Raw genomic sequence first — 144,179 nt, 5'->3', positions numbered from 1 at the left:
CCTTCAGCTGACTTTGTCCATGACACGAATAAGGACACCAACAGAGTGCACCCACCCAGCTGGCCTCAGCGCTGCCTCCTGGTGGCCAATCACCATCTCCTGCCAAAAGAACAGGTGGCTGCACCCCATTGTGTGGCCTCGTTCTTCTCTTGCCACTGATATCAAAGAGACACAAAGGTCAAATAACCCTGAGATACCAGTCAGCAAGAGCAAATAGACTCTTTAATGAATAGATATTGTTTAATAAAGGCAGTTCATTCTGTATTTTACTTGCAAAAACAGTAAATTATCACTTGCATGCTTATAACAACTCAAAACAACACTTTTGATTGTTAACCCACTGAAAACCTGCCTTTTTTCCTGCAGCATAGTCTTGTCTTGCTGCTGTCTCTGCAGATTTATGTCTAGATTTATGTTTCATATCCTCTCCGACTGTGATTAACTGATACAGAAGGTGAGAAGGAAATTAAACTTAAACAGCCATGTTCTGAATCCGTGCGACTGCGAGAGCACGTGTGTTGTGTCACTACACTAATAATATGTATACCTCTCCAGTCATGGTTGAATGTTAATTAGGGCGGTCTCATTAGCTGGCTCAGCCTAAAGGCAAAGTGGGTGGTCCCACAGAACAACCTCTTCATTGATTATTCCTTTCCGTTTTGACCCCTGACCTTGACCTCATGTTTTTGTCAGTGAAAACCTCCATATAAGTCATCAGTTAAATGGCCTGCTCATTTCTCAATTCACACAAAAGCTCCAGTGAGGGGAAACACTGGTCTATTGATCAGTGAGCAAGATATATTATGGAGGAGACTGGAGCTACATGTTTATTATCCAACTAGATTGGTCAGTCTGGAAGCTATTCTCATGGGCTCGAGCGGAATGGATAATTAGAGACAAAATCAAAGACGTAGTGGAGTACATTACTGTGCGATGCACGCTCTTCTTTCCAGTCTTTTTTCTGTCCACTTCTGCTTATGTGCATCTCTGCAGCTCACTTGAGTGTTAAATTTATTTCTGTCACAGCATAATTTCCTCTCCTTACCTCTGTGCCACTTTCTTTATGTTTACTACAGTGTAGACATTTAGTTGATGCTCTGATTCAGTGTAATCTGCAGTAAGTGGGTTATTAGGATGCACATCTACTTCACCCAAAGACAGTTTAATGGGAAATGAGGCTGACAGTAAGCAAAGTTCAGAGGAAATATTCCCCTTCATGTTACAAGACAGTCTCTCTTATCTAGTTAAAAAGTGCTCCTCTCCTCTCCTCTCCTCTCCTCTCCTCTCCTCTCCTCTCCTCTCCTCTCCTCTCCTCTCCTCTCCTCTCCCCTTCCCTTCCTCCTCTCCCTCTGAACTATCAGTGTTTACAGTTTGATTTTTGCATGAGTGGTAATGAGACAGCAGGGAGAAAAGGCGCAGCCTTGCGTTGTTAATAAGACCACCGAGCTGTGTGATGGGTCTGGCTACGCTGTGTGGCTCTAACAATTTTGCTTTTTCTTTTCCACCTCCTCCTCCCCCTCCTCCTCCTCCTCCTCCTCTACCTCCTCTTCCTCTCTCTCTTTCTCTTAGGTGAAAGTTGTTGAATTTTTTTTGCACAGACCTCCTGGAAATCCTGACGATCCCAGTTAGACTGCCTCCCTTTTAGGTAAATAGACTGTATTTTTTTTGGGACAGTACAGCTCAGCCGCCAGGACAAAATGTTGGCAGTTAAGGTTTCTGCAAACCACCATGTTCACATTTGTACATGTCATAGGCTGTGTACAGTTATTTTAAGCAAAAACATAATGGTTTCCCAATCCTAAATAAGTGGTTTTTGTGCCTAAACCTAACCAGGGCGTAAGTGTTGTCACAAGATAAATTCAGAAATTTAACCTTAAGAAACTTTAAGTTGCAACATAAAGAATTGTTAAGTTTTAGCATATTCATGGTTTGCAGAAACATGCATTGCCAACATTTATTCCGGGTGAATGGGTGAACTCCTTTACTGATAATTACTTAAAAAGGTTTTCTCAGCTTAGAGCTGTAGAGATTCCCCATTTACCTGCAATGACCTTTTTTCTTCCTTTTAGGAGCGCAATGACTCTGGTCTTCCTGTTGGGCCCGGTGGGCCAAAGTTAAGAGTTGAGACAGAGCTCCCGCTGGATCAATTTTAACTTCCCTACCCTCCTCCTCCTGACCCGCGTCCTCAAACCTGGCCTTCTAACAAGCGGTGCTTAGCAGGTCTCCCCCTCCGGAGGATCACCACTCAGTCCAAAATGCAACAAAATGCAATCGCAAGAAAAACAGATGCATAAAATATCACACATACGGTTTTGTAGCTGCAGTTTTCATGACTGCTTCTTTTCTGGAGTTAATACGTTAGAAGTGGAACCATCACGAGATCAAAAGTGAACCAGGCAGTGAAAGGATTCAGCTGGAACTGTGTTTTGGACTCTGACATATCTCCATACTGCTTTCTATATACAATTCAAAAGGACAGATACAGGAAACAGCCAGCAATTTGCAAAGCACATCTAATTCCTGGACTTTACACAGATTTCTACATTCTGTCTTCGTATTTCTGGGTAATGATATTCATTACGGACATTAACTGACAAACAGCTTTTGCTTCAAGTCTAAAGTGGCAAAGACTGAGGCCACCCGTGATTTGCTGATATGAAACTGTGATACCAATCAAAGACTGTTAGCCATATGCCTTTCTTAGCTCTGTGTGCTCTGTATTGCTAATACGTGAAACACATATGTACGTGTGCTGGTCGCAGCTATTCCCCTGACACGGAGAACAATACAAAGGCATGCACACACAAACGCAGACACACATACACACATGTATACACATGCCTGTGAATAGCTCTCTTGTATCCCAGAGTGCACAAGTGTCTTTTTGGGGATGGGGTAGATTATTGTCAGGGGAAGGCTGTGTATACTGGTATTTGTTCTGTGTTACTATGTTCCGTCTTAAACATGACCCATATAAAGAGATTATGAGTTGTAATGTCTTTCTTTGAGAGGGGCTGTCGTATCTTCAGTGGGGATGCAGTCGAAGATGTTTGAAGAAAAACTCCGCCGACACTGTCTTAGTTGTATAACAAATTTATTACAATAAGTTCAGTATCGTAATCAAGTAACATGTTACTTGGAGAGTCTCCAGCCGAATAATGAAACTCTGACGACAATATGCAGACAGCTCCTTATATACCGAGCTTGTTTTGGTCAAAAACCTGTTTTTAACATATGGTTCATGTTATGAGAGCGAGACAGAAAAACAGGAGAAGCCCCTCAATTTGGGTGCATCCACCTCTGACCTAGGGCCTCCATGTCTCTACTAATCCACATCTGGTATATGTTAACTTTGACAGCAGCACCATCATGTCAATATCCTGGTACCCCTGACCAAATAACCTCTAAGTCAGAAAGGCCCAAACAGCAACTAACATTCCAATATATTCTCCTCATACATACCATTTGTATAAATATGCTGCATCTAACAGCAGACACCTCAGGGCCGCAGCCTGCGTTCACTCAGTTACTGAGATAATGGTGCTCATTTATGTCTGGGAGAATATCAAGGTTCAATTGCTGATCACTGACCTGCAGTGACTGTATTTCTATTATGTTGCATATGACTAGCGACATTTGAAACAACATAACCTCCTCTGTGTGGATGTTTCTGTACAGTTAATCCCCTTCTGTCATTCCCTCCATTTTGTAAATTGTTAGTGAAATTTGAAATAAGGGATGATTGTTTACAGTAGGGCAGTAGATCATGTGATTGCAGTACATTCATAATGTAAAAAAATGCTATTCTCCATGATAAACCATTGTGACATATTTTTTATGGTTTAATCCTTCAAAATTGCTCCATTTTCCTCAGTTAATTGGGGCATTAATATCCATTGACACATTGACATGCAGCAAATGTCAGTGTTAAATAAGTGTTTCCCATGTGGACCCTCACACAGTGACCGTCATTTAGAAGCGAGCAATGTTGTTTAACAGCCCTTCAGAAGGCCCATTACTGAGAAACACACTTGCACAACAGAAGTCTCCTCTATAGTTTTGGTCAACAGACAGTACAACACAACCTCTCTTTAACAGGGTGAGAAGTTCAGTTCTTAATGAACTGTCCTACAGGACAATAGAACAATAAAAAGGCACTATCGTGTCTGACAGGACTGGGGACCCTCATACAGTGACAGTCTTTTAGAAGTGAGTCATGTTGTTTGGCTCACAGCACTTCAGAAGGCCCATTACAGAAAAACACTTGTGCAACAGAAGTCTCCTCTGTAGCTGAGCTCAACAGACAGAACAAGACAACCTCTCTTTAACAGGGTGAGAAGGCCAGCTCTTAATCAAAGTGTACTACAGGGCAATAGAACAATAAACGGCACTATTCTGACTGACAGAAGGACAGGGGACCCTCATCCGGGACGACAGGACAGGGGACCCTCACACAGTGACAGCCTTTTAGAAGCGAACAACGTTGTTTGGCTCACAGCACTTCAAAAGGCCCATTACAGAGAAACACTCGCACAACAGAAGTCTCCTCTGTAGTTGTGCTCAACAGACAAAACAAGACAACCTCTCTTTAACAGGGTGAGAAGGCCAGCTCTTCATCAAAGTGTACTACACCAATAAAACAATAAAAGGCACTATTCTGTCTGACTGAAGGACAGGGGACCCTCATCCGGGACGACAGGACAGGGGACCCTCACACAGTGACAGTCTTCTAACGTCACAATGTGCAGTGACTCCTCAGCAGGTCTAAGTAAAGTTAAGACAAAGTCAACACAACTCTTGAGCCAAGATTTGATTATATTCAAACTGAAACAACATAAAGGATAACAGGTATAAACATGTCAAGAACAGCTAATGAGGAAAGGATATACCAACATCTCTATGAAGATAGATTGACTTTAAATGACTTTAAACTTTAAAGCAACATTATGTAGAAACTGGCTTATTGTGCGATTTGGTGCCCACCACAGTTTCTGAGTGCAACACCACTGTCATAAATACAAATCCCAGGTCTGTAACAATTTGTCATACGTAATGTAGGTCCTAATTACAAATAAAACTCATTACGTAACAATGTTATGTGTTGAAAACTTGTATCTTGAAGTAAACATGTATGTAACAGCGTGATCCTACCCTCTCACTGAAGTTACATAGTGCAGAAACAAGTGTTGGGGGGTGGAGTGGCTGAGACAGAGACAGCATTCACCCTATTACAAGACACTGTACCATCAACATGATTCTGAAGCTGTTATTTTATGGATAAAATGCGTCAGGAAAATGCGTAAAAGAGTTATGAATACAACATTAGCCCATCATCACTTTTTAAACGATAAGTTCCCCCCAAAAATGTTAATTCAGTCATTATCTAGTCACCCTAATGCAGATGGAAAATCTGAAGTAGATCAGGACTTCAAAAAAACAGACATAAGATGGCTCCATACAGCTCATCCAGCGTAATCTAAGTCTGTGGAAGCCCCAAGATCCAAAATTGATTCAAACTTTATGTTGCAACTAGTGGTGGGCGATATGGACAAAAAATAATATCTCGATATTTTTGGGGATTTTGGCGATAACGATAATCAGTCGATATCATTTAAAATGTGATTGCTAAACTGTTTCAAGGAGGATGCTAGCGAGAGGTCATGTGATCACGTCATGTGATCACGTAGGCCCACTAGTCATGTGACTGAGGCCCCACACGGACGAAAACGATCTTTTTTTCCTCCGTCTTCCTCGGCATCGTTTCAAGAATATTTGCGTCCAGACTGATCTACTGAAAACGACTGAAAACGCTGTAGTTCATATTCCAGGCCTATAGGTGGCGCTTGAAATTCACCAAAAACGGAGCAGAAGAGACGGAGCGAGCATGTGCAAAAAGCTTGCGCGCTGTAAACAAACAGACAGTAGATGGAGAAACCGAACACAACAAGAAGAAGACGAAAATGGCTAGTGCAAGGAAACCAGAATCGTTTGTGTGGACCGATAATGAGGTCGAACTGCTGCTGCGACTCACACTCGACTACAAGGCGAGTAAGTTGCAAGAAACACGAACACAAGCATGTAGTTCGCCATTGTTGTTGTTGTTGTTATGAGACGTCGCGGGGTTCAGAGGGCGAAGGCAAGAGGTCGAAGGGTGGGGCGAATCCTGCCATGCTGTAGAGAGCGTTGCTGCACCGTGTATTAAGTGGATGTGAGGAGTTTCCGCGTGCGTTTCAATACTTTTGGTGAAGTAATTTAAATACTTGATAATGGAAATGTGCACATCGTCAAAACAACAATGACGATATTATCGCAAACGATATATATCGCCCACCCCTAGTTGCAACATAAAGAATTGTTACGTTTTAGCATATCCACAGTTTGCAGAAACATGCATTACCAACATTTATTCTAGCAATTGGAAGTGGATATGACATGGGTGAACTTTACTGATAATTACTTAAAAAGGTTTTCTCAGTTTAGAGCTGTAGAGGTTCCCCATTTACCTGCAATGACCTTTTTTCTTCCTTTTAGGAGCGCAATGACTCTGGTCGCAATGACTCTGGTCTTCCTGTCTTTTCTGGAGTTAATACGTTAGAAGTGGAACCATCTCAAGATCAAAAGTGAACCAGGCAGTGAAAGGATTCAGCTGGAACTGTGTTTTAGACTCTGACATATCTCCATACTGCTTTCTATATACAATTCAAAAGGACAGATACAGGAAACAGCCAGCAATTTGAAAAGCACATCTAATTCCTGGACTTTACACAGATTTCTACATTCTGTCTTCGTATTTCTGGGTAATGATATTCATTACAGACATTAACTGACAAACAGCTTTTGCTTCAAGTCTAAAGTGGCAAAGACTGAGGCCACCCGTGATTTTCTGATATGAAACTGTGATACCAATCAAAGACTGTTAGCCATATGCCTTTCTTAGCTCTGTGTGCTCTGTATTGCTAATACGATAAATAGTATGTACGTGTGCTGGTCACAGCTATTCCCCTGACACGGAGAACAATACAAAGGCATGCACACACAAACGCAGACACACATACACACATGTATACACGTGCCTGTGAATAGCTCTCTTGTATCCCAGAGTGCACAAGTGTCTTTTTGGGGATGGGGTAGAATATTGTCAGGGGAAGGCTGTGTATACTGGTATTTGTTCTGTGTTACTATGTTCCGTCTTAAACATGACCCATATAAAAATCCTCCTCTCTACTTTGGCTGAACTTGGCATCGCTGACTCTGCTCTAACCTGGTTCACATCATATCTGACAAATCGCACCTTTCAGGTCATATGGAATGGCTCCTTGTCCAAACCCTGCTTTCTGGAAACTGGTGTCCCTCAAGGCTTAGTACTAGGACCACTTTTGTTTTCACTATATACTAGATCACTAGGCTTTGTAATCACATCACATGGATTCTCTTACCACTGTTATGCAGACGACATCCAAATGTTCCTCTCTTTTCCCCCATCCTCCAACACCCACGTTGCAACGCGCATCTCGGAATGTCTGGCAGACATCTCCGCTTGGACAGCTGTGCATCACTTCAAGCTCAACCTTCATAAAACTGAACTCCTCTTCATCCCAGGGACTTGTAGTGAGTGTATTTCTATTATGTTGCATATGACTAGCGACATTTGAAACAACATAACCTCCTCTCTGTGGATGTTTCTGTACAGTTGATCCACTTCTATCATTTCCTCCATTGTGTTCATTTTTAGTGAAATTTGAAATAAGGGCTGATTGTTTACAGTTGGGCACTAGATATAGTGATTGCAGTACATTCATAATGTAAAAAAATTTTATTCTCCATGATAAACCATCATGACATGTATTTAATGGTTTAATCCTTCAAAATTGCTCCAATTTCCTCAGTTAATTGGGGCATTAATATCCATTGACACATTGACATGCAGCAAATGTCAGTGTTAAATAAGTGTTTCCCATGTGGAGCCTCACACAGTGACAGTCATTTAGAAGCGAGCAACGTTGTTTGGCAGCCCTTCAGCAGGCCCATTACAGAGAAACACACTTGCACAACAGATGTCTCCTCTATAGTTGTGGTCAACCGACAGTACAAGACAACCTCTCTTTAACAGGGTGAGAAGGCCAGTTCTTAATGAAAGTGTACTACAGGATAATAAAATAAAAAAGACACTATTCTGTCTAATAGGACTGGGGACTATCATACAGCGACAGTCTTCTCGAAGCAAACAATGTTGTTTGGCTCGCAGTACTTTAGAAGGCCCAATCCAGAGAAACACTTGCACAACAGAAGTCTCCTCTGTAGTTGTGCTCAACAGGCAGAACAATACAACCTCTCTTTAACAGGGTGAGAAGGCCAGCTCTTAATCAAAGTGTACTGCAGGATAATAAAATAAAAAAGGCACTATTCTGTCTGACTGAAGGAAAGGGGACCCCTCATCCGGGACGGTAGGACAGGGGACCCTCACACAGTGACATTCTTTTAGAGGCGAGCAACGTTGCTTGGTTGCAGCACTTTAGAAGGTCCAATCCAGAGAAACACTCGCACAACAGAAGTCTCCTCTGTAGTTGTGCTCAACAGGCAGAACAATACAACCTCTCTTTAACAGGGTGAGAAGGCCAGCTCTTAATCAAAGTGTACTGCAGGATAATAAAATAAAAAAGGCACTATTCTGTCTGACTGAAGGAAAGGGGACCCCTCATCCGGGACGGTAGGACAGGGGACCCTCACACAGTGACATTCTTTTAGAGGCGAGCAACGTTGCTTGGTTGCAGCACTTTAGAAGGTCCAATCCAGAGAAACACTCGCACAACAGAAGTCTCCTCTGTAGTTGTGCTCAACAGGCAGAACAATACAACCTCTCTTTAACAGGGTGAGAAGGCCAGTTCTTAATGAAAGCATACTGCAGGATAATAGAATAAAAAAGACACTGTTCTGTTTGACAGAAGGACTGGGGATTTGTATTTGGCTTGGAAAAAGAAATGGTGATTCCCAGCTTTTCCCAAGAGAACATAATCTCCATTTGAAACACATTCAACTGGACCTTAAAGAGAGCTGAACTGTGTACGAGCCCAGTGGAAAACTTCATATCATGCGTGCCTGTGCAGAGGAGATAAATATTAACATTCTACCAGAGGTTTGCAGCCATCACACTGTCATCCTGTGTATGAGCAAGTGTGCTTTATTGCTCCAGAGAGCCCTGCAGCTCGCTAGTAACTCTGCCATCCCTCTAGGCTATTGTGTGTCCACGAGAATCAAGCTGCCTTTCTTTAAGGCATATTGGTGATGTCGTGGCACGTCTAGACTGAATGTTTATCATTCCAGCACAATTATCCCGCTTTATACTCTTTCTCTTCCAGGCTTGTTGCCTGTCATCTTTCACTTACTAAAAATGTTACTTAAAGATACAACTGAGATCACAAAAATACCCATGACATCATCAAAGCTCTCCACCAGCCATGGCGCAACAGCAGGAAATCTCCATAGCAACAAGGGAGGGTTGTTAGATGGTATAGAAAGTGGCCACATAGAACAGAATCAGCCCTCTACAGGTGCAGGCTTAAGTTCTCAGTAAGAACTTTTGCCGCTTGTATGTGTAAATAGTGTCTGAAAAGGGTGGGTGCTGTTGTTTTGATTGTCTCTGTGCATTGTGTTTTATTGTATATATGTGTGTGTGTGCCTGTGTGTGCGTGTGTCTGGCAAAGGATCAGTGTAGTGCCTCAAAGGCAGATTGGGTCACAACGTGCAGTGACTCTTCAGCAGGTCTAAGCAGAGTTAAGACAAAGCCAACATAACTCTTGAGCCAAGGTTTGATTATATTTAAACTAAAACAACATAAAGGATAACATGTATAAAAATGCCAAGAACAGCTTATGATGAAAGGATATACCAACATCTCTATGAAGATGGATTGACTTTAAATGACTTTAAACCTTAAAGCAATATTATGTAGAAACTGGCTTATTGTGCGATTTGGTGCCCCCCACAGTTTCTGAGTGCAACACCACTATCAAAAATACAAACTTGTATCTTGAAGTAAACATGTGTGTAACGCTGGGATCCTACCCTCTCACTGAAGTTACATAGTGCAGAAACAAGTGTTGGGGGGTGGAGTGGCTGAGACAGAGACAGCATTAACCCTATTACAAGACACTGTACCATCAACATGATTCTGAAGCTGTTATTTTATGGATAAAATGCGTCAGGAAAATGCATAAATGAGTTGTTAATACAACATTAGCCCATCATCACTTTTAAAATGATAAGTTCCCCCCAAAAATGTAAATTCAGTCATTATCTACTCACCCTAATGCAGATAGAAAATCAGGTTTTGTAGTCCACTTAACATTTCTGGAGCTTCACAACGAAACAACGTCATAGCATTCTCCTAAACAACTGAAGTAGATGTAAAAACCTGCCAAAACCCCCCTCCAAAAAACAAACATAAGATGGCTCCTAACAGCTCATCCAGCGTAATCCAAGTCTGCTGAAGCCCCAAGATCCAATTTGATTGAAAAGGAAATTATTTACATCGTCAATGTGTGGTGAAGTTTGTGCACCCACCTCAGACAGCTAGCGCTTTTAGATTAGCAGCTGCAGCAGCTAAAAGAATTTCTGCTTAAAAAGGGTGTAAAAAAAACATTTCAAATCAATTTGGGATCTTAGAGTTTCCAAAGACTTGGATTATGTCGGATAAGCTGTATGGAGCCATTTGATATTTTGTATCTTGTTTTTAGATTGTTTTTTACGATTTGAAACAAGTCCCCATCTACTTGAGTTCTTTAGGAGGATGCTGCAATGCTGTTTTACTGTGAAGCTCCAGAAATGTTTTGTGGACTTCATCCGCATGGGGGTGAGTAGATAATGACTGAATTTTCATTTCTGGGTGAACTTCACCTTAACCTTTAAGTTAATATGTTGAACCTCAATTTTCAGATTTTAAGTTATATACAGTAGATAAAGTGGATTTGACTTGACCTGAACTCATTGAAGACCCTTTAAAAGCTTTTCAAAAAATCGATTAATTTTTAATAAACACCTTTTAAAAAATAGGCACATGCATGATTACAAAACATACATAACATAACATAAGATTAAACGTTTTCAAGCTTTCCGCTTGCCACCTTCTCTTTCTTTGTGACATTCAATGGAGTGATCTTTGCATGCTCACGAGCAGAGCCCCACTATTGGCAGCTGGGAGGGATGGTTGCTAAGGAGGATGATGCTGTTGCTAGTGCTTCCGCATAAATCAGATTACTTCTGGATGCTGATTGGCTAGTCAGTTCAAGTTTCTAGCCACAGGAGACACATGCAGACATATGTTCAATACAAACACACAAAACACAACAATCTCAGGCATACACATGTGCACCACCACATGCAGGCACACAAAAACATTCAAACCTGGATGTTAAGACATGTTGTTGTTTTTTTCTAGCTGTTGGGAGGAGTGATCTGCTGCCAGTCATCTCAGTTTTTGCTGTCACAGCAAACAGACAGATGGTGGAGAGGGTGATCGTCGAAACACACACACAGACATGGAGAGAGAGAGATGCTGCTGCTCAACTGAATGACTCATCACTCTGTCGCTGTGACCTTTATATGCTACCCTTTCCACCTCTATTGTGCCATCCCTCCCCGTCATTTTCATTTTCTGCACACCTCTAACCACACTTCCTGTTGACTCTGTTAGTCTCCTCACTTCCTCTTTTACCAACCTTTCTTTCCTTTAATTTCCTCAATGTCGCTGCACATTCATTCAACATTGGCCAGGTCACACTGCCAAGCATCATTGTAAAGGATACCTCTGCATATAGCATACATATTCATATACCTCGTCATGCAGTATAGATGTTATTAATACACTCCAAACTTTCCTCTCTGAGCTAAGCCACACCTCCAGAGTTACTGTCGGTCATTGATTTTTCCTTGTTTTTCGAACGGCTGACAAAAACAACAGAAAGTGAAACCGCATCGAGAATCAATAGTGGAGTACTCTACTCCGAAGGTAAGGACACATATCTCATCGTGAAAGCGGTGATCATCATTGGCCTGGCTGCTCTCAACAGGCAGGTAGAGAACCTTCAAGGTTAATCTCTAAATATAGAAGGGACCCCGGAGGGAGACATGCAGGGAGAGAGAGAAATGAGGGGAAAAGAAGGTTGATGGGTCAAAAGAAGCTAAAGTGGTGATTAAAGTTCCTTGGCAGGTTGTCATGGAGGAGGATCCCTGTTGTGGAGTGTTATTTTGAGGCAAACATGGCATGCTTATTCGGAAAAGGGGAAGAAAGATTAGGTGGCATGTGGAGCTGTCATCCAGTAATTTGGGAATATTAGTGTAACAGAGACAAAGCAGCCAAGCTGTGTAACAGGGATAAACACAGGTTTAGTTTCCTGTTTTGCAGCTTTTAAGAAACATGGAGTTTTGACTTTGTATAAATGTGCACCTTAATGTGTGCACGTGAGCTGGTCATGCCAATACAGTAGCTTATTAAATCTGTGTGTGTACTTTATGTACATGAGTGATCACCTGCTGCAGCACCAGCAGAGGTCACCCAGGAAAAAGCTCCTCCCCTGCAGTCTGCTGTCATAAGTTGGATCAACACCCTTGTCTCTCCACCTCCCTCTCTCCCTTCCACATGTTCTGCTGCAAAGAGAAGGGTGGAGATTTTAGGTGTGCAGATCTGCTGACTCACACACTGATGCACAAACATACTAATCATCTCGATAGAATAATTTGTGTGGGACTGCGGTGAAATTATTCTCTGAGTAAATTAATTGAATGTGTTGATATCAAGGGAATAATGGGTTTCCGTGCACTCCCTGCATTTTCCTAATGTGTATTCGATCTAGAAAAAATATCAGTGTTCCCCCCAGCTTGCACAAAGAGTCACGATTTTTTTAAAAAGCCAGATTTAAATCTTAAAACAAGATGTTTCATTCTGTGAAAAAGTTCTCAGACAAAGCAGTCATGTGGGGTCATTAGTTTGAAAGCATTCTTAAGTTTCTCTGTGTGGTTCCATTTGGTCTGCTCGGCTGAACACAAAACAGAATCAATGGTCCCACTCTGAGACTTGGCACAACCTGAAGGTGAGAAGGAACTGGAGACACAACTGAGGATCTCAAATGGTTACAGGGTTAACAGCCCTAAAAAGTTTGGGTCAACTTTGTGCCAGCAGAGGCGCACTGTCAGGAGAGGCAAACCAGGCAAATGTTTGGGGCCTCCATAAATATCTGGGGAAAAGGGCCCTTGATGGCCAGTCATAATGGCACATTTTTCAATGACAACTATAAACACCTTTAAACCTCTCACAGAGACAGTATACTGTGCACCGCTGCTGCCTCAAAATGCTTTACATAATGTGGGTTATTTACAATGTGACAAGCTGTTTAGTTATTAATTTATGTGTTTAATTTTTCTGGTTATTACTGTTATTTACTGATGTGAACATTGGAAATTGAAAAAAGGTTTGGATTTCGTACATTTTTCGTTGGTGTCAGATTATTTATAACTTAACAATGAACGCTGGCTAGAGGGGCCCCCAGGGAATTTTAGTCTTGGGCACCAACAAACCAACAATACTGCATGCCAAAGATGGTGCAATGAGTTGGCTCAAAAACATGTTGTGTATCTCTTGATACAGCCCTGTTCACTCTCACGTCAGGCTGCCAAATCCAGTTGAGCTGGGCCCCCGTGGCCCATGGTGACTCCCCCTGAGATCCAAACTCCAAACACGGCTAACTGAGCCATGAGCTAATTAGCTAACGGTAGCTAGCTACAGCCAAAGATAGCTAATAATATGCTGCCCCTATGTTTTTGACTACCATCTAATTCTGGCCATATTCTATAAATTACATTTTAACTTGCGGTTATAAACATTACATTTTAACATGAAATGTGACATACAACTGCCAGTGTATGCAAACTGTAAATGCAATATAGTAAAATCATATGACTCACCTTTCCCCCAATCCCAACAAACTCAATCCCACATCCTATTCTCTAAGTGCCCCTTGCTGCTAGTAAAACTGTAATAGATGACTGCTTTGACTGTGGTGGTGGATGATAAATCATTACACTGCTGACATCCAGCATTGGATATTGGTGGCTGGGTTCTTAGCTGCCCTCCATTTATAATTGGACCCTCTTCATTTACATTCACGGAAGATGAGGATTAAAGAGTGCCCAGCCATCAATCAGCCCATTTATGTAAAAGTGTCAATAGCTCCTCATTGAGAACTTCAGCCTGAGTGGCAGATTGGTTATGAGCAGAGTGAACTACTGCTGCAGTCCCAGTGGTCCCATGTCGCCATCTTAATCAGTGTTTTGACATTTCGATTGGTGAAGGATTGCATATTATGCTGAACCTGTCCTTGGGCAGGAGAGAATGGTAGAGCAAGGAGAACACATAAGTGGAGGACATGTGGTATTTCTCCTGTATTCTTTAGGGAGTTGTGGAGTCTCTTTTTCTTTCATGTGTGATTGCCACTCTCTGCCTGAAGACATATCTGGGTTTTCACCTGGCCCACTTTCAAGCAGCGGAGGAAACCTTCACTGCGAGAGCTGATCTCGTAATGTAATCGTCGGTCTCTCAGCATGAACCTCATCTTGTTTGTGAGAGCTGTTAGAATCAGTCCTATGGGTGTCTGGGCAGTTATTAGAGGACTGTGATACAGTATGCAGGTCTGTAAATGAGCGTAGAATAATCAGCGGCTCAACAAATTATACTAGAGCCTGCCTCTGAATCACGCAAACACTGAGGACCCCACAGGCAGCAAACACATTTTATTACCTCTGCAGAGGAGGTTATGTTTCCATCTGTGTCTGTTTATTTGTTTGTTTGTTGGCTGGTTGGTTTGTCAGCGGGATTACACAAAAACTACTGGATGGATTTCCACAAAACTTGGATGGAGGACGGGTCTCAGCCCAAAAAAGACCCCATTAACTTTTGCCGCAGATCTGGATAAAGGGACGGATCCAAGAATCTTTTCTCACTTTCTTTAAAATTGCACGAAATTGTGTTTTTCAACATTTTTTTAATTTCTTAGGGATTGATGCTTGGATCTCGATGGAAAAGTCGGGCACATTTAGGTGGCTGGTATCTATGAGCGAGTACAATTTGATGTGGATCCAAATAAAAGTCTGAATCTAGCAGATTTAAACATGTTTTAATTGATATTGGATTAGGCTGGATTGAATTAAAGGGGACTGTTGGGCCTTTGTGGAGGTATTCACTCTACAGAGTGCCATTCTAGTTTGTTGCTTGGTTGGGTCAGCAGGATTACCCAAAATCTACTGGATGGATTTCCATGAAACTTGGATGGAGGATGGATCTCTGCCCAGAATAGACCCCAAAAACTTTTGGTGAGGAACCAGGATTTTTTTCTCGCTTTCCTTAACAACACGTTTTTGACATTTTCATTAATTTCTCAGGAAATAATGCATTGATCTTGATGAAAACAATCAGGAATATACTTTAGTTCAATTTGGTGTGGATCCAAATAAAAAAACAAAAACAATGCATGGATCTTTAATTGTGGTTAAGCAGTTACAGGTGGTTTATACTTTAGATTGATAAAGGGCTATGGAGTTTTATTCTGGTTTGGTTAGGCTTGATTGAATTAAAGGGGACTGTTAGGCCTTGGCAGAGGTATACACTCTACCGAGTGCCATTCTAATAATATTATATTATACATGTGCAGACAGAAGAAACAAAGCACAAAAACAGGCACAGATGCACTGAAACATGCACACACAGTCAAGCACTCAAGCCATTAGATAAGGGAAATGACTCAATGGGGTTATGAGGCGGGTTGACCTGGGACTTGACCTGTTCACACAGTGGCCACAGCATGCACAGAGGGGATGCCTGTGCATGCTGCGTGCACTATCCCTCATTCCCTTAATAAATTGCCCTCATTTTAGATCAGAAGCTTCTCCTTTTGTTTTCTATATCTTCTTTTTGCCTTGACACTCTTCCAGATCAACAGAAATCATAAAAGTGTTGGTGAGGAGAGGAGATCTATTCCTCATCCTGCTTTCAGTTTCTACCTATGCATGTTGTTTTAGTCTTTGTCCTCTCCTGAGACGCGCATGTTTTGCTGAAAACCCGTTTCCACACTGTGGTGGGTGGCGATGCTTCCCCTTTAATGTGTAGCAGCGAGGACAGGAGTGTCGGGGATGGGGCGAGGCGCGCAAGAAGGCTCTTTCAGTATGCGCTGCGATGCCCGACTGCAGCCCACGCGTCCCAACTATGGTGAATTATGGTGAAATATGAGAGTCATGGGAAGAAGAGTTGGTCGTGAGGAGATGACACAGCCGCTGGACAGATTGGTCAAACAAAGGGAAGAAGGAGAGCTATGAAGGAGCGGACTCACGACCTCAAGGCACCTTTTAAGAGGAGACAAACTGGATAAATATAAATGCGTCTGCGCACCAAGAGAACCAGGGTGAATTCCTGCATGCCATTATCTGAAATTATGCTGTAGTCCGACAGATAATGCTATGCTGCTTTGTTTAGTGCATGGAGTATGTTGTGGCTGTGAATGATCCACACAGGAGAGGGGCTGCAAATGGCTTGAGCATGTCTGGCACCTGCCACTCCAAACTAACTCACCCGCGCTTGCCAATCAACTCCCGACACTGACATATAATGTTTGGACATCTCAGTGCATGAGCTCGGCTGGCTTTGTCAACAATTTATAAGAAACGCAAAATAGTTTAAAAAAAAATAATTTAAAAAAAACGCTATCAGTGGAGCTGCGTTATTCCATGGAATGGGTTGTGAACATACGCCTCCATTTGTTACTAATGTGCATCATTTGTGTTTTCATTTGGATATTCCCCATCAGGAAAAAAAAAAGATGATGGGATTTACGTGGAGGGAGATTAGAGAATAATGAGCTAAAACAAACGCAAAAAATAAAAAATGCGTAAACCCTCAGGCGGAGCTGTTTGGGGATCAAACAGGCGATTCCGCTTTAGATGAAATGTGAGCGCCTCACTGACAGCGGAAACCTCCCTTCCTTCCCCAGTAAGTCTCTGCAGATATCAGCCTAGAGGATCACCTTTGCTATTGATGCAGCCTATTGTTTTTGAGGTGGGGGCGGCATGTTTCGCTGGTGCCAGCGTTTTAAGACAAAACCACTTTATTCCCACACCACCACCACCATCATCGCCCGCCACCAGCTTCAACCTGTAGCCTAACACAGCATGTATCTGCTGGTCACAGCTGAGGCGACGGAGGTAACTCCTGCATCCTCACGCCTTGTCCCCCTTTGCCACTCCCACTGCTACGTTGCTGCAGAGCCGGAGCTTCGGGTGATAAATGGCCGGTGGGAAGGAGCTGCTTTGACTGTGGAGGCCGACTTTTGAGCTGACACTTCTGCTGGGCACTTTACGCAGAGGACACGCCGTCACCAGACCCGCAAGTGCCAGTGCAAATAGGTAGGACTTGTTGATTTTTCTTCTGTTTACCTGCCAGAATTCTTCTCAAGTATGATAATGTGGCTATATGTCTTCATATGATGAACTATTAATTTGATCAGTGACTTTATCAAGTTTTTCTCAGCTTTTATTTATTTATTTTTTGGAGGGGGTGTTTGTCATATATAGAGAGAGGAAATTCATCTGAGAGATCGTATGGAGCACTCAGCATATAATCAGATTTGTTGGTTGTAATTGCACCCTGTGAGAGCTGATACAGTATTACTGAGCGAGCATATTGATCCTGCATTGCGCTCATATGAGAGAGAACTCATAACCTAATACACATAGACACAATGGAGCCAATTCCCTCAAATGGTTCTGCTCCCTGCCCCTTCTTATTTTCTACCACCCTGTGTTTGCATTTCTGGGAATTACTTTCACTTTTGGTGTGTGCAAGATCTTGTGTTTTGATAAAGATGAATGTCTCGGAAATGCAATAAATGCAAGTGAAGTTGTTGGATTTGCATGCACGAAATCGAAATGAATATGTTGGAATTCATTATTGCAGCTTTTCTCTGCTCTTTTTCCTGTCCCGTAGCTCTTCACAGGCAGATCTGCCTGTACCCAAACCAGAGCCTTTATCTCCTCGTGGCCCAAAGTGGCCCCACCCTGTCTGAAACCTGCAGGTCCCATCTTCCTCCAGAATGACAGTTGCTACCAGCGACCCTGCGGATGAAGCGGCGGCACATCCGGGTCAGCCTCATGACCAGTACGACCCAGAGCCGGATCATGAGTGCTGCGAGAGGGTCGTCATCAACATCTCAGGCTTGCGCTTCGAGACGCAGCTCAAAACCCTCTCCCAGTTTCCCGAGACGCTTTTGGGGGACCCCAAGAAAAGGATGAGATATTTTGATCCTCTCCGGAACGAGTACTTCTTTGACCGGAATCGACCAAGTTTTGATGCTATTCTCTATTACTACCAATCAGGAGGGAGGCTGCGCCGGCCTGTTAATGTGACCCTGGACATTTTTTCCGAGGAGATCCGGTTTTATGAACTGGGTGAGGAGGCTATGGAAATCTTCAGGGAGGATGAAGGTTTCATTAAGGAAGAGGAGCGGCCTCTGCCAGAGAATGAGTTTCAGAGACAAGTGTGGCTGCTGTTTGAGTATCCAGAAAGCTCAGGTCCTGCTCGTATCATCGCCATCATCTCTGTCATGGTGATTCTTATCTCGATCGTCAGTTTCTGTCTGGAGACACTGCCGGTTTTCCGAAATGAAGAAGACTACAATTATCCATTCCAGCCCATTTCCAACGGCACCTTAATCTATCAGGGCTCAAATTATTTTACAGATCCCTTCTTCATCGTGGAGACCCTCTGCATCATCTGGTTCTCTTTTGAGTTCCTGGTTAGGTTCTTTGCCTGTCCCAGTAAAGCTGGGTTTTTTGGCAACATCATGAACATCATTGACATTGTGGCCATCATCCCTTACTTCATCACCCTGGGCACAGAGCTAGCAGAGAGGCCAGAAGACAGAGAGGCAGGACAGCAGGCGATGTCTCTGGCGATTCTCCGTGTCATCCGTCTAGTCAGGGTGTTTCGTATCTTTAAACTATCTCGTCACTCCAAGGGGCTGCAGATCCTGGGACAGACTCTGAAGGCCAGCATGCGTGAGCTTGGCCTCCTCATCTTCTTCCTTTTTATCGGTGTGATCCTCTTCTCCAGTGCTGTCTACTTCGCAGAAGCAGACGAGCCAGACTCCCAGTTCAACAGCATCCCTGAGGCCTTTTGGTGGGCTGTGGTTTCCATGACCACCGTGGGCTACGGAGACATGGTCCCAACAACCATCGGAGGCAAGATCGTGGGGTCTCTCTGCGCAATTGCTGGTGTGCTGACTATTGCCCTGCCTGTACCTGTCATTGTGTCCAACTTCAACTACTTCTACCACAGAGAGACAGAGGGCGAGGAGCAGGCACAATATCTAAATATTCCAAGTGTGCCTAAAGCCAGCTCAGCTGACGATCTAAAGAAGAGTGGTCGGAGCGGCAGTGGGTCCACTCTCAGTAAGTCTGACTATGTGGAGATCCAGGAGGCTGTGAACCACAGCACTGAGGACTTCAGACTAAGGGGCATGAAAACAGGAAACTGCACCCTGGCCAACACTAACTATGTGAACATTACTAAAAAGCGTACGGATGTATAATGTGAGGCACTGTAGATGCTGAGCTCTATGGGGATTGTAACAGGGAAGATTAAGGTACGTCTCCCTGTATTGACCAACATACGGTGCCCAGTGTGGGAGTCCAGAGGGACTGTGTGAGGTTAACGTGGAGAGAATGTCATTAGAGAAGACCTCATGTTCTCCCGTATGCTATGGTGCACCCGTCTCATTTAGGACATTGTCAGTGTCTGCATGGTGTTAGTCTTACCTATGTGACAGTAGTTGTCCTGCTCGCATCAGTAGCCAAATAGTAGCCTAACCAGTAATAATCAATATTAACAGTGTAAAGGGATCAGTAGTTTCTAACTTCTTGCTCATACTGCCTAGAGATGATGCACGATAACAAGAATTAAGATCAGCGTAACCTTTATTTTTAACCTATTAACTTGTGATTATAAAAGAGGCCATACTATCAGCACTCGTGAGCAACTTTAATCTGCGGCTCAAACTGCCAAGGTCCTGACTCAGAGAAACACAAAATCAACAAGATCGCAGCTGTTCTGTCAGGGGAAAACTGAAGAGAGAGCGAGCGATTCTAATATGCTTTTGGCCAACTGGTCATTTGTTGCTTCTGTCTGCCAGAGAAGAAGCACTCGCATCCCTCCCCAGGTCCTCACTAGATATTGTCTAGTACAAGCCAGTGGCCTCTGTAGAGACCAACATAAATGACAGCGCTGTGCTGTAATTCTGGACCACAATAGCACACCACCTTCTTCTTCCTGCCAGCTCTCCTTGATGAAGCTCAAGTGGATTTACAGTTTGTACACTCTCGCCATGACTCTGCCTTTTTTTATGTTTCCAGCCAGTGCACGCTCGCCGGTGGACAGAAAAAATCTCTCTAAACAGAGTGAATGTCTTTTTTTATTTGTTAGCGTTTGTTCATTTGATCTGCTGAAGTGTAGGTTTTTTTTTGTTTTTTTTTTAAATAATATGATGAATGTGTGCTTCTCATCTACATTTTTGTCTAAGGTGGACAGAAAGATAGTGAAAATGTTCTCTGTAGAGTTCTGAGTGAGTGCCTATTTCTCCATCCCCTTAACTGCACCGTTAAGTGTCTCTCTAGCTGCCACCTGGGTCCAAGTGTTCAGTTAAACACCGCTGTGCAGCATAAATGTCGCTGTTACTGACTTTATAGCATTCCATGTTTGTAGAAACAGATAAAATGAGATTAAGTGTAAACTAGGGTGAGATTTTAGTTTAATTTCAACACAAGGTTCATGGCAGATAAATTCACTAGTTTTATGTATTTGTAATAAAGTGTAAAATAACCAAAGACAGAGCTCATTGATTGACTAAAATTAATCTATGACACCTTTAAGGTCCATTTATTGTCATACCAGCAAAGTCAGCTTTGTATTTTTCAGTCATGCTGGAGAAGCAGCATCCAGAAGCTATACAGGTAAAGTTGATTGCTCTTACCTAATTAAACGGATAAATTATTTTAGCCTGTCATGCCCTCTTTACCATTTAAAGGAAAAGTTCACCCAAAAATGAGAATTCGGTCATTATGTGCTCTTCCTCATGCTGATGGAAAGTCGGTAGAAGTTTATTAGTCCACAAAACATTTCTGGAGCTTCCCAGCAAAACAGCAGTGCAGCATTGTCCTAAACAACTGAAGTAGATGGGGTCTTGTGGGGTCCATACACCCCTGACTTGCAGTTAAGCTCAAGCACCCACTTCAGATGTTCGGGCTTTTAGCCATAATTTCTTCCATTGGTCTCCTGATTGCACAGTGGCATAAATCAAGCAGGAGTGTCTCAGTTTTTTATGGGATGTGCAGAGGTGAGCTCAAGACCTCCACTCGGCTCAGTTTGCAGATGAAACAGGTCCCTAGAGGAAGAAATGCATTCCAGACTTCACTCAACTCGCTGTGAGACTTTGCCCTTTAGTGACATTTGACCCACTGCCTCACTTGCTTGTCTTCTTGCCTCCACTCTGCAGACTATAATCCGGCTTCATTTATTCTTCCTCCTTGCTTTTGTAATGTAAATTTTAGATTTTTTTTATAGTTTTTTTTAAATTTTACTGTAAGCTATGAACTTAAGACTAGTTTTTTTTTACATGTTCATGTTCATGGTTCATGGTTTGTTTTCTTAACAGCTACTGTGCAGATTTTGGCTTAAAAGACTTAGTAAATGATTTTTGGGGTAAAGCAAGTCACTATCTACTTCAGTTTAATGTTTTGTGGACTAAAAAACCTCACCTGACTTTCCATCTGCATGCAGGGGAGTATATAATGACTACATTATGTCATTTTTGGGTGAAATTAGTCAAATTTACCTGCCACTGGACCATGTAGAAATGAGAAAAAAATATGTTATTTCTCTGTTAGATTTTATAGTGTTTCTTTCTTAAATATCTGCTGACCGGAGACAAATGCGCAGCCACCTGGCATACTGTATCTTGGGTTGTAAATGACGTTACTGTAATTTGTGTGAGTATTTATAGTTTCTATTTTTTGGTACTCAGTTTGAACAATCATTCCATTGCCTGCATTTTGCCCTCATAATGCAGAACCTAGGCTATGTGTCCTTCATCAGCAGATCTGCTATTGTAGTGCTGCATGTCCTTTGGAGTATTCACTGTGGCATGAATTAGTATGAATAATACTTGTGCAATATACTGTATGAAGGATGTGTCATGCTTTGCATATGCTTCTTCTTGCCATTGCTATTTGAAAAACTGTCAATCCATGTGAAGTAGAGAGGGTTGTTGCTAATGTGAGGAGGATTGAGAAGGTAACAGCAGGTCAAACATGAGAGGAAACAGCAAGCCCCATTTACTCCAGCACCTATGATCCACAGTTCATGCGTTAGCTAATGTACTGCTTCCTTCAGCTTTAAAGTATTTGCTGTCACAGCCCAGTAACTGTGTCTTATAGTGAAAGCACAACAATAGATACTATCTGCTGCCAGCCCAGTGGATGCACACAAATCCAAACAGTCAGTCAGTCAGTCAGACTTTTTGCTCAGCCAAGTGTATCATAATGCTCCAGGGGACTGTCTGAGTGCCCGTATCTCTGATGTATAGGTCCATCATGCTCGGTGTGTGCTGTTGTTTGTGCATGTATATGTGTGTGTGTTTGAGAGACTGAAAAAGACAAAGAGATTGCGAGAGAAACAGAGGGCCGAGTGTGTAGCTTTTAGAGACAATGTGGTAGCACTGCTCTTCTTGACTCAAGGCTAGAACGACTGTAGTGCTCTGTATACTCTATTCCATCCATAGCACACTGTTTACAGCCTGTTTATATATTCAACAGATGCATAACATATATTAAAGAAAGACAGCTGAAAGGAATGCCAATGTAATGCTCACATGAGGTGTGATCTACGAGCATGTGTTGCTGCATTATTAGCCACGGCCAGCTACTGGGTATAAAAGAGAGGAAAGGTTGAGAAGGGAAATATTTTAATGAAAGTAAGATAAACACTGCCCACAACCTCCTTTGCTGTTCTTGTATTTTTCTAAACTCTTCTCGAACACCTATGTGACACCTTTATGTGGCTTGAAAACCTTGTCTGTACTGCCGTCTTTTCCTCTCTCGTTACCAAGCACACTACTGAAGTGACACTATGTCAAGACAAAAACACTCTCTCGGAGAGACCAACAGGACAGCACATCAGGATGATCCGAACCGAGGAAAAACCAGTCTTTGCTACCGGACACACCTTTATGGCCACGTCTGCTGTCAGGACGGACACCTGTGGTTCTGTCAATGCCACAAAGTGAACAGACTTGAACCCACTGCTGGTGGTGAACACACGTAGCCATGTAAACAATGTATGTAAGAGTTCGAACAGCTGCTTTCAATGATGTCTTAAAAGCTTCAGCTTTAAAACGAGCTTCTGCCATGTACTGATTCCTGTGTAGCGGGGAATCGAAGTGTATGCTTGCTGAATTAATCCTAGAAACTAAAGTTGTATAGTAGTAGGTGGATTAACTCTTAGGTTTAATATACTCCAGGGACTAACAGCGGAAGTGTATTAAGAAATCAAAAAGGAAATATAATTTCTATGAGAACTTAAACTTGTTTGTGTCATCAGACACTGTATAATTGAACTGTTTGTTTTTTTCACTATGTTTTTCTATTTGAATGTTATTATTGGCTCACCTTTGAGCCTTGCGCAGTGCAGGGGCTGAGGTTTAACTGAATACACATGCAGCCTTTGGTCAAATGCATTCTGTCTGTACTGTCTTAATACATATTTACCCCAGGGCAACGGCCTGCACTTACTCTACTTGCTCTTCTTCCTCTAACTCCTTCAGCTATTTGCCAGTCTCAAATGTGTGTGTATGAGTGTGAGACAATCCTCAGCCTCTTCACTGTATTGCGGTCATGGTGGCACTCAACTATCTGTATAAAGCTGGTGTTTTTCTACAATTGTATGGAGAAAGACTGAACCAATAAGCAGATTGTCTATTGTTACACATGAAGGAAATGTGGATCTGAAGGCTTTCACAGCAAATACAGAGAGATACTTTCATCAGACAAAATAATTGTAAATTATAAAACTATGATGAATAATGATGGTTTTGATGATGATATCAATAATAACACCTTTATGATAACCTCAAGCTACTGTTGTGTCTTTCTCATGCGTTTCATATTTCATGAAGATTCAAGCACAATTCACCATTACATTATACTTTGTATGTACAGAATTGAACGGAAAATTATTCCATAGTTTCTTTTTTTATTTAACCAGGAAAAAGTCTCATTGAGATTAAAACTCTCTCTTTCTAGAGAGTCCTGGCCAAGACAGGCAAATGCACAGTTTCACGGTTACCAGATGTACTTTCTTCAAAGTCTTGGCTCAGTAGCTGTGGTTAAATGGACAATATTGGTCTGATTAAAATCATTCTGATTAGATATTCCAACCTAACTGTCTACATGGACGCTAAATGAAATGATTAGGAAAGATGTGTGTTTACATGCCCCAAATAATTTAATCATATGTAACTTCTTTGACAAGTGCAAAGTGGTACTGTCCACTGTGAAGCATCTAACCTGCTGCAAATTGAACAGATAAAGATGAATAAGAAGGGTTTTTTCCAACTTTATTGAGAACATGTAATTTAATCATTCATTCATTTGCTCTGACTGTTCCCCTCATCGTGTCCTGGGAACGAAATTTGTGTTTCTGGGTCGGTCTGGTTTTGCTACTGATGTTTCTGTCCCTCTGGGATGAAACGTTGCCACTGAACATGCGCAGAAAGAATATATTTATTCCAACCAAAGAGAAATGATCTAATTAAATGTTTACATGGTTATTAGGTGCTAATATTTTCCTATTGAACAGATTGTCACAGGTTCACACATTCAGATTGGGCCAGATCAGATCAGCCTCTTCTGATCGAGGTGCATACATGAGGGATTTTTATTCTGACTATATTTGGGTCCATGTAAACCCAGCTAGTGACTGTTTGAATGTAATCCAAGAACTTACTGCAGATCCTGTGGTAAAACATTGCAAAATCACTGAAGCATGAACAGTTATTAACATATCCTTACTCTTATATTCATAAAATATTCCTCCTTGATGCTCCTCAAGCAAAGCAAACAAAGCCACGAGAAAGAAGAACCAAAAAGTTCCATAAACAATGTAAAGTGATGAAACCACCAGTGGAGCCATTACCGAATGTATATGTGAATCAACTATCGACCATCACCTCCTCAATGGTTTTGAGTCCTGCTCCTCTCCTTAAGTGAATCTGATGCTCTCTGTGGTCTACTCGGAAAGCGAAGTGGTCTATTTATAAAGCCAGCAAGAGAGGAAGTGAGGCTGAGAGTGTGAGGAAGAGAGGGGAGAGCAACAGCTCTTGACCCCTGGTGCAAAATAGAGTGGGACAAGTACAAACATTTTCTCTATCAGTGCAGTTTCATAGAGTCTAACGCTTCCCCTGGCAGCTGGAAATGTTTGTCTCTCCTCTCGTTGTCTTCCCCTTCTGCTCTCATCACTGCTGCTCGAGTTTGTTCTCTCTTTCCATCTCTGTTATTTGCCCCTCTCATGTTTCATTTCCCACACATTTTCTCTTGTGTTCATCCCTCTCCAGCAGCGCTAAGCACCAAAGTAATGCACAATGGGTGATCTGATTCTCCTCCCAGACATATATTAGTGGGAGAATAATGCTCCCTCTGGCCGTCTCAGTTGGCCGGGTTCCGGTATATCAGCTGATGACAGTGGCCAGGCAGCTTTCCAAGATGACTGATGGGTATTGATCCACCGATTGCTGTTTGATTAGAAATGTATTAAACATAGCTTCGTTCAACTTCTTTTTAAAGCAGCCAGACAGCCAATATTCCAACTATATCACATGTCTGTGGTGTATAATGTTGTCAATGTGTGAGGTTAAAGGAAAAGTTCACCCAAAAATGAAAATGTAGTCGTCATCTACTCACCCTAATGCAGATGTAAAGTCAGGTGAAGTTTTGTAGTCCACAAAACATTTCTGGAGCTTCACAGCAAGACAGCGTTGCAGCATTCTCCTTAACAACTGAAGTAGAAGGGGGTTTGTTTTAAAGGAGACATATTATGCTAATTTCAGGTAATTCATTTTATTTATTTTTTTGGCTGACTAGTACAATATGTTTTCATGCTTTAGTGCTCAAAAAACACATGAGTTTTCTCATACTGTCCAGTGCTGAAGCACTATATTCCTCCTCTGTCTGAAATGCTCTGTTTTAGCTCCTGTCTAGTCTAGTCCTCCTGTTTTCAAATCAATTTGAGATCTCCTGGCTTCTAGAGACTTGGATTACACCGGAGCCATTTTCTGTTTTCTTTTGGTTGTTATTTTATTACATTTTAAAACAAGTTCCCATCTGTCAGTTCAGCTGTCTGGGAGAATGCTGCAACACTGTTTTGCTGTGAAGCTCAAGAAATGTTTTGTGGACTATGAAACTTCACCCGACTTTCCATCAGCTTCGGGGTGAGTAAATTCAGACAAAATTTTCATTTTTGGGTGATCTTATCCTTTAATCCCAGGTCTTGTCCTGACTAACGCTTATATATTATTTTGTAGGCAACATTTACAAAATGATTTAAAGAAAATGGCCTTAAGAAAATATTAATTTGAAATATTGCCAATAGGTTTTCCCAACCAGTTTCTCTCTTAACTGGGTGTCAGTTTGATGGACACAAGTGCACTTGTGTTTGCATGCTATACGAGGCAATATCCAATAGACCCAGTGAATGCCTCACATGCTGTGAACATTTCCCAACTGCGGTATGAGCTGATTTGTAGCCTAATACGCAGTCAAGTTAATGGCCTGTCACCCTGAACTTTATTTGTGACATACCAGGTTCCATAGGGGAAGCCTATGTACGTCCTGTTTGCACATCTGTACATTCATGTGCATGTGTGTGTGTGTGTGTGTGTGTGTGTGTGTGTGTGTGTGTAGAGGAGGGAAAGCCCTTTTTTCATCACTCCTCCCCCAACTATGGATGCTCCCTGTATTAACCTCCTCTATAAATAGCCTTGCAGCAGGTTTCCTTTCTGTATAGGGAATATCTCCTTCACGTTTAGGTAGTTAAACTGCCAGAGGACTGTGTATATGGCATAGTTTATATATAAGTATAATGGAAAATTTAAGATCATTTTAAATATACAGTATACCAGATGCAGGGACGATGCAAGGTTAAAATATGGAGTGAATAATAGCGGGGGTGGAGTGGGAGCAGGGGTCAGACTTCGAGAATAGGAGGAGGTGGATGAATGAGGAAAAAAAGAGAGCACCACTGGGGGAGCTTCAGCCTGTCAATGTGTTTAATGAGCTGAACTGATTTATGGGTGCGGCCTACATTCTATAGGCTGCTCTCCATCATATACCTTTACTTACAGCCACAGACAGCAGCACTGCAAGGGTCTCCCTTGTTATCTAGTCTCTCTAGAAGATGCATTTATAGTACAGAGTATCTATTTACAGTGAGCTGTGTTTAACAAATTGATATCCTCTATTTAAAACACGATTTTAAAATCACATTGACTGGAATAGAGTGAGGGACTTCAATATATTATTTATAATGAATTCAGCATCTTGGCGTTAATCCTTTATTTTATCTTATGCAGCTGACTATCAGTTAGTCCAGTAGGTAAGGACACCAATTCATAAATACATCCATATAAGACATATATGGAGGCAGAAGAATCATATTACCAGGAGGGAAACCTTTACCGTGTTGTATAAAGTCCTACTTGAGTAAAAATATAGATATTAAAGTATCAGATATTAAATGTACCTAAGTATCATCAGTAACTATCTGGCAACAGATGTACTTAAGTATCAAAAATGCAAGTAAAAGTAAATTATACATATATTTACATGTATGTACAGTGTATACTTCATACTATGGGTCAACTGATTACCCACTTGACTGAATATTGGATCTGATATTCAGCATTTTATGATTATCAGACTGTGGGTTTTTTATATATACAGTATTTATATATAAAAATTCATTTTAAAATGCGCTGCTTTGGCTCTGCATGCAGTCTGCACAGTAACTAGTAATTAAAGTTATTAAATAAATGTTAACAAGTTTGGAGGCAAATATTTTACTTTTACTCCAAACTGTATTCATTTAATAACTTTAGTTTTAGTTACTTAAGTTAATTTATTCTATCAGATCTGATAATCAACCAGGTCGATAACAAGTTGATCCATACTATACCGTATATGCATACCTAAATACATGTAGAATTTACTTTTACCTTTTATTTTTTGATACTTAAGTAGATTTATTGCCAGGAAAGTGTGGCTTCAGGATACACAGCAGTGACCAAGTCTCCCAAAAATTATGCATGTTAAAATAAGGGAGAAAAGGAAAACACACCGCACCCAACGTTGCTTTTCCAGCATTGACTTCACTGCAAAATAAGAGGCAGCCAGCACTGTCTAAAGTACAGAACATTAGTTACCCGCGAGATGACCTCTGTGCCTTTGTGGGTATCAGAGTATGAAGGAAAAGATGCCAAAATCCTACTCAGCTAAAGGGTATCAATTAAAATAGTGATTTTCTGAAGTCCTGCAAGACTCAGTGTGTGTCCAGACTGACAAACAGCATGACTTCTGCTAACCCTGCGGGTTTCATGAATGGCCTAAAGAGTTTAAACTGAGCCTTGTGCAGGCAGTGAACTTGCATCACAGTAAGAAAACACATCAGGATATCAGGATTTCTAAGGTCAACGCTACATGACTGCCTGCAGCAGCCTCTTGGCTGAGTGGACAGAGGGTGAAGGTTCCTTTACCACAAACATACTCCTCCTTCATTCATTCCATTTTTGTTATTCTATCTGCCCCCAGTGTCCATGAGCAGGTATGTCTGTGGAAAGCTCAATCTGGGATCCTATCTCTCTGTGTGCATTACTGGAGGAGTGCTCAGCATGTTTTACACCTTTGATACTGTGTGCATCAAATCAGTTGTTTCACATTTCAGATTTGTTGCACTAAATGCTGTTAACAATAAGTATTCGAACAATGTGCGTCCCTTTATATGTGACATGCAAACCCTTCTTTTTCTTTCTGAGAGGGCCGTCTTTAAAAAATAAATACCATGATTATTAGTTCAAATGAAAAAATAAACACACTGAAAAAGACGTCATAAAAAAAATCAACAAAGAAAATGTATGACATAGTATTCTTATTTGGCTTTCATTTTTGTAGAATGGGACAGTTGTTTCAGTTTTACTTTCCACCTTTTATTACAGTGAAGAGAAACTGCTCTGCGACTGTCAATATCCATTAACAGCTTAGACACGCTGTTGCCAAAACATCTCATCTACATTCCAGTATCCAAAAATAAACCCATTTACAAGAGGGCAGAGAGATTTTCTCCTCTGATGTTTAAATGTGTTGATGAGCATCAAGGATTCTTTCATAGTTCTTGTTCTGCCCATGTGGAGAGGTTGTATTTGTGTGTGTGCGTGCGTGCGTGAATGCGTGCGATAAAGTACAAAAATCGTGACTACAGTGAGGAAACAGGCAAATGATACCCACTTCCTCTCCTCTCTTTACCTCCACCCACTCATTGCTCACAGACATTATATGGGGGCTTAAAATATCTCACCCACATAAATAATTCATAAACTCAAAATCCATGTTCTACAATCCCTCCTGGTCTCCATTTAGGTTGTCTATTTCTCCCTTTTTCTCTTGGAATGTATATTCTGTCTATCTCCGGCTGTGTTTGTACTCTTCTATGTCACAGGTTCCAGTTTGCTTTATCTTGGCGTGAACTTGTATCATAGTAAGGACACACAATCATCTTTGATTGATTGTAGGGATTACTTTATTCCTGCCTGCAGAAGATAAACACAGATTTGCAGATGTGGTCACACAAGCTCACTGGACACACACACACACACACAGACACACACACACATATACACACACACTAATCGGCTCTTTGTTTTGCTCTTCATACCTCTTAGTGTATTGATCAAGTATGCATCAAAAGTGGATTACATAATGGGCTGGTGATTGGAGAGCATTAGCAATCGATGGTTACTTAGCTTTAGTAATTGTATCTATAACTCAAAGGTCAATTTACTCTGCCTCCATCTTTGGTCCCATGGGTTCAAACACCCAACCAAAGAAGAGTGAGGGTCTTTTTTAATTTAGGTTCATCATTAAAGCTGTTGTGTTGAGCAAAAAGGACCCAAACTCAAGACACTAAGGCAGATGGAAGATGTGACAAAGAGCAAGTGTTCATGAGATAAAGCTTTGTGCAAAAACAAAAGGCGGGCGATGATAGCAAGAATCCAGGAGCAAAAAACACAAACCAAGTACAAACCATAATGACAAGAGGAACACAGGAAGCAAACGTGAAAACACAGGACTGAGGAACAAACACAGGAGACACACACTAACCAACGAGGAGTGAAGGAAAAACACAGACTTAAATGCACAGGGGCTGAATAACAAATTATACACAGGTGTACACAGAAAAGGGGCAGGAAAAAGACAAAGACAGGAAGTGGAAAGTGAAACATAAAACAAGGGGAAGCTTTCAAAAACTAAAACTCAGCATCATGACAATAGCATCCTTTAAAGGTTTGGAGTTGGGAAGAAATTAATTATTTTATTGGAGGAAAAAAAATGGAATATAATACTCAATATTATGTTTTCATTAGTGTTTGATTGCCTGAAACTAAGAATCCTGTTTCCTCAGACAGAGCCTTTGTATCACAGGTTCCACAGAGTCCTCTATGTTGCACCACCATGTTTCTACAGCAGCCCGGTAAGGTCCCTGCTGCTTTTTTACATTTTTAGCAGCTACTGTATAAAAGAGTGAGATGAGGGGTGTCCAGTTGGTTGCAATCTGCAACCTCACCACTAGATGCCACTAAATCCTACACACTGGGACCTTTAATGGGTCACAAACTTGTAAGAAAATCTGTGATACGGCTCGACAGAAGACCAGGCAATGAGCAGGGAACAGGAGGCTTGAAACCATACCAATAAAGGATGAAGCAATATACTGAGTTAATGCAAAATAAGATGAGCAAGGAAGCTTTTTATTCCCCCAACAAGAAATATAATATAAACCAGAAGCATAATTTAACAGACTTGGGCAAAATCTTCCCTTTCCGTTCCTTTCTCGTGCGCTTTGTCTTTGTAGTTCTTCATTTGGCCTACTTTTTTGTGATTCAGATGGGAAAGCAGAGCAGAGACAGAATGTTGGCAGTAGCAGTTTTGGGAGAAATTGGGAAAACACAGAAGTGTGAGTGAGTGAGAGATGAGCATGGGATCAGGCCTGTTGAGACATGCATAACAGGCTTCCTGGTATTAGACAGCCCTGCTCGTGAATATGGAGTGAGATGGTGAAAACGCACATAAACAAACAGAATTATCCAGACTTGTGTGGCCGTGCAGCCTGCAAAGCTAACAGTGAGATACATGTCAGCTAATCTATAAATAAGGTGTTCATGACAAAACAACAACAAAACGTCTCCTAATGTCTCTGATATTTATGACCAATGTAACATAGCAAAAGCTACTATAGGTCATACTTTCTTGTCCTATCCTAAGAGTCTTTCTATTTCTGGCAGGATATCTTTATCTGGTAGTGTACAATGTATGATTTAAAGATTGAACCTGATGCATTGATTGTCATGTTGTTTGTTATGAAGCCTCTATTGTTCTGCCATGTACTGTACAGCAGACTCTTATGTCCACCAGATGGGTTAGAGAATCAGTCTCAGGGATGCATCTTGAGTGCTTTTCATGTAATATCTGAGAGTATTGGGATGCTCCCGTTTTTGATTGTTGTTTATTTTACTTTTTTAAATGTAGGATGTTTATGTTTGTAAGTTTTGTTTGAAGTTGTCATTTTTCCCATCTGTATAATGAAAATTAAATAATAATAATAAGAAGAAGAAGAAGAAGAAGAAGAAGAAGAAGAAGAAGAAGAAGAAGAAGAAGAAGAAGAAGAAGAAGAATAAAGGTAATACCTTGAAAAATCAAAATTACATGTATTAATTACAGGATGGGACTTAATACATTTGAGGGCATTCAAAAGTTAACTGTACCTCAGACTCAAATGCAAATAAGGCAGTATTTAAAAAGGAAGAAATTAAATATTTAATATTTATTGAATTATTAAAGGGTTTCTGTGGAACTTTTGTTTTGTGCTTGAAGCCGTTTGTTTCTAAACTAACATTAGCTACAGTTGCTCTCTGTTAGCTGAACAGAGAGAGGCACTGAGACAAGACGCTCGTCGTGCATAACGTCACATTCTTTGGACTGTGGCAGAAAAATCTGACCTGAGCCCTTCATAAAGAAATCCACAGTCCAGCAGCATTAAACAACTTCTGTAGGCAGCTAATAGAGATGGGCGAGGTCTCAATTTTCACATCACGTTACAATCCGCTCACATATGGACAATAAAAAAATGATGTATACATGGAAATTGCTATAAATTGTTACAAATAGCCCCTTTAACTTAATATTTGTTGAAAAAATAAGCATGGAGCCTGCTCTCTTCATTTTATGTTACGTAACTGATGTGTTATCTGTCTCCATTTAACTGGAAGAACATGGCCAGTAATTCAGGGCAATCTCCTTCGGACAAAATTCCACAGGTCACATTCACAAATACCTGCAAACAGTCACACAAGATCAAATCTAACCAAAAACATACATTTGGGAAATGAGAAAATTGAGAGAAAAACTGCCTGTAAACAAACTACCAAAGGGCATTGTCACCTTACACCTGCAGAGGGCAGCCTATCCACACTTTGGACCACTTACCATGTGACTGTGCACCGATCCGTGCCCAGTCAGTCAGGAGCCAGACTGTGGCATCTCTCTTTCCCAGCCTGAGGCTCCACGGGTCAGCCGGCGGGAGCATACATTTAAAGAGTGATGATGGCAGCTTAAAATGACTGCGAGCAAAGCACAAATCAATCTTACACTTTTGACCTGCAGGGCCCTAATGAAATGCAATATAGGTACTTACTTATGCAATAGATAACAAAGTGCGGCTGGTGGAATCATCAAAAGTAAAATGCCTATACGGAATATACAATAAGACAATGTTAAAGGAAGGTTCATCATCATTAAACAACACTTAGATGGCCACATGTATGGGGCGCAGTAATAGTCCCACTTGTGCTGGCAGTAAAAAGATATTTTCTAAAAGCAACTTCAATGTAAGAGATGAGGAACACAACCCACAATTCTCTGTATAGTTCAGCAGTCAAATAAAGTCGGTTTACAGTCTTTAAAAAAGGAGAACTCCACTCCAATCCACACTGATTTTACACATCAGAGTCTGTTATACGGTGAAAAAAGTAGCAGAAAAACTGTTGTTGCTCCGGAGAGAGCTGTACGAAGTCTGATAAATGGCCTCAAGTGATGTCACTTGAGTCGGCGCTGGTTGGGACAGAAGACTTGTTTGAACATGAAAAAAGAAGTGTGATGTGTAAGCTGAGGCTATCCACCATTTATTACATTTGGTTGTTTTCTTCCCAAAAGTTACGAAGGAAGGATTGCTGGGAAATTTGTTTGACCAATGGCCTTGGTTGCCCCCAGTTGCCTTAACAATCTAGATACGTGCATCAACAACAGCGAGATCAGATGAAAATGTCAAAAAGTAAAGGAGGAGCTGAAAGTTTAGAGAGAAAAGCAAGCAAGCATTAGAGGCTCAGGCTTCCAAATACAAAAAAAGAGATGGAAAATGCTGGTGCTGAATTTCACTACCAGTACACCCCTGACAGGTACTCGGATCTCTGAATGGAGAGTCTGTGGTTAAGTTGCATTTTGGGAAGGGCTGCACGATAAGGTTAAAAAAATCATATTGCGATTGTGATTGCGATATGATTCACGGTGGGTGAGAATGGACATTTTTTGTATCACAATTTTTTGTATTAAAATAATTTTTGATGTGACATTTGTTTGGGTTTCTAGCAGACAAACATGTTTTCTTACATCTGGAGAACAAGATTTGGAGGCCAGGGCATATCAAACTTGCAGCCTCTTGTGATTTTGGATAATTGCACTTATCCATATTGCATTCTCAATATTTCGACCAATTGTGAAACCTTAAAGGGGCACTGTGTAGTTTTGGAGAAGAAATTCAAACTCAGAATTGTAATATTTACAATATCAATGAGGTAACAATACAAACTCAGAAATACTTATTTTTTTCATAACTGATTAAACAAGCTGTTCTTAGAGGAAAATAAGGTCCCCAGAACACTGTTTGAAGCTAGAAAGGTGGCAGGGTCCGCCAAATATAAAGAAAGTATAACTGTAAGAAATTGTGTTGGTTAGTTTGTTCATACAGTCATTTAGTTTGTTTAGGCATAAAAAAATCAATCACTGAAGGTCTATTCTGATTAAAATTTCTTCCCCAAAACTACACAGTGCAAACTTAACTGTGGGTGATGTATAGGCCAGGATTAAACAGGGAAGATAAATGTGTGGAAGAACAGAAAGGACAATATCTCTGGTTCTGCAGGTTCAATTTTGATCCGACTGTCCATTATGAGTCTGGAAAAGTTAAAGGAGTCAAAGTCTTAAGTACAAATTATCGCCTGGTGTTAGCCTACCATCCATCCTTTTGGGCTCAGCAAGAAAACCTCTTCATGGGAGCACAAAAAGAATGTGAAAGAAAGCCGTTTGATTGAAGTCAGACTGCTGAGGCCTCATATTAACTCCAGCTGTGCTTTGAAATGCATTTGTGCGCAGGAGGAGGACTGTTATTCCCCCTGTTTCTTGCACTGGAGCCACTTTAGACAGGAATCTCTTTGCAGCCATGTGTGGATAACATTAGCAGCTGTCTTTGCACATATGGGCACTTCAGTATTGTTTACTGTAAAGTCAGACTTGTGAGCCTGTAATTTAAAATACATTTAGATGCTCTTTGCTTCAGCATTGTGGTTAGAGATGAGTAGAGAAAGATATTATGACTGATGGTGGTCAAGAGAGCATAAGGCAGTCTGGCAGAGGTTAGGAAACATCACTCTTTTAATCTCCTTAGTCTCCCCCCTCACTCTCTCTCCCTCTCTCTCTCCCTCTCTCTCTCTCTCTCTCTCTCTCTCTCTCTCTCTCTCTCTCTCTCTCTCCTCCCCTCGAGATAAAGCGACACAGCTTTGGTTGGAGGACGAAGAAAAACAGGGATTTTGCAAGCGGGGAATTGGCCAAATTAAACTTAATCATGCTGTTGTTATATCACTCTCACATCTGGCCCCAGGGTGATTGGCCGGGGCACCTCCGCCGTGCCTGCTGTCTGTGCGGTCAGCCCCGGGGTGACAGTGACAGGAAGCGCGCTGTGGTCAGTCGATCCAGGGCGCACTAACCATGCCTCCGGCACGGCCCGGAGCACCAAACTTTCACCAACAACGCCCGGAAGTCTGCGGGATCGTCACGGTGCTGAAGGTAGGCCGCTTTCCTCTCCTCGAACAACCTGTTAGAACAAGTGCTCCAGGTCGCTGTGTGAGCGCTCATCGTGCGTTTTTTTATGCGTCCAGCTGTTGCACAGCTGCATGAGCGCGGCTCCTGTGTGTCTCCTGCCTGAACCATAGACATGACACAGCTTATTTCTTTCACTTTAACGCTTTTAGCTGACTTTGTTTCAGAATAAATGGGGAAAGGGTAAAGTTATGCAAACAGATTAGAGGGAAAGGACGCATAGGTTATTCTTTAGAATCAACAAACCTACTAATTAAAGTGTCTATGAAGTTGGATTTGCTGGAAAAGATTCGTCATTGCCTGTATCATACTTAACTCACTCATGTTTGGTGCATTACTTTGCCCCATTTCCATCTCAATAGACCGAGTATCGATCTGGCCGATAATCGGAGCCGATATTCAGTTTTTTTCCCGATTATTAAGATATAATAACTGAATTTAAAATGTGCTACTTGGGCTCTGATGCAGCATCCTCTTTCTGTCTGTTGTCACCACTTCCTCATCCGACTCAACTATACCTGACAAATCACGAGTTATAGCAACACTGAATAATCTGAATCTGCAAAGTAACAAAAAAATCTAATAAATGTTGTGGGGATAAAGTTTAAGGTGGCAGAAAATGGAAATACTCAAGAAAAGAGCCTCAAATCACTGGTTATTCTAATTTTTGACACTAAGATTTTAATTTTTTTCTTTTTGCAAATGTATATCAGTTTCAAATTTCGGTCTCCTTGATTATTAATAATCTGTATCTGTATTAGCACTGAAAAAAACATATTCGTCGCAGGGGCTTGTTCTGCTTTAACTACCAACATTACAGTGTCTTAAAGGTTCTAACATTCCTGTTTTGTTTTTTTGTTTATGTTTACATAACATTACATTAATTTAGATGACGCTTGTATCCGGAGCGACTAACAGAAACTTGAAATATAAAATGTCCCAGCAATCACAACACAACAGAGTGGGACCAAACAAATATAATGTAAAGCTCCCCAAACACACAAAAGAAAATAGTCACACATATGAAAATACTCATCAAACGGTTGGTTCAAACTAAGGTCCCACCTCTCACTGGCAGCCAATCATACCTTGAGAATAATGGGGTGGCACTTGGGGTGGCCATTTCAACTATTTTCAAAGTAATCAGGATCGCAGAAAGCCAGCACCTCATGTATGAAAAGTGACACCTTCAGGTGAAGAGCACCTCCTATTACTTCCTGCCTCTGTCTGGCCCTTGACTGGAATAATGCGACCTCAGTTTGACTTAATATTTAATGCAATGTTCTATTTACCTTTGTCTGATGCAGGGTTTCATGCAGCCATCTCCACACACATCCTCTTTAATTAAAGTTCAATCTGATTCCTTGAATATTTAAACGTCTCATTTACTCCCTCATTCCTCCTGGAATCGCTTAAAACTCAGCTGGCCCTCCATCTTCCACCCACCTATCATGGCACGCATGCACACTCCATTTTGTGATCCATTCACACTCTTAAAGGTGGAGCAAGAAGGAATAAGAAGTTTTTAATTGGTGATGAGATCTGGTGGCGACTGTCTTTAAGGATGTAAATCATAAAACATAACATTTTCTTTAAAAACTGCTAGCTTTTTACCATTATCAGCAACCAAAAGCCATAAATCAGCCCTATGATCTTGCTGAACACCATCAGTGATTACATTTTCATGAACTGCACCAGTAAACTTGTTGTTTTGAGCCCTTCCACACTGTCCAAGTTAGCAATCTGCTACTGATAGAGGAAGAAAAAGTCTTTAGGGATCAAAAGTGGTAAAGTATGCATCATATGTTTATTTAAGAAGCAGATTTGGAGATTCACTCAATATGCATTATGAAATTTGTTATCTGTGTGTGTGTGTACGTGTGTCTGGATAACGTGCACATGTGTGGATTGTTTGTGCGGCACCTTAGATTAGCGATATGTAATGGAGAGTCAGACCAGATGGCCATATTTTCCTCGTCTAGATCTGGCACAAAAAAGGGCTTCTAAAAAACCAACATAATATTCCTGTAAATGAGACGGACTTAATCCCCACTGCGGAGGAGGACTGCCGGGGGCGGGGGTGGTCTGCCCAGTAGACGGTGGGAGGGGTGAGAGTGAGCCTGTTTCACTGCTTTTGAGGTCAAATGAAATCATAACATTTGACCTTTTGACTTTTTGGCTTTGCGAGCAAATAACCATCTTCTCACTACGGGGAGATATAAAAGCATGCTTGCTGTTCAGGAGGTGTTCAGAAGTGTGAACATCTTTATGGGCAGATCACTCACAGTGACAAAACGACTTCTTAAAGATCCTGAAAACCTATTTTCTCAATCAGCTTATTACCCTGAGTTATAGGAACACATTTTCTGCCAAAGTTAAAACAGTTTTGGTTATTTTACATTAGAGATGTTTGTGTCTCCTTGTTTTACGTCGGCAGGACTCAGTTGGAAAAAGACGATGAAACGTGTTTTTGTATGACCTGATATGCTATAAATTTTATCCTGTCTTTATCACGAAGAAGACCTGCAGCGTGAACTGTTTTTGTACAACTTCTCTGTGATAATGGTTTGCTTCTGGCTATGTTTGTCTGGTGCCAGCATGGGTCTGTACAAACAGACACATCAATCTTTTTGTCAGGCTCAGTGTTAATTTTGGATGCCCCAAAGCAACAAGAGTTGACGTGGCTGAACCGTCTTTTCTTTTTCTTTTAACCCCTATAACATTACCTTGCGAGACAGCTGGATTTATGAGATCAGGCTTAAAGTTATACACTTGTGGTCGATCCACAGTGGTTTGGACCAATCGGCGTCCTATGAGGAACTACTGGCAGCTACAGGCTGCTAAAGGTGTGATGAGCAGTAAGGGCACACTCACACTAGGCTATCCGTACCATTGATGAAGCACGTTTGAAGTCCAGTTTGTTTGACTAGTGTGAGTGCTCCGTACCGTACTGAAGCACAGTACACTTCCTTGGCACTGGCACGGTTGGAAGAGGTGTGCTTCTGCACGGTACTGTTGCTCATGCAGGAGCACAAGCAAGGGTGCGCGACGTGGACATGAAGTGTAATTGCATTATGCCGCCGTGCATAATCAGGAAATCCAGGAATGTGAGAGGGCTAGCACGCTACTACGTCATGACGTATGTACAAGTGGTAACCGTGCTCAGGCCCGGTTGCGGCCGGAGCAATGTGAGTGCAGGCCAGCGGGGGACTGGGGAGGAGGGCCAATCATGCTTCGGCACGGTACGGAACAACTGGGCCAAGTGTGAGTGCGCCCTAAGAGAAGCAAATGTTCACTTGAAAACAATAATGGCAGCTCCTCAAGAGTTTAGTGTAGCTGCTGCTATAGCATCAGTTTTATCAGAACTGCAGAGTGTATTTCATTGAAAGAAGATGGTAAAGATGTTTTCGCTCTTCTCTCTACTGGCTTCGGTAAGAGTTTGATTTACCAACGGGAACTTTCCTACTGTAGATCTGATTGGTTGAGGTAAGCCCGTGATAGCTGGTGACAGACAGTTTGTTCAATCACCTGCCAAGTATTTTTTTTTTTTTTTTACAGTCCCTGTCCTTTTCCAAAAATTTTCTAGTAGCGCCTTTCCAGATGGCTCTGTGTAACAAACCATCTGGCACTTCCGGTAAGCAAAAACACTAATTTGCCGCATTCATTGTTTGTCCACGTAACTTCACTGCAGGGTATTTTTCAACAGGCATTACGCAGTAGCATGAACAGCAACTATTAGATGTTTAACTTCTGCTAGGTGCTGATTGAGAGGCAGGTACTGTAGATCTGAAAACTAGTTAATGAAGAATTTTGGGAAAGGCTTTAAGCTGTAAGCCGAGATGAGCTGGGGATTTTTATAAGTGCCACATAGAAAAAAATAAAATAGTCCTACTATTGAAATCTATCGATTAATTGCTCTGATGAATGAATGTTAATGACCCTGTATAATTGCCGTCAGTTTTGTCAGTGTCTAAAGATGGCCCATGTGCTGTTTTTAGATGCCCTATGGGAAGTTTTTGATTTAGGAAGTGATTTTGGCTGTACATCGGTCGTGATGTTGTTGTTTTGTGTGTGTGTGTGTGTGTGTGTGTGTGTGTGTGTGTGTGTGTGTGTGTGTGTGCGTGCGTGCGTGTGCGCGTGTGTGCATGCGTACGTGCGTGCATCTTGTCAAAAGGCCAAGGGAGGATTTTGGTCCCAGCTGCTGTGTACTGGGACTTGGCCTTGAGCCTGCAGACACACCCATGTCAGCATCAGTGACATCTTATGAATGCCTCGTGGCTGCACGTAGACCACAAATCTGCTCCAGATGCTACAGATGTCTGGCGTAGGGATGGGTAAAATGGGTAAAAAAGAATAATATTTTTGTAGCATTTTGTCAAGATATTTGATTTCAGCTCTCTACAGTTCACCAATGAAAATTATGCATTGGTGAACAGTTTGACCTTCTGTTCCATGATTTCTTGATGTTTAACATACTTCAGTCACTGAAGTCACTTCAGTTAATCAATAACAATGCAGAATCACACAAGCATCCAACTTCACATCAAGGGGTTTTTACTGCAAAGAGAATTACAAGTCAGATTTCAAGCTGCCTCTAGGTCTCAACAGAACTGTGACAGGTGTCTTCACGGAAACCGCTATTGTCTAGCAAGCGTTGTATTTCTGTCATTTGTAACTGCAATTGCTGCATCATACTGATGTAGTAAGGATGGCATGTCGCTGAATTGTTATCTGCAGAGTGCACCAGGAGAGGCACTGACAAAACTGTGTTTGTGGCTGTTCAAACAGGTGAATATTGTTTAAGTCCAATTTCTTTAAAAGGTTTCCTAAATTAACGTTACATCCTGTCAGTATAATATGTTCAAGTTCGCAGATTTGACTGGTAGAATCAATTTAGAATTACTTTACAAAGCAAGTTTGTGAGGAGGAGACGGACGACAGCAGGTGAAACAGTACAGACGTCATCTGATCATCACAGGTGCTTAAAAGGTAATAATTCATGTGAGTGGTGATACTGTATACAGTAAATTTGTCAGGTGTGACAGCAGAGTCACGGCAAGGGTATAAAGTTGTTATGTTACAGTACATTTAATTTGATTTTAGACAACAAGCTACCTTTATTTGTTTTAATTCAATATGCTTTAACATGATAATAATAATCAGAATTACTAGAAAACATTCCTTTAAAAAAGTGTTTACTTGAGCCAGTTCAAAGCACGACTCACGTGGAAGTGTGTGCATACGCATCAGGATGGTTTAACAAGGAAAAACCCTGTATGGCATCCACGTTTGTAATCACAATTGTCCCCTAGTAACAACATTTGGAAATTAAATTTAATTAATTAAATGACCCCTACGAGGGCAGTGCAAGTTAAATGTCACACATTTACAAGAAAGTCAACAGCATTATAAGTTCTAATCAAATTACTACTGGAGTAATGACTCTGACATGATCATGTCAAATGATTTATTCTAAAAGTATATACTTTGTACCAGAGTGTATTTTATAGCTGTTTATAGATGTTGTCAGCATTGTTAGACATGTTTTTCTTGCTGTCGATATTTGCTCACTTTTCTCTTCACACACACACTCAAACACACACTACAGGACAAACATATCAATATAGTGTCACCTCATATAACATACGCTGAAGATCATCGAGGGTCCATGTTGTGTCTATTTTTAGCTCCATTAATGAGAGGCAGCGTTTGGCTCCGGTTGTATGAACTGAATTACCAAATGGACATTTGTAATTCATATTTCAGTAAGTGATTGAAAAGCTCACGAGTGGGATGAGGTTATGATATTCTAAAAAATCTGTTAATAGATGTGTGATAATTAAAAATACACTCTCAATTGCCATCTGTACGACTGTCTGTCACTATGACTTCCAGGAGAGAGGCAAAGAGTGAGGAAGGAAGTGCGCAAACATGGCTAAATGTAGCAGGAATAAAACTTTGAAACATTACCTGGTCTGACATTTCTGCCAGAGTCGTGTCAGAAAGATTTCATCGTCAATGGCAAGGCCCATGATCCCGTGCTACTTCACAGCATCGTCAAACTACAGTGTGTCTACATTTTTGATTGGGTCACCAGTAGTGGCAGAAGATTCATATCATGCCTTTACGTAAATGAAAATAGCCATGAATGCTTAATAATGGATAATGGCCTAATTCTTATCTTAGTAACCGTTTGCTCACTCATTCTCTATGTTCTATCTGATGCATCAAAGTGTGACTCAAGCAGCATTATATTTCCCCATGTAAGTGCAGCCTCTCAGTGTGTGTGTGTGTGTGTGTGTGTGTGGTTGTGTGTGTGTGTGTGGAGAGGGGGGTAACCCTCTGTGTTTGTGTGCCTATCTGTGATGGCTCTGCGTATCTGTGTTGATCTGACGGAAGAGATCCCTCGGCTTATAGCACTGATCTGCCCAGCCTGTATTAATCTGCTTAATAGGTCCAAAACTCTGGTCCAAAAATACCAGCTCTGTGCCCTCACACAGCAGGAAACCCCACACCACATCACAGGAGCATGTCAAAGGGTCCAACATACAGTACAAGGTCAATCGTACTGTATTCACTGTAAACTGAAGTGAGAATGTGGCCCCCTTAGTTCTCTACGCAGAATGAAAAGTTAACGCCTACACACTTCTGTGAGCGCACTTAGCAGATACACTAACTGAGCTCAGCTGCAAACATCTGGCACACTGCAGATTTATTCTTGTTATAATGAATATTATTCTGTAAAGTATGATGGAATTCAGACTTCAGTTTGTGATGAGGAAAGTGGACAGTCGTTTAAAGGTCACTGACAGTTCAACAGTAGAGTGCAGCATTGGTTCCAGAAAAAGTTGGGATGCTGTGTAAAACGTGGGTAAAAACAGAAAGCAAACATTTATAAACTTGCTGTGTTTGACGACAGCCCGTGTAGTAATATCCTTTACACAATCCCTGTATTTCACAAAGATATGAACCTCCCCAGCCTTTCGAGGATGTCCCATTTCATACCCAGTGATGAGACTAATGCCTGTTACAAATTAACCTGTTAATCAGGTTAAACAGGTTCTAAAGTTGCGCCGTATCGTTTTATATACACTCCGCAGTTTAGGACAGTATTTAGTACAGTATGGTATGATATACCTCTGTGCAGTACAGTGTAGTATATCAGTAATTAACAATGAATACCAGAAATCTGAGGGGATAAATAAACAACATGATAATGGAATAACTAAACTTGGAGGAATAAGAGGCAAATTTCCACTTTCCAGGTGACTGAAGATTATCCCATAGATCAGATTTAACAAAACAGGTGAACTTGGATCAATTGTTGGACATTAACCAGGATCAACTGCAAGTCTGAGCTCTTAAACAGCAGTTTAGTTCTTCAACTAACAAAATTGACATAATGTGTTGCCTCTTGATGGGGAGGGGCATATACCTGACGTAAATCAGCTTGCTTGGAGAGACACGGTGTCTGTGTTTTTGTGTGTGCATGATTGTGTGTTTGTAGTTTTGCACAGGAGTGCAGAAGTAGTCTGTACATGCTACTATACTGCATGATAAAATCATTTAACTTAAACTTGGTCAAACAAATTTAAATTGTTAAGTGGAAACACTGCGCATGCGTGACCCATTCTGAGACAGTAACAGTGGTGTTACAGTGGTTTACATTGCAATTATCTAATTATCAATAAAAGGCAGAAGAGGTTAATTGCTAGCAAATGTTATACAATGTTTTGAAGTGTAGGGTAAATATTGCACATGCATATAAATGCATTTTTTGCCAACCAGCAGGCAAAGGATTGGCTCATCGTTAAGCTAGATCTGCCTGAACATCTGTTCATGTTTACACACATGTGGTAAAGTCACAGCGGTGAGCTTACTAGAATGTACAGCAGCTCAGCGCAGCATGCAATACCATATTTATGTTGCAGATTCCCATATTGTCCTACACAGAGCTTTTTTCCCACCAAATGTCGGCAGTGCTTGCCTGTTTTTTCGTGCATTAGAGCATGGGGTTCTCGCACTGTGACACCCCCGTGGGTATTAATAGCATGGCAAGAATATTCGGACCACCATGGGTTGGTGTGGGCCCCATATGACACCTCTGTTTGACGCTGTCCTAACACGAGTCAAGGTGACACTGCCACTGTAGAAGCTTTTTGTCCTCACAGCTTCAGAGCACAGCTGCTAGAGGTTTTTTTTCATGCATATGTGAATGTATTAGTACACTTATATCCTAAATAGCTATTAATTTTTAATTCCCCTAGTTGTTTTATTTTCATCCTTCGGAGTTGTAAGCTCTGCCAACCTCCCAAAATACTTCCCTGCCCACTAAGTCAGCAAAAGTATATTTGATTGTTGCTGAGAGTTAAAATGCATATTAGTCAAAAACATTGTTCTTTGAACATCCATGCACTTTATCTTCTGAACATGCAATCCAGATTAAAACAACTGTATTTTGTTTGTTTGGGTTTTTTGCCAGTATTATTTCTGTAATTCTTTACTGAATCAATAAACAAATGTATAGTATGTATGAGTCATTGAATATAGAAATGTTTATCATGTGTTTTCTATCAATGCACAATCAATTAGATGGTTTGTGTCTAGTTTTATGTCTTTTGTTTGCTTGATGCATTTGCAGTTATGTGACCAGGGGAGGATCAAGGATTTTTCTAACTCAAGGGCCAGAAGGGGGCCACACTTAACTTGCTATTATGCGACCGGTAACATTAGACTGACAATCTCTCTGTTTTTGTGTGCAGTCAAAGATCATACAGGTAGTAAAGTCCTTTTTTGCCTTTCAGGTGCAGGTATAAACAACCCTACCCACGCTTGGTCAAAAAGTACAACCTAATTACATTAATAAACTGTACATGCAAGGTATATGAGTTTATAAAGGTGAGTACTTCACTACAATTCCTCAGCTGCTACATTTGCCACAAAAGTTAAAGATGGCTGCCAGGTGGCAAATAAGCTGATCCCTTAAAGAAACAGTTGATCTCGTAAATTGTAAATAGTACATGGCATCTTAAATCCAGTTTCCATATGTTGGAGGTAAAAAGTTCATTTATATAAGATGTGCCTTCTGGCCAGATGTGAGGAAAAGGCAATAATGTCAGCTTGAGCTCTGCTTGGGTTAACATCCTCAGGAGTTACTCTACAACTACAAGGATTGTTTACACCAGTCACATGTAGGATTAAAATAACTGGAGATGTCACACGGTCTCCTTAATGAAACTTATCATCACAAACATGGCTGGAAATTGTCCAGAGGTCTCCTTAAAAATATCCAGTGGTTCCACACTTAAATTGGTTTAAATGCCGTGGTGTCTTGTCAAAAATATGCACGGGTTTCACACTTCACACAACTCTACCACCATCCTGATATGAAAGTCAGGTCATAAATATATAATGTGAACATGAAATGATATGTATCATGAAATTCAATATGACACATAAAGATGTGAATGTATCAGTGGTTTGCCACTGGGCTGCCAAAGCTGCAAGATTAGGAGCATGGATATCACTTTTTTCTGTACTTTACCATTTTTCATGTATGTTATTCTCACAAACAGATTTCAAGAGGGATAGGAGAGCAGGAGGGGAAACAGCTGGAATAAGAAGCCACCAAGCTTCTGAGCTGCAGGTATCTGTAAAAGTGTGCTGTAGGAATGTCACATTTGTTCAAAAGAGGCATACTGTTAGTGTCATCAACATGGAGATCACGCAATGAGGTGATGCCACTTTTTGACCGGAATAAAATGTTGCTTTGAAGTTTAAAAGTTTCACGTTTCAAGTGGTTTTCACAGGTGAAATCCACAGAACTGTGACATTTTCTCCTATTTTTAAAAATTCAGCCAATGACCTGCTCGAAAAGCAAAAAAGAGGGAATTCAGAGGCCAGTCAGATTTCAGCTGGGGAAATGCCCCTGTAGCACCACCCATGGATACACCCATGTGTGTGACAACATGCTGTCACTCGTTATCACAGACATGGTTTGCAGTCAAAACATTTTTGATAGAAAATCGAAAAACAATACAGTGATTTCGAGTGTGTGACAGGAAGTGTGTCAGGAAACACTTAGAAAGTCCGAAAGAATAAAGAATAACAAGTCTGATTTGACATTGTTATTCATTTTGTGATGTATTATTACACTGTGTTTCCAAAACACATTCATTATTAATCATTTGGTTCAGACAGTGTTCATGAGAGGTTCTCATAATAACACTATTGTTGATGAAAAGCATAAAAAATAACATCCTTGCGTGGGACTTTAATTGAAATCATTAAGTCAAATTAAAGGGCAAAAACAGGATTTAATAAATCTCACACACAAAAACCACCTTGAAAAGACCAGTTGTTCACACATGCTCTAGGTAATATAAGCGTGGCAGCTACCTTCCGTGTCTGTGTGTTTAAATATATTTTACAACGTGAGGACAGGGAGGTATGTTCCAGTGTGTCTCAGTGTTGCCCTGAGGAATTTGACATAAAATCATATACGACAAATATACTTAGGGGCGCCCTTAAGAGATTCAGTTTCCCCTTTTTTCTTCCTGCTCCAGTGACAGAAGATATGAGACTGAACATCATTAAAAATGCATGTTCACAAGGCGTCCAGCTTAGACGGGGATTATAGTTAAAGAGTTGAAGGAGGTGATGATATCGGAGCTCAGATGAGTTGAAAGTGAAAGCTGGAAAGCTGTGTGGGGGTGAGAAAGGGTGCTTTCCTGTGGCCATGTCGCTCTCTCATCGTTCGTCCTTTCCCTGTCATGTTGAACATGTTAATGGAGTTGTTAAACATCAATTATTTATTGCGATACTGTAAATAAGTCAGTTATGGATACGGCCTCTGTGTGTTTGTGTGTGTGTGTGTAGGGTGAGTGAGTCAAGCATGGACAGATCTGAGGATCTAATCGCACCGTTCCAGTCCAGAGGGCCTTGAGCACAATATCCCTGAGATGACTGAGAGATGGCGTACATGTGGCCAGACAAACACATTCTTATACAATACCTGCATAGAAAAAAAATATCAATGAGTATACTTAATTTGTGGATATTTATCACCAGATTTGTTTGCTTTAACTGCTTTTCTTTGTTTTGTCGTGGCCTGTTTGCGTGCTTGTGTTCGTGTGCGCACACATGTGTGCATGTGGCCTTTGCCCCAGCTCTAGTTTCTACTCCAGCATAAGGTTACCCAGTGTAGTCCGTGATAGATTAGTCATTCTGATGCCAATTGAGGAGGTAGCAGAAAGCTGCAGCAGTGGCAGAACCTGTGGAGGAAACCTTGTATTCCCTCTCCTGTTTTTGCTTTTTGCAGCGTATTGTACACACAGGGTCTGTAGACTTCTTGTTAAGAAAGGTAAGGTGCGTGTTGCTTGCTTATTACTCTGTCTATAAGCTTATCTGGGAAGTTTCTACTGAAGGTCCCATTACCTTGTTTCTTCCTTTAATACAGCAGATTGTCAGATTGCAGCTTGTGAAATTCGATCCCTAACACAGAGAGCACATTTCACATTGTCAGATTTCTCTCTGTTTTTAAGAGAAAGCGAAATCTTAACCTAAACATATCACCCCCAACAGATCTTAGGTCACTCCTGTAGTTAATGGTAAATAGCTGAATCAGTGCGACAGATGTTTTGGAAACCATTTGTCTCCCTGGCAAGTCGGCGCAGTCATTTGTCTCTCCATTATTTTCGGAGACAGACATTTAAGAGTGGGCAGTTCTGTTCGTTACATTAGGCAAAATTAAATATTGATGGCATATTATTGGAAAAACATTAGGAGTTGGTCAAGCAGAGCAATATAATTGACTAATTTAAGTATTTAAGTATTGATCTGATAGCAAGTATCTTGGCAGCATGCTGGTTTTGCAGCTGCTATTTTTAGGATCATGTAAAAGTTGCTGGTTGCTCAAAGGGTCACATGACGTCAGTCTTGGTCATGTGGTTCAAGAGGAGAGGTTAGGAGAGGAGAGGTTGATTATCTTTTTACTTTTTGTATGGCTTTCGTCAAGTGTTGCAATAATAATACTCTTCTAACCTCTTCCCAACATCTTTACCAGCTTTGTATGCATAGTCTCTCACATTTTTTTAACCCCTAGTCATCATCTGTTTCTCTTGATAACCCACCCCTCTTTCTTTGTCACGTCTGCTCTCTCATCATCTTGTCTGTCCATCCACCCACAGATCAACTCCCTTTCTCTTTTTTTGTCACTCTGGTTCTTTCTGCATTCTGTCCTCATCCCACCCACATTTGTCTTCCCAACAATTTTCATGTCCTCCTCCTTTTTCTTTCATCGCTCTCTCTCCCTCTGTCTCTCCTCCATCTCCCAGCAGGATTGGTATCACTAGCACTGGTTTTAGGTGGTGACTCATCTCTGGAGTCTTTAATTAAACATCTGCAGGCATCAGCACTCGGCCACACACACACACACACAAACACACATGGTCAGCAGAAGGACACTACACACGAACATAGAGATGCACATTCAGACGAATGCATCCACATTAAAGCATGCACACCTTTGGATCAGTGCAATCTTTCTGCTGGGGAAAATTCACAGTCGCTGGGGTGAATTTGAGCTCAGAGGCACATTGCACATGAGGGGCTAAGTGAATATCTTGCAGAAATTATGTAGCAGGGTACAGTTTGAATGCGAGCCCCGGTGTCTGGAGAAAGCTAGGCCCATGCTATCACTGTGCAGCCAGTTAATTATGCACTAATGTATGCAAAGTCCCAGTTACCCTGCACTACCCTCGCCTTCTACCTGCATCGGAGTGTGCACCTTGATACCCTTTCCCTTGAGCAGGTGTCATATTTGTGCGAGAAAAAGAAATAATGTATGTGCAAATGTATGCCAGTGAGAATATGAACTACTTTGAACTATTTAATAAAAGATATTGTGTGTGTACAGTAGTAAATGTCATGTGCCAACAATCTAAAAAAGTGATTTGAACAGTCAGGGAACACAACAAATAAACAAGTCCTCCATTAGCTGAACTTACATCTAAATACTTAGCAACTGTTTTGTTTTGTTTGTCGTTTTCCTTTTTCACAGTTACATGACTCATGACAGTGCCTCCACAATAACTGACTGTGAAAAGAAGTAGCAGGGAGTTTTCTACTATGTCAAAAAGAGTAAAATGAATTCTTACTACTGTTATAACCTCTTCTTTCTTTCCATCTACCAGCTGATCACCCTCTTCCTCCTCTTTCTTCCCTCCTTTCTCTATCTCCCTCTCTTGTTCATCCTTCTCACATGCTGGTTTCCAGAGAGACTGGTATCTAAGAAACAAGAAGACATGATAAAACATGTGCTTTCCGACGTCACCTGATTGCAATTAACACAAAACAAACCCTTTGCCATTGACAGAAACACACTGAGTCTTTCCCTCTCCATCTCTCTCACTCTACAGGTGTTGGAGGCAATCCAGAATAAGAGGGTTTCCTGCTTTCTGTAAGTGCTGCTGAGAACTGGCTGCTACTACTCTGCTGCTGATTCTGGTGACTGAGCCACCTATCTGTCCGTCTGTGTGTTATCCTGGGGTCCCAAGGCTTTGCACTGGCTGAACCGCAGCCATGGAGGTGGCGCTGGTAGACTTTGAGAGCCTCGATGAACTCAACGGCAGCCTGGAGGATGAGGTGGACACCGATGCTGATGAGACCACGTGTCTCACGGTGGACATACCACCAGAGCACAGCAGCCTGGGCAGCAACTACCATCTGCAAGCCGCTCTGCTGTCCTCTACACCCCCCCACCACAGCCAAGTGCCCTCCTGCATGTGGGAATCTACTTCATCGTCGCCCACTCCACATACACAGACACTAGCAATACCCCAGTCCCCAACCATGCCAAGTCCGGGCAGACAGGGGCGCAGTAGCTGCGCCAGTATGATCTCCAACTGGAAATTGCTGCTAAGCAGTGAGGGCACCAAAGAGAGTGAGAAGATCTTCAGCCGGCTTGCTAAGGAGTGCTGCGAGGATTTGTTTGTAGATAAACGAGGGCTGGATGATGGAGACCAGAAAGTCATCATCAACATTGCCGGACTTCGTTTTGAGACACAGCTAAAAACTTTGGACCAGTTTCCTGACACACTGCTAGGAGATCCTTTAAAGAGGATGGACTACTTTGATCCAATGAGGAATGAGTACTTCTTCGATCGGAACCGACCCAGCTTTGACGGGATCTTGTATTACTACCAGTCAGGGGGTAAGATCAGACGTCCAGCTAACGTTCCCCTGGATGTGTTTGCAGATGAAATTCTTTTCTATGAGCTTGGAATTGATGCCATGGAGCAGTTCAGAGAAGACGAAGGATTCATAAAGGACGTTGAGATCCCTCTACCTGATAATGATGTGTACAGGCAATTCTGGCTGCTGTTTGAGTACCCAGAGAGCTCAAACGCAGCCCGAGGTGTCGCACTGGTGTCTGTATTTGTTATTGTCATATCCATCATTATTTTCTGCATGGAAACGCTCCCAGAATTCAGAGATGACACTGACTCAGTTGTGCCCACGGCAGTTCAGCCTTTCAACGAATCTAGATTTTTCACTCCTGTGACCCCATCTGTTGTGAAGCCTACAACTTTCTCTGATCCCTTCTTTATCATCGAGACCGCCTGCATTGCATGGTTCTTCTTTGAGCTGTGTGTGAGATTTTTGGTCTGTCCGAGCAAAAAGGAATTTTTCCACAACCTCATGAACATGATTGACATTATATCCATTATCCCGTATTTTGTTACTGTGATTACAGAGATGATCACGACGCCACAAGAGAGCTCAGGACAGAACATGTCTTTAGCCATTCTGCGTATCATCCGTCTGGTCAGGGTGTTTCGTATATTCAAACTCTCACGTCACTCCAAGGGGCTGCAGATCCTTGGACAGACTCTGAAGGCCAGCATGCGCGAGCTTGGCTTGCTCATCTTCTTCCTCTTCATCGGAGTCATCCTCTTCTCCAGCGCTATCTACTTTGCTGAGGTAGACGAGCCTAACACACAGTTTGTCAGCATACCTGATGGCTTCTGGTGGGCTGTGGTTACCATGACTACAGTCGGCTATGGGGACATGTGTCCTATTACCATGGGGGGTAAAGTGGTGGGCACCTTGTGTGCCATCGCAGGTGTGCTGACCATTGCCTTGCCTGTTCCCGTCATTGTTTCCAACTTCAACTACTTCTACCACAGAGAGACGGAAGCAGAGGACAAGTTGCCCTTGACAGATGCTGTTGAACAAGCCATGAGTGCAGAGACAGATACCAAAATGGGTAGCAGAACCTCATTCACTAAAGCCAATGGCATCTAGTAGAGTAACAAAGGGAAGGAGGACATAATTCAGAAGGTGGGACATTTCCACAAAGCAGGAAAGACACATAAAAGAAGAGGAGTGTACTGAGGACATTAACTGCCAGGATTTCCCTCGACTGATGGTCTAATGGCATCAATGAGAAAGAATACATGTACCTAGTGTTTTATAAGGATGTACAGGATGCGCTGTACTTACCTGCTGCTTTTGTGTCTAATATGAAAATGACACATTGACAAGTGGAAGAATTCATTATGTTTATATTCAGGATTGTATGTCACCATATTTCAAGTCTACTTTGTGTAACAACTCGTCCTTTAGTTGCATAGAAACAGGTCAAACATCTCGGATTGTCATAATTCACCAGTAAATAATGATTGTTTATGTTTTTTATATAATTTTGGTCTTATTTTCATTGTCCATTGGCCATTAATCCTGTTACGTATAACATTTTTCCCACCAGCTTCACTGAGATTTTAACAGAGCTTTAAAACAGTGTCTTCTGGGGTCACAGACCATATTCACACAGCGGCCATTTTCTTGTGACATCACACTGAGGGCAGAAAACCTTAATGTCCTACCACTAAGTTCCAGGTTGCAAGTCGTATAAACATAATGAATCTGACCATTTTTATGATTTCAGTGCTTACTGACTGATCAGAAACTAAAAAAGGGACATTGGGATGAATTTCAATGTAAAACAACATATTTGATAATCCAGTTAGCTTCCGTTAGACAACAACTAATGTTAGCATTCAACCATTTCCTAGCTAACATTACTGTTTGATAGTGATGTATGATATAATTGATAAGGCACAAATTAATGCTAAAATATCAGCACATATCTTGGACACATTTACTTAAACCTGGAGGTGAAATTAACTGGACGTAATCAAATCGATAATGGTAACTGGGAAGTGGTTGAATGCTAATGTGAGCTAATGGGTTATCAAATATGTTGTTTCACCCTGAAGTAAGGCCCCATGTCCATCCAGATTTTCATCATCATGTCTTCAGTCACTCATCAACCGGGAAGAGGTGAAATTATAACTATTTCTCAGATTCCCTACACTTATATGACTTGACTTAAAACACAGCAGCATAACATTATCCCAGCATTTTAGCTTCCCACCCTGAGCTTGACATCAGAGGAAAATGGCCACCATGTGACTATGGTCTGTTAAGCGTAGGCCTTATACAGGTTTAAATCAGTCGCATTTACTGATAGTTAAAAAGAAAAAGTTAAATGTGACAACCTAAAATGTTTATACAATTACATCTGTTAACAGTGTCACGGAGCTACTACTTGTAATGACCTTTCTGCGGATGCTTTATCAGATATTTAGGATGAATCGTAGGTTATGAAAATGTGAGGTTAGTTATTCTGAGCAACTACATGACAGTGTGTGTGTGTAGCACCTGACGGAACGATTTTACTTTATTTTTCCGTTGGGAACATTGCTTGAGGCAAATGTTCAGTTGGCGCCCAATAGATGCCGCCACTGTCTGCAAATAACTGATGGCCAATTTATAGATAAGACCAAGGTTGTAAAAGAAAACAAAAAAACAAGCACATTTCTCCTGTAAGTGTTGTCAGTGAGTAACTCGTGTCTAGATTATAGCACTGCTGTATTTATTTATTTAAAAATGTATCATGATTCTGTTATATTTATTCATCCTCTATGATGAGTAGCGTGGGTAAGCATCATCCACTATCGTTAGTAGTCTGACTCTACAGTATGTATTATAATGGAGTGCCTTAATTTATGTAATTTTGGGATTCTGCTGAATTTGCCATACATAATCTTACAGTAATACCTACATGTGTATCTTGCATATATACTCAGTATTTTTCGGTTTCAGCTTGGTTGAAAATGTAGACGTTGTAACCTCTCTCCAGTCTAGCAATTGTTTGTGAGAGCTATTTTTCAGCAAAGAAATGCATTCAGACCTGGCGTACAATTTAACATACACAGTGGATCCTGTGTGTTTATGATGTAGATATTATCCTTCTAAATTTGGGATTTCACATAAAGTAAACATTTCAGTGACAGCATTATCAGGAAATTTACCAAGAAAGTGAAAGAGAGAAGGAAGAAGCCAAAGATATCTGCTAAATAAAGGGGATAAAGGGAACTTGTTTCAGGGCCAGTGGATATTATAGGCCAAAATGTCCCATGATCCATTTTATTTTGGAGGACTAATTATAAATGTAGCTGCTGTAGCAGTGTGATGTTCTGGTGGTAAGTTTTATAAATATCTCTTTTATAACGTGTTTTCCTATTCGAAAGAAATCTTGGAAAGTGGAAAAAGAGGCGTGTTAATTGGGATCCAAGAATATAGTTTTATCTCAAAATAGCTTTAGCCTGGTGTCATGTCTGAATCTCTGGGTAAGCATATGATCAAAGATTATGTGTATGTGTTTCCTGTGTGTATGAGCTCCATGGTGATGATGATTATACAGTATGGTGTCAGTTTTTACGACTAGTCGAGCCGCTCGTCTGTAAACTCACTGTTGCACAAGAAGTTCAGAGGCAGATTGACCTGCGTTGTCATGGCTACAGCAGATTTATCACACCAACAAGACCATTACACTGTATTTGTATGTGTATGTATGATAACATTTCAGTATACAATTTACTGTGATGTATGCAATATATTCTGGGATTTTAAATCACGTCTTTTCGCGTCTCGTGCTTTTTCGTACAAACACATCAGACTTGGTGATGGGCGATGTATTTGGGGACAACATCCCAGTTGGAAAGAACAAAATGGTCAAGGTCAGGAAAAGTTTCTAAGAAATTAATGTGAGTCAGTGATTTCCCCAGAAAGACTAAGTGGACTAAGTCAGATTGTGTGTGTCTCCATTGGTGTTCCCCTTCAGGGAAGATTCCATCATGACTCTTAGTAACCTGTCTCTGCTTTCACACACACACACACACGCACACGCACACGCACACACACACACACACACACACACACACAAAGATAGAGGTCAGATCAACAAGGCTTGTGTGACAGTGCAGCAACGGTATAGCTGGAAGTCTTCCAGACAACAACAGGATGCCAGTGTCTGGTTTACACGGAGTAGCCTGCTAGCTCCTAATGCTAACTAGCTTAACCTGATACCCATCTCTCTGGACTCGCCTCAACACCTCGTCTCAGGCCAAGAAAGGCTCCTGTAATAATAAATACTTAAAAAGATTCATTGCAGAGGAATTCCACATCATTTGCCCATTTGTATTTATCGTATAAAGAATATCTCGCGTTTACCAATGGGATCCTAAAATAAGCATTTGCCTCCTTCGTGTATGATGACGTGCAAAAAGCAACAGAATCCTTATGGTGTAAAAAGTGTGTCTGAAGTGTTTATACCAAATGACGAGGAAAATGTGTTTATGCATATTCATGAAGGGAAGCTGGTGGGCAAAGTGGAGGACATGTTTTTGGCAGGGAATAGTAATCAGAGCACTAATAAGATGGTGTCTGAAAGTCTTTTTGCTACTTTATGGTGAGGAAATGCTTCGGTCTCATGGACTCAATATAAGACATCACCTCAAATGTAGCATTTCAGTGGGATAACTAGGACTTGCTGTTCCATTTTTCACTTATTTTGAATAAATTTGTATGAAAAACTTTAACAGTAAAGGTCTATATACTGTATATATTATAAGTTAGTGGCTGAATATCATATAACTCACACCAAGAGATACATAAACCTCCATCTAGATCCCCCCCAAAAAGATACTGTAAATGTGACCACACTCTTGAGATATCAGAGGCAAAGGTGAGCCTTTGGTATATAAGATAGAGGGTATTTGTTGAAATACAAAAAAACTATCACAACAACTTTTGATTCACAAGTAATGTCTGCTTAGCAATGCAGATTAAGATGTACTCACAGGCAACTTTAGAGCTGAATTTTATTCTGTGTCACATCACAACTGTTCTTGTGTTATTATGCAGGGTTGGGAACAATAGCACAAACACAGTGTTTCCAACATTTCAGACTCTCAGAATGCTGCTGAAAAAAGAGCAGATGAGTTTTATTTGTCAACTCAACCAAGATTGTTTTTCCAGCTGTTAGTAAAAGCGATCGCATTCGCTCCAGGATAACCTGACAACAGTAACCCTAAACTATGAATGGATGTATGACACAGATTCTAACTAAATAGTTATAGGAAATGAGGGTCATCCAAGGACAAAGAGTGAAAACAGAGCTGGCGCTGAAAAGAGAGAAAGGAGGGGAAAATGACACTTCGGCAAGGAGACGAGAGCGGAGTTCACACGCTACCTGGTCTCTGGTAAAGGTCTGGCAGCCACATAGATAGGTTACAAGCAGGTGCGGAAATAGGTTTCAACTGAAATAGATCTCTGGCACACACACATACATATGAATGATTGCACACACACACACAGTCTTAATGAAATACAGTCCTAATGTGATGTCCTAATGTTGGACAACAATTGTAATTTGTATAATTTGAAATACAAAAAGAAAAACACTTGTTCCTGTTCCAAGTCTTCCCCTGAAAGTGCACACTCAGTAGCACTGTTTTATTTCACATTTCTCAAAAGCTTTTTTTTTTTCATTTGTCACTTATGATGGCACGATGTCACATCACTCTCCAGAGAACGCCCTTGTGCCACAGATACAAAATGTGCTCATTAAAACCTAATAAGCCAACTCATTGTCAGTGTTGACAGTGTTCAGCAGCACGGAAAATGGACAAATTTGAAATATGAGGAAGCATTACTTAGTTTTCTTAGTGATAGAGACTATTTTGTATTGCTATGTGCTGAAAAACTCTATTCGCACAACAGAACAACTAAAACAGAAACATTAAGCTGCATGCTGGTTATGGTACTCCTTTAGTGACTAGAGACATAAACAGAAGAGATAAAGTTTGAGAACTACTGTCCTGACCTCAAATTTATGTTTCACCCAAAAGGCTACTTCAGCACCCAGAGATAATGCCTTTCCTCTGCCCGTCGCTCATAATACAGTGTATATATCATCTTTACCTGCCATGTAATCCTTTATCGCCATCAAGCATTGTATTTATGCTTGTAATTTTAATTTATTCAGCAGGATTGATTCACTCAGTGTTAACAACAGGCGATTGTTCAAGGACTTGACAGAAAATCTTAATATTAGTTAAACCATTTAGTAACAAAATTTAACAGATTTGTCTGTGATGGTGCTCCAGGGCTCTAAGCGCGCAATAACAGCTGCATTTTGATTAGAAACACTGTTGAGCTTCAAACTCGAATTTAAAAAGGGTGAAATGTTAAATCCAGATATCACATCGTATCAGCAAGGACTAAAACAGCTTTTGATATTAATCCTGGTATCTCTTTCTGGTGATTTATCCAGAGTGTGTGTATGTATGTGTGTGTGTGTGTGTGTGTGTGTGTGTGTGTGTGTGTGTGTGTGCGTGTGTGTGTGTGTGTGTGTGTCCCATATTCACATGGCACTGTAGGGTTTTAACCACAGCCAGTCAATTTGCCTGCATCCCTGGCGAGGTTGGGAAGGTCACTAATATTGTATTCGATTACCGCCACTAGACACCTCATCAAAATTGTAATCGGTAATGTTATCCAGGGATTACCCAAACTTAATTATAAATACTTCCAGATCACTTTACGTATTTGTTGTATAGCTAAATAAGTTATTATAAATGCAATTATATCTAAAACGACAGATTTATATACAAATATTAAAGATTTGGGTGAACTCACCGTATGTTACATTTTTAGAGTGACAAACATACATTGGTAGGAATTTCTGAGTTCCCAAAGTAATCCTTTTATAATCTGAAATAAACAATATATAAATCCGAAATGACATTATAATCTTGTTTTGTGTTGTACGTGACATAAACTGCATTGTACTTCTTTTTGGAAGGGGTTTGTCTGTCACCTACCTTCAAGGGGCCTTAACATCAACATGCGTACATACACTATATCCTCCACTGTGCTATATATGCACACAGCACTCCCACACGTGTATATAAACCAGGAACACATTGGAACGTAAACACATAATGAGATCGAGAGCAGCAGCCAGCAGCAGTGTGTTCATACGCTGGTGCAGGTGCAAAAAGGACGATTTTAGACTCATTATCCTGTTCATGTAGGTGACAGTATTATCTTCTGCATGCAGTGTTAATCTGCTGGGAAGACATAAAATTAGATTGTTTGGGCTTCCACACACACACACAAATCTATATAAAAACATACAGTTTCACGCGTTTACCCATTACCTAAATACTAAAAAGGGTTGTTGTTTCTTATGGTGCCTACCTATTTGGTTTAGCTGAAGGACATGTTATTTATTGGCCATTCCATGACATTTTTTTTTCAATTGCTTCAAGCATCTATTAATACTGAAGCCACCTTTTTTAAAACTCTTTATATAGTCTGCATGAAAAACATGCATCTTGGCTAAACAGTTAATCTCATAACACACTTCATACATGTCTCAAAATAAGATTGCTCAACTATCACACTGCATAACACTAGCAGCAGTTCTCATCTAGAAAGCATACATTATCACGTGTAACACACTGACCTAAAAGCACTAACAACAGGAAGCGTTACATAAATGATGAACTAATGAACAATTTGCTTCATATCCTTTATCCTATTCTATATCTTTGCACATATGCTTGTGAGAAATTTTTTAAAAAGTTGGAAAAATCCTGAATTTCCAGGGCTGCCAAACAGTATTCAAGTGCAAATTAACTAAACGGCCCTGTTGACTTTTTCAAAAACGTCCACTTGTGTGATCTCAGGGTTGAACCTGCACAGTGGAAGATCCCTGTCAAGTGCTTAAAGATGCATGAGATTGCTCCATCATTAACGAGACACTTTGATGGAAAGTTCCACATCGGAGTGGGAGATATGAGGAGCGGGTGAGGTAAAAACAGACAGAAGAGGGCACAATGGGTATTCAGGATGGAGAGAGGGTTTGTGTGACACAGAGGAAAGAACTGGCACACAGTTTATTTCTGTTTCAGCTATAGGGCCTCCCTCCTCTGCTGTGTGTCATGTGTCCATGTGTGTGTATGTTCATCTATAATTAACTGCACCTGGTGATAATAGCCCTCTGTCATCGTGTCCACATACACAGGAAAGACCCAGTGTGCAGATTTTAATAAACCAGTGAACAAAACACTTGGATTTGTTATTTGTTTTGTTATTCATTCTTCACAAAATGTTCATACCTTTACACATTTGTATCATTGTTCCTAATCAGCGACTTGAATATTCAATTTGTTGTTTCTAAGCAGTCATGACAATAAGTTGACCTTTCACAATTCACTCTGTCTGTCTGGATGCAACCCAATTACCAAAATAAATGTTGGCATGTATGTTTCTGTGTATAATGTATATGTTGAATCCTTTTTTAATGATTCACCTTCACATTTTTTTGTTTTTTTTTTTGTTTTTTTTATGTTTCAGCTTTACAAGTTTGAAGCTTAAGGTCTGATTAGGACAAGGCATAAAAAAAACTACTGCTGGGGGTGAGGAAAAGATCATGTTTTGCCTTAAAATACCCGGTTTTGTTGCTACTAAGACAGCTGGAAAATGTCTTAATGTCTTGCTAAAAATACCCTCTCACCAAGAAGCCATCTGGCCTCACCACCACGCCGCCACTATTCCCTCTTACTGATAAGAAAGTCAGCTCAGATAGCCTACAGAAAGTGATATATGTATTGTAGAAATATTAATGTGATCTGTATGAACTGTATAAATAAAAACATATCCATGGTTTGCTGATGAGCAAATATGTTCAAGTTTTCCAACTTATAATGCCTTTTCATGTTGTTATTTTAATAATAGCAGTTGAGCGAACAAAACGAAAGGAAGGCCGTTTAGGTCACTGAGGTGTCCGTAAACAAAACCCTTTATCCACAAACACTGCGTGAGAGCATGTGAGGCCAACAGATCTGGTTGTGTTTGTACTGGATATGAAAGCACTAAACTGTTTATGAGGTTGCCTATAAAAGCAGGATGTTCCAGAAAAAGAGACATCACTCTTTGTGACTTATCGTGGAAAGAACAAAAACAAGCCAAGATAAACAATAGTCTCGACTGTGCAGCGGAAAAGTTTTTGCACTTCCAGCTCTGAACCAGAACGTTTGTTGCCGTAGCCAGTCATGAGATGGACTCAAGTGATAACATCTTAGTCTTGCCTTTTATATTTCATGCTCAAGTGTAACACGCTATATTTAAGTAGGATAAGAAGGATAAGTCAGAATTCGTTTAAAAAGGCATCACAACAATAAAATGGTGTATTGCTTTTACTACTGAGAACTAAATAACGCAAAGGAAAGATTTTCTTTTTCTTTCAGGAAATACTCAAAGGGTTGAAAATATTCAATTTGCAATTATTTAAATTTCTTACTTTTTAAATGTATTTAAGAAATATTGTAGAATGTATTGCCAGTATCATGTTAGCTAGCTCACTACTGTGGTCCCACTGTCACTCTGACAGCAACCTCTGACTGTCTCACCCAGCAGAGAACACTGTCTCCCTTCATCAGCAAAGGTTGTCAGATCAACTCTCACATTCAGCATCCAACATACATCGCTGTCTCAGGCTTAAAAGTATCTTAGTAGAAGTAAAAGTAACCTACCAGCCTCAGAAGCTTTAAATAAAGTCAGCCGGCTAGCTTAACAGTCACTTCTGTTGCGGGTTGTCACATCTAAACCAAGCCCATAGCTCCCGTCTTTAGCTACCAGTAGCTCCTCATTGGATGCCGACTGATTCAACCACTGCGTTTGGCCACAAGCACATAGCCTGAAGTCTGGCAAGATGGATCCAGCTGCCTGGTAATGCAGATGAAGTCTAGACAGGGAAAATATAATCACAAAAACATATCAAACCGCAATGCAGCTTGATAGACTACATACAGTATATATACTGTATGAGGTATATATTATTGATTATTGTCAAATTGTTCAATATGCACATAAACACTGATTTTTAGCAGTAAAAAGATCTGCATATTCATGCATTTAATCCTAAGCCAATGCACATTACACTGTGGCACATTACTCACTAGGAAACCTTCTAAATTAAAAGGATGATTAGATAAAGTGATCAGATGTCAACAGAGGAGGGGGGTGAAGAAGTAAAGAAAGTCTGAATTAAGACAAATGGAGAGCTGCCAGTCCGCTTTGCAAGGAAAAGATACGCCTTAGTGTCTGGCATCATCATCAAGACAGTGTTTCTTCATCTTATCAGCTGGGCTCTAAATTTGGAAGACGGAGGAGGAGGAAAGGATTAGAAGCAGAAAACTGTCAATCTGTTGCTGTTTATTACTCCTGCTGAGGGTCTAAGAGATCCACGTGGGACACACACACACACACACACACAAAACAAACTCATTCATTAAAACATCTAAGTTGTGCTCCCTAGTGAAACCTGGCAACATCTGTTTAGATCTGCTTGATTGAGTGGACAGAATTAATCTAAATTATCCCTTCCAGATCCCACAGATTACCCCTGTTCAAGACAGACAAACAAACTCAGCGTGATAGTTGGTCAAATAAGGCCCGGGCATCTTAAGGCAAAGAATCTTCTAGAACTTACATATCTTTTCTTTCACAATTTGTTGAGACAACATGTTGACATCAAACTACAAAGCAAGGAATCTCTTTATATCTGCATGTTATTCACATATCTTGTCAACTGTTCATCAGATCTACTTCAGACTTATCAGGTTTGTCACTGAGGCCTTAAAGAAGTGCAGTGCAATCTGGCGCAATTTGAACATGTGACCTTAACCTTAAATTAACAGTGAACAGAGCTCAGTGCAGCAGCAGGGGTGTGTCTTCACAGCTCTGAAGACTGAAGCCGGGCTCCCACGGGATCCCCCTCATGTGATCTCATGGGGAAGCAGACATAAGCAAAATTGAGAATGGTGCAACAACTTGCTGTAGTAACGTGTGGCAGCAAGAAAAAAACAAAAGCAGAAGGTTAAACGAGTCTGGATAAGTGAGGATACGCGGTCAACAGGTTTTTTTTATTCTTCAGCGAGAACTGATGGTGAGATTTTAAGTTTCTGTCAACAGTAGTATGTTGGCAAACATAAGCTTCAAGGGCTAGAATGTTTACCAGAAACACCATCAGGTGCTCTGGGACGCCTTTATCTGGCTGTAGCTTGTTTCTGGCTCCTCGTCAGTCACACAACTACTCTGCTCTTGACGAGCTCTTGGATCGAAAACAGTTCACACATAACGTTCGTTGTTCACAGGAGCGAGTGCTGATTTGCCTCACATCTGCTTTTTGTTGGCAATCTCCAAAAATCTTTAAAAATGCAGTAGTAGTATGAACACTTAGCTCTAAGTGCAGTGGTGCTTTGAACTAAATGCTAACATGCGTCTCATTACAATTCTAACATGCTGATGTGTTGGAGGTTTAGTGTTAGCGACAAAAGTCCAGCTGAGGCTGATGGGAATGCCATTAGTTTTGCAGGTATTTGTACAGAAACAACAAATTATTGGAGAGTCTAGAAATAATCTAAAATAACTACATTCATTTTGTAACTTCAGTAACGAACGTGCCTGCTTACGTTTATAACTTCAGCTATATTTTTTCTTCATAAGTAAATTGAAATAACTCACTGTTGAGGTTCACTGTCACACTGGACATGGTGAGCGGTCTCCTGCTTAAAAGTCCTGTGATTGTTTGACCCAATAATCCATCCCAAAACTCTTCCCTATGCAGACGTTCAGTTGACCTTCATGGGCTGCAAATTTCATGGCAAACCATTTAAAAGTTGTTGCGATATTTCAGTCTGAATCAAAGTGGTGCACCAATTAAATTTGGAGAAATCCCTCTCTATTACATCCATTTAAACAGCAGAGATAATTGTTATAGTGATACACAATTAGAAGGTTTTTTTAAGAGATATTTAGCGTTTCTTGCAGAAATATACTGTACGATTATTGTGGCATATCTATAAAGTTTATGTGCGTGTGAGATGAAGAGATAAGATTAAAAAAATGATTCCTATCTGTGTGTTTATGTGTGAGATGAGATTATATAGGATTGTAAGGGTTAAAAGGCATTTGGTGGATGAAAAAATACTAGAGTTACTCACTCGCTATACCACACACACACACACATGCACTGACACACTTAAACATATAAATATATACACATACAAACATGCACAAACTGAGATAATACCTATGGTAAGGGTTTGTACAATATGAAGCACAGAAAACATCTCTAATACCTGAATCTCAGTGCCATGTGCATGTAGACAAACAGACTTTTGAATATTGAGTAAACTGACTGCATTCACATGGTGCTTTTATTCAAGGTACTTTGTGTGCCACCCAGTCACACAGTTTGCACTGGACAAAACACCAGGGCCAACAGGGGTTAGTTGTTTTGGCATGTGGCCTATAGCCTGACAGTGAACTACCAACCCTGAGATTAAAAGACAACACGCTCTACAAAACTATATAATCTGTTCTTACTGTCTTGCTGCCATATCCTTTTTGTTCATTGAAGCATTTTTCTACCAAGAGGTTATTGTAAACAATCATTACTATTGGTTCTTTACCAGAGTGAGACGTGGTACAGTTAAATATATGTATGGTATGGTAAATGTAAAATAATGCCATTATTTTTCATCTTGAGAAAGTTGCAGTTAGACATTAATCTATTGAAGTATAAGACTACACAACACCAGAAGGGGCGGAGCTTTGCATCGGTTCATTTATATGTGAGCGTTATGGTGGACACGGTCTCTGCATGTCAGGCTGCAAAGGTCACAACCTTTTTCATCATGTCAAAGGTCATCCTCTTTTCTCCTCAGTGCTCCATCTCCATCATGAGGCACTGACACTCGGCACAAAATCAGCCAACCTCTCTCTCACACAGCAACCCACACCTTTAAAATAACAATAATAATAAAAAAAATAAATCACAACCAAAAATTGTGAAAAACACCCACAAAAACAAAATGTCCATGTGTGGTCATATCACCTAAATACCCTGTGTTTACCCTGCTGCCAGAGGCGGATTAATGAAAAGGTCATGTACTTTTAGAGGTATCATCACCAAAGAGACAGGGAGCAGCTTGGGTTCTAATTTTAGCCATGTCAGTCATTTCCTCAAATCAAATTTTTATGGCCTTTAATACGATAGGAGAGGAGAGACTTTATGATTTTTTAATTAACAGAATCTGCTCTTTTTCTGAGTATCCTGAATTTATGAACCCCTGCATGTTTCCGTTGTACACCACACCATGTCTACTCTCTGTCTTTACAAAACCAGCTGGTTGCCGGCTGACTGGCTGGATCAGTGGCTGGTGTAGGACAGCAGCAGATGTGTGTGTTATCCGTATGATCCATCCACACTCATTATATAAGAGGATCTCTCCGCAGGTAACAGGCCATCTGTATGAAAAGGACATGGAGCACAGATATCAAATGATCCGCTCCAGCTCTGTGACAACACATGTTGTGTTTCCGGCAGGAGTGTAAAAGGAGGATTAGCTGATAAAGTGTGTACTGTATCTGGTGTAGCTAAGGGGTTATGAACTACAATGTCCCTGGTTCAAGCTTGAGCTTTGTTGCATTTTTCATGTATTTAGTCATATTTTAGAATGTGTTTAATGTATGTTTTTAATGTGGACCCTGGGAAGATTATGTGCACTTTGGCTCACAGCTAACAGGGATCCTTTTTTTTTTTTTTTTTTTAATCTGTTTTGTCTGTAATTAAGGCATGGAAATGCCCCCAAATTACTAGTGAATGTGTTGACAATGGATGAATTACTCTGATTAAACTTTTATAGCATTTATAGTCAAATCAGTAAGTCAAATCACAAAATTATAGTTTTTTATGGCATAGTTAGTATACTTTATTGATTTCAATGTTTGAAAAATGTTGAGAAACACTTTGAAAGGCTTCTTTGTTCATGGATTTGAAAGAGAAATATGGTTATTAAAATCTGTTGACATCCAGGCCGGTGTTTGACTGATCGTTCTCCTAGACGTCTTAAATTCCTAGTCAACCCAACTGGACTGTGCTCCACCTTTGTGTTCAAAGCTCCATCTTGTGGGTATTTTATGAAACAGCATCTCAGACGTCCAAGAAGTTTTTGTCAACATCAACAAGAAGTCAATTGTAAAATAAGAGAAATAGGAACAAAACAGAGAAACTTTAAAATTGTGGACTGTTTAATGCCCTCCTAGACACTATTAATGTTACTTTGGACCTTCATCTTAATTTAGAAAAACTGCAATACCATCCTCCCAATATCTCAAAATAATATATTTTTGGCCGATCCATATTTATGACGGTCTTCAACACCAAAATATTTCACCCCATCCCTTGAGTGAAAAAAAAAACAGAAACTAATAATGCCATGGTGTGATATGTAGTTGGTCAGATGTTTGACTGTACATCCTTATTAAACCAGCATTAGCATAACTCATTATGTTTGTCGGCCAAAATGAGTTGTTGCAGGCCTGACAGAAGCAGTTTGCATCAAAATGTAGAGCTGTTTTTAAAAAGATTAGAATTTCAGTTATGGCCTTAACTGATTGCTAAAAGTTTATCAAGAGAAACAGAAACTTCGAGAAGCACCATTTATTCATCTGCAGTCTACAGGAGAACAGGATTACAAAAGCACATAAATATTGGTTACAAAATGTGATGGTGGCGCTAAAGAAAAATAATCTATTCTGCTTCTGAAAAGCGTCACAGTGGCAACATTTGTCAGAGTTCCCAGAATTTCCTGTAGTCACTTTGGAAAAGAAATGAGGGTAGTGCTAGAGGCCAATGACACATTAATGAACAGTAGTAGGTAGTAAATGTTTATACTCAAGGGGACAAAGAATGAAAGAGCGCAGTGTTCAAATGGTGCATCACGGGACCTGTTGACACCACTATTGCGGAAATGAAATGAAATTCTTAGAGTAGCCCTGAGGCTATGCTAAGAATCGTTTGCCTTGGATGTTCCACTAAAACTTTGCCAAATGAATGATGGGACTTGATTTTTTACACAAATCAGCTGCTGACCCGCTATCTAGTTTTCGCTGTAAGCTGGAAACCACATTAGCCTTTCGGAGACTCAGTAATGTTGCCTGACAACATTGCATTAGACCGAAATGAGGAATTAAAAAAAAAATATTAATTGTACCATTGAACTATATTGAATCAGCAGTTATACCTCTGCTAAGGATGTTTAGTAACGATTGGTTTTAAGAGCAAGAAATTTTAATTTCAGCCCCATTCAACTCTGTTGCCTACAGTGTCACATGGCATATATTTACAGTTTTGCCACAAGCATATCTCTTGACCACACAATATCTGTACATTCATGCGTACATCAGGAAGAGATTCATTTGACCAGCCCATGCATTTTCACCCTATACCAACTTCAGAATAGACTGCTTATCCTCACGGAACGTTTCTGTCATATAAAAATGTATGATTAGTTTTATATTTTACCACACAAAATGACTGCTACAACTGGGCCTGGTTAAAATAATAGAAACACTTTAACCAGCTGACATTAAATAAAGCAGTTCTTTAAGTAAACAGTGTTACCATTTCTGTCTGGTGACCTATAAAGATAATGACTCTGTTGACTACATACACTGTAATTCTGGTTTCTTGTAATCCTGTGATTTAGTGACAAACTGTCTGCTTTGACTCCGATGTCTGACATCTTTTGAATGGGCAGAAGAGGGAACCTGATGGACAGCTGTAGCATTCCTCTGCCCTTTTGGAGCCTCATATCGTGCTTGAATTTTCAACCATTCCAACAGAAGCATGAAGGGCATGATCCTAAAACACAGAGATAACCATTAGCCCGCTGGTTGTTTAGCTATAAATAATGGTGAGTTCATAAATTCAATCACTAATGGTTGTTCAGAAAGTCACAGTTGCAGTGCTCAGAGCGTCCTCTGTGTGGAAGATATATTATATATTATTATAAAGTCGTACATAATTGAAAATTAAGAGATACAATTAAAGGATAATTATGCTATTTCACAATGAGGAATAATAAGTAACGATGGAATTGAAAATGGCAATGGAAATAAGACGGGAAACATCAAATGTGTACTCAAAATGTGGAACAGAAAAGCTTAAAGTGCTTGTATAGCTTGTATAGGTCATGGTAATGTCGCGGTAATGAGTAAAATACCCCCACCCCTCACCAAGATATGGTCATTTCCACCACTCGTATTATGCAAGAACAGAACCCAAAGGTTAGAGGTAAAATAAGTAAACAGTACTTCTGAAAGCGTCACACACAGTTTCAGTAATGAATCAAATATTGAGCAGTCTTACCGGTCATTTAGGTTCTTCTTGAGGCTGCAGAAGAATATGCTGGAGAAGAAAAATGTAAAGTGTCTCACAGCATGCCATGCCCAGAACCCCGACTCTGGCACCTGGCTGAACAGCAGCGTCACTCTGAGAGACAGAGAGGGAGAAAAAAACTCACTTAAATACTGTACATTAAAATACATTTCTAGATGAGATATATATATATATATATATATATATATATATATATATATATATATATATATATATATATATATACATATATATATATATATATATATATATATATATATAGAGAGAGAGAGAGAGAGAGAGAGAGAGAGAGAGATAGAGATATAGAGATATAGAGATAGAGAGATATAGAGATATATAGATAGAGATATAGAGAGAGATATAGAGATATAGAGATATAGAGATATAGAGAGAGAGATAGAGATAGAGAGATATAGAGATATATAGATAGAGATATAGAGAGAGATATAGAGATATAGAGATAGAGAGATATGGAGATATATAGATAGAGATATAGAGAGAGATATAGAGATATAGAGATATATAGAGAGAGATAGAGATATAGAGATATATATAGAGAGAGAGATATATAGAGAGAGATACAAAGAGAGATAGAGATAGAGAGATAGATAGAGATAGATAGATAGATAGATAGATAGATAGATAGATAGATAGATAGATAGATAGATAGATAGATAGATAGATAGATAGATAGATAGATTATATCATATCACGTAGCAAAAATACTATTCCTTGTGCATCTAAGTGTTTAATTAAATCCTACTGATATACATAAACATCAGTTTAATTTCCTGTGCCACATTTAAAAAAATATTGGGAAATATTTGCTTGTTTGTTGTGAGTCAGATGCAAAGATTTATACCACTTCATCTGTAACTTACATTAAATATTAGTATAATATGGCCTCTTTAACTTGTACAAAAGTTCAGCTCATCATTTGTTGGCTGTAGCCCTTTATTTACCGGTTTGGTCCATGTCATGTACTGTGTGTTTAGTGAATGTATTACCTGTGCCTAAACTGGAGTACAGTGTAGAATGACAGGGTGAGAGGCAGGAGCAGGTAGGAGAGGATTTTTACAGGGAGTCCAAACACGCCCAGATAGGTCAATCCGGTGTCCAGCAGAGCTGAAACACATGACTAGGGATGTAACAATACCGAATTTCATGATATCACAATAAAAAAAAAATGCTGTGATACAGTCATGGGACTGTGACATTATCAACCAACCTATCATGTGCTTATTTTGCTTGTAAAATTCATGGATCTAACAAGGGAAATCAGTATGAATGCATTCTGTATAGTTCTGTTTGAACAGCAGAGATAGCATCATACTGCTCAAGAAGACCCACCCTACCCCTCCTAATTGGTTGGCTTCGTCGGTTTCATTCTCAATGCTTCGTACTCAAACTGTTAACTCACACAGACGCTCCAGTGATGCCCTTTTCAGCGGTGTTTGAGATGTAGTAATAGTAACAGTAACTGTTCTGCTAAATCTGTATTTACATACCCAACATGAGAAACTCGAGACAGATTTTAAGTTCATCTTATTTAATTCAACATTTTCTGTACATCTGAACAGGAAATCAGAGCATGCGGTTAAATGCTGCATGTTTAATATGTGTGAGTGTGTGTTTGTGCGAGTGTTAGACATACCATTCTTCACCACCTCAAATTGGGGAGGAGGTTCTTCAGTTTGTCGATTTCCAGTTGATTCCTGCTTGGCAGAGCTGCCCGTCTGCACACTTCTGCAGTCTGTTAAAGTTGTCAGTGTTGCGGTCTCCTTTTCTGCCTTCATCTCTTTCTCTTCCTTAAAGTCAGTCTCGACGCGCGTCCATGTTTTGGTTCGGTCACAGTCAAGTGGCTCATTGGATACAATGTGCATCATCATGTATGGGACAATATCTGCAAACAAGGGGGAGACATGAGGCAGGTTAGATTGAGTCTGTGTGTAAGAAGAAATTACAGTATCTGTAATTTCATGTTTTTATGTAGAGAAACAGCTGACCCACCGTTTGACGCAAGGAATTGAACAGTATCTTTGTAGCCGCTGTCGTAGGCTTGTTCCAGAGTCTAAAGAGAGGATGGACGCACAAACAGAACATCATTTTATAAAATCTTCCCTTAGAGGATCTATTTCTCAGTGTTATTGTTGGACAAGCGCCTTTAAGTCACACCGATTCATCAAATTTCAAACATTTAGGTTGACTGATATGCAGGGGTCTGACCTCTAGAGCCATTGGGTAGAGAGCATTTATGATCCTCAGGCTGTTCGCCACGTTGCCTTTCAGGGTGGTTCCACTCACGACCATGTCCCACATGCAGGGTGTGTCAGCAGGACAGATGTCCATCTCTCCAGAGAACGGAGACACCGTCAAGATGGAACTGCAGGGTACAGGCAGTACTGGCTGCATGCTGCTGAAACCTCCGTCCACATAATGCTGAGAGATAAGACCACATATATATGATATAACAAACCAGTGGTTGACGTGTGGTAAATACTAGTAACACTGAAAATACTCCACTGCAAGTAAAAGTCCTGCATTCAAAACCTCACTCAAGTAAAAGTATTCAAGTATTCAAAAACTTTAGATGGTTTTCACTGGACTGGAAATGTATGAAGAAACTAATCTAAAGAGTAACTAGTAACTAAAGCTGTCAGATATATGTAGTGGAATAAAATGTATAATACTGAGCAGCTCTTTCAGCAGAAGACTCTTACACCCACCGTATAGGAAGGAGCGCTACCGCAGATCATTCAGCCCCACAGCCATCAGACTGTTTAACTCAAGCACCACCTGAACAATCACTTTCCACTCTGTTTTTTGTAAATATCTTATTTTTTTCTATTTATCTTTATGCGTATTTGTCTGATTTTTTTCCTGTACTTTGCATCTTGAGCGAGGTTTCCTGTGAATTTCCCCGTTGTGAGATGAATAAATTGTGAATTTCCCCGTTGTGGGATGAATAAATAAATAAATCTAATATTTGCCTCTGAGATGTAGTGAATTAGAAGACTAATGTTGCATAAAAGTTAAGTAAATGTGCCTCAAACTTTCACTTTCACAAACTTTTGAATAAATATTACATTCAACCACTGATACTCATAAGGCCATCGAATACTCACCACTCCTTTAATAGATGGAGGCAGCATACCGCAGTACCCAGGCACAAAGCAGCTACACAGCAAGGCCTAGAGACAACATGGGATTAAAGATGGTAATAATTGGTGACAGGTAAGCTTAAAAACTATCACTGTTAAGGTTTATTTTTCCACAAAAATAATAATATTATTCCATTTCCCAATAAGCGGTTGGTCAAAAATTAGTTAGAAATTAAATTGCAGCAACTCACTTCAATTTAGTGGCATGCTTAGGGGAAGTGAGATAGAAACTAGTTGGAAACTAAAATGTCATGATCACCAGAAGTTAAGCAGAAACGAAGCCCTGATGAAGACCTTTTGGTTAAAACATGTTGGCTCTTTTAATGATTTAGCTATTACAATAAAGGCTTTTTAATATGCCTTTCCTGGTTGTTTGATATTTTCTTTTTTTTGGCTTTGTCAAGTGTATTGTTTGTTTGGTTTGTTTTGTTTCTTTTTTTATTAAGTGATGCAATACAAGACAAGTGAGAGACATGATAGGAAATACCCAAACAAGAAAAAAGAAAATTGGAGACCGTAAGACAAAACTAGAAAGTTTAATGAGCAGGCAAAAACAAATGGGTGTTTGTTGAGGGTGTTAAAAAGGCAGTTTTGTGTGTGTAACTGGGATGGCTGAAAGGGAAAGTGCAAGAATAATAAAGAGAGAAGAGGGAAAAGAAAGGAAAATAAATACATAAAAAAATAATTAAACTTATAAACAATAATTGTTTGATATTGTCTTTTGTGCAATTTTTGCCGTCAGTGGTAAATAGAGCAACCGGTCATCTTCTCTTCTCTCTTTTTTTTTAAAGCAGAAACCAGTTGCAAGTTTCCTGGAGAAGTGTTAAATAAAGTTATTAGTTATTTATTAAATGCTTCTTGGAAAACAGCAGAATATTTCTATTAAATATTGTAGGGGTCATTTTCAATACATTTTGGAGGTATTATTGTGGGAATTTGAAGGTCAAATCAAAAATGTTTCTGCTAAATGAAAAATCAAAAAAGTTTCTGGACCCGTTTTTCTTAAAAAAAAAGAAAAAAAGAAAAAAGAAGTACATACTGACCTGTACTACATCCTCTTTGGACTGGAAGTCTGACATGATAATGAGCTTGCCATCGGTCAGGCGGGTCATAGCCACAGCAAGACGCCCATTGGCCAGTTGGTGTGCATCGGAAGGAAGATATTTCTGTAAAATCACCTCCAACCAGTTGAAGATATTGATTGAGGGGTTTAATGGTCCAAGTGTAAAAGCCTTCATCTGTTTGACAAAATGTAGCATCTCATCCCGGATAGCAACTGTGAAACAGAAGACTCCAAGTCAGAAACAGTATAACATGCAATAGTTTATGTAATTTATGTAAAAAAACAAAAAAAGATAAAGTCACTCACCCGGGCTCATTTCACAGACCACAGCAGCCGCAACAAGAGACCCAGCAGATGCACCCAGGACACAAGGTGCCGTGCGGAGTATCCACGGTGCATAATTGAGGAGGCACTGGGCGACCCCTAACTGGTAGGTGGCCATGAATCCAGATCCAGAGAAGGAGATGCATGGCGGAACTTCTCGATAATGACAACTGGAAACTCCCGGAGACATTTTCACAAGGATTTGAACTCTCAATTTCAAATCTTTTAATTGTAGACGATGAAAATTCAAAAGTCTCCTTCTGTCTTTTAAAAGTAGAGCAAGTTGAAGCCGGCTGAGACGAGTTATCCTGTGAAGACTGGAGGACTGTCTCAAGCGATGTTTTAAACCACCCTCAATTAGCCATACTATATTGGTCATGCCCATGTGATATAGCACACAATATTCTCTCACTCAATGACTTTTTGTCCATCTCTAGTCTTAATAAAATGATTTTGGTTTGCTTGATTCATGTCAGCTTCCTTGTGATACTACTGAATGAATAAAAAGTCCTGGAAGGCTAGCAGTGCTGAATGAAAAGTAAAGACCTCTAAAAGTACACATCAAACAAAAAGTGTTTTTAGCTCCAAGAGAAATACTTAATTGGTCTGCCACAGTAACAATTTTCAAATTGACAACAGCAGCACTGTCTCTACAACTGAGTTAGTGAGCTAGGTAATAGTAGCATTGAAAATACACTGCAAGTACAATACAAACAAATTGTTACGTTTTGGGGTTATGCTAGAGGAGGACCCTAGTGCAGACACACAGGAACACATACAGGAGGCAGGATAAGGGGAACAAAAAGTGGGCTTTATTTAAATAAAGCTAAAAGTACAAAACACAAGAAATCTAAACAAAAACCAATAAAGGATCACAAGGACCAAAAACAAAAGTAGCAACTAAAAAGCTTAAACAAAGTGCAACAGAAAAGCAAGGAGGAGACACAGGAGAAGACACTGGAGGAACGACAGAGTAACACAGAACACAGAGTACAGGAGACAACAGGGAACATCACAGAGGAATGACCAAACAAAGTGACAAACACATGAGGGAGAACAAAGACTATATACACAGACACTAATGAGGGGATCAGGAACAGGTGGAGTGAGGAGGGAAGAGAAACAGGTGAGGAAACGAGTGGAAAAGCACTGGGAGGGAAAAACACACAGGAGGAACTGAAAAGCAAGAAGAGACACATGAGGGCATAATCACAAAATAAAACAGGAAAAACAAGAAGACATTGAATAATGACAGTGGGCATACTATCAAAATAAAAGAAAACAAGAATAAAAACACTGAATCATGACACAAATCTTGAATCTTTTTAGATTTAACAAAATACTTGTTGTTTTATTCTTTTGTAGTAGGTTGTTCTGTTGTCTTTTTACTGTTACCTAATCAAGGAATAGGGTTCCCTTTCCATCTTACACATAAAATCCAAGGACTTTCCAGGCCCAATTACCTCAAATTTAAGGGCCCAACACAGGATACCCTGAAGCACAGATCCAGGTAGATTACTGTTAATACAAATAAGAGACAATGCGCTCAACTCACATATATGGCTTCAGTACAGGGTGCTGAATCCTTCTTGTGGCGAATAAACAAGAGAAAATCCGGCTGAAGGCAAAATCACAGGGGTGCTCATGAGCAGGGTCTCATACAAACAAAACAAAATCTCACAACAGAATAGCACCTAACTGTATCACAGAGACCACATAGCACATGCCTGTATCACAGGAAACAAGTAAATGAAATCTCCTCATCCAGTCCCTTTGGAATCAGAGTGTGGAGGAAGTGTATCCAATAGGCTTCTCTCTGGAGCAGGACTCTGTCCACGTTACCACCTCTCCGTGGCATTCTCACTGTCTCAATGCCCATATAATGTAGTTCACTCAAACTGTGGTTATGACTGTTAAGCCACTGACAGCTTTTATAATGAGAATCAGCGGGCTTCACAGAAGCTCAGAGACAATTAAAAAAGAGAGAAAGGCTTGAAACACTTTTGCATTGTGCTGGGTCACAATGATGACAGAAAACTGCAGGAGACACACACACTGTCAGCGAAACATAGCCTCAAATTGTTATCAAATCTTAACCCTCCTTTTATGTTGCAGGTCAAATTGACCCATTTTAAAGTTTTTTCATTATGAAACTTATTATGCTTCCCTTAATAAGTGTAAAGAACATTTACTCTGTAAATGGGTCTCTGCTTTGCATTCCTACAAACATTACACTCATACAGTATAAGCACTGTCAGAGCTTGACATTATGAGCAACAGAAGCATAAGGACGACGGCCCCGAAGGCTCTGGAACACTAATCTCGACAGTGAAATAGAGGAGGAAGTGTCTGAAGATGAACATCTTGAGGTCAATTCTGATTATGCCAAAGGAAACTGCTAGTCCTATTCATTAAAACAGGACATTCATGTCAACCAAAGGTGAAATACAGTACTCCTTGTTACCCACCAAACATAAGGCAACACTGTATGCAGAAAACAACTGTTCATTTATAGTCACTAATATCCTAAACATCGCATTATCGAAGTTAACTGATGGACTTGATTTTCAGTATGGGTCAATTTGACACCGAAGAGAAGAGTTGCCTCATTCTCCATTTATCAACATCCATACCAATTTTTAAAGATTAAAAGTTATGTAAAATGAATGTATTTTATATCTGGATTTTTCCTTTTTCCAGTGTTCGTTAAAATAAAGCTTGAACATTTACTTTTTATGGACAAGTGATTCATCCTAATGGAACCATGTGATCTCTGAGAGGTGAATAACACCATCACCGCCACTAAATACTTACTGAATTGTTAGTAATTATATTAGTACTGAGGTAAAAACAATGTTTAGAAGGATTTTTTAGTTTGACAGCTTTGGATGATTAAACATGCACCAGGTGACCCTCCTGTTTTACATAGTCTGTTCTGCTATTGTGACTGACAGAACTGGATCACAATTTATTCGTATTTTAAATATAATTAATTAAATGTTGTTTCTAGAGGAGCAACAGTAATGTTTACAACAGCAAAGTCACTAATAGCCAGCGGATAAGTCTACATGAAGCTTTTGTTTTGGCTTGTTTGTAACAACTTGCTATTAGTCAAGCTAGCATTCTGTGCTTGCAAGTAGTGGATGAGAGACAGATTGAAAATGTTCTTGTGTGTTGATAAAGGTCCATGTAAAAGTGTTGTTGCACCTACAGTAAGGAGCTCCTCCCCAAGACAGCAGAGGAGTTAGCATCGGGACCGACAGCCCAGGCTGCAGCACCAAACCTTAAAAAAGCACAGATAAAAGAGCCGTTCATGTTGGAGCTTATCAATACAGTCTTTAATAACTTTGCCCCAGGGCCCGTGTTACCTCTGCAAAGGAGTCAAAATAACAGTCTCCACTTGAGGAACCAGCCAGCCAGAGTGAGGAGGGACAACCAGAGGTATAAAATCATGGTCAAGGGTGTTGCTGTGGATTTGTGTAGCTAACTCATCCTGGCCGCCGGTCTCTTAAAATGACATTAGGAGTCTTGTCGATCATCACAGCTTGTTGGTTGTTAGTATTGCTGCTGCCTCTCGCTTGTCTGCAGCTGATCCACTGGGTACTGCACTACCACATCACCCCCTGCTGGTACAGATACCAGCTTTGACACGAGGGTACAGGCAAGAATGAGTACCATGGATGTGTGTAGGTTTTCTTTACATATATTTTGAGCTTGCTAATGCTGTAAGTGATGTTATTAAAGGGATTTGTAGTTCAACCAATCTGTGTTTTTCTCTTGTTTTGTTTTCTTTAGTTTTTATTTATTTCGTGAAAGGATAACTAAATTATTATTGCATCAGTAATAAAATAACAATATAGTGATATGTGTTCTAAGACATTATTTGAGTATTTGAGAATACAAATAAACACATTTTGGAGGCACCATTCAAAATATTTATTTTATAAAGCAGGAAAAACATTGACAATTAACACATAGGCTACTGAAAATTTGAAACTTAACAAAACCTCAACTTGAGGTTGATAAAGCAAACTATTTGTAAAATAAAATTTAAAAAACTGTACGAATTGTACAAATTGGCATTTAACCTGCACGTCAAATATTTCTGTGTGACCACGAACAATCACCAAACAATATAAGCCTGAGAAATTTTAGTTCCTACGATTATTTGGCTGTTTGAATATTGATGTCATTTCTTTCACAGTTTTCCTCATCCCTTAATATTAGTGTTCGTTCTGATCACAGTGATAAATACAACGATTCACAGCTAAATTAAAAGCAACCTCACAGTGCAAGAATTCCTGACAATACATACAACCCTGACTCCCCAGAAAAGTTGGGATGCTGTTTATGACGTAAATGAAAAGACTTGCAATCCAACTTTTTCGGAACATGTTTGAATGAGCGTATTTTTTACAAAAAATAACAAATTATTAAATATCATGCCTTTGTACTGTAGTCAATTGAAGTTCAGTCGATAAGCATTTTCAAGTCCTCCCATTCGATTTTCATTTGTTGTGCACAGTGTCCCAACCTTTTTGGAATTGTGGTTGCACAGAACATTTTGCATTTTGTGAAACCTGTACATGCATGGGTTATTTTCTGAAGCTCAAAATGTAAGGTAACTACACCATAATCCTCTGAAATAATTTGTGTTATCGTATTAAATAAATTCAATACACTGTTTTTTGTTTTGTTTTTTTTTCCTATGGCGGAGGCTGTGGAGAAGCACGATCAGGGGAAACCTCAAAGTGGTCCTCACTGAACTCATGTGCAGGACTGCTGTGTGGAAAGTCTCCGTCCTGAGGTGGAGTGTGTTCTGGGGACTCGGCGCAGTCAGCCAGCGGTTTCTTGATGTCCTGTGGGAGTTTGAGAAACCTAAAGGGGGGAAAGAGAAGAGGCAATGACCATAAATGTGTGTGTTGGTGTGGGGAAAAGACAGGAGGAGAGTGACAAAGAGGAAAGACAAAGAGACCTGAAGAGGAGTTTTTGTCCTCGCTCCTTCTTGATGATGTTCAGCTTGTAGTAGTGCCGCAGAGCACGGGACATTTTCTCATACGTCATATTGTCTCGGTTCTGTAACAAAAGAGGTCACGCGTTATCGAGGGCGTTTTTCTCCTACGAGATTAACCAGACAGACCTGGGTGCTTACCTTGTGGTTTCCCCAGAGACGTGCCAATCCGTTGGGGTCGACCACCCTGAACACTAGGCTGCCCTGGTCTTCCCACCTGATGTATTCTTGGTAACGGTCGTCACACAGCAGCTGATACACATAGTCCCACAGCAGTCTGCACTCTGGTCATGATTAGAACAAGAAGCCACATGTTGCCAAAACTTTTACTGCTACCATCAATTATTAGTATTTATCAGGGGTGGGAGGATAAAAGATATATTATGGTAGATGGCAATAAAAACACTCAACTATGCAAGTGAAGGCTTGTATATGCCGCAAAAAAAGTCAACTGTGTGGAAATACTTTGGATTCCAAACTAAAGAATGGCAGGGAGATGAGGAGCCCGCCAAAAAATAAAAATAAAAATTTCTCAAGTTAAAGCGACTCCAGTTGCCTAGGTTTTAGAGCAGGCCAGGATAATCTTGACATTATTTTTTATTTCGTCCCCTGCCAAGTGTTTAAAGCTTTAAGTATCCAAATACAACTCCATCTCAAAGCTTTCCTGTCTGTGTTGTTCTTTGAAGAACTTGAAGAACTAAGGCAGACTAAACCCCTGATACACTGATGTATCAAAGGCTTGTGTCTGTGAATGTCTTGATTTAAAAGGCTGTCCAGTTTTTTAACATATCTGTGCACTTTCTCTAATACAAACTACATTGTTTTTGTGTATTTTATGGGTGAATACTGTAACAAACTGTCAATAAACCAACTTAAAGCTACCTGGGAGGCGGCCGTTTGCTTTGTGCAGGGGGCTCCTTGGCTTCTCTCTGCTGGACAGGTTGAGCGGTTCCTGGATGATGCTCTCTGTTTGTGGAGGAGCTTGGTTGTGGGGCGACGTGGAGATATCTGCTGATCCATCTAAAAGAGAGAGAAGGAAAGATCCAGAGAGCAACAGAGAGTGGACAGAAAAATCGGAAAAACTGTGAATAATTACATCTGCAGGGAACTTTATTTCTGATAATTGTCCTTTGTTTATACCCACTGGTATGTGTGAGTGGAGCAGGGTAGGTATAAAAGATCATGGGACGATCTGTGAGAGGTGACATCGGCTCTGGCTGGCTCGTCATGGCGGTTACAACAGCTGCCGACACTGCAGTTGTGAAAGCCAGGGAAACTGTTACAGAGAAATATGAGGAACTGTGAAAAAAGAGCTAAACAGAAAGCAAAAGTGATGAACATTTCACACATTCACTGCTAAACTCAAAGAGGCCATTTCACTACTTGCTTGCAGTATGTAGAACAAAGTCACAGATCTGGACTCTGGAGTTCAAAGATAATTGGTTTCCAGGTAGTCATGGCACACCCACTGGCACAAGTCCTGCTCTTCGAATGGAAAGTACCGTTTTTATGGTTGGGTGAAACAAAGAGTGTGTGTTTGTACTCCTCTACTGAAGGGTAAAATGTCCTCACCGAAAGTGCCTCACCAAAAGTAATTATACTCAAGAACTGTCCTCGTGCTTTTTGGGCGTCCACATTTATCTAATGGTTGCAGCTGCAAATACATTTTTACATGCAACACATAGCACATTACACACGAGGCAGTTCTGTTCATCAAAATGTAGTGAGACATTAAAACACTGCTTACAACAAGTTTTATTTCCATTTTATACACATGATATTGCATGCCATTTGAAATTGTGGTTACTTATTTAACTTCTGGTCCTCACATGTATAGAAAAAGTAGAGTGAAAAGTAAAATTTATATTAATTTGACTTGCATATGGTTTTCAGGGCAGCATGCATTGGTCAGGGTTAAACTTTGGGAATGAGAAGCCGACGGATGTATTTACAAATCCAATAAAACGGTCAGAGGAGAGAGCAATGAATTCCTGCATGATTCGTTTGCACATGTACAGCACATACCGCTGATCAGGAAGTGTTTGCACAATCTAACAAGGATAAACAAGTTTTATTTGATACGCAACACACTCGAACAATCATCTTGCACAGTGTGATTGTGTGCACCCACATCTGAATACTGTAACAAACTGACCTTGATGTAGGTAGTTTGTTGCCCTGATCTTTCCTGTATGCAATAGCTAAATGCTTAAGCATGATTGTATTTGTTTTGTTGAACATCTGTGCCTGTTATGTCGAACTCAATTAGAATAAATGTTGCCAACGTATGTTCATGCAAACCACAGATATGTAAACTTTCTTGCTACAACGCTGTCATTATGTTCTGGTTAGGTTTGGATAACTCCAGCAATTTTACAGTTCTTGGGGAGAACTGCATACGTGAAAAAATTAGTATACAAGTGCTGTGGCTCCAGAGGAAGCTGCATGTAATCTGATAAATTGCCTCGAGGCATGTCACTCAGTGGCTAAGTTGCATTATGGGTGAAATAGGCACCGGGTTTTGAAAAGGAAGAAGAATGTGTGGAATAAAAAAAGGTGATATCTCTTTGATCTTTTGTTTTGAAAACGTTGATAATGTGTCGAACAGTGTTGTAGGAGTGCGATGCTGGACCAGTGGACTGCTTTTCAAAATCTGGTGCCTACATCACCCACAATGCAACTTAGCCACTGAGTGGATATGCAGTAGTACTCCCTAAGACCTGTAAACACACTTTGATGTGTAAAATTGGTGGCGTTACCCTTTAAAAATATCCTGAGGTTTCATCCTTATGAATGTTGAAACACAGTCTCAAACTGCGGCTGCTGGCTTGGCAGCCCTCTGCCCTGTAACTCCACCATCTTCCCCTCCACCTCAAATATGACTGTCGGGCCATAAAAATGTAATGATGAAAGTATTGTGACATATTTTGTAGAAATGTAAATATGGAAACCTATGACAAGCACAAATGTACGGATCAGTGTATTGCAGAAAGGTTAACTGTCTTGGCAACAGTTCTCTCTACTGTCTATTGATAGCTTCTGAGAACTGTTCTCTCAAAATGAAACTGAGTCTAATGGATTTACTCCTTGACCTTACTGACCTTGGTTGTCACTGACTGTGGGAGGCTGGCTCTCTTGGACGCTCTGCGGGGGTATCTGGCAGCTTACCGGGCTCTGGATGTTCCCAGTTGCCTGAGAGGGAGTCATAACACTCCTTCTTTGCTGTTTTACACACTGCAGGATCTCATAGAGGACATCACCTGAAGAAAACAGGGGGTGCATATCACAGCACAGTCACATAACTAGTCGGCACACACTCTTTCTGCACTCAATCCTACCTGAGCTGGGACAGCGGCGCCTGAAGTCTTCCTTGGTGAGCAGGCACAGGGCTCGACCGTTCATCTCAAAGCGTCCCTTCTCAGGCCGGCGCAGAGAGTACTCCTTCTGAGCCCAGTGGAGCCAGTGGGCAACATCCTCCTTATCCCACAGAGATGGGTTTATTCCTAGAAAACAGATGCACTGAGGTCAATAACCTCACTGTGACAGGTGGTGTTTGGGTCTCTTCCACAGCGTATGTCAGGGTTTGACTCACGCAGCCGTCCAGGTAGATGCCACAAGTCCTCCTGAGTGGGAGGACTGACCACAGGAAGCTGGTTGGGGGTGGAGTGAAGCACACTGAGAGGGACGCTGACTTGGCTTCCATGCACTACAGACACAGGACTGTTTGCTCTGTTTTCTTGCTGCAAAACACCCACACATGTGCCCATGAAGTGCCATGAAGTGGCAGTAAAGAAACAGAAACTTTAAAAAAAAAAAAATCTTAAAAGCATGCCCTTGATTGAAAGATTGAAAGCTGTCAATCTAAAAATAAATAAATAAAATAATGCTGTTGTGCTCTGTTTGTTTTTAAGGACAGGACAGTTTGCTCTTCACTTACCTTTACCAAAGGTGGCGGGGAAACGTTCTCCATGGAAATGTCCTTTACCTATTCGACTGTACGGAAGAAACAGGATTATTTCCTTGTAAGCAAACTCCCAAGTCGTCCTATAAATGAAACAAAGTGAAGGTCAATCCTCCTCGAAGTCCATTTCAAATGGAGTTATATATATGTAAGACTCGGTGAAGTAAAACTCTACTATTTTCATATTCGATCCTTCCGGGAAATGAAAACGAAAGAAACACAATCCTCTTAAAGGGGGGCGGGTGTGTGTGTGTGTGTGTGTGTGTGTGTGTGTGTGTGTGTGTGTGTGTGTGTGTGTGTGTGTGTGTGTGTGTTTGTGCAAAATTGGCTGATTGGAGGAAGCGACCGTAGACGACGTTTCCAAAAAAACATCAGCGCTTAACAGGGCCGCGTGTTTATAGGAAGGCTGCTTAAAATATTGGAACAACTCAAGAAATATCTGCGTGCGTGTGTGTGTGCGTGGTGGTTTATGCGGAGGGTGTCAAATGAAAAAAATTTGCAGGAAGTGAGTGAAAGTTAAATAAAAAAAGAGAAAGAAAAAAAATCAGTGGGAGTGTGAACAGATGAGTGATATTACAGGACAGAGTGCGCCTTGGAGCTCCTCCTCCTCCTGCCAACTCACTGAAGACCAAAACACGCGAGCGGACCGCAGTGTTACCTCAGGATCACACTGTGACACTGCAGGAGCGCACTGCTGGACGACAGGAGAGGTAAGGAGTCCGTCAGAGAACACGAGCAAACATATCTGACAGAGCAGTAAACTGCAGTTCAAGACGACTCGACTCCTCCAAACACGGAGCTTATGGAGAAAGCGTTCACATAAGGTGTACGCTGAATTACCACAAGGGGGCAGGATTAGCCAGGTAAATGAGGGGAAACGGACAGGCATGGGGCCTATAAAGCCTATAAAGCACTAGTATTAATGTACAGTGACAAAATGGTAATGAATGTAACATTGAAGCACCTACAGCATCTATAAGATACAACTAATGACACAAGAGCCACTGAATAAAGGCTGATCCCCCGATTTAAAAAAAAAACATCTGGATCATAACTGCTCATTACTTGAATATCTCACTGTGAATCTTCAAATTTTGATTTGATTGTGGATTGGGGAAAAAAATGAGATAAGAAGAACTACATATATTTATACACAGTGGCGGCCCCAAGGGGTGGCCAGCGGGGGCCCCGGCCCACCTGATAAAGTGCCCTCCCTCGCCTTTTGAGTCGCGTAGGCATAATATGTTTCTCAGAAACGCATCGTTTCCACTTACGTATATGACTGGTGTCTGTAGATCCGTGAATATATGGATAATTCCCCTAGTGTCCAACGCAAGGGAACGCATTTCTTTACAAATGAATAGAAACTTCCTGTTTAGCCATGGGAGAAATTATAGAGCGAAAAAACAGCGGTAGAACTAGAGGGAGATATCAAAGATATCAAACTACTGACTGTATATAATGTATAACCATATTATAGCAGAATAACATTACTCAGAATCACACTGTGTTTGAACTATAGGAACTATTAGAAACAGTCTTCAACATTTGGGCAATGTAATGGCGAGGGCAAAAATGCATATAGCAACTCATTTGTTTTGTTTTTTAAAAATATTTCTTGATGCAAGCTCCTTTTTTAGTACAAATTTAACTAATTATGCCTTTAAAAAGTGGTGGGAACATGTCCCCAGCGTCACCATATTGTTATGCATTGTTAACACTAACAGGAAACCAGTGCTTAGTCAGGATTTGTAAACACTGGGTCACTGGCTATGCTAGCTACAATAATTTGCAATTTCTGGCTGTTAGTAATAGTTGTTGAAACCATCTGTATTAACCTTGACCCACATGTCTTTTCTGTCATATTTTTTCAGTGATGTGGGCTGAAAAACTGGGGAAACAGTTAGGCCACCCAACACGATCAGTAGCAGGGTGGCTGGTCAGTAGGTTTCTCACAGCACGCAACCGGCTCCTTGAGGAAAATGCTGTGAAGCTGAGTGGGATCCAACCAGGGGATACAGTGCTGGAGCTGGGTCACGGCCCGGGACTGGGTCTGCAGTCAGCAGCCAAACTGCTCACAGAGCCCACAGGCCACCTCATAGGGGTGGATTACTCAGAGTACATGCATCAGGTCAAGTATAAATACCGACAGAGTGGAAGTCAAGTTTGTTTATCACATTCATGTTGAAGTTTCCTAAAAAAACAAAAACATAGAAAAATGGAACCCCTGGCAAACAGACAATAGTTGAGAAAGTAGAATAGTAAAACATTTTTATTTTTCTTCTCTTACAGATGGCAAGTGAGCGGCTGAAGGAACTTGTTGCCAGTGGGAAAGTGACCCTGCACCACTGTGATGTAGCAGCGATGCCTCTTGCAGACAGCACTGTGGATAAAGTTTTTCATTGTAACTGCTACTACTTCTGGCCTGACCTCAGGAAGGGAGCCGCAGAGGTACACAGAGTAATGAAACCAGGTAGGATATGATGTTGTTACAGTAAGCCGGTCTTTACTTCTACTCTTCTTCTACTACTTTCTTTGATTAACTACCTTATTTCTAGTTTTGACTTTCTTCTCTCCGCACAAATGTCCCAGGAGGCCTGATGGTGACCACACTGAGGCTGAGCAATGTGGCTGCTTTTGCAGCAAAGCGAGTGATGCCAGGAGAGAACTGGCGCCCGGAGGCCTACATGGCAGCTCTGAGAGACTCTGGCTTCAGTGACGTCAGTATGGAAGACAAACAGAACAACCACATTACTTTTCAGGCTATTTATGCCACTGCCTGGAAATAAGATTTAAATCAAACTGAGGGTGAGAGATTGTGTGTGTTCTGATTTTTCTTTAATGCTTGAATAAAACAAACTAGAAAAACACAGAAAAGAAGTGAAATACAATACACACTGTTAATTGTGTTTGCTTTGTATGCATTAACTGTGTAATAGTTCAATGACAAAAGTGTTAAAGGTCAAGTGTGTAGGATTTAGTGGCTTATAGCAGTGCAGTTCCAAACTGCAACCAACTGCACACCCCTTGTCTCACCTTTTGTTTTTAATAACTGAATGAACTGAAGATGATGATATGAATTTCATAAAATCAAATAAAACCAAAGTTGAAAGATATACTGCTGCAAAATTCAAATACTGTTGCAATGCATTAATTTAAGTGGTGGGCATTGGGTACAAAGTTTCAAATTACAGACAATAAATAAGCTGTACATAAAAGTGCCTCTGTGTTACTTTACAAATATTAAAGATTAGAAACATACAGGTATTTACAGTGGCCCATAGATGAAAATATTGAGCTATGAGGGGGTGATTGCAGTGATGGAATGTAACAAAGTGCCGTTACTCAAGTACAATCATGAAGCACTTGTACTTTACTTGAGTATTTCAATTTTCTGTTGAGAGGTGAAACGTCTTCAAGAAACTGAAACAAGTCCAGTTGCCTACAATACAGCACTTGCAGAGTGCATGCTGCATCAGAGTCAGGCCAAAGTAGCGCATTTTAAATGAATTTATTTGAAATATATGTAATTGATTTTTTTCTGATAATCAGAAAAATATTTTACATTGGATCCAATAATTGGTCAGGGTGATGATCGGTCATTGTTTACAGTATATATGTAAATATATGTGTAATTTCACTTCCACTTGTATTTTACTGAGTACATTTATTGCCAGAAAATTACTTTTGACACTTGAGTACATATAATATATCATACTTAAAGACTCTAACTTTTACTTTTACTCGAGTGTGACTTTTACTTTTTACAACACTGGGTGATTGTACTGTGAGTAAAATAAGGGGTAAAAACAGAACAGAACAGAACAAAACATTATTATGATCTTTATTACCTTTATTGATCAAATAAAGGTAGATCTTAAGAACAGAAACTCATCCATGCCACTTTAGTTTGTCCAGAATTTTCAAATCAATCAACGACGAAGCTCTGACCTCAAGGTAACTTAAAAACATTGTTTTTTCAGGCAATTGAGACAAACCATGAGATTCAGTTTCACGTTTTAACCACAGGTAGACAACACTAGCAATTCGACGACAGGTGGCAGTCGTGTTCCGGCTTGGTGCAACTCGCCTTTAAAACAACAGAAGAAGAAGAAGAAGTGAAGCGCGGGCGGTGTTGATGACGTAGGGAGAGGGAAATCCAAAACAGAGCTCACGTCGCCTCCTCTCTGACTGTGTTGTGCAGTCAAGAAGTGAAGTTTAGCTGAAGTTTAGGCTGTGAAGTGGACGACAGTTGTCAAAGCGGGAGAAAAGTAAGCCTTTGTGTTTTAATATCGAGTAAACAACATCTTATTTCGACCCTGGTTTGGTTACTTAACTAACAGACACAACATGTTTCCATAACCAGGCTTAAACGTTAGCTAGCTTGGAGCCTCTAACACGAAAGCTAACGTTAAATTAAATTAAGTCAAACGCTACAATTATTGAACTTCCGGAGCTAACTAACTACACTTTTGAGCGAATGTTTTTATCGGGTTAAAATGAATACATAAGTAATGTCAGTCCTCTGCGTACAGATGCAGAGGGCTTCCCGTTTGAAGCGTGAACTCCAGATGCTGAGCACCGAGCCCCCTCCCGGGATAACATGCTGGCAGACCGAGGAACGGATAGACGACCTCCGTGCACGTAAGTGGTCTCATTATTGGGAATATTTTTGGTCCCCAAAAATAATGCAACACATTTCATTTCACACTTTTATTGCATATCCATGCATACGCATATATTCACCCATATATGCACCCATATCCCAATATCCCTAACTTATTTTTGTGTAGTGAATGTGACGAGCTAAATATCTGTTTCATCTACCTGATAATGCTTTATTGTACACTCTTCTGTTTTACAGAGATAATGGGTGGAACAGATACTCCATATGAGGGTGGACTCTTTTCCTTAGAGATCAAGGTCCCAGAGAGGTACACCCCTCTTGTCATTGTTTGTACATTTTTGATTCCTTTCCTCACCTCCTCTCTTCGCGTCTTAGTCCCTCCCACCAGAGATGTGAGCAGAGGAGGCGAGGAAGAGACACGCAGAGAGAGGAGTCGAAGCAACAGGCATTTATCAAAATGAGATATCTGTGCTCCGGAGCCATGATTTTAAATAGATGCCAATTAAATATGATGTGTGGCACAGCTGCATCATCTATTTTTTTACTTACTCTTACTCTTGAAAGGAGCATTTTAGGAATTGAGACATCCTTCAATGTGAGGCACTGCGATCAAAAAGGAGACAAGGAGGCACATAATAGAGAAATGAAGAGCCCACAGCCTCAAAGCATTAACACTGATGTGTTCTCTCTTCCTTTTCTATGTTATAGTCTATTAAGACTTACCCACTCTTTTTTTCTCATAGGTACCCATTTGAGCCTCCCAAAATACGATTCTTGACTCCCATTTACCACCCAAACATCGACAATTCAGGACGTATCTGCCATGATGCTCTCAAACTCCCACCAAAGGTTGTAACTGCTGCCAAACAAAATAAAAAAATATATTGTTTTATTTCCATCATCTGGCTTTTGTTTGGTGAGTGAGGCAATATACCAGCTAACATTAGATTGAATGTTTTTTTTCTCTTTTGTTGTTCATGTTTTTCAGGGTGCCTGGAAACCATCCTTAAACATCTCCACAGTCCTCACCTCCATTCAGCTGCTCATGGCTGAACCCAATCCGGATGACCCGCTCATGGCCGATATTGTGAGTCACACATAATCCTGCACTCACAAAAATCATTCCACCTGTTGGAATAGCACTGAGCTCACACTATGGTTGTTTTATTTTTTGTTTTTGTGAGCATTATCATATAAATATACATATGTGACACGATTGTTTTTGGACATCAGAATGGCTTAGAACCAAATAACACTATGCTTAAAATTTGTACCTGGAAAAGAATTGAGTGCTCTTTCCAGGAGGTTTTTTTTTTAATTACAAGCCAGAAGTTTTACTAAATGCCAGAATACCTCTTTTAGATATCAGTCTAAAACACCTGTACTTCTTGTCTCAAAAGTACAACCTCTTGCAGTCCTAAAGGTTAAGTTTACCCCAAAATGAAATTCAGTCATCATCTACTCTACTGGATACGCTGGATGAGCTGTGTTTTAATTTTTTTTCAGTTGTTTTTTTATGTGTTACGACAAGTCTCCACCCACTTCAGTAGTTTAGGAGAATGCTACAACTCTCTTGCTGTAAAGCTCCAGAAATGTTTTGTGGACTAAGAAACGTCACCCAACTTTTCATCGACATTGGGGCGAGTAGATAATTACTGAATTTGATGAACTTCTCCTTAAAAATTGCAGTTGAGAGCATTTGAATGGTGAAAGTGTGTATTTTCATTGCATACAACTGTAAAAATAGGCTTACATTTTTTAAATGCAGTCATCAGAGTTCAAATACAACAAACAGCTGTTCACGGAGAAGGCCAGGAAGTGGACACAGGAACATGCTGTTCAGAAGAATAAGGTAAGTCCCTCTGGTGTATGATGATTGAAGCAATTTTCCTCTTTTAATTATATCCTGACCTTTTTGGTTAGGCTGCATTACTCTTACTGGGTGGCTTGGTTATTGTAGCCTGCTCCACAGTACTGTACTGTCTGTCCTTGTGTAAGATGTGTGTATTTGTATATTTTAGCCACAAGGTGGTGCTGTGCTCTCTCAGTTGAATGTTCCCAGTATTCACTTTCAACAAAGTGATGCAGCTTAATGTATTTGTACTCAAATGTGACCTCTACATTTCTCAGTTTTTTGGTTGTGGAGGAGCATAGATGGGCAATGCTGCCATTGTCTAAAAGAGTATCTTTCTTTGTTCAGGGAGCTGTGGAGACCAACAAAGAAAATACTCCGGATCAGAAAGCTTCATCACGTAAAAGAGAGACATGCGGTGTACAGCAGGAGGCGGAGGAGCCTGCAAAGAGAACTTGCATATAGTTTCTATCTCAGGTGTTTGAGCCTCTGGTCTCTTTAGTGCAAATACTTCTTCCTTTTTATTATGTATGCATTCCTCTTAATCCAGAGATATCTACATATTTATGTGTAATTTTTATGTTTGTGTTGTGATATTAAAGTGTATTTAATTGATTGTTCAGCTTCTTGTTTGGTGTGGAAGTGTGTTTCACTATTGCAGCATAAAAGTAGAGTGGTTGATGTATATACAATATGAAGATAATAATTTTATTCAAACATATGCGTACCAGTTGTATACAAAGTATGTACATCCTAAATAGCAAGGTTGTTTTTTGTTTTTTTTTACAAACTAAGGATTTATTTCTTAATATATAAAATTATATATTTGCTGCATATAAAAAGGGAGACAAACATCATAAGGCTGTAGTGAGTCAATACCATGCTAGTTCAGAGGTAGTTACATTGTATGTACATATTGCTAGCCTACTCTAATGTCTGTAGAAAGATAGCTACATCCCATTCAGTCTGTATAACTGCTTCCCTCCGTGGGCAGAGTTACATATTTGAGACAAAATCATGTAAACTGTATGAAACTGAATGTGCCATCTGTTTCCTGTTGCATTTTGCTGCCACATATAAAGAATAACATTTTATAACAGCTATTATACATTTGCAAAGAAATATATGAGATAATAACATTTCTGTGTATAAAAATGTTAGCTTACTCTGGTAAAAATGTTCTGGTGTGTCTGATGATGACTCCCTTTCTTTGAAACAGACCTTAGCAATAGGATAGAACTTATATTAAAAAAAATAAGATAACTCCACTTAAAATATAACCAAACAATCTGTAACCTCTAAGCTGCATGTCTTATCACATTTCAGTATGAACATTTACACTTAAAATTCTACTGGTTCTACCTAAATCCCCCTGGCTAAACCTTTGATTTGTCTGTTGCTTAGATTTTCCATGCAGTTTTATTTGAGCTTTCTTTTTGTCATGCGGGTCCATGACTGACGCAGTCCACTGAGTAGTGTCTGAATTTGTCCTTTAATGTAACAGTCAAGATGTAGCATGGTGTTTCCTTTAATAGTCTTTACTGTGAAGGGAACTTTTTCGGCACTTTGTTGTGTTCTCACAGACTTCTCTTGAGTACTCTACTCTCTCTCTGTGGACTCATTCTTAGGTGCTCGATGATTGATAACCCAGAGCTGGTCTTGCTGCTGTTGTTCGATGGTCCTTGAGTGTCCGCAGCCATTCAGACAGCTAGCTTGAAGGCTCATGGATAAGAGGTTGCAGAGGGAGTCATGGTAGAGTGATACAGAGAGCAAGTTTTATGAATCACATCTTGATCCAAACTCTTGACACATTCATCGTCGTTCAGGCTCCCTCGTTCTGTCACCCTGTCTCTATCTCTGGCAGTGGGAGTAGGTATCTGGCAGGGGATGAGAGGAACAGAGGAAGTGGAGGAGCAGTGGGAAAACCTGACTGGATCCAATCGGGGTTGGAGTGGGGGCACCCCGCTATACAGAGCATCAGTATCAGCGAGCGACACCTGTGTCGATGAATCAGAGCAGGAGCTCTTCTCTGTCTCCACAGAAACCAGCGAGTCCAGGGTGCGGTCCCTGCGTAGCTGTGGACGCGCTTTGGGGTGAGGCCAGAAGAAAAACTGGGAGTGATCTCGCGTGAAAAGGAGGAAGAGGAGGGGGTTGAGGCAGGCAGGAAGGGGCTGGAGAAGCAGAAGGACTGATTTTAGCACCTCCTCCCCCAGAGAGAGGAGACCCAGGAGGGAGCAGAGGGACAGGAAAGCTACTGGTACATAGAGGAGGCCATTGGTGAATATTAGCCAGGCAACATGTTTGATCATAGCACAGTCCCACAGGCCCTCACACTCTCCCCTAAGTAGCTCCCAGTAGAGGCGAATGTATGAACCAGTCACTATGAGTAAGCACAGTGTGTTCATCATAATGAGTGCCAAGGGAAAGCCCAGGGAGGAAGCCAGCCGAGAGGATGGCGGCGGCAGGGGCGAGGGAAGGCAGAAAGGTGAGGACCCATACTCCCCAACCCCTACCAGTGGAAGAGAAGCAAGGGTGAGGGAAAGAGTGAGGCAGAAAAGTGCACATGTGCGTACACTCCCAAGGGATGGGGACTTTCCATAGGCACGGGCACATGTCACGCTCACGCCGCACTGCACAGCAGCCAGAGTCAGCAGCAACACACTTGCCTCAGATGCAAAGACCCAGACCCATCCTGTTGCCTGACAACCAGGACCCCCTTCCCAGCGGGCACCATGGTGACCAAACTCTCCCAGGGTTAAAGCGTCCACGAGGGCCAGAGTGAATGTACACACGCCTGTCAGCAGGTTGGAAGCACCCATGCAGGCCACAGTGAAACGGAGCGGTGACAGGTAGCCGGGCGAGCCGAAGAGGGTCAGGAGCAGGAGGGAGTTCCCCAGAAGAGACACCAAGGAGATGGACCACAAGCCCACTCGAACCAGCCAGCTGCCCAGCAGAGAGTCACAGGGACGGAAAGGACCTGCAAGCATACAAATTGTCAGCCGTGGATAAACAGACTGAATATGCTGAATTCATGCCTCAATTGATAAAAGCTTGATTATCATCACAGAAGGTGTAAGTTCAGTTACCTGGAGTGGGTGTGCATTGGACACTGGTCTGTAGTTTGGATTCCTCTATTTCTAGTTGGAACTCCTCGAGGTCAGGGTCATCTGGAATAAGGCATTGTTATGGTCAACAATCAGAGATCCAACCTAAGTTTTTTTAATAGTTGACTAAAATAAAAAGTGACATTAGGCATGAAAAAGAAACATTTTAGTTAAAGGTTCATTTCATAAGAAAGTTTATTTTTGAGTCTCATTCCCAACTCGTCAAATACTGATGCTTTGGGATGGCGACTGACCCGACCGTCAAACCCAAAGCGTCGGTATTTCACAAATTGCGAAACCCAAAACTAAACTGAGACAAGCAAACCCACTCTGGAAACTAACTGAAGCAAGACAAAAATTAAAACAAAATAAAATTGAAAACTTACGGAAAAATACACGATCATAACTCTGGGTCCAACCCCTCAGTGACCCTGACAACCTCTGTTCTATAACGTCTGTTTAGCCTGTGTGAGGTTTTATGACAGCTTACACAGTATATGCGTGTTAGATTGTGGGTGGCACTGGCTGCAGGGGATTGGTGCAATAAGGGAGGTGATCTAACATTCTTCTGCGATGAAAGAAAATAATATTTATAGACTATAATTGGCACTTGCATGAAATTTCATCACCGACACTGTTTCTCTAACAATTAAAGATGAATAAATTTTAATCAGCGATATGTCATGGTTTAATCATCTTTTGTTATTGTTACCCTTTGGTACACCCAGAATTTGTTTATTTTCAGCTTTAATAGAGTTGGAATAACGGTTTTAATTTCAACTTAATTGTGGTTTATTGGTATTTAGATTTTACGGCTGCCACAGGAATGCTTGGAAGGGTCAACACTGCCAGGTAGCTGCGGTTTCAGCATGGCTCTGACATGTTTCAAGTGGGCTTGTGTCAGTAATATGGCAATGAGCACATACGGGGCTCAGATTCCCATCTATTGCTTTACCCCTCATTCCAGTGTGTACCATGTGTGTTATACACTCTGTATATTCTCTCACAGATACCATAATTGCATGCTTTCTTACAGTGTGTGTCAGCGTGGATAGGGTACATGGCTACAGTCCTCTTGTGAAGGTCCTCGTCAGTGTTGCTCTGCTCTGTGTCCCACTGGCTGGCTGGCTTGTAGCTGTCACAGGAACCATACACACAGCACTGGTAGGCATACGGCATCTCGATTACCCTGAAACAAACAGATGCAATAGTATTGACAACAGACCAGGAAAAAACAATGCATAACAGATGACTTACCAAATGCACAAATAAAACCTTCAGACTTGAATGAAGTTCATTTTAATGTGAGCTTGAGCATTACTAGCCCAGCTTTTAGAAACAATTTTGGCTATTCACATTAAAGTTTCAAAGCTCTTTCAAGTGCTTATACATGTAATTAAATTACAATCTAAATGTAATCGCAGTCTGTTACAGTTACTTATCAAAATGTTGGCAATTACATTGAGGGTGGGACAAATATCAATACGGCAATACATCATATCACTCTTGCAATCTGATTATCGATAAACTAGCATCAAATATTGCATTTTATTGTTTTTTTTTTTTAACGGTGCACATGCTATATGCAGTTTCCCCTGACTACTTGACTTCCCAGACTCATTATTTTATTTACACAGACTGAAAAGAATTTAGTAATCCACAGTTGTATCCTTCCTTTCAACATTTTAACTTCAGAACTGTTCTGCTTTCTTGCCAGTTTATGGCTTTTTCTATTCTTCAGTTAGACAGATACCGGGATGTATCGTTAGATGACTGTCTCGCAATGTATCGATAATCACAAAAACATGGGCAACATAACATAATTCGTATCATATCATGACTTACATTGTGATTCCCACCTCTAGATACATAGGGATTACAATATGTTCTTTTTGGTAAAAAGCTTATAGTACATAAAATGAACTGCTCTGCATATTTACACCTTGCAGGACTGCCTTCTTTTGGTATATTTTGGGACAATGTGGGCCAGCAAAGCAAATCTTACAATAATACAACGCCATCCAGGGAAGGAAAGCTTACAAGAAGCTTTATATGTCTCAGCTCCAATCATTGGGCAATATCTACTCAAATTTTGAGTGTTGTTTTTGCTTGTTTTTGTTTTTTTTGTATATTCGCCAACTCTCGTCTGCCATTCAAAGCAATGTGCATTCCTCTCATTGATTGGATAAGTTGATTTAGTTGATCCTTGTATTCAGTCGTGCCCATCCAGTTGGCCTCATATCTTTGTTTTTAATCTTTATTGTCAAGGTTTAAAACATTTGTTAGAAAAGTAATCACATGTAATACATTACATTACTTTAATTAAGTAATTCAAATGATGACATTAATTGTTACTTTTAACAGTGTGACTACTAATCTGTAACCTATAAAGTTTCCAAAGTAATCCTCTCAACACTGCTCATCTTCTGTAGGGAAACAGAAGTCAGTTTTCTGACCTCTGGATCAGTTTTGGAGTGGATTTTTGAACCCAAACATTTACTGTGCATGTGCAGTGTTTTTGAAATGGCTCCATGCCAGCAGTTCTGTTTTGGCGATGTTCTACAGTTATGCCGACATTGCCACTTGATCACCTGCCATCTCCGATGCCTTTGAAACTCATTCTCCATTTTTAACTTCACTGCAGCACCTTTCCAGGCCTTCAGGGATCTTTGCAACAAGAATTAACTTGCTGCTGACAAATGCTTCCTCATTTTTTAGCTCAGTTCAGGAATGGCTTGCAGGGACACAGCGTGATTAGTTTATTGTCAACCTTGGATGCTTTCGGTAAATTGATGATATTAATAGAAAATTGTGAGATGAAGGATAATTAAAGGGAAGGGAAGTGATCCATTGTTTATTACAGCCACAGGATACACACCTGGGTAAGTTGTCACCTTAAATCAGTCTGTGGTGAGAAAAATATAAAAATACAAAGTTCACATTGAGGATGCATGATTGTGGTTGTGTGTTACCTCATGCGTGGGAAGTGATCAGGACTGAAGGCCTCATACAGCTCTGTGTTGCCCCTCAGCTTGAGATGAGTGAGCCCCCCCAAACCTGCAACAGGTACTGAGCTGAGTTGGTTCTCAGTCAGGTCCCTGAGATAAATACAGAAAGAAATAGAGGGGGTGTCAGATCAGGCCAAGTTTATAAAATGTTTTTTCATTGCAGATATTGCCGAGGGTCATCCACAGTAACAAAAAAGCCTTGTCTCTTAGATATTTTAAACTGTTCAGACAAGGCTCTCTATCAGATAACACTTCCTTTCAGACGTAGCGTATCTGCTTGTTTAGCTGGGCATACTTCAACCAGTCTTTACACAAAGAAGCAGTTTGTATTGGCATGACCTGAGATGAGTCTCCTGGCCACACAGAGGGGGTGTTCACATAACAAATGCATATCAGTGTTCTCTGTAGACTGAGCCAAAGACAACAGGTCGTCTGTGGCACACACAGTCAAGTGTGGAGTGTTTGTGTAAGGCAGCAGCACTGACATAAAGCTTAACTTTAATTAAAGATGCACAAATCTGGCATGTCTTCTAGGGGAGAAGAGTGACACTGTAGAAGGACCAGATGAAAGGTAGAAGAGTCTTTCAGTGACAGTTATATATCTTCTGTATACTCACAGTTTGATCAAAGAGTGAAGCGAGGTGAAGGCATCCGGGTGGATCCACTCGATCATATTCCAGCTCAGATCACTGACAGAGAAAAGAATCAAAGTGAAATGAAATGGACCGAAAGGTACTGGAATTACACACTAAATGTTGTATGTCAATCACCACTAATAGGTCATAAGTCTACCTAGTTTGATCTTGAGCAATGCTGCCCAAACTTTTTGGCTTATACTTAAAATGAATCAGTGCCTACCTGTGACACCTCATCATATTATGAGGGAGTTTCCCTCCAGAGATTTAAAACTTAAATTAAATCAAACTATCTAGTATTTTACAAGAAAAAAAGTTGTGTATCAGAATTGTGGTTTGTTGGCTCCCATCTTGTTAATCATCTGATGAATCCTTAGAAATGTCTTTTGAACTCTTTCAGGGGTCCTGACCCCAAAGTCAGAAACCACTGATCTAGATGATGAATTTCCAAGAAAATAACACAACATGTCAGAGAAAACAATGTTGGAATGTAACTAAGTACATTTACTCCCTATACTATTTTTTAAGTTCCTTTTGGTAGTTGATTTTTGAGTCTCATTCTCAACTCATCATATACTGATGCTTTCTGATGGCGGCCGACCCGACCTGGCCCCTACAATCCCAAAGGGTCAGTATCACTATCTTATCAACAGGATCTTTAAGGACAAATTCAAGGTACTTTGACTTCACTTTATACATCCACTCCCCTACAATTTGGAGGCAAATATCTACTTTTTAGTCGACTAAATTTGTCTGACAGCTTTAACTACTAGTTACTTTTCAGGTTACACGTTCTTCTAGTCAGGTAAAAACCACGTACCTCCAATTTTGGTGATTTTGAATTTGAATTTTTCTTAGAAAATAAAGGATTAAGTGTTCCTTTAAAGGTTAAGAAAATTCTTAGCTCATGAAAAACATTGTGGTTCTCACAGGACAGCAGTAAAATGAAACATGCACATTAATTCAACAGTAATACTTATCCAAAAACCAGGGGTGGAAGTAAATAATTACAGCTACTCAAATTACTATAATTAAGTCATTTTTCTATACTACTTATTTACTTTTAAAAGCATAGTAGAGTCACAGGGAGTAAAATTTGAATGAATATCTAAACCTTTCATCTGCATTTTTGTAACCAATAAGGCTGTCTGATCACAAATGGACCAATGAAAACCCTGACGTGGACAAAAACACAAAACTCTGCAGCAGGCGCAGGTTTGGAGAGGTGACCACGACCACTGAGCAGAACAGAACAGGAGTTGAAAGGAATTTTGACTAAAGATTTGGAGAAACAGAAACCCCTTTGATTGAACGCCTGATCTGGTTTTACTTGTAATTGGGTAACATTTCAGTAATGTAACTGATACTCTTTCCACCACTTCCAAAAACATCATATACAATGTTAAAACACTGACAGGGACCCTTTCACTTTTGATACTTAAGTACATTTTGCTGATACTACATATCTTTACTTCAGTGAATTTTTAAGTGAAGAACTTTTACCTGTAGTTGAGTATTTTCATAGTTTGGTATTAGCACTTTTAACAGAATAGTATATGATCCGAATACTTCTTCCACCACTTGCAAGAAAATTAACAAGAATGTGACTTACAGTGCTCTTAGAGAGGTGAGCTGCTGGAAGGTGCTCAACTCTATCCTCCTGATCTGGTTATGCTGCAGCCCTCTGTTGAGATGAATACATGTAGGCATGCATACTGTAAGTATGATGTAAAATGTGCAGAGGAGCAGATTATGATGCATATTTGTTTGCAGTTGTGTTGGGGTTTAAACTCCTCACATCTCTTGCAATGCAGAGCAGTGGTAAAAGCTGGGCAGATCCTCTATCTGGTTGTAAGACAGCTCCCTGCAACAATACACAAAGCACACATAAACACAGTGACCAGCTGTGGATTTATAGCGTGGGAAATTATGAGGGTGACAGGATTATTTGGGGGAACAGTCAGCTCTGTGAGCAAGGCGATATAGCAGGACAATAATTTTGGGGGAATGGGGGGTGATTGGATTTCATAGCACAGTGATTGTACAAATGCTTCGGGGCACAACTCTCCACAGTTTGGTTTCAGTTTTTCTACCTCTTACTCTCCCCCCCCATATGTGTGTGTGTACTCACAGCACTCTGAGGCGAGGCAGCTGCTCACATAGATCCAGAGGGAGAGCTGAGAGACCGGCCCGAGTCAGCGTCCTATAGAGAAAAAGAGAATCCTCTGATCATTGTTGAAGTGCAAGCAAGCGAAAGGATCCCCCAGTCGAGTGAGTCTAACTTGGTCAGACAGGGAGCTGTGTAGGTCCGCCAAACCTGTCACTGCGTGGCATAACTAGCCTACCCCTCCCTATCTATTTTCTGAGTCTCCTGTTCTTTCCTTTTCTCTCTGAGAATCCTAAAACACACATGTTCTCTCTTTTTGTTTCTCCTGGCTCCCCTTATCTCTCTCCGCTCTTTCATCTCTTTAGTCCTTGAACTCCTGGGATTGTATCTGTGTCCTCAACCTCTCCATCTTTTCACATTCTTTGTTGTTGTACAGTATGTGGTGAAGGCCCACTAGTAATGACATAATACTATGCATGTGGACAAAGAAGACACTCACAGAATTTCCAGGCTGGTGGTTCCTTTCAGATCGGGAAACTCTTGAATCTGTGTTGCTCCGTTAAGAGAACTGCAGTTGGAGAAAAGTGTCAGAAAACTCTCTCTTTTTCTTTTCCTCTCTCTCACTCACTCACACACACACACACACACACACGCAAAGACCTTGTCTAACAGCTCATTTCAGCCATCAAACTTCTCCTCCAACATCAACACAGGCTGTTTTGGCCGTCTCACTCGACATCATAAGTCACACCATTCAACATGTTCTTACAACACACTCTCTCTTACCACATCAGCACGCAGCGCAGCAAATACGCTAACACAACATCATTCAGTAGGCCATTACACATGTCCACTCAACTCTCACTGCTGGGGATGGAGGATGATTTAAACAGTGTTTGGGCTAACTCACTGGAATGGTTTCTACTGACCGCATACTCACAGTGTGTGCAGCTTAGGTAAGAACTGGAAAGCGGATTTTCCCACAGACTGGATGGGGTTCTCATAGAAATGACTGCAAGGAAAGAGAGAGAAAAAAACTATATGGACATGTTCTGATTAATTTGTTTTTGGTAATGAGTTGTGTTGTACATGATATAGCAATTACATGTTTATCCAATACAGTGTATGCACATTGTAGCATTAAGTGTTTAAGCTCACATGGTTTGGAGCTGAGGGTTTCCCACGAAGGCCCTCTCAGGGATGGCTTTGATATTGTTGTTATGGAAGCCCCTGCAAATATAAAAACACACTGTTAGTCAGACGGTCTATCAATATGTTTCTGATTTTGTGTGTGTGTGTTTGGAGACAGAGTGTGTTTGTGAGCGAGAGGCAAGTCATGTGTCCTCATGTTGCACCTGCCGTTGCACAGCTGAAAAACATTTTTGGATAAGTGAGACGTAAACATGCACACATACGCTGTATCTGTGACACATATGCACGCTGCGAAACATCTGCTGGAGCCGGGGGAAAACGTGGTGTGTGCGTGCGTGCGCGTCAGTGTGTACGTGCAGGCGAGCGGGTGCGTGGGTGTGTAAGCAGCACCTGCTTAGGGCGAGAGAGATTGTATCCGAGTGCCACATTAAAATCACTTAACGGGATTACTTGGGATAACGCAACCATGATAGTCATGTCAGGCAGGTGTGTTTTTGTGTGTGTGTGTGTGCGCTCACAGTTCCTGAAGCTTGCTCAGTGTCCTGATGGCCACAGGGAACTCCTGTAGATCATTGTAGTTTAAATCCCTAAAAGAGAGCGACAGGAAGATAAAGAGTGATAGAAACATTAAGTCAAAGGAAAGATGGGAGTTTCATTTTCCTGCAATGCAAATCATAATTCAACCATATGTGATGTTCCGTGTGTGAGAACGTGTGTCTGATTGCGCATGTATATGTAGCCATTTCCTCTCCTCTGTGAGAGGCTGACAGCTGTAGAGCGTGAAGTTAGGATGTGACCCTTGACCTTTGCAACTATGACCTGATTATTTAGGTCTGTCTCTGATTACTTTCCCAGGAAACACTGAATCAAAACAACCGTTGCTATAGTCGAAACAGCTCACCATGCAGGTGGCAGGAGACGGGTCTTTACTGTATGTCCTGTCTGTATATTGTGAGTACATAGTGGCAGCTAGTGACTCAAAAAAGTAAAGAGTGTAGTGGTTAATTTCTCTTTCTAGTTACATTACCTTTTATGTTTGTTTCTGATAAAACACACATATTGTATTGCATGCAAACACATTCTTGTCAAATGTCCCTAAGTGGCCTCAGATATTGATCAAGGCCTGGTGACCGTCAGACTGTCCTGACCTGGCAGATGATGTATGTTAGGCACGGAGGACAAGATATTTGGCACTGATTGATTTAACGTGAATCTGTTGTAGCACTGTAATTCAGCTAATATTCTTAAAAGTACCAAGTTCTGTATCCAACCCTAACTGTAGGTATGCTTGTGTGCATGGGAAATGTAGAGTGCATGTTTGTGCATACATAGGATGTCTTTTGCCATATTAAGACATGTTCCCTGGTATGTGTGCTGTCATTCTTGGCCTGCCAGGTCAAAGGATATCTAAAAGTCAAAGTCAACTGGATTTATTTTTATTCTTTTCAAGTATAAGACAACAAAAATGCCTTTGATGGAATACTTCTATATATGAATGTGTGTTTTTCCCCAAGCAGCAGCGAATGTTGTGAAATGTTTGTCCATCTGTGTCTGCTCTGTCTTGTTTGCATATGCTGGACTGCTTCTCGTAGTAATGATTTTATAATACACACTAGGGGTTGGGGAGGGTGGTGGTGATGCAGATGGTCTCTCGTATTTCTCATAAGTGAGGCCGCTGTGAGAGATTAACCCCTCATACCAGCACAATCCCCACGTCAATGACACCTGTCATCTTATCCCGCTGAATCATCTGTCTCTCCTCGCCGCTGACGGCCCAAACACTTTAACACACACTATTCTGGTCCAGAGAGCTCCATCCCTCTTTTTCTCATTCTCTAGTTTCCCTTCATCCCTTTAAGCAAGGCTCCTCTGACTTACACCCTGTTCCCTCTCATTTCCCAGCATGGATAATGGCTTTTAGGTTGAGTGTTAAGTTGGCCATAGCCTTGTGAGAGCACAGGCAGAAGTAGTACTTGCCTATCTGCCCACACACATGCTCGTAGAAAGGAACGCATAATTTTTTTTACACTTCAACAGGTTGTTAAGCAGCATGCCAGAGACAGTGTTTTCATCAGACCACCATGAATTTTGCAGGAGACACAGTTGCACTTTCTCTCGCTTTCTTTTTTCACCTCTTCATACGACTCTGTCAGTTTCCTGTGGTTTCCACTTTGGTGTGCGGGTAGGATCTAGTTATCGACGCTACGGCACGTACACTCAAACAACTCTCCTGTAGCCGCGCTGAGCCATGTTTGACCTCAGCGCTGTTTAGCAATTACTCTCACAAAACACAGAGGGATCTGTTGATGTTGCTTCAAGGTAATCAAAGAGGAACTTTTCATTTTCACATTCCTGTCGTTCATTTGTTGGTTGTGGTTTTTGAGAAAACGTTCAAGCACCTGTTGAAATTACCAGGATATTAATCATTATGACTGCGTGATTTACCACTACACTTTATTATTCTTTGGCACACGTGGTTCGTTTGATTTATAAAAACACTTTAATTTCAGGTGTTCCAAGAAACACTTTCACACACAAAAATAAACGTCAGACACACGATGTGAGTAAATTGATGGCTTTGGGTTTTATTACGCTTTTGAGGTCAAATTTCATCGAGTTTTCTTCTATCTTGGAGTCATTCTAAGGCCGTAGCTCCAGGAGGGTCCACAGCAAAGGGGAATAATTTACTTTCACTTTATTCTATCCATGAGTAACGTAATGACAGAATGTATGGAGATTTTGGTCGTGAGTTTTTTATACTTTCTCTAATAACACACGCCAAAGCAAAACTCTTGTCAGATGTGGGACTCTGGGACAAAATGTTATCAAAAGGGGGTTCGTGGTCTAATTTGTGTCAGTCAAAGGGTCCTTGAGATGAAAACATTTGAGAACCAGTTTTCTTAGACAAGGTAATTTTCATAAACACTACCATACTGAATGAATGTTGATACTTGCTGATGCTTTGTCATCAAAAAGCCTGCACCAGTGTTTGGGGAAACAGCGGAGGTACTCATTTGGGCCTATGAAATTAAATCACTTTAGTGTGTGTGTGTGTGTGTGTGTGTGTGTGTGTGTGTGTGTGTGTGTGTGTGTGTGTGTGTGTGTGACAGTGAAAATGTCTTTGGTTAAATCTGGGGAAACTAAAAGTGTGTGCATGCATTTGTCTGTGTGCGTGTGTGTAATACTCACAGTGTCTCCAGACTGTGTAAACCTTCGAAGCATCTCGCGTCCATGCTCTGGATCTTGTTGTTATGGAGATGTCTGGAAAAAAGGCCACAAATATTTTTCGACAAATCAGAAATTACCTCCTCAAAAAACTTTTTTCCACACTGCAATCACCAGCGCCCCGTTCTAAATCAACAGAACAAATAATTTCTCGGGTAGGTTGAGAAACACAGACTCAGGAGAGCTTTAAGTAAACGAATCAAGATGTCACTTACAGTACGACAAGGGCGGAGAGGTTGGTGAATGCATAATCAGGGATGTGTGTGATCTGGTTGAGGGCTAGTGTCATGGCCTGCAGGGAGGGCAGGGAGTCCAGGGCCGTCACTGGGATCTCTGTCAGGGAGTTGTCGTCCAGCCACAGGTGTCTCAGAGAGCGAACCCCTCTGAAGGCCCCCGCCGGAACCTCAGACAACAGGTTAGCATCCAGACGCCTGCGGGGTGAGATAATCACACAGTCTAATGTTGGCTTTTGTGCATGTGTATCCATGCATGTGCGTGCATTAGAGGTTGTGTTGTGGCACTGAAACACTTTGGCTTACAGGAAGGTTATTATGAGAATTAGGTATCCTTAATTCTCCTCCTTTCATCTTAACTGCAGCTTCTGAGAAGCTCCTCATTTATGATTTATTCCCATGCTAAATAAGCCATGTCGAGCTTCACCAGCACAGACATGTATGAAATGTAAGATGAGAAAAACACAAACGTGTAGGAACAGTTGCGGCGAGTCTGTTTTATTCTACTTCACTTTATTTATGTTGAGTAAAGCCGCCTTCCCTCAGTGTCTGGAAAAAGGGGGAAAAGTGATGGAGGGAGGAGCAGTTAAAGATGCATCTTCAGCTGTTCTTCCCTCCTTCACTCTTTCCACTGGAGTCCTGCTGTAGCCATCAGACGTTTCCACCACTCATACACAAACACAACTCCTGAAGAAATTAATAACACCAGGCACTAGGGAGGTCACGATTTTGTTTCTAAGTCGGAAATCGATTGGAATAACCTTTCAGTTTCTGTCATGGAAATCAAAAGCAGCCTACTAGCACATGTTTGAAGAAAAAAAAACACTTCAAAGATGACACAACTAGGTTACCGGTAGTCTGCAGCCGCACTTTCAGTTAACTGTGTGCACAAATATTATTGACTTACTGCTACTTTTTCAGAGATCCTTTAGTGATATGTTTGGGAAGAGGGTTTACTCGAGTGAAAATTTGAGAAACCAAAACTTTGTCACAAACTTTATTTCTATCTTTTGTTGTTTACTGTTGGATAATCAAAGGCTGGTATTTTTTGTTGAACACTGGAACCTTTATTTTTGGTAAATATTATTTAATGTTGCCTAACCATAACCTAGGAAAAACCATCATGATGAGGTTAAACTGTTGAAGAATTGAAAAATGTAAATGACAGTTTTCAGGCATAATACCAATGACCTGTTGATCTTTGATCTACCAGGCACACACACATGCTCTCAAATGCGATATGATATGTACGATATGATACAATATCATTCGTATCCTCAGGCAGTTTTGTTTAAGAAATTTCACATACATGTTAAACGTAGTTACACATAGGACACTAGACATAGACGTACAAAGCAAGTCAAACAGTCATGACCATTTACACGTATAAGATAATATCCTCTGGAATCATCTCCTGCGCTTGCATCTCTTTAACCAAATCTAACAAACCCATGTCCCCTCTCCCCTTTGGTGTCCCTCAACCCACAGGCAATGAGTGTAGACTGTGACACATACACCCCACGTAAATGCACACAGGCATACACACTGTCCATAGTGATGAATGATCCCCTCAGGGCAGAGTTGACAAGCTGAGACCACTTCCTCCTGCTATTCTTCTTTCTTTGGCCCTTCACACTCCTTCATTAATCTCCTTTTCCTCCCTCCGGCCCCCTCTCTCACACTCACATTTTGTTTTTTACATCTTCATTGATGCACTCCCGGCCGCCGTGAACCCCTTTGCGTCTCACTCCTTAACTCTTGTTCGTCTTTCAAACATCCTCCCTTATCAATCTTCCACTGTGGTTCTTTGATTCTCGCACTACAGCTCCTCATCAGCCTCCTCACCCCTCGGAGGCTTCACCAAACAAACAGCATCATCAAAGTGAAATCTGAACTTGAACTCTGAACTCTGGGCTTTTCTCCCCAGGGAAATTTTCCATCAGGAGAGGCAACTGTATACACTGGCAGATGCTCACACACAAGGCAGGGAAACACCCTCCAGCGTACATGTAAATGCACATGAACAAGCATACGCGCACGCACAAATAGCTTCAAGAAATTTTCATCTTGTCGACTTCCTGAGCACACTTTTTTCTTTTAGTGCTAAACATCGTCCTTGTGCATCCTGTACTCTCCAACTGTGGACATTGTTTGTCCCTGACCCAAATCGCAGGATGAAAGCTGCGGAAGACCCTTCAACTTTCTGGTTTGTTCTCCAGGGCAAAATAATAATTGCTCCTCTGGGTGGACCTGCCAGGTCTCCAGAAGGTCCAGACAGAACCAGGAATGTTCCACAGAAGCCAATAAAGCAGCAACTATTTCCTGTCCGTCACATCAAAGTCTGAGGAATTACGGGAGAAAGAAATAGAGACAGAAAGAGAAAGTTATCTTAAATGAGCCAGGAGATCTTTGGAACCTGCCGCCACTGGTTCAATTCTCCAGATGGCCAAAAGTTTATATGACGGAGAACTTGGAGGAGCACGTTTACTGCCATTAAGTCAAATCTCCAAAAACAGGGAGGTTTTTTTTTTTGATAAATGTGGATTGTGGAACTCATCTTTGGTGATTATGCTGCTTAACCTGTGGGTTGGGACCCAAAGCACATCTGTCTGCTTCTGATGGCACCAAACACTGTGTGTTGTAATTAGTCTGTTTCAAACGGTGGGACAAATTTCTTGAGTCAGTCTCAGTTCTCTGCTGACAAAAGGATTCTTGTCCAAGATTAAGACGTGATTTATTTTGGGTTAAAGCCTCCTTTATACATTTATACCAATTCAAAGCCCATGTGCTGTCTGAGGTGCTGTCTCTCTTTTTACCTGGCGTGTTTTATGTCAGTGAGAGGCGCCGACAAGCTTCATTCTCCAAAGCCTTTCCAGTAATCTTTCTCCGCCGGGCTTATCATTACTGTAATGACAAGGTGCGTCTCTATACACTGGCTCTGTGTGCACTGCGTGTGTGTGTGTATGTGTGTGTGTGTGTGTGTGTGTGTATGTGTGTGTTTTCATTTCTTGAGAGCATCTCTATGTGAAGAAATTGCGAGACCACACACACATACACACACACATACTGACTGAAGATGTAGACAGAGACATCATCATGACAGAAAATTGTGAGGTTAGACGTTCACTCACACAGCCTGCGCTGTAGTGCTGCACGTGTGTGCAGATGTGTGAGTGTGCGCGCAGCCTTGGTGTGTTGAGGGAGAGCAGGCCTGCTTTTTACCAGACAGGGAAACGCTGTAGGTGGTAGAGTGCTACATGTGCACGCCCCTACTAAGTTACAACTCCAGCAATTTGAGTGTGCGATGAAGGAAATGACTTTATGGATATTTACACAGAATTATTAATTTGGAAAGCAGGGATGTGGAGTACGTGTGCGGTACAATGTCGGGAGAGACGGGTAGGGGTAAGGAATTACAGATTAGGTGGTCCACATGCACCCGCACAAAAACATTCGCGCCGACACGTACACACATACACGCATACACTGACCCCACAGATGAGACAATTATGCCACCAAACACTCTCATTAGCCAGGGGGATAGCGGTGTGGGTGGTGGGAGAAGAGCGGAGGAGAGGAGCGGAGGAGGAAGAGAGGGGGAATTGATGGAAAATGGGGTTGTTTCACAGCTCATTGGAGATGCTCTCCCCGACCTGCAGTGTCTGCTGTTTCCCTCATGGCTTCCAGATGCTACCATGAACTGCACTGACACAGTAAGGCTGTGACTCTTACCGTCAGGCAGTACAGCACCGAGCTATTGGAGTCTGTAATATGTCAGTGGTACTCTATACCTGCACTGCGGTTAGCGCTGAGATGTGTGGGTGGGTGGCCAGGGGATTTTAAATTCCCTGCTGCATGAGATAAAGTAGCTTGATTAGTGTGTTTTAGAGAGAGAGGGACTCACAGGGACAGGAGGTTGGGAAGGTCCCACGGAGCATCATCAGGAAGTCTCTCCAGCTGGTTGTTTTGCAGCATCCTGAAAGTCACACACAGATGATTCAGTTATAGGTGTGATACGTCATGGAGTGTGTGTGGCTTGCGTGAGGGCACATCAGGCAGAACAAATAATTCCATCGCGAGGGGAAATCTGACACAAGGAGGAAAGGGCCAGTGAAAGCTTGAAGAGAAGCAGAGAATGTGAAGGGTAGAAAGAAATGAGAAAGAGAAGCTCCTTGGGTGGGCTGCTGATGTCATTCTCAGAAGAATGGAGCAAAAAGAGAGGAGGAAGTGGGGAGCAAACAATAGCCCTCTCTCTTTCCTCTCCCTCCCTCGCTTTCTGCATCTTTCTCTCCCTCTTTCTTTAAAGTTTTTATCGTTAACTGTTGTCTGACAATGGCGCACGTGACGTCTTTGCCTTTATCGTGGCATCATGGTGCCACAATACTCAGTCTGTGAGTGTAAGGCCTTGTGTCAACAACAGTTAAACATCTTAGCTTACAATAAAGTTATCATAATACAAGACTCCTGTATTTTAGTACAAGTACAAGACTATTTTTATACTTATTTAGTTATAAGTGATGGCAGCAATGTTGGCCTGAGATGTCTCAAGATGTAAAGAGCATATTGTATTTATCTACATAACTTTCGCAATCCAGTATATTTCACAATAGTCTCCTGTGTAAGATGCGATGATTGCTTCAGGGTAGAAAAAAACTCAGGTTTGAGAGGATCAGGGGAATGTTTCCACTGGGATGATGATGCCATGATAAATACATCGAATTGAGTCTTTTCCTGTTTCAAAGAAATTCCCTACGGGAAGCTTCGCTGTACTCCACTCTGGGTTCACAACCTTGTGTGTATGTGTGTGTCTGGGTGTGTGCGACTATCAGCAGGGACTTTGCAGTTATTCTACACAAGGTCAGCGGTCCATTTGTGTTTGACACGGACTGACTTTAACTAATATATTGAGGAAGGAAACGAACAGCTCAGCTGCTCTGAGGTCAAAGAGCCCATCCAAAGTTTGCTCGGGTGTTTTAATGTGAGGCATGAGCTCTTGCAGACTTGCATGAATGTAGCATATGTGTGTCCTTCTGCAGTAATGACATAATAGTCCAGGATTCATGGCTGGTTCACTCATTCTGTCTCGGCGAGTTTCACAACACAAGGTGAAAGAAGATCAACTTGTGCGCCTGGTAATCCCCCAGATTCCCTCAAATTACAAACCACAATTCTCCAGCTAAGTTTATATTCTGTGGCAGGCCTGCTCAAACTCTTCTCAGCCAGGGTCCAAAAGGAATTGAGTTGGTTGCCAAAGCTCATGAAAACCTCCTTAATACCCTTGTCTTGCACCCGCTTGAAACTCATTATTAGATGCCTCACTAGTCAGAAAGTACCATGGTTTTTATGGTTGCTTTGCACATTTTTTGTGATTTAATACTTCACGGCAGCGCTAACAGTTGGTGGCCATGGATCATAAGGCTACGAACACACTCTGAGAAATGGGGTGTTGAGCGAGCAGCTTTGAATGGCGTTTTTAAGTGATTTTTTTGTCACTTGCTGTAATCTCGGTGGGTGGTGTGACTGGGAGGTCCCTGCATTACACCTGTGTGTGTGTGTGAGAGTGTGTGTGTGTGTGTGTGCATGCTTGCAACTGAAACTTGTTTGGGAATGAAGGAACTGCAAGCAGGGCAGGTCTCCCCCAGCCCATAAACTTTAACTACAGTTAATGATGCATGGCCTGTGTGTTTTATTCAAGGCGGGAGCACGACTCCATCCCCCCAGAATGCTGGAGTGCAACAACCCACTTGGGATGAGGACTGAACCACCAGAGCGGGATAGGGTGGGAGGGAGGGAGGAGGTTACTTACAGAACTTTGAGGTTGTGGAGACCCTGGAGGGCGTGGCCTGAGATATACCTCAGCTGATTCCCTGAGATACGCCTAGGAGAGAAAGAAAAACTCAGATCAAAAGGGAGAAAACGAAAAATTAAATATAAGCTCATACACAGAAGAATTAACAAGTCTCATAAGAGAAGTTTTGCCTTTTGCCTTCATCTAAGTTTTTGGATTGAGCTGCGATATGACTTCATCCTTGAGTTCCTGCTTTGGGGTTACTGTTGGGGCAGCATGCAAATAACAATATTCTATTCCCTTCAATGTGGTTGCTATTGGCCCAAAGCACACCCTGAAACCTTAACCAATCCTGGGAGTCCTGATGAGTGAGTAAAGACTCAATTGAATGAGACTGAGACTGGGTCAACAAGTGCAGCGTCAAAGTATATTAGCTTGTGTGCATGCGAGTGAGTTTATGGCAAGGTGTATACTACGTATGTGCACACGGGCGCATGTGTGTGCAGTGTGAACGTGCATGTGCTATTTTCCATGTCCTTGAGGTAAATTGGGCCCATTCTGAGGGGCCTTGTGGACAGCGAGGGAGAGAAACCACACACATTCACACAAGCAATCCAATCAGTTTGTTTATCAAACACAGCACCTAATGGTCATTTGTGAGTGTGTATAAGATGTCCAAATAAATAACGTTCAGTCCAACTGAGTAACTCTCAAGGTCACAAGCTGTAAGCACAGTTTAAACACAGATTTGCTCTTCACAGCTCAAGACCACCCACTTTTATTAAACACACACAAGTTAAAAGTTACTCATTGGCATCCTCCTCCTCACACCGGTACTCTACAGGTGACATTTACTTGACATTTCAGCCTTATGCTAAGCAGCTCGCCTCTGGCTGAGTTACTCCATCAGTGCCAGGGTATTGAAATATTGATTTAAAGCCCTGCCTGCCTTTCCAAGCAACTATCATCCAGATGGTAATGGACGACAGCTCCCAGCAAACTCCCTCTGACATCTGATACTCATGTCAACATGTCTCAGTCTTATTACTGTGCAGTGGCAAACCACACAACCCCACGCATGCCTGCCAAATCTCACACTCAACCCAGTTTAGAGCTCTTATAGAGTTTGTATTTATCAAACACACACACCCGCACATACAGATAAATGCACACCCACATCAGCACTCTGGGATACATAATGGACTGATCGTTATCCGAGCTATTGTGTTGCCATTTAGTCATGCCTCTCAAACCACAGTCAAAACTCATTCAAACACATGATGTCTCAATATAGAGAGTTGATCTGCAGCTCTTTTACCCAAAAAATTCCAATCATCATTCTTATTTCAAGATAAACGAGTTCAACTGGCTCTTAGATCAGATTTTCACTCATAAAGAAACCTGTTTACTGCACAGTTGTTGTCCCTTAGAGAACGGTAGGTCTGCTACTTCAGTACCATTTCAGTTCTCGCTATTGCAAAAGCTGGTCACCGGGGACCAGTCCAATAGCTACTTTTCCAGAGGAACGTTTTCAGTAGGCCTTGCTGAGGTCCTGACACCGGTAAAATAGATCTAAGCCTCATTCTGCTAAGACCCCTTAAGTGCCTTCCTCTGGTTTCTGTTCAAACGCAATGATTGGTTACAGACGCATTGGAGGGAAAAAAGATATAGGTAGCACAAAAGAAAAATACATTTCTTTTCACTTGGGGATGAGGAGGGCCAATAATTGAGTTTCAGAAAGCAAACATCGTAGTTAAGGCTATGGTATGATGTGCATGTCCTACTGCCAACCAGCCTTTCTCTATTAGCTGAACCATTGGAGCCAAAACAGCATTAGAGTGGAATCATTGCCGACTTCATTTGTCAAATGGGTAATTACGTCGAAAGTGAAGATGGATATTGAAAAAGGAAAGAAGTGTTCAGACGTTCTTGATAGACATCAACAGAACACCGCCGGTTGCCACTGACCAACTGTTTCCATGATATCAGTGAGTGTTTTTTATGTGTGTACGTGTGTGTAAATGATCGCACGTATGAGTGAATGTTCCGCACTCAGCCGCCTGGTCGTTCCACATCAATCTCATTCTAATGAAAGGCGCCTTTCTCTTGTCAAGCCACGGCTCCAACTGTTTTTTCTTTTAATTTGATTTGGGGATGGTTTGAATTTTTCTTGGCCCCTGGATGGCGTAGATAAAAAATTCCACCTCAGCATAATTCAATTCTATTGAAGTGATTTATAGATAAAATAGAGAGCGGTGTAGATCAAACGCAAGGGAGAGAAGTGGGATAACAAAGGTGAGACCACCCTGATTACTGGGCTGATCTGTGAGGGCTTTACTGAAGCATACCAACTGTTGATTATCATTATGTATCACCGTGTCCCATTGCCTCGAAATAATAAGCAAAAAGAGGGATTAAAGGCCAAGACGGTGAAGACAACATCATATTTTGGGATGCTATCTCAGGTAGTGATAGGACATCATAGCGGCAGCAGGGCTCGAACGGTTGATAGGAGTCGATGATGAAAGAAGAAGGAGAGGATAAACAGGTCTTATCAGAGAGAAGGCGGCTTGTGTGTGGGTGTGTCTGAAAGTATATGCATGTTTGACCTTCTTCACCCCTGGTCCATCAATAGAAACGTTATCCCTACTTCTGTTCGGAGGTCCACCCTCAGGGGTCAACCACTTAACCTGGCGTTAACCTCCAAAATTATTGGAGTAAAATATAGACTGTGGGTGGGTGGAAGGGTATTTGTGTGTGAGAGAGAGACAAGCAGACAAAAAACAATGTTGGCAACAGTAAAAGGAAAAGCTTTAATTGGCCGAGATAATTCCAGCTGTGAGGTGTATCAAAACAACTGGTATTATTTCAAATTATTCCACGACAGTAACCTCTTCACCCTCACCTACGTCATTCTCCTGGCCTATCAGCAGACAATCTTATCATGGAGAGGAAGACAAGCAGGGCTGCGCTGGCCTCCACTCAACACTTCTCTTACATTTGGATTTCATTTGTGTGATAGTCATAGAGCACCTGAGACCGGGCTGAATGGAGGATGGAGGATACCTCCGAAGTAGGGTTGCAGGGATAAACTGTTATCAAGTTATACCATAGTATGAAAGTTGACGATTATCATACCATGTACATTTGCTTATAGATGATATTGTTGTTGACTATATATATATGAATTCTAGCGTATTATTGTTATCAAATAGAAGCATATAGAATGATTTTCCTTCATAGGGTAGCTGGGTTCAGCCTTAGAGATAGGGTGAGGAGCTCGGACATCTGGACTGCTCCTTCGCTTCAAAAGGAGCCAGCTGAGGTGGCTCAGGCATCTGATTCGGATGCCTCTTGGGCATCTCTTTTGCGGACACAACTAACTGGGAGGAGATCCCGGGGCAGACCCAGAATTTGCTTGAGGGATTTTCTATCTCATCTGGCCTGGAAACGCCTCAGGATAACCCAGGAGGAGCTGGAAAGTGTTGCTAGGAAGAAGGATGTCTGGAATAAGTTAAGCCTACTGCGACCTGACCCCGGATAAGCAGAAAAGGATGCATGGATGGATTTCAAGTTTATATCAAGTTTCATGTCTGAAGGCGTAATTATAATAAAGCGCTTGTTGTTGTGCAACACTACTCGTAAGGCGAGATCAGGTTGATCAGAATTTCAGTCTTAAGCTGATAACAGCTTACGCCGCACTTTGACTTGAGTTTCTAACATTGTGCTTCAAGCGAGGCAAAGCCAACGTTGACAGAGGGTTTAAATAAAACCAGTGATCGTTGTACCTGTCAGGCTATGTTGAATGGGCAGAGTTCAGCTCTGTATTTAGGAGGTGAGTGACGACTACAGATAATGATAAGATGAGCATGAGAGACTCGACCGAAATGGCTGATTATGAGGGAAGTCAAAGGAAAAGGTAGAGTGAAATGTGATCTCCAGAGGTACGAACAGTGCGGACTTTGATACTGATGATAGGCAGAAAGCACTGTCGCCTTCTAAAGCGGTTTTCAGGAAGGGTGACAGTTTCACCTACAGTTGAACCACCCTCCGCTGGTTCCAAGCTGCAATTAGATCAGGAAAAGGTGGCGCATCTTTGATATTAGAGCGGAACATTTGAAGAGAGGGGCTGTCTTTCAGGTAGATGACTAACCAGTCACGGAGCCTGTACCGCAGTGTGGGCATTGCTGCCCTCTCATTAATCTATAGACATGCAGTCTGCCTCTCAGTCGCCTTTCTTCATGCTCCGTCTGACTGACAGTTGCGTGCAGGTTTGTGTGATTAAATTAAGAGACGATTTACAGATCAAAGTGCCGAATGAAGGCTTAATGAGAGGGATCCGAGATCAATAGAGTGCAATTTAGTAATGAGGAGTTAGAGGTAGAGAAAGAGCTGGAGGGAGGGTTAATTACACTTGCGTCTTATTATCAATATTAATGCCTCAATGAATCAAAGGGAGGCTCAGTACCTGCTTTATGAATGAATTTAATCACCTTGTGTAAGGTTCAAAGGGATTAGCTGTTTTCACTTTGACACTATAGAACTAAGCAAAGAGATAAGAGACATTTATGTTTATGAGTCACGCTTCAGAGGGATACTCTATGTGGCTCATAAGATTTTATTTCCTCTCCTCCCCATGGTGTAAAACAGGATGAAAGCTGGACTTCTTGCCATAAGCAGATTTGTTTTGGTTCGCTGGAACATGAAGCGAGCCAAAAAAGGGAAAAAAGTAGAAAAACTTGCAATAGCCTGCAGTAAAATGGAGATGGGGGTCTGTAAGAATGAAGTGGAAAGGAGGGAGATAGAGTGAGTGAAGGAGGGCAGGCAGGGAGGTAGAGCCCAGCATCAAACAATTTATCACTCTACCAGTCACAACCTGCCTGGCCCTCGCCTCTCCCCGCGCTACCAACAAGTTCTGTAGACCCACATCAAACGCTCTCGCTCTCAAACCGACCATGTTTGTGTTTAGAGCCCTTGGTTTGTTTTTCTAAGCGCTATAACATGTCGCAGTTACAATGTGTTTACTGTAACCTGCTATGGCTCATCTGCCTAACCCCTCTTGACAGGTGTGGATGTCAGAAATGTGCCTTCCCCTGCCTTGGAAACATCATCATCGTCTCAGCATGTTTCCAGAAATGGTCAGCAGGCTATAAAAATGTCTTTAAGGCAGGAACATCCTCCTTGGAAGAGTTACAAAGCAACAGACGTCTCCATAAAGTGTCAGAACTTGAGAGCGATATGGAGGAAGCAAGATCAACAGGGCTGTAAAACACTGGGAGGATTGTGTCCGGACAAACACTGCAGGTGGAGCTGCATCCAAGACCCCCACCCATCTTTTCCCCCATGCAGGCAAATGTCAGCGTCGATGTTCAGCGTCACTCTGCGCTGTGTGGTTCTGATTATTACGCCATCAGCAATATCTGACCTTTCCTGTTTTTTCGTACGACGGCAAAAGTTCAGATGAGCAATGCAATAAACGACAATAAATCATTGTCTTACGTGTAATTCTCGAACTTTAAGGTGTCACAAAACTTCATTGTTCAGCTTCATTCTACTGCTCCAACTGAATGGTTTCCACGTTAACCTTTTACTTTCATCATCATTAGCTCATGCCTCACCGGCTGCAGCTGCAAGAATTAGTAAAGAAAACAGTGGATTGTTCAAACACCCCATGCGCACACGCGCGCGCACACACACACACAATGCAAGGCTTCAGAAGTAAAAGAATCAGGTGAAAGCTGACATACACACTCTAAGCCCACCACGACTTACACACACATTCAAACCCTTGGGGCATATCTGCGGACAGCCTTTGTCAAACCAAGACCAAGCCGAATTCTGCTGAGTGGTCAAATCAGATATCGGCCAGGTCGACCGCAAAAAGTTTTGTGATTTTTCTGCGGCGTGTGCGCTTTCATCAGCCCTGTGAGAATGAAACCTATACCTTCGACTTTGTGAAGCACTGACCAAAGTGTGTCTGTAGCGGTGAAGAAATTTGTCATGGTGGCTCAGTCAAATTCTTAGTCTTGTTTGCATATTTTAACATTTTGTTTAGTTAGTTAAATGCAATTTTTATTGGGAAAAGAAAATGTATGTTAAAGCATAAAGCATGTCCGTTTCTGCATTTAACTCATTTAGTGCATTGGCACCTACATCATATCATTTCAAATGATACCTATACTTAATGTTATAAACAAGAAAAACATAAATCTTTGCTCTTTTCATTTTCCCCCAATCCTGACCTGAACTTCTCCTATAGTGTGTGTTTGTCTTGGCTAAGACTTGTGTCTATGTGTGTCCTGCTCCTGCTGAGCTATCCAGCTGAAACAAAGTCAAAGAGGGCAAGAAAGCAGCGGCTTGGATGCTGAGCACAGAACCTGCTCTCTAAACGCTTTAAGGACCATATATTCCCTCTCCGAGTGAATATCAGGTTCCCTTCGCCTCCCTCTTTTGTGCAGCCGGCCCAAGATCTACTAGCCTATTGCTTCAGGCACTTTCTTGGTAGGAGAGATCAGAGGCAGGCCAGAGTCATCAATCCCCATCACCGGGGTCTGCGCATATCAGCGACTCGGGGAATGGCTGTTTCTTGTCATGTGTGAATTGTGACGATGGAGGTTTATTAAGTGAATGATTTTTGTACTCACAGTTCTGATAACAGGTGCAGTCGGTGGAAGGCTCTGGGCTGGATCTCACTGATGTTGTTCATGCTCAGATCCCTAGGGAAAGAAAAGGGGCGAGCATCAGTATCAAAGTATCAATCAGTGTAAAGCTTATCAATGTTCTTTGAAGATACTCAGGACATGTAAAATTACAAATGTTTAGAACGCATATTTCATCTGGCGATCAATCATTTGGAGTGGGGAGTAGTGTGCAGAGAGAGGTTAAAGAGTTAGGTGGAGAGGTTGGAGGACGAGAGGGAGGAGAGGGAGATGGAGAAGAGAATTTTCCCCAATGAATCATTGTTGGGCAGCTGTAATTTCCTCCTCGTCCCAGTGACTCTTTCTCTTTTCCAGATGTCTCACTCTACCTTCTCTGAGATGTGACCCCTCAGTCTCCCTTCATATCTATCTCTCTCTCCCCCTCCGTCTTCCCCTCTTCTCTTTCTTTCTTCCTCAGGTTTCTCAGGAGACCACCTCCTTTCCCCCTTTGTTCACCGCTCTAACATAGACACACTCCATTTCTCGGCGTCTCTGACACACACTCTGACGTGAGAGGGTGTGTTGGGAGGTGAGTGTTGACGCAGCTGCGTTGCGGTCAAAGAGGGAGAGGTGCAGGATGCTCGCACACACACACACACACAACCTACTTTTTTCACACTTCGGATAGTATGAGGACAACTTATGTGTCAGCCTCTGGTAGAAAACATACATAACCCCGTGGCCCCAGTCATGTAAGGTCATCTCATTGATAAACACAATGAAAGCAAAAAGGTGTTACGTCACCCCTTCTTTGCTTTCACGGCCCTTGGGGTCTCGCATGAGTCTTCAAGAGGCTTGTATGTGCGTGTGTGTGTGTGTGTGTGTGTGTGTGTGTGTGTGTGTGTGTGTGTGTGTGTGTGTGTGTGTGTGTGTGTGTGTGTGACACTAACCATTGCTCATAAAGCCAGACCACCGGGCTAGCAAGTGTAAACTGTGCTCTCAGAAGCCCTTTGCAGTTGGGAGTTTTGACACACTCAATGTTTGTTTGTCAAGTCAGCCAAGCTGACGGGGGGCTGGATGAATTTATCCGCAGGCGTGATCTGTATTCAGCTTCGGGAAAGATGTGGAAAAAACACTGCGTGGCAGTACTGGGTCACTCATTTGGGTATTTAAGCAGCCTGTCATATTCAGCAGTTATGACAAGACACATTCAGTATACCAACAGTTTTGGTTGAACATTGAACATCGGGTGCTGGGACGTGGCCCCTGAGAAGTTGTGTTCTCACCATATGTGATGAGCCCGTAGTGTTAGCTGTGTCCTTTCGAGGAGAGGAGCAGATTTTGTAGGTCAGATAATTATGTAGCGTTTTTACAGGCTTTGCTGACATAGAATGTTTTCCTTATGAAAGCATAATAATTGCATGTTAGTTTACTTCCATAGGAATTTCCTGCTATGGATGCCCCCTCCTGGGAGGTCCGACTGCAGAGAGAGGGATTCAAGGTGTTTCTCAGGGACACAGAGGCAGAGCGGGTGCTTTCGATCAGTGTCGAGAGCAAAAATGGTTGATTCTGTGATGATATTGCTTTTGTTTGTAATAGAACAAAGTTTGGCGTTAATCTGATCACAATTACTGATCTTTGTTGTATGTTTGACAAGCAGGACCCTGTATTGTTACCTCCACCAAGAAGTTTATGTTTCCACCCATGTCTGTTTGTTGGTTGGTTTGTCAGCTGGATTACACAAAAACTACTAAACAGATTTCCATGAAACTTGGATGAAGGATGGGTCTTGGCCCAGAATAGACCCCATTAACTTTTGGTAAAAAGGGACGGATCCTGGATTTTTGTTTCTCACTTTCTTTATCATTAAAGGATAGGGCGCTTTTTTGACATAATTTGAAAATTGTCAGGAAATAATTCATGGGAAAAAAATAACTTATTTAGGTGGCTGGTATCTATGAGAGAGTACAAAAGGGGGCTACTGAGTGCCATTCTAGTTTGTAACTAGCAAGCACAGGAGTGGCATCATACACAGTTTTGAAAGTGGTGAGGCATAGTAAGAGCTGGTGATGCACCATAAAAGGCCAGTAAAAGAGAAGAAAAGAAAATGCAAAAGGCTTCGCAAATGTTTTAGAAGGTATGGGGCTTGAAGGATACACACAATATAGTTTGGTGTTAAAAAACTTAATGTGGCCACATTCGTTTACAATAAAAACTCTTTTCAACTCACTTTGAAAAAGATAATCTCAATGGGACTTCTTTCTTGGTTAAATAAAGGTTAAGCAAATGAAAATAAATGATATAGCCTATTTTTATGTCCACATTATCTTCTTATCTAATACAGCCTTCAGTTTATATTCAAAAGATCGCATTGATTAATGCATGACACTTTAAACAAGTGAAGAAACAAATCGGTAAATATGACAAATCCAACATTTTAAATCTCCTAAAAGGAAATATAGTTAAACTAATTACTTAACTTAAAAAGCCACAAGTTGAAAGATTCAGTACATTAACAAATAATGTATGATTTATTACTTTTTCCCCAGCACTGGCTCCCTCTCAACAAAAGTCCTGTGTTGACGTGAATCAAGTGTGTCCCATTTTCAGCACAATCTGCCCTGGCTCCAGGCGGAAATTTACAAATGAATACAACAAGTGTAATGCACCATACTGCTTGATTAAAGTCAGGGGTAAATATAAGTGATAACAAAGTTGCCATGGAGATGACACAGCCAGAAGTAATAGTAAACCAGCTGACATAATCAAGACTGGCTGAAATCACGTAGAACACAAGATCACCTCACGAGGCCTCATGAACAATACACATACACACTTTAATCCTGTTCATAATAATCTGCCGAGAAAAATATGTATTGGAACATTCTGGGATATCGTTAAAGTGTGGAAACACACACACACACACACAGCTTCTGGGGATGCGCCCATGGATGGAGACAGCTCTCCATTATCTGGTCCTGATTAAAGAATCCATAAACAAACGTTGTGTGAAGTCCATAACAGCGGCCTCACTCAGACAGAATAAACACGCAGCAATGGAGAGAGAAAATGTTTAAAAATAAAGACACACAGTGGTGAGTCATGGGGAAAGGTTGAATGCAGCTCAGCTCGGCTGTGCTCTCCAACGCCGGGGAGAGAGAGAGAGACATTTCTGCTGTGCAGGCCAAGGCCTCCGCTGACAACTTGACGTATCGTTGGAAGGCGCTGCGCTATGGCTTGTTTTTAAAATCAAATAACAGCTGTGGCTTTTTTAAACCATGATAATTATGATTGATGACTACCACATGTGCATTGTGTCGGCTGGCGCTGCGACATGCAGATATTTTCAGCGCAAATAAACGGGCCGCAAAAGAAATGAGAAAGGGAGCGCTTAAAGGTTTTGCAGGCTCTGCATCGTATTGGAGTTACAATTAGAGCTGGGGTTTGTGTGTCCCCATTTTTACAGCCATGTGTGTGCTGTGTGAGAGAGAGAGAGAGTGCAAGTATGTGTCTCAGTATCTGTGTGTGCAGTACAATATTTATTTCCATTTATAGGTGACTGCGGTGTGTGTGGTAAGATGTCTGTCGCTCATTTTCACACCCCTATTGTTTTCCAATGAGCCTGCAGATGTGGTGGGTACAGTTCCTGGTTGCCTGGTTCACCACATCATACATGGACGCTGCCGGGGCATGGAAACGGATGGCTGTGTGGGTCTGTGTGTGTGTGTTTGAGGGACAGAATGAGAGTTCATGTGGTTTCTTTTCTTTATTTATTTTTTTCATGCAGGATTTCAGTAGGGAACTGTCCTGCACTATCTTGGCCATCACGGCGTCAAGAAAACAGCCCGTTTCGGCTCACAGGACAACACATCTCTCAACCGCCTGAGGCACACAGGCCATCTTACTCCCCTTAGATCTCCATCTGCTGCTGAATGACAAACTAAAGACTCCCAAGCAGAGGATGCAGACACGGAGACCCGTGCTCATCCCTCAACAAACACACTCATGAATATGCCTCTTAACTGTTCTTTTTATCCCCCTGCGCTCTGAACCTGCGGGATGACTGACAAAGCCCACAGTGATCTCTTTCTGTTTTCCCTGGAGAGGAATTAGATTTTTTTTCATGTGTGTGAATGTAATTGTGTGTGTTTAAGCGCAGTGACGTGTGTGAAATTGTGGCCAACATTGCACCAATCAGAGGAGTAAAAATACATTTTCCCGTCACTGTTCTGTGCATCGTTCCGTGAGCTGCAGATACACAATGTGCTCTGATAGATCGTTCAGTGTGTGTGTGTGTGTGTGTGTGTGTGTGTCTGTGTGTGTACGCTTGTGTAAGAGAGGAAGGTTTGGCACAGGAAGAAAGGTAAAGCACTGGATATTTGACTGCTTTATGCTGTGATTGATAGGGTAACCATAGCGAGGAGGTAGTCTTAAGGGGGGAACGGAAGCATGAAGAAGCAGAGGTACATTTCCATTCATCAGCCTTGGCCCTTTTCTGTCCACCCTCTCTTATGCCACTCTATCGCTCACTCTCACTCTTTTTCTCGCCATCTCTGCTTCAAATTTCAACTGGAGCATGGAGTTACACAGTCCGGTAGTTACAATTATGTGATTTATCATATTTCCTCTCCGGCGTCAACAGAACTACTGAAGTATGTTATCGGCGCTGTGATCAAAGGCGTCGTGTGTGTGTGGGTGTCAATGTGCCCCTAGCTCCGTTGTAGCCAATTTCAGACTGGAAGTATTTCTGACAAGAGCTGGTGATTTAGCGCAGCAAAACAACTGGCCACATCACATGAGAGACACCCCTGTTTATGTTTAGTGAAGTACACACACACATACGCACAGACACATACACACACTTCAGGCTCCGGGTGGCTTTTGTGAGGTGGATGATGGACCACCCTGGTGGGTGAATGTACCCTCAGAGCGGCAGTCAGGTGTCTGTTTCTATCATCTATGGTGATATGTGTCAGTCAGACAAAGCTGAGCGGAGATGACTCAATACATTTCATTTAGGAGGAGTTGTCTCAAAGTAAAAGAAAAAAAAAACTTGTGTGCAACTTATGGAAAAGTTTCTGGCGTGTTGCTCAAGCATAAAATTGCATGCAGGTACAGTACATAACAAAGCATGCAAAAGCATGTAAACGAACAGGCTTACGTTGTTGCCCTTGAGAGGGATGTTTTTTCTCTTACACTCACACAAAATCAAATCATACCCTGAGGTCTTCCCTCTCACTTCCTCCTCTGCTCCCCCTCCCTTTCTTCTTGCCTCCCTGCCAATCCCTTTCTCCCTCACTCAGGTGGAGACTCTGAGCAAACAAACAGCCAATAATGGCGGTAAGCTCTGCACCTTTGAAGGCGGCTTATCTGTGAGGAACATTAGAGTAATAGATCTTTAGTGGAAATCAACAACCTGAGCCTTGCCCGGAGGGCAGGAGTTCTGCTTTAGCGGTGCTCGAGCCACACCTTGGCTGTCTTTTACTGTAACTATGACAGTAATGTCTTCAGTCGGATTCAGCCAGTCTGATCCTCTCCGCTTAGTTCTTTGAAACAGTTAAGGCCACGATGAAAGAGGATCTTTTATTCCACACAATGCAAATGGTAGTCAATGCTCGGGCGCCGCCTTTAAGAGGGCCTAAATGGTTGTGTGCATTAGTGTGTGTTTGCGTGTGTGTGTCAGAAAGAGAGAGACGAATGTGTGTGTGCCATGTGCGAGGGTGAGGTCTGAGTGTGTTAGCTTTTTTCTAGCTGAATAGACTGACTTGCTTTGGCATTCAGTTTCTCTCGCGGTCACACATGAGCTTGCACACAGACACACACACACACAACACACACACAAAGAGTCAGGAAGGAGGGTACAATGCTGTCCTCCCCTCCTCCTTCCTCTAAAGATGTGTGTTTTTTTTCTCCCTCTCTCCCAGACTTCCTGGGAGGGGTACACTGCCCTTTGTGTCCAAAGGCACTCTCTCTTTATCTTTCCCTCTCTTATTCTCTCTTCCTCTCATTCACGAGGCACAAAGAGCGAGGGAGAGGGCGAGGAGAAGTCTTTCACCTGGACAAGGAGGGCCACGGGGAGGACTCGGCTACAAAGGAGCGCAGAAGCAGAGAGGGAGGGAGGGAGGGAGGGAGGAGATAACAAGGCAGAAAAGGGAGATGCGTCTGTGTATTTGTGTTCCCATGTTTTGTGCTCTTTTCCGCTCGCTGCGGTTTAGGGGAGAATGACAGGTGGATGTCTGGGTGGAGAGAGTGCGGCTGTTTAGTCTGAGGCCATGTCATGGGAAACATATTCATGCCCTCTGGGACTTATTCATACCCTGGTATACCGCGCGCACACACATGCACACGTGCACGTACACACTCTGTGTCCGCTCCTTGTCCTCCCACACACACCCTGTCATGAGACGGAGGGGAGGGGGGTGAAAGGTCAAGCACTTCAGTAATGGAACAGGAAGTGTTGGAACAGTCGGCGCTACACAACATACAACTGCCTCCAACATGTGGACAGGACTGACAGGCAGCTGTTGTGGGTAGGACATAGCTTTGGAAGGCAGAAAGGCATTCATAGCCCTGCCCATGGTCCAATAATCTGTTGTTTTGGCATGTCGATTTTTATATATGTTTGTTATTTGAGAGCATTTTTTGTTTCTCTCCAAACCAAAGCGAACCGTTTATGCTACATTGAAGAAATGTTTCATGAGCACAGGACACATGCACGCCGCAGAAAACTGTTGTAATAATGGCCAAAACGGTTACAAATTTCACCACTTTTCCACACATCCTGAAAAGGTATCTCTTACAGCGAGGTGTTCCTTTCCGCACGCTGATTCGAGGCAGATTCTCAGCAGTGGATACAACAGTAAATGAAACCCGATGAGTATTAGTGTCAGGCCCTATTATGACTTCATTTGGTTGAATGGCAGAAACAGGAGGACACTGGATCTAGTTAGAAGACCGCTCAAATCCACTCCTGGCTCGCTCCTTCCTCGCTGCTGCGCTCACAGATCTGTGACCCGCTCATCTGCTCCATATATTTAACAGTACCCCCGGATAACATCTAGACCTGAACTTAGATCAGAGCTTGATGAAATCTTACCCCATACCAATGAGGACATGTGGCTGCTGTTGGTTTAAAGAGATTTAGTTTGGCCTCTTGCCATGCATGTAAAAAGTCCAGATTTCCTCTTTTGCTCCTTCTCAGACATGTAATAGAGACGTGAGTAAGTCTGGCTGCAGTTGCGGAGGCTCTGCAGTGGCAGAATTCCCTCCAGCCTTCCTTTATGGCAGATGGAAAATACACCTGTGAAGTGTCCAGTCTTAGTAAGAATTATACTATTGCCTAATGCCATCAGAGTGACCTGCCTGCTGTTTCTGCATTCAGTTAACCTAACCCTCCAAAATTAAGAGTCCTTTCCGTTCTTTCTCTCCCTACTTCATTCATCTCTCCACCTTCTGTTTTCTACATCCCACCACCACTTCCACTTTGCTGTGCCGATCCTCCCTTTGCTGTGTAGTTGCGTGCGCCCTGAGGTGTGTGTGCACATGTGTGTGACATTTAAGTGTGTCTGTGATTGCCTCTTTTTTCCCCTTTACCTAACTCCCGTCCCAGTGGTACATTCTCCCGAGCTAATCCCTGCTAGCATCGCTGTATCAGCACTGTTCTGTGGGATGCTTTGATGCTGCACAGGGGGATTGGATTGGGCATTAACCATCATTAAGTCAGTATGTGCACGTGTGTGTGTGTGTGTGTGTGTGTGCGTGTGTGTGTTCAAGCAATACATACACACATACATCCATGCTCAAGCAACGTGTTTCCTTGTGTGTAATGTGCACATGGGGGTCTTGATGGTGCCTCTGTGTGTGTGTGTGTGTGCGTGTGTGTGTGTGTGTGTGTGTACGTTGTTGGAGAGGGCATTAAGTATCATTAACTCTTACTAGTCATCACCTGCACACTGCCAGCCCCACTTTAGTCGGCAGGCCTGGCCAGCGATCACACAGATAGGCAGACGGAGACAGACAGACCCATGTTGAGGCACAGGGGGAACTTGGAGAACCATGTCCTACACGCACTGCTATCAACACCCATGTAAACATTGTCCTTTATTTCTAGTGCTCGCTGTTTCTTTTTTGTTCAAAAATAGTATTGGGATTTATTTAGGAAATTAAAAATGAGTGGAAAAAGGGTAAATAATGCTAAATCTTATTTACAAGAAAACATTTGCAGGAAAAACACTCATGTGGGGACTTACTGTTTGAAGTGGAAATCATATAAAACTAGAATGGCACTCAGTAGAGCGCATATCTCCGCCAAGTCCCAACAGTCCCCTCTAATTCAATCTGGCCTAATCCAATATCAAACTTGATAGCCCTGTATCAGTCTAAATTTGACATTGCTTAACCAGTGAAAGCGTAGTAAAATAACACAAGTAAATAAACTTTTGCATCAAACTAAGTGTCTTAGAAAGAGGAGAAAATAAAGTGACAAAATAGAAGACAGATGATAAACTATATTAAACTATACAATCCAGAAAACGTGAAGATATAAGATCAAGAGAAAGCTGAAGACATTGTGATGTAGAGGCCCTTGGGTGGGTTCTAGGGGGTAGGTCCCTTGCAAAAAGTGGGAATGATTTATTATTATAGATTATCATTATTATTATTATTATTATTATTATTCCATCCACAAGTAACACATTGACAGAATGTATGACTATTTTGGTCATGTGTTTCATACACCTTCTGGATGCGATGGGAGACCATGGGGCATAATTTTATCAAATGGGTGTCCGTGGTCTCATTTGTGCCAGTTTAGTGTTCCTTGATGTGAAAAGTTTGAGAACCACTGATATAAAGTTTGTATCTAAAACAAGAGGGATAAAAACAAAAGAGGATCTTGTTTTCTGAAGTAAACTGTCTTCCATTTGCAGGAAAATGAGAGCAAACTGGCAACATCAAAGTCATTAATTTGATTTTAAACAAAAGTGTGGCATTTAATTGGTGAAAACAGATAAAAAACCAAAAAAGATTAGCCTTGTGTATGTCTTGGCTAAACATAAGCACTTACACTGCCACAAAGGACAGCTTGCACAGTCACAGGTCATGGCTGCACATGTGCATCGACACATATGCACGTATACGATCCAGTACAGTTAGGGACATTTGTCGTGGCCTGGCCCAAGATTAGACAATGCCTTCTCTGTAGTGGGAAAGAGAGGGCTGGTGCACTCGCACAGATTCATGCACACACACTCACACACACAAACATTCCCATGGATTCCCAGGGTTGGAGAGGGGCTGAATAGGAATCTGGGCCATGCAGGCATTCTCAATCCTCTCAATCAGAAGAAGCCCTTCACCCCTCGGCCACACGTCACAGGGAGCACATTCCTAGCCCCCGTGTCACACTCGTGTCATGCTGCCATCACACGAAACATACAGATCTGCACATTGGTCAGTGGGCACATGTCTGACCCTGACAAATACCAACCGTTATCCACATGCAGGCTCATGTGCACATCCAAACACATTCTACCTCCACCTCCTCCACCCTAGTTCCCTTCAAGATCTTGTGTCGTGATTGCTTTCTACTTCTTTCTAAAGGACAGGATATGGAGTGGCGGAGCACACTATGGCCTCTGTGTCTTCTCTGCCTGCCTCTCCCGAGGGAATCCTCATTGTTTCCATTGTCTTCCTCTACCTGCCTACCTGCCGTCTGTCCCTGAGCGACATTTAAAAGCCTCCCAGGTTGCTCTCAGGAAACCACAAACCGCTGCACTATCCAACGCTAACTGCCTATCCCTTCTCTCCAACACCCTCCTGGCATAAATATCACTTTTGTAGCAGGCCCGAGTGGCTTTTTTCTGCCGGTGGGGCCTCCGGGGATTTTAAGGAAACACTTCAAGTTTGGTGAGGAGGAAGGAAGGAACAAAAGAAGAGCGGATGGATCGGAGGAAGGAAATAGTTGATATACTTTTTAAGCAGAACAGATTAACTATGATGACATGTGTCACTGCTCTCTTCCTGTCTATAATCAGAAGTGCGTAAGTCTCTTCTCCAACTCTGATCACATCTGATGGCTAGATGGCTTATAGCCAAAGCACCTCCCCCAAACCAACACACACACACACCTTGAAAACATTTACACCATTCAGCTCAGGTACACACCCTTCACTTCTCTCACTCTGCTGCCCTGAGCTATATATGCCTTCATTTTGACTTTCTAAGAGGCACACATCAGTGAGCGTACATTTACACTTAGTGCTGCATGATTGGCTTCAACACCTGCTCCGAAGACACACACACACACACACACACACACGCTCAAGCACTTAATGTATGGATTCTTGGTCTATGTGAAAGAGGCCAGAGGAAACAGGTGAGGAAAGGAGAATAGGTGTGGGGGAGGAAGGATAGACAGAGAGAGAGAGCGAGGGAGGGGAGGGCAGTTGAGGCGGGGGGCTACCAGAGACGTCTGGAGCCAGGACACTGATGCTGGAGCTGATAGCTGCTGTATAGAGGACCCTCCACTGACAGTACACACACACACACACAAACACACTATTTTTGTTCATTTTTTCCCCTCAATTTCCCCTCCCTCATCTCTCTCTCTCTTTCTCTCTCTCTCGCTCTCTCTCTCTCTCTCTCTCTCTCTCTCTCAGACATGATGTTTACAGTGTGACCCCCGGTCGCTCATGATAGGAATCATTCCATCAACATAATGGCTAAATGACACGCACACGACTGTTGCTGTCACGGTCACCGTACAGGGACAGGATGTTGTCTCCTGTGTGTGTGTGTGTGTGTGTGTGTGTGTGTGTGTGTGTGTGTGTGTGTGTGTGTGTGTGTGTGTGTGTCATTGCCTGCTCTGTCTTCCAAAATCTTCCAATCACAATTTCTCTCTCACCAATTTTTAATCGTTTCCTTTCTCCTTGACAATTTTCGCAGCTTTTCTTCATCCTGCCTCTCTTCATTTTTTATACACTCTTGTTTCACCTTCACTGACTAGGAAAAAAAAAAAACCTTCAGCAGTCTGGGTGGTCTTCACTCACACACACATGCACACACACGTGTGCACTCACACACTCCTTGGTTTTCCTCTGTCTGGTAATGCGCTAGCTGTGGTTTCCTGGCCTCGGCCAAAACACCGTTAGAAGTTCACCACACTCACCGCTACCACAAAGCATCACCTAATCGCTGCTCAACTCCAGTCACAGACCCACATACGATGCACACACACTCTTTTCCTCTTACGCACACACTGGAGACTGCTGAGGCAGGATGGAGGATGTGTAAACAAAAGCACCTAACAACCTTAGAAACAGTCTCACAACAGCCAAATTATGAACAAATGAATCATTTTCAGTACGATTAAATATTTGATTTAAAGGTGCAACATGTAAGAAATGGCCAGCTGTCAAATTCATCTTCAAAACAAATAAGGAGCAGCGTGTCACTAAAGGAACCGCTAACTGCTGCTAAGTGTAGCTGCCGTTGGAGAGTTAGCTCAATTAGCCATGCAGCTAGTGTGTGTGACTCGGAACTCAGGACACAGGGGAAGTGTTGGTGTTTACATCGCTAGTACAGGAACTTTGGACCAGGACAGGCCGAGGCTAGCATGCTAACTTAAAAATCCACTTTGTAAGAAAGTTGATTCTTCTGAAGCTCATTCCCAACTCGTCAAATACTGACACATTGGGACGCTGGGATGCAGCCAACCCGACCCTGAGGAGTTGGGATTGAGACTCAAAAATCACCTTTCTTACAAAGTGGACGTCATAATGACAAAACTGTTATTTCTTCACATTGTGTTGATAATTTCAGTTCATCTTTGAATGTTTTACAACTTAGATTCTTACATATTGCCCCTTTAAATATGTTGAAGTCTGAAGAGGACAGCTGACTTATTCATTCTCTCCCACCTCTCATGCAGCTACACATATGACAAAACCAACCTAAGGTACTGTACATGGTGTTCTTTAACTCAACATACACACACACCCCCTTGGGCACTGTCTTTCCTCTCTAGTCTGATATCAAAGAGAAGGTCTTTCAAAGCATCTCACATGACAGCTCATTTCATGTGTTGCCCACGGAAACGATTATTGTCATAAATCTCTACCCACTCTGCTCTGAGTTGCTCGGAGCATCTTCCGAATAGCTGAATTCCTTTGCAGAGTTAACCTGTATTGAGCTTTTTTTTTTTTTTTAATCAGTTGGTGTTTCATTATATTTCCACCTACACATGCAGTGAGGTCGTCCAGATGTGCAAATAAACGCTAGAAAAACGAGTGAATCATAGCATTCATAGCCTGGATTGCCCTCTTGGTCACTGCAGCTCGTACAGTCGCGCTCACTTTGAAGAGATCTCCGATGACACGGGTGAATGATGTCATATACTTTCACAGCGTTGTGTGGATGTGGTTTGTAATGTGGACCGTTCCCAAGCAAATCCCTGTGACCTCGGCAGCCTACAGTATGTGCTGGGAGGCTAATCCAGCCTCCACAGCACAGCGGGGCGTGCTGGACACTTCAACAGATCCTGGTGAGGATTGGAGCGGCTCTCCGCTGTTGTAACCTTTTATCACCCAGGACGAAATGAGAAACTGTAGCCTGCTGTGCCGAGCTTTTAGTTATGTGTGTGTGCATGTGGGCCGGGTTTTGTTTGTGTTTGATGATTTTTATCAGCGAGGTAAAAGAGAAATCTGTGATTCTCTATCTTCTATCTTAATTTGTTGCGGCATCTCTCCTGCTATCCCACATTCCCCTCTTCTTCTTCTTCTTCTTCTCCTCCTCCTCCTCCTCCGCGGTGCAGTGTGTGTGGGCGTGTGCGGTTGGTCGCTGAGTTTATTTATCTTATTCTAAATCAGCCCTCAAACTCACTAATTGGTCCAGTTCCACTGTTAGGTAACGAGGGGAAATGAACAATTACTCTTGAGTTTGTTGGGAATGATGTGTGTTTGTGTGTGTGTGTGTGTGTGTGTGTGTGTGTGTGTGGCAGTTAAAAGCAGCGTAGACTTTCAAAGAGGGACTCTCATGTCACCACTGTTTTTATTTAAGAGGAGGCTCAACACTCTCCCTGTCAGATCCATCTCAGATTCGTCTCTCTCCTTGTGTGAGTATGAGTGAGTGCGCTGTGACGGGCCCTGTTGTTGAGCCAACCGCCTGATGTTCTCTTAGGTAGAGTGATTCCTGGATGAGAGTAAGAGGCCGTATTTCACCTCCATAAACTCTACATGTGTTTTAACTTCAAAGGAGCACAGTGAAATCTGGCGCTCGAGAGTCAGTCATCATTCACATAGAATTGTCTCCTATCGAGCCGTTTGCTACGTAAACAGTTGATCTTTCCTCCCCTCCCTCTGATTTCTGTCCCACCACTCTTGTAATACTCGCACAGCCCCTAGTGAGCAACTGCTCTATCACACCCTGTTTCCTGGATTTGACTTCTATCACTTCAATATCAGTTATCACAAAGTGTCTCTAATCTGTCCTCAGAGGCTTACGCAGTGGAGCAATTCGTCAGATCTGGCTGCACGCCACAGCAGGGTGGTGTAAGAAACTGCTCAGATCTCCTGTCTTTTACATAATATAAGTCTCTCGTTGCTTGTAAAAAAGAAAAATCCTGGTGGGGAAGTGGGCTTAATTCCTGCAGCTCATTATGTTAAAAACTCATGATGAGTAATGTTAATGATCGTGTTTTAAATTTGTATTTACAGAAGTGTCACTTCTCGGGCCAGCCTTTCAAACACACTCCCACCAATCAAAATTAACTTTTCTTCAGTGAATGCAAATGAAGTCCATCAAAGAGGCGATTTCATCAGGTTATTAACCAAAAGAAAATAGAGGATTACATTTGTTTTTTTCTGGGTCACATGCTAGCAATTTCTATCTGTTTACACACTGAGGTTTGGCATCATAGACCAGTGAAATACAGATTAGTGGCATAAAACTGCTCATTAAATCTCACACACATTCAGACATCTGTGTTCAAACACTTCCTCTTTCAAACACATGCGTGTGTCATGTGCTCGCACACACACAAAGGCATACACATGAGCGCACACGCACACACACGCAATCTCACGCTGGGTCTCCAGTTGGCGCTCGGAAACCTGATACTGAAAGAAGTGGTCCAGTAATTTTGCCATAGTGGTCAACGCACACACACTCTCTCTCTCTCTCTCTCTCTCTCTCTCTCACACACACACACACACACACACATGTTCCCACTCGGCCCTGTCCGTTTTATGTACATGCGGTTTCTGCTGCTGTTTCCTGGTCATACATCACACCGACTGCTGCCTTCTGTCTCAGCTATAATTCAGCAGTGTGTATTTTCTTAATTACAAATTAATTATCAAAGCAGGCTTTTATTTTTATATATGAATTCAATTGGCATCAAACCATGATGAATGAAAGAGGAAGTGAAGAAGTTTAGGAGGAGAATGACTGAAGAAAAGGATGACAGGAAACAGAACATAGCGAGAGGCCTGCAGGAGGAAAGTGAACCTGTTACTCACAGGTAAGTGGTGAGAGGGCTGAGGTTGGTTGGCAAAGATGATAGTCCCAGCTCCGAGCAGTCCACCATGACGAAGATCCCATCTTCCTCACACTGGCACGGAGATGGGCACGGCGGTGCCGCCGACCCCTGCCTCTCCTGGATCCGTCCGTACCCCCACACTCCGGGGGCGGACCCCCAAACTCTTCCAGCCACGCAGAGGAGCAGAAGCACAAGCAGCATGTCTGACTGTCCACCTGTCTGCATCTACACCTGGAGGGATTTCTGCCTTGTCACACTCGCTTTTGTCCTCTCTGAGGCAGACTTTTGATGACGTGAGAATGGTCCAGTGTTTCCTTGCTTTTCCTAATACTCCTGGCTCTCTTCTGACTGCCTTCTTCTCCTGTGCAGGTTGTCCACTCTGTCAATCTGTCCCTGTCACCAGATCTATGTCTTCATCTCTTCACCTCTCAGTCACCACTTCATCCCAAGGCCTTGACTCTGCTGTAACTTCTTTCCCCTCTTCCCTCTCACTCTTCCCTCTCCTTTCTCACTGTCTTTCTCCCCCAAACACAGTCACTCTTTCTCCCTCTCCCTCTCTCTCTCCTTGTATATATCTCTTGCTCTCTCTGTCTCTCTCCTTACCTATTGTAGAAGGAGCGCATGAGTTGTGAATGAGCCACCCTCATTGGCCCACAATTTAGGGATGGGCTGGAGCATCTCCGGAAAGTAGGAGGGGCCCGCGATTCTCAAACTCTCCCCTCTCTTTCTCCCTCTCTTCCTCTCCTCGCTGTTTGCCTGGAAGCTCAATGTGAAGAGAAAGAGTGAGTGTTTAGTTTGACGAAGAGGGGGGTGGCATTACAGTACAGTGAGACAAGATTTCTCCTTGTGGGACCATATGAATGGAACTGAGAGAAAATGAGAGACAGTGTTTAGGGTAAAAATGGATGATCAGACTGTAGAGCAGAGTGTGTTTGGCTGTGTGAGAGAGATGCAGAGGGTCAGAGTGTGTGACTGGGAGTGACTGTTTGGAGGAAATTGGAATTCTGACACTTCAGCACCCCTCAGTCCCCAGAAAGAGCAGAATCCAGTGTCTCGTAAGTCACACCTTCTCAGGTTTCTGCTGCTGGAATGTCGCGATCGCACACACGCAGGAAACACACACGCACCCATAGAAAATAACAGATTATGAGCGACTGGCGCGAAGGAGCTCACATATCCATTTCACATACACACACTCCGGTCTATAGAGAGAAGAGTGTGGATTTGTGAAGAAGTGTCAGCTGCCTCGGGCTAAAGCCTATCTGTGTTTCATAGTCTATCTGCGCTCACTTGCAAGCTTTCCGCAGAATCTTGAAAATAATCTCATCCGGCCTCACTTTTTTTTTATTACAACACATGATTCCTGCTTGTGTAGACTTAGTAGTGCAATTAAAACTTTCCTGAGGACAAATGATAGTCGTATACAGCCAGATAATGCTAAAAAGTTACGATCCGCTTCATATGTTGCACAACTAAACCATACATGCAGAGGAGCAGAAGCACAAGCAGCACCTGTAAGTGGGTGATGTTGCATAACCAGCTAATGATGCGTTCAATAATTAAATCAAATAAAGGAAAACTGGCTTGCAGTTCAAAGCAGCGCCGACTTTATTCAGAAGTCCTTTTTGAATTTCAGGCGTATCTCCCAGCAGTAAAAAGCTGCAGTAGGGAGGGGAGGTCATGAATTTTCCCAACAGAAGTATATCACAATCAAACACTGCACAGATGGATGATTGAGCTAGAAATTTAGAGGAAATCCTTAATGGGGTTAGCTTCAAATCACACCCCATAACTCCAGTTTTGTTGATTTTCATGTTTTACCAGAAGGATTACGCGGTCTTCCATGACTTGATAAAATCTCACAACCAAGCGACTCATAAAATCTTTTCAAACCCAACTGGATTAACTCAAAAATGCACAGTAGTCAATGTGGGAAAACTTGGGCTGCTCTCTTAGTTCCTGGAAAGCCGAGGCTGGAGGAGCTTTCATTTTGACAGCGGCAGTTTGTTACGCGCACACAATCGCGCACATGCAAAGCCAAGAACAAAGATGCAACGTCAAAATTTATGACAGGCAAATTCCCAAAACAGGCCTTGAAAAATGTTGAAACTAGACCTAGGATAAGTGCACGGTATGCTGTTTGAAAAATAAAAACGATACAGTTATAAATGTCTTTGAACCCAGTTTGAGTTTGTCTACCCCTCCGGCCGGTCTGTCTGTCTCTCCGTCGCTCTCCTCTGTCTTTCTTTCTCCACCATTCTCTGTAGGCTGAATAGTTTCTCATTAATTAATTAACATTCCTATGCCACTGTGTTTTCTGAGGGGCCTTTGTTATGGCCCCACAAAAAGTCTTTCAGAGCTGTTCTTCACATAGTCTCTCTCTCATGCTCTCTCTCTCTCTCTCTTTCTCTATCCGCTCTCTCTTTTCTTCCTCTTTGTAGTGAAATCCCATGTTGCTCTCTCTGTCTATTGTCAGTTTAAAATGTGGCGAGCATTGTTTTCAAATGACGTTTTTTCCTTGTGCACAAGCACTCACAACCTCGGACGCAAACGGGCAGATACGCAGACAGTTCAGAGGAACACCTTGCGTGATCTTACAGTACATCCATGAATAGCGCACACACAGACACACACACACACACACATTCCCACAGGCACACATGCACAAAAACATGCAGATGCTCTTCATACACCTGCAAACTCCACCCCTTCTCTTCTCGGGCGCAGAGCTCTGTCATCTTTTTAAATGCTCTTTAATTGTCTGGCCCCAGGGGAGCCCTAAAACACACATACTGTAAAAACTTGCATGTCTGGTCTCCTGCCTGCCTCTCTCTCTTTCTCTCTCTCTCTCTCTCTCTTTATTATGGGTGTCTCTATCTTCTTCTCATTTTTTTATTCTTGTTCCCTCAGTAACAGACATGCACATCAACACCATTGCGCTCTGCTGTTAGAAAAGTTTGCACGTATTTGTTCAAATCGCACCTGTTCTGACAGTTCTGATGGATGTGTGCGAGGTTAAATGTGAGTCCGTGTAATCCGGTTTTCTCCTATGGGGGGACTGCAAATTCCCATATCTGTCTAACACTGCAGCAACTGATTTTCAGCTGAGTAGAAATGTGTCTTTAAAATTAGTTAGTTGGAATAAAGACATTCGTATCCTGATGCACAGGTCTAATATGTATTTGAATGTGCGCCTGAAAGCATTAAAGGGGCGATATGTACGAATTTTAGTTGAAAATATTTTTAAAAATTACTAACATTATCGACACATTGTGATAAATAGCGGTTTAGGCATTAAGATGTCTATGTATTGTGTTGCAGGGATTTCTACTTAAGTTAGCATGCTAACCAGCTAGCCCCGGCGCACCCTGGTCCAAAACACTCCCTTGGTCCCTGAGCTCTCAGTACAAACTGCTAGCTGCATAGCTAACAGAGATAACTACCTACGAGCAGCTACAGTTAGCAGCTACAGTTAGCAGCCCTTAGCGGTTAGCTCCTTCACTTCACTTAGCTATGGAAGTATTTTTATTCTGTTCTTGGGACATTGTAGACTTTGTGAAAAAGGACCCGCTCCCTCTCTAGATATAAAAGGCTCATACATTAGTGAAAACACAATTATGAATATTATATTTCATTTCTGCAAATAGATCCCCCTAAAGCCCTGAACACACAAAGACTCGTCCCTACAGGTGCAGCTGCATCAAAAACGTGTGTTTTGGGGGAAAAACCACGGTGTGCCTGTGGAGCGGGGCTGGCCATCACACGTTACTGATGGAAAAGAAGGTGCAACTTGGGCTAGGGTGAGGCGTGCTGCACCATAGGAAACAATGGCTTTGGTGGCAACGCGTCTCTAGAGATGTGTCTTGGTTATCGGCTGTTAAATCGTACACACTGGACCTTTAAAGGGGCACTATATCGTTTTTGGAGAAGGAATTCAAAGTCAGAATTGTAATATTTACATTATTAATGAGGTAATAATACAAACGCAGAAATATTTAGCTTTTCCATAACTGAATACACAAGTTGATCTCAGAGAAAAATAAGGTCCCCAGAACACAGTTTGAAGCTAGAAAGGTGGCAGGGTCCACCACATATAAACAAAGTAAAACAGTATGAAATTGTGTTGTCCTTTAAGGCCAGTTTGTTTATTCAGACATGAAAAAGAGGACAGTTTGTTTAGGCATAAAAGATTAAGTTAATTTTTTCTCTTCTGATTAAAATGTCTTCCCCAAAGCTACATAGAGCACTTTTCAAGGCATTGTTCATAATGTTTTCCGTATGAAAATGTCACAATATATTTTTATTGTGTATTTACATTATCACAAATGTCCCAACAATGTTAAATCCATAATTTTATAAGGTAACCTGTCAATGGCGTCATATCCCTCTTATACGCCCTTATATGCCCTCTATAACTATACAAGTCTATAACCAAAAAGACATTTTCCCATCAGCTTACATTGTGAAGAAGGGCTGGAAGATAGATACATTTTTTTGAGCGTCACAAACACAACCAATGCCTTATCTTATCATCAGAATTTGATCCGTTCTGTCCAATAATATTTGGAAAGTCTGGAAGAGATGCATGATTAAACCATTTTATCCTCATTCATGTTAGTGGGTGGCTAAACTTTGAAAATAGCTGTCTTGGCTGGTGGAAGTCTCTGCACATCAGGCACTTTTAATTGCAGATGTTTTGATGGGTTTCCAGTTATGTAAAACAGAAATGATATGCTGTGGAAGGCAACTAGCACATCTGGTTGATTATGACACTTGAACTCATTATCTAAAACATTTTCACTGCTGAGAAAGCATATTATTTACCTGCGACAGTTTATACTTAAAACAAGCAGCACATGCAGGCTTTTTGCTCAAATTGTGCTAAAATGAAACATAGTTTTGTATCTATCATGTGTTTTTGTTTTGTGGATTGTGTAGACCAATATATCCATTCATTTAGAGCACTGACATTTAAATGCTGCTGTAAGCGTTGTCATCGTTTTAGCTAACTTCCTGTCTGTTTAGCAATCCCCTCCTTCCTCTCTTCACCACCACACGTGCACAACTCTTTTTTTTTTTTTTGAGGCAGCTCTCGTTGCGTATCTCTTTTCATCAAGTGTTTTTTCATTGCTTGGCCTGTTGGGTAGTATAAGCTGTCATCGGGAGCCCTGGAATTGGTAACTTTCCCTGTTGAATTAAACTGCATCAGGAGCCAAGGTGTGCAACACTTTTTTTCACTTTCTAGCTTTCCCTGTTCTGGCTTTGCCTGTGTAGCTACCAGAACACGAGGATCCGGCTTTCTGCGTGTTCTCAGAGCAGACAGGACCGCCTCTTTTTGGAGTTCTCAGTCTTGATTAGATAGTAAGTAAGTGAGCAGGGATGCCAGATCATTTCTTTTCTCTTTCATTGCATGCGCAAAGGGAGGATACCATCTTGTTTGAATGATGTGACTGGATAATTTTTTTTTTTTTTAGTTGATTGCAGGCAGAGAGAGAGATCGACTGCTGGGTGAGCAAGACTGACTTCTGAGAAATCAGAGCTTGTCTCAACAGACACGGTCTATATGCTTTCAGGTCAGGCAGGAATTTTCAGCTCTGCCTCCCATCTTGCTTACATGGTTTTCTAGGATCGTGTGTAGGCTACAGGGCTGGGGCAATGTTTAATTGTTAATGTATTATTCACAAATAAAGGTAAAGAAAATACGTATATGTTCTGCTGGTCATTTAGGATGGGCCAGCTGTACAAGTAGGCCCAGGCCTTTTAGACCCACTCACAACAACGCGCACGGTGTGCATGCTCAATGGGACGTGTTGCACATATACCCCTTTTCAAGCAAGACAGCTCAGGTGCTGGGTCGGAACCAGTGCTTACTCTGGAACCAATTATTCTCCTGTGGATAATTATTTAATTATTAACACTATACTGTGCTCATTGTTAATAAATTTTTATGTTTGACCTGTTGGCCACCATGATATGATGCTTGTTTGTTTGATATTGTGATCAAATCAAATTCTTCTCGGGGCCCCAGAAAGGCTAGGTCCAGTCCTGGTTTGAATGAGCGGCTCCAACACACGGTTGTGTGCAGACATTCGTACGTGCCACTGAAAAGCATGTGTGCACTCATACTCTCCCTCTCTCTTCTTCTTTCTCACACTCGCTCTCTCACTCACACACGCTATCAAACAGTCTGCATCACATCAAAGCCAGGGCTCCCTCCCTTCTCCTCCCCCGTCCTCCCTGTCTCCGCCGTTCTCTCTGGGCTGTAAACACTATCCAAGCAACGGCAGCCTTGAAGACACAAAGACAAGTAGCTACCTGACACCTGACACTAACTTGAGAGCACTCACCGTGGTCTACCTGGGAATAAAACACACACACAAGGCTACCTGAGCTCCTCGCAAGAAGAACAGACAAAGTCGCCTTGCAATCAACCCCCCCCAACACACACACTCCATCCCTCCTCACCCCAAACACTCTCCTCATCATAAAACCCTATTCCCGTACCTACCTCTGCACATCCACCACCAACAGGAGTGTGTGTGTGTGTGTGTATTTGTGCACACTTGTAGATGCATGCGCTCGCAAATGTGCCTGTGTCTGTCTTTGTGCATGCCTGGGCTGTACAGAGGCAATTGAAGGCTAACTCAGGTATACTCAGCGGAAGCAAGTGAGACGCCGTGGGTCGCCGGTGGCAGCAACCTAGGTGTGTACTCAGGCTTTTCATGTGAAACCACCTGAAAGCCAACAAAAGGTCCCTCCGTCCCTCCCCCCGTCCCTCTCTTCCTCTCTGCATCTCACAGTACAAAGGAAAGAAATGAATGAAAGAAAGAGCAGCAGAGGAAGGGGGATGAGGTAAGGGGATGGGGATGCAAGGGTGGGGCAGGGTGGGGGAGTGGACAGAGGGGGGTGCTGGTGAGTGGGCAAAACAGGGGTGGAGGTATTTTCCCCCTGTGTTATGGGACAATAGTGGGCCTGGGGACGTGGTTAGTCATGGCACTCCATGACAAGCTGGTAGGAGCGCTTCGCGTCAGGGTGGAAGTTTATGTTCATTTCTGTAAAACACCTTCAGAATGATTTTTGATTCAGCATTTGTATGTTGATGCTGTATTTCAAATTAAAAAGTTAGAAAAACTCAGTAATTTAGTGACACCGCACAAGTGGACTTGAAAGTTTTCTTCCTTGTGTCAGCAGCATGTTGTCCTGTGTAGTTATTCAGATAAACTCACAATTACATCAGTTTAAAGTCTTTGTGTGACCTTTGAAATAATAACTGACAACAGTCAAAATGTCCCCTTACATTCCAGCAGTGGGAATGATTTGTTTTACTTTAGGGAGGCACAATTTACGATAATTTGCCGGCTATAATTTCATTCTGTTAAGAAGGGGAAACATTTTACGAGTTTTCGAGTTTTAATGCCACAAATCCATTTGGAGCTATGGAAAATCAAATATGTAAAATCAAATATGTAATATCAAATTAGCCATATTTTCTCACTCCGTCTCCGCCTTTATTTTTTTACCCAGTATTGGCTGTCTTATCAGTATCAGCCATTAGAGCAAGGTAATTATAGATCCCTGTTTCGCTTAATTGTAACCTTTTTCATCATCGAGCATAAATTTTACTAGAGTCCGACAGATTCAAAATTTTTGAGGCCGATGCCGATACCAGTATTAGAGAGAAATATATTCCCATATTGATATATGCTCAATGTACACGTTATTATTTCAAAGTATTTGTTGCATAAACATGACTTAAGGTAAAGTTAAGTGTTTAAAATGACATCAGTGCACTGACACAGTAAACTACACTGCAAATTAAATAATTATGTATTACAAAAAGCATCTTCATCTGCATTATAATCTCTAAAACAAAAAAAAGATAATAAATTCATATTGCTGCATATCGGACAACATATACGATGATACCGATATATCTGTGATAGGCCAGTATGAGCCAATCAAGAGTAATCTTGAGGCTAATTTTCATCTGCTGTCAACAGCACTTAAACAAGGCAGGACACATAATATTATAAACAGTATATCACATACATGCTGTTGCTTGCATTTGCTAGTTAGTACTAGTACAGCTGGTTTGTATGGGAATGTCATTTGTTTTGCAGGTATTCGGCTATAGACTGAAGTGTTCGATAAATTAAAATGTTGACCTGATTGTGGACATGTGGACCTGATTTTGAGGACATAAATGTCCATCTCATAGATCTTTAGATATTTCAGTCCGAAACAACTGACTACCAAAGTGGTAGAATTGGTGCAGTAACTAACAATAAACATAGGAGGGAGCTTCTCCCACTCTGTATGTAGTTTTGGGGAATACATTTCAATCAAAAGAGAAAGATCTTCAGTGTTTTTTTTTTATGTCTGAACAAACTAAATAAACAAACTGACCTTAAGGAACAGCACAGTTCCATACTGTATCATACTTTGTTTATATTTGGCGGACCCTGCCACCTTTCTAGCTATAAACAGTGTTCTGGAAACCTTATTTTCCTCTGAGAACAGCTTGTTTATTCAGTAATGGAAATAAATATTTCTGAGTTTGTATTATTACCTCATTAATAATGTAAATATCAACATTCTGAGGTAGTATATTTCCAAAACTACATAGTTCCCCTTTAAGAAAGTATTGTTATGGCATTTTCATTGACACACGTCAACAATATATCTGTTTACTAAGCGAAACAATTCTCTTTGATGAGGGTAGATTTCTTTACAAGCACAATACCCAAACACTTTCCCTTACATTAGGGTGTCTCTGTCATACCCAGACAAAGTGTTCTTGTGTTTTGATCTGCACTCTGCTTGTTTTCTCAGCAGTGCCAGTGTGATATACGAGAGTTAATATGGTGAAATAGGCCGACTAAAGCAGACAGGTCTGCACCTGCACACAGCCAAAGAGAGAGACACTCCAGTTTGTTTGATGCTATTCTGAGCGACGCCAGTGGCGCTGCAATCAGTGGGTGTGTGTTTCTGGGTGAGTTCATTGGTGTTTGTCTATGTGACTGGTACACCTGTAAATACGATCTATAAAAAGTTGATTGACCTAGAAATAAAGTGGTGTTCACTGTGGGAAAGACTGCCTAATCATGCCTCCATATGTGTGTGTGTGCAAGTTCACTTCTGCAGCAGTGTGTGCGTGTGTGTGAGTGATGAATGTTTGTGCCGTCGTGCCCAGTTCTGCATGATCGTATCAGCCGTGTCAGTGTGGAGGGAGACTGATGTGGAATGTTAACAGTGACTGAAAGTATTGGATTGTCTCCATAGAGTCCCATCCATGCAGAACCCAGATAGGACTCGCAGGAGACTCAACACATTATAGTGAGAGATGAAGAGAGGCGACTTATTATTGTAGGTTTCACACGAACCTCAGAGAATTCCAGCCGTCTGAAAAATACACAGCAGCAGTTGAAAGATTACAGCTATAAAAACAAAAATTAGGCACCTGGGAAGTCTGAAACGTATCATCACTGAGAGCATGATAACAATAATCCATTTAAATCGTACTGTTTTATTGTCTAAGTGCTCTTTATGGGCCTCAGAGTTGACTTTTGAATAAACTGAGGAAATGGCGCCATCTTCAGCTAAAAGACGGAACAGCATCCCTGCAGCAGGCCAGGAACTGAACAACCAGCTGAGGGAGACAACCCTCTAGTGTCTCAGTCTGATTCAATGGTTCATGCACTCTTAATGAGTGTTTGCAAAGAAATAACAAATATAATAATGATAAACTTTATTTCTATGGTACCTTTCAAGACAAGAGCACTTCAGGTGCTTTAGAAAATACAATATCATGCAATATAGGTGCAAAGCTAGCAAATCTAAGAGAAATACAATTTTAAAAATGTAATAAAATCAGGGAATTCAAGTGCAATTGAACAAAAGTTTTCTGCCATCTCATACATATATATATGTTCAGCTATGTACAGTACAGTAAAGTGTGTTCTTTCATAAGACATATGTTGGGTTTGAGTGTTTCTCCATGCATCTCCCATTGACTTCAATACAACTGACATCACAGTCTGGCACCAAAGCGCGGTTCAGTGACGCAATGACCCTTTCTTCTATTTTAGGTTCTTTGGGGGCCACTGCCCTGCATCTTTTAGATTTTCCCTGCTTCGACACACCTGATTCAAATGAATGGGTCATTATCAGGCTTCAGCAGAGCTCGGTGACGACCTTATCTTCTGAATCAATTTTTTTTGGAGCTGCGACACACAAACACATGTGTTTTCGATGTGTCCTCCCAAAAACAGGATTGAAACACACAGCTGTAAACAAAACAAAACTAACTGATTTTTACAACCATGAAGGGTGAGACAACAAAGGAGTATGATCATGTTTGCATTCACCTCTTTGATTAACAGGATTTTTTTTTTTCCAAAATCAGAATCAGATATACTGCCTTCATACTGTATTACCTTTATGTTTTGCTGCTTAACAATAAACACAGAAAGTAGAAAAACATTTAAAAAAAAAAAAAAGATAAAAAGCAACAAAATTAACAAATAATGTCTGTTGCAACACATCCGAGTCCATACCATCCTCACAAAGAATGTGCTTTCTCTCTCTTTTTTCTGTAGTCTGTGGTTATTGCATCGGTGATTTCCCCCTGCCCTTGGCCTTGAATCTCTTTCTGCTGAGGAGGCATTTTAATGTGCACTGTGACCACGGTCTTTCCTTCGGAAGCATCTCAGACAGAAGTTGATATGGTCTCGTGTAAAGCCGGAGAGCCCCTTCCTAGCTCCAGCCTATCAGACTGCAGCACGTGTTGTTGTTTTGACAAACGTCAACTTCAACTTCGGTGCCAGACTGTGATGTCAGTTGTATTGAAGTGCAATTTTGCAATTTATACATGTGAAGTTAAAAAGTTTTTGTTTTTTTTCGCCAATGAAAGTAGTCTCTCCAACAATAAGGATTATTTCATCCCAATGAGTAATGCTAACATAAATCCCAATTCAATTCACTGCACTTCAGTGTAATAAAAGAATAAAAAAAGCCAGAGAGTGTTTAATATTTTTATAAGCACTACTCTTCTAGTGCTGATTCTGCACTTTTAGGACAAAGACCCAAACCACAGGAACTCACAGCCCTCCACAACACAAAGATTTCAGCAAAGTAGAAGTGGTAAATATCCGACAGTCGCTCAGACAATGACGCGCCCTTCTGTGGAAAGAGGAAGCCTTCCCCCTGCCATAATATCGCAAGCTCCTTCTAGAGCTGTCAGAGCTAACCATAAAGTGCAACACATGCATGCTGACTCCACTGGACACCCCTAGAGGTGCAGAAATCACAGCAGGGAAAAAAAAACCCAGCTGGATGTAGTTTCCATAGATTTAGCATTTATCAAATACAATAGTGAAGTGCATTGAACCAAAGTAGTGTGTCCCAAATATCATTCAAGGCCTGACAGGAGATGTAAAGAATGTCAGTAACTCAAAGAACGTCACATATGCAGTATTTTCCCACGACATCCTGTTTGGAATTTCTCCTTCCCTTTCTGATGAATGTTTACCAAGATTTAATTTGTGTTTGGAGTTTTTTCTCCTGAGACCATCATACACCACAGATGTGGATCCAGTGCCAGCTTTAAGATGCGACCTTGTAGACTGAAGACGCAGACAAGTAAATGCAACTAAACTTGACATTAATTGCAAACACTTGACTTGAGAGAACTGATATCCTCAGTGTTAGCACATTACATTTCAAATTGTAGGCCTAATGGTTGTGATGGTCCTAATGTTCTTTGATTGTTAACATTCGTGACAGAGTTACTGACTCTGGGATAGTTTAGATTGATGCCTTTGCATAATACAATGACATTTCAGTGAGATTCCTCCATATCTTTGTGCTATTTGACTTTTAGGCTTGTGGTGCAACTTTGGGGATGGCACTGTCAATCAGCTGGTCCAGCACTTTGGTTCAGACTGAACCCCTGATCAGATTTGTGTTTTTTGTGAAGCAGTTGGATGGATTGGTTGGATGGATTGTGATTGAAACGTGTATGTCCTTTTCAGGATGAGTTGTTATAACTTTGCTGATTCTCTGACATGTTATCATCAAGTCAATTATTTTTTTGGCCAGTTTTTTGGTCAGTGTTGCAGTCAAGACCACCTAAACCGAAACCAAGTGATAAGAGAGTATTGAGACCAAGACACTGAAGGGTTCAGACCGAGTCAAGACCTAGACCAGTGCGAGCACTCCTAAAATTGATCTAAAATATTCATTTTCATATAAGAACACCCACAGAACACCAATGAAATGTCCTCTTCATTCACCTCTTTAATTGCCATATGTACTATATGTGTGTATGTAGAAGTTTACCATGAGAAAAAGCATTGCAAAGGTGAATTTTATGTGTGGGAATCTCACTTTGTTTTCTATGAGCAAAGAAATACAAACACCAAGGAGCTGAAGTCGACTTCATCTTTATTCAACCCTCCTTTTTCATGTTTTATCATCCACCTACACACATTACTATTTTTTTGTAAGCACCAGTTTTTCTGGGTGACTCGTCTTCCCTTAGAAACCATCTTTAAGTACAGTACGTGTCAAACAACGATGATATCACTGCAGTTGTGGCCTTTTCTGGTCTTGAAATAAATTCTGAGGGCCCTCTTTGTCTAAAACCAAGACAGGACCAAGTAAAAATGCAGTCGACTGTGAGACGAGCTACTTGTTGGGTTTAATGCTAATTAGCAAGGGATGGCATTCTAACTCTCTAAATTTAAGTTCACACTACAGGATTTTAGCCCTTAATTTCCACTCACCAATAGTGTTTGGTGATGGCTGACAGAAAGCCCCAATCAGAGGCAAATGGGCGCTCGCTCCGCTGTGCGACGATCAGCATCTGTGAGCTGTTCAAAAGATGAGACTGCTTGGACCACGTCGTTCCCATGACATGTCAAGGCAGATGGTTGTGTAGTGTGAAAACGACAGCAATCTGACGACTTTGAAAGTTGTGTAGTGTGGCCAAGGCATAAGATGGTGATCATGGTCAACATTATACTGTTAATGCTAGAATTTAGCTGCTATCATGGCTGTAGAGTCTCAAAGTCCAGTTTGTTATCAGGTAGAGCTGCAAGGTCTGTCTGTCGGTCTGTCAGTTTGGGCTCTGGTAAACTGTGATGAGCAGTTTTCAAAGTTTTTTTGGCATTTCATTGATCAAACCATTAATTGATTAACCTGGAAAAAAACAACCTGCAGATTTGTCAAAAAATGGAAATAATCGCGGTCCGAGCATCAAAGCTGTCTGTGCATACAGTTTAAAAAGTTACAAACACAGAACTAACTACAGTATTTCTCTGGGACATCATCAAACCATGCTGTTTGCCTGTTTCAGTATCATTATCATTTACTGCAGCGGAGGGTAGAGGACAGCAAAACATTTTGTTCTGTAATGTTAACATCATGAAGAGGATCAAGCCCCATCACCCCTCTGAAAGATTCATATACCATGTAAAGCAGGACAACAGACAGATGTTATGTGCGAGTTTGTAGCTAATGAGGCGACAAGTTCAGATGTGGGAGGTTGATTAAAAAGACAGCTATTGTTTTCATCCACCCTCCCTTCATGACAACAGCTGTGGAGTGGAGGTGTGGGCCTCCAGCAGGAGAATACAAAATGATCTGGTCAAGCTGTGCTTACAGACAAATATTCATGGCTTCTCTGAGTGTGGCGTGTGTGGGCTTTCCTCTGTGCAGCAGGGACTGGTTTCAAAATAGCTCATCAAAGACCCTCAGGCCCTTTATTGTATTCTTTGGAAGCAAGATGGAAAATCTCACGGAGATGTTTTATTTTGTCCTCTGAGCTCAGAAAAAAATTTTACTCTCTCGCTCTGGCTCTCTTTGTCTCTTATCTCGCTGTGAAAACAGATGATTTATGTACAGTCTTCGCACTCGAGTTTATGTGTTATTCCGATAAGGCCGCTGGGTTTGTCTGTGTCTGTGTGCTTTATGAGTGTTTATTGAAGCCACAGATTGCAGGACTGCCCACTGGAGGACACAAACAATATTCCGTGGGAATGCAAAGTCCCACCAGTTCCCAATCCTGCTCCTTATCTCCAGCATTCCCATATGAGTGATGTATATTATCCTCCTGAACTGGGACCTCTTGACTGCTGCACTGCTGGTAGCAGCCATATGCAAATGACATGTATGGATGCGCATTTTGCAAGCAGTGTTTTAAAAAGTACCCAAAAGTCATACCTGAGTATAAGTAAAGACATTGTCTTTAAAAGTTACTTTGGTAAAAGTGAAAGTCATCCATACAAACAGTACTTGAGTAAAAGTCTGATATTAAATGTCCACAGAGCTTTTAGAAAAGGTGCAGAATAAAAGCATCTCTTTTCCTTAAAAACACTATTATGATTGCAAATTAATTATTTTAAAATTTTGTTGGGTTCAAAATGATTGTTTTGTTTATTTCTGTGTTAGAATTCTGATGGTTGGTTCCAGCTTCTAACAAGGTTTGTGAGCTACAGGTGTAGCGGCGTTGGTATTACGTGATATCTGTGTTTTGTCAGCATCAACAGTCTTGTAGTTGGCAGTTTGTGGAAAAAGACTTAAAAATGGCTGATTTCTACAGTATGCATCCAGCATACTGCACTGCCCAAGCCCCAGCGATGAAGGCCAGGCTTTGATGCCAACTTTTGTGGTGGCCAAAACATGTAATACAACATTGCGTGATGCACTTGGGCCCCAAATGACCAAAAGTCTAGAAAAGCTGCAAGGTTAAATCTTTTAATCTCTATTCAAGTTAGCCGGGCACTTAAACGAAAGTTAGCACGCTCTGTGGGCCCCACAGTGCAGAATATCCAGGTATTTTTTTTACCCAGGAAACTGAGCTTATTTTGGCTTCATGCGCCCCTGAGCAGCTTTCACAGGAATGATCGGGGCACCATCTCCAACGCCGTACCCAGATTTTAATTGTTTAATCCATGGTATTGCCCTAATGTTAACGTTACCCAGCGTTAGCAACATTAGCGTTTACTAGCTAACGTTATGTTATCAATAACACCTATAATGCAAGTTTTTAAGAAATAGAAAGTGCAATTTGCAAAAGCATAATAGATATACAGTAATGGTATGAAAAATGTAAAAACATAAATACATAAACATAAATAAATAGGTTGCATTTTTTGCATTGAGTCAATAGTAGACAGAGACAAAGGTAAATACAGACAGGAGTGTGTGAGAGTGATAGAGGTTGGTGATGTTGGGGGGGGGGGGGGGGAGGTCAACCTCAGGTTTTGCATACTTGCCAGCGTCTCTGACAGCTCGCACAGCTCACCGCGGCATGTCCAACTGCCTTCTCACCTGCCAGGTTGTTAACCTGACTCACCTGGCCTCCGCCACTTGGACCCTGCCCATGGGTGTGTAGATCAAACAGAATTTAAAAGAAAGACTGTTGCTCATTAAATCATTAATGAGGTCGAACCATCACTCCAATATACATTAACTGGAGTAACACGCTCACATGTACTAAGGAATGTGAACTTATGCCCCCAAATTACATGTGATTAAATCAAACGTGTGCAATGTTAGCTGCTGTGTGTTTAACATATTTCTCAGTGTTGGTTCATTATAGGATTATGGCTTTATCACTTCACAAACTAACATGCACGCACACACCCAAACACACACACCTTTTTATCGAGGCGTTAGGGGAATTCCCAGTAACCTTCATGTGTACAGGTGATTTGCGTATGTTCACTAATCTAAGGGGTTTGGCTATAACTGTAAACCCACTACACCTGGACACACACGCACACACAAACACACACACTTGGCCCCTCACTCATCAGTCACTGATGACCATGTTGATAACGCCTGTATAAACCTTTCTTAAGTGCTTCACGACTTGACACACTGATGGTCACCATTGTTTGTGTGCGTGCGTGTGTGTGTGTGTGTGTGTGTGTATGTGTGTGCGTGCAATTCACCTGCCATTCTGTGACCGTTAAACATCACAAGTGACTCAGACGTAATACAGACAGATGATCAAATCATTTTCACTCTCTCTGACACATGCACACACACAAACAACAAAAGAAATGTGCAAATGAAATTAAAATTGACAAAAGGTGCACCAAAATGACTGTTATCACATCTGCGTGGCCTTTAGCCAGTAAAATACTGTAAAGGATTACCGCCAAAAGATTAATAAACAGGTGTAATTTAATGTGTAATGTACCGCAGCTGTTATGTCACTCCACATATAATAGAAGTGCTTCATGCACATAAGAAAGAGAGTGATCTTTGACATCTCTTGGGCCCACATGGCTGCACATTCCTTGAAATCAGCCTCGGATTCAAAATCCTCCCTCCGTGAATCCCTTCATCACGCTGTGTTTATTTTTAGATGCAAACTCTTATTTTTAGCGCTGACTCCCCCGCTTGTTCTTCATAAAGTGAAAAGACAACATTTTTAAGGCAATTCCGAAATCAGAGAACCTCCATGCCCTGATAGAGCGTCAGTTCTCAGGTTTCACCTGCCTCACTCTGCTATTTCTGACTGCATGGGTCCAATGTCTCTCTGGTCTTATCACCTCGTCTGAGTCCTCCAGGTGCAAGCTGCGTTAGAGGAATCCTAACCGTCATCCCTTTCACTGAAGGCTGAGGGTTTTTCCGAACACGTTTATCAAGTCTTTTTGTAGCGCTTGTAAAGTTTTTGACACCCAATATCTTCTACTGCCGCTACTTCAAAATCTACTTCCACTGCTCCCAACAAATGCTATTACTGCTACTGTCACTACTGGAGATGGAGTTTTGGGTGCGCAGGCAGCTGCTTAATGGTAAAGTCTGCCTCTGACTTCCATTACCATCACTGCTGCATCTATGTTTTATTCCCTCTATGCATTGTTATGGATCAAAATGGGATTTCCTCCCAGATTTTTGCCCATGACCATGACTACAAGTGCATTTATTTGCTTACTTGCTCAAAAGTTTGATGAGAATCCGTGGCGATTTTTCCCGTGCTGGCGCACTGGTAGCGACACATTTCACTTCTGCCAGCAGTGATTGGTTTGGCAGAGCTGGGGGGGGGGGGCAACCGTAGGGAGTAGGCTGAAGAAAACAAGGCGTCATTAGCACATCGACAGTATTTGTGTCGTTACTCTCCCTGTCTGAAGTGGGTGCTGCAGGTTTAAAGCCACTATGTTTTTTTTTATTTTGGAAAAGAAATTGACAATACAGGTGAAGATTTGTGCAGTTGCTTTCAGCCCGCTCATCTCAGTGTCCCGTTGACAGATATGCAGCAGATAATTGCTTGAATTTGGACTTTTTAAGACTTGAATTGAACTCGACTGCTGTGAGACTTGACCTATATCCTGTTTCACACTGGACAAAAAAAATCCACTAAAACCCCCTAACATCTGGCTTTTGTTTTGTACAATTGGCAGCGCCAATGACTCTGTAGTAGTCATGGGTATTCATCGGCCCGGCTCCAATTGGCATTAATTGAAACATTAAACCCAAATGGACACAATAGTTTTCTCCCATTTTCCCGTGCGGTG

General features: G+C 41.6%; 7 protein-coding genes across 8 annotated transcripts; 4 read left to right on the top strand and 3 right to left on the bottom strand.

Annotated features, from left to right (window-relative positions):
- Positions 1-18,128: 18,128 nt before the first annotated feature.
- Positions 18,129-19,625, top strand: kcna2b (potassium voltage-gated channel, shaker-related subfamily, member 2b). Its single transcript, XM_073470498.1, has one exon. The coding sequence runs from the start codon at positions 18,129-18,131 to the stop codon at positions 19,623-19,625; it is 1,497 nt and encodes a 498-aa protein (XP_073326599.1).
- Positions 19,626-49,137: 29,512 nt separating this feature from the next.
- kcna10a (potassium voltage-gated channel, shaker-related subfamily, member 10a) lies at positions 49,138-50,862 on the top strand. Its single transcript, XM_073470514.1, has one exon. It carries the CDS (start codon positions 49,138-49,140, stop codon positions 50,860-50,862), a length of 1,725 nt encoding a protein of 574 aa, XP_073326615.1.
- Positions 50,863-66,189: 15,327 nt separating this feature from the next.
- pnpla1 (patatin-like phospholipase domain containing 1) lies at positions 66,190-70,961 on the bottom strand. The gene is made up of 8 exons (XM_073469733.1): positions 70,754-70,961; positions 70,428-70,660; positions 69,349-69,414; positions 68,450-68,662; positions 68,234-68,294; positions 67,878-68,126; positions 67,231-67,348; positions 66,190-66,316 (listed from the first exon to the last, which is right to left on the bottom strand). The coding sequence occupies exons 1-8, from the start codon at positions 70,959-70,961 to the stop codon at positions 66,190-66,192; spliced, it is 1,275 nt and encodes a 424-aa protein (XP_073325834.1).
- Positions 70,962-75,394: 4,433 nt separating this feature from the next.
- On the bottom strand, positions 75,395-80,008 carry etv7 (ETS variant transcription factor 7). Of its 2 annotated transcripts, none has more exons than XM_073470343.1 (10): positions 79,919-80,008; positions 79,720-79,826; positions 79,375-79,522; positions 79,121-79,285; positions 78,884-79,042; positions 76,927-77,058; positions 76,665-76,802; positions 75,924-76,066; positions 75,747-75,847; positions 75,395-75,649 (listed from the first exon to the last, which is right to left on the bottom strand). In XM_073470343.1, exons 2-10 carry the CDS (start codon positions 79,750-79,752, stop codon positions 75,478-75,480), a joined length of 1,191 nt encoding a protein of 396 aa, XP_073326444.1. In that variant the 5' UTR covers positions 79,753-79,826; positions 79,919-80,008; the 3' UTR covers positions 75,395-75,477. The 2 variants fall into 2 exon arrangements, with proteins under 2 accessions (XP_073326444.1, XP_073326445.1); XM_073470344.1 differs by having other exon boundaries at positions 76,927-77,034.
- A 333-nt stretch (positions 80,009-80,341) lies between these two features.
- Positions 80,342-82,859, top strand: LOC140999804 (uncharacterized methyltransferase YdaC). Its single transcript, XM_073470345.1, has 4 exons — positions 80,342-80,453; positions 81,618-81,874; positions 82,036-82,216; positions 82,336-82,859. The coding sequence occupies exons 2-4, from the start codon at positions 81,620-81,622 to the stop codon at positions 82,530-82,532; spliced, it is 633 nt and encodes a 210-aa protein (XP_073326446.1). The 5' UTR covers positions 80,342-80,453; positions 81,618-81,619; the 3' UTR covers positions 82,533-82,859.
- Positions 82,860-83,901: 1,042 nt separating this feature from the next.
- Positions 83,902-86,844, top strand: ube2t (ubiquitin-conjugating enzyme E2T (putative)). Its single transcript, XM_073470474.1, has 7 exons — positions 83,902-84,014; positions 84,279-84,387; positions 84,608-84,677; positions 85,114-85,219; positions 85,359-85,457; positions 86,139-86,222; positions 86,571-86,844. The coding sequence occupies exons 2-7, from the start codon at positions 84,279-84,281 to the stop codon at positions 86,685-86,687; spliced, it is 585 nt and encodes a 194-aa protein (XP_073326575.1). The 5' UTR covers positions 83,902-84,014; the 3' UTR covers positions 86,688-86,844.
- A 1,099-nt stretch (positions 86,845-87,943) lies between these two features.
- lgr6 (leucine-rich repeat containing G protein-coupled receptor 6) lies at positions 87,944-126,873 on the bottom strand. The gene is made up of 18 exons (XM_073469729.1): positions 126,629-126,873; positions 112,119-112,190; positions 105,493-105,564; positions 103,591-103,662; positions 99,669-99,884; positions 99,418-99,489; positions 96,747-96,815; positions 96,235-96,306; positions 96,017-96,088; positions 95,576-95,644; positions 95,101-95,172; positions 94,768-94,833; positions 94,582-94,653; positions 92,952-93,023; positions 92,299-92,424; positions 90,361-90,515; positions 89,309-89,389; positions 87,944-89,199 (listed from the first exon to the last, which is right to left on the bottom strand). The coding sequence occupies exons 1-18, from the start codon at positions 126,871-126,873 to the stop codon at positions 87,944-87,946; spliced, it is 2,931 nt and encodes a 976-aa protein (XP_073325830.1).
- Between the last annotated feature and the right edge of the window lie 17,306 nt (positions 126,874-144,179).

Source organism: Pagrus major, chromosome 7, assembly GCF_040436345.1.
Source record: "Pagrus major chromosome 7, Pma_NU_1.0".
NCBI lineage: Eukaryota > Metazoa > Chordata > Actinopteri > Spariformes > Sparidae > Pagrus > Pagrus major.
Note: the sequence above shows the minus strand (reverse complement) of the source record. Positions and strands in the feature narration are given on the sequence as shown.

Coding starts and splice junctions, on each gene's coding strand:
- kcna2b (XM_073470498.1), top strand. CDS start 18,129: ATGACAGTTGCTACCAGCGACCCTGCGGATGAAGCGGCGGCACATCCG.
- kcna10a (XM_073470514.1), top strand. CDS start 49,138: ATGGAGGTGGCGCTGGTAGACTTTGAGAGCCTCGATGAACTCAACGGC.
- pnpla1 (XM_073469733.1), bottom strand. CDS start 70,961: ATGTCTCCGGGAGTTTCCAGTTGTCATTATCGAGAAGTTCCGCCATGC. Junction 69,415..70,427: donor CCAAAGAGGATGTAGTACAG/GTCAGTATGTAC, acceptor TGTTGTCTCTAG/GCCTTGCTGTGTAGCTGCTT. Junction 67,349..67,877: donor ATTTGAGGTGGTGAAGAATG/GTATGTCTAACA, acceptor CATGTGTTTCAG/CTCTGCTGGACACCGGATTG.
- etv7 (XM_073470343.1), bottom strand. CDS start 79,752: ATGGAGAACGTTTCCCCGCCACCTTTGGTAAAG. Junction 76,803..76,926: donor TGCTCCACTCACACATACCA/GTGGGTATAAAC, acceptor TCTCTCTTTTAG/ATGGATCAGCAGATATCTCC. Junction 76,067..76,664: donor AGCAAACGGCCGCCTCCCAG/GTAGCTTTAAGT, acceptor AATCATGACCAG/AGTGCAGACTGCTGTGGGAC.
- LOC140999804 (XM_073470345.1), top strand. CDS start 81,620: ATGTGGGCTGAAAAACTGGGGAAACAGTTAGGCCACCCAACACGATCA. Junction 81,875..82,035: donor ACTCAGAGTACATGCATCAG/GTCAAGTATAAA, acceptor CTTCTCTTACAG/ATGGCAAGTGAGCGGCTGAA. Junction 82,217..82,335: donor ACACAGAGTAATGAAACCAG/GTAGGATATGAT, acceptor CAAATGTCCCAG/GAGGCCTGATGGTGACCACA.
- ube2t (XM_073470474.1), top strand. CDS start 84,279: ATGCAGAGGGCTTCCCGTTTGAAGCGTGAACTCCAGATGCTGAGCACC. Junction 84,678..85,113: donor GAGATCAAGGTCCCAGAGAG/GTACACCCCTCT, acceptor TTTTTCTCATAG/GTACCCATTTGAGCCTCCCA. Junction 86,223..86,570: donor ATGCTGTTCAGAAGAATAAG/GTAAGTCCCTCT, acceptor TTCTTTGTTCAG/GGAGCTGTGGAGACCAACAA.
- lgr6 (XM_073469729.1), bottom strand. CDS start 126,873: ATGCAGACAGGTGGACAGTCAGACATGCTGCTTGTGCTTCTGCTCCTC. Junction 96,307..96,746: donor CTGAGCAAGCTTCAGGAACT/GTGAGCGCACAC, acceptor TTATATTTGCAG/GGGCTTCCATAACAACAATA. Junction 92,425..92,951: donor CTTCACTCTTTGATCAAACT/GTGAGTATACAG, acceptor TATTTATCTCAG/GGACCTGACTGAGAACCAAC.